Source organism: Artemia franciscana, chromosome 15 (genome assembly GCF_032884065.1).
Source record: "Artemia franciscana chromosome 15, ASM3288406v1, whole genome shotgun sequence".
Lineage (NCBI taxonomy): Eukaryota > Metazoa > Arthropoda > Branchiopoda > Anostraca > Artemiidae > Artemia > Artemia franciscana.
This window is the reverse complement of record NC_088877.1, coordinates 29123430-29267608: the sequence shown is the minus strand read 5'-3', so window position 1 is coordinate 29267608 and position 144179 is coordinate 29123430. Positions and strand designations below refer to the sequence as shown.

Sequence of the window (144179 nt, the reverse complement as noted above, 5' to 3'; positions counted from 1 at the left end):
GTTAGTTTAATGAATCCATGCCAAGGTTATTTATGTAAGAGTTGTTTTGGTTTTTTGTCTTGAATTTTTTTATTTTTATTTTACACGTCTTGGATCAATGTGATCAGATCTGTCTCTGAAGTTTGTGTCTTCTTTGGGGTTGCCTCGGTCGATTTTAGGCTTCAGGAATTCAGTCTTCGGGTCTTGTATGACAGGAAAGTCTGTAGCTCTTTTTCCTCTGGGCTGAACAAACATATTATGACTCCTATCAGATCAAAAGAAAAGTTTCAGGCGAAAGACATAACTTTTTCGAGTTTTTCTGTGCAAAGGAGTCCTCGTGTCCTCTTGAACCAGGGACATCGTAGGATAGGAGTTTGAAAATTTCTAGATAGAAATAGTTGGCCTTTTGATTGGCAATTTAGATAAGGATAGACTTGTCATCTATGCTAACTTCTAGCCTTTTGAAATTAGGGAAATGAGTAGGGATAGTAGCTTAATAACATCTTCCGAGGGTATGTTTATTCCCTGGATTCATATCTAAGAGTTTCGTTCGCCTACTTCAGCTACTTTCAAAGATTGAAAGAGGATTTTTCACTTAGGACTTTGTTGGCTTTTTTCCGATGAACCGATATTACGGGGGCAAAAACATTCTGGCCCTCTCATTCCTAGCCCGAACATATAATTTGAAGCACCTTTGACCTCTCCTTCTAAAATATTGCCTAAAAGTTTCAATTCGGTCCCTGAGACGACCCTGACATATTGCGGATACCCTATTTTGAAAACCTTGGAACACATGTGTCTTCTGATTTACTTTATTATTTCACTCTGACTGGATTCTAAGGCCCATAGAGGCTTATAGAGCAAAGCTTTCAGGTGGTTGAAAACGAATATTTTCTCCCACTCTTTCCCCCTAAACATAAAATTTTGAAGCCCTCTTATCGCCGCCCTCCCAACAACTGAGTTTAAACTCGGTCAGTCAAGCCATTAGCATGATATTGAAGATGTGCCATTTTGATGATCTATGGATATAGTATCTTTTCAACCCCCTCTACCCTCTCTCGAAATACAGAATTCAAAGTTTATTTGGCCCTTTCAATATCTCCTTCAATTTTCAACTTGAACCGCCAAGATACTTTCGGCTTCTCTCCATTCAAAGTGCTCAAGGATTAAAAAAAAACAGCAAAAAAACCATTTGTCTAAATAGTGCCGCAATAGATGTAGCGACGGGGAAAATCAATCTGACCACCTCTCAGCTACAGAAACTGGGCACTTAGTGTTTTTTCGTGGCTAATAGTAAGGGAAAGGTAAAGAATACGGCATTAGACTTTACAGTCCCTACCGGCGGTGCTGATCTCCGTTTCTTGGTCATTTAGCCAGGAAGTGCAATGGGGGGCTGGGTGTCAGCCATCCTGTGCTTTCGCACACCCTTCCTATTTACCTTCCCCAGATTTCTCCAGGTACCCATTTAGAGCTGGGTCGACACTGGCTGAGCTTACAGAGTCACGCCAGTGACCCCCGTCCCAAACTAAATAATTGGGTACACTAGCAGTCGAACCCTCGCACTCTAAGACAAAGGATCGCGAATCCAGCGCATCAACCCACTCGGCCAGGACGACCCACTCGGCCAGGACGTGGTTAATAGCAGTTTGGAAGAATGAGAAGATAAGTCTTAGACCCAAGATTAGAACACTAGAAGTCAAAGTAATAACAATGGCCAAGTATACCTCTGAAGAGTGTGTGCTTCGAAAGTTTGAGTTATATATGCTAGGTGTTTTACAGAAAATTGTCTAAGGATATTGTTGTGCTCTTTTAAATGACAGTACATTTGAATATGCGAGAATGGGACTCAGTCCTACTTTCAATAGAACTAGTGAAAGAAAGCTTAAGAAGGCTAGGTTGAAGATTTGCCAACTAAGAACGACATGATACAAAAATGTATCAGTTCAGTTGGGCTATGTAAAGGGCATGACGTCCACCGGGGATGGGGCAAAGTTCTTCTAATTGCAATTGAAATGTGAGTTTATGGTTGTTTACTTGGTTGGTCTCGTTTCCCCAAACATACGACCGATTTTCGACGTAACACCTTAATTAGAACAGATAAAAGCTTTCGTGCTTTTAGAATTTGTCCAAATCTAGGAGAAGGAGAGGAGGAATAAGGAGGAGGAAAATACAATCCGTTCAAAATGTAAAAATTCAACGAAGAATCAATTTGCAAGTCAGTAGCCCAAAAAAGGATCATATTCCTTGTAAAAGTGCTTCTTCATCTCTAGACCTTGCTAATTGTGTAATATTTCTTTATGCCAATGCTTTCTTCATTTTATGCTCCCAACTTATTTTCGAAGAAAAGTCCAATTTTGAGGGAGGAAGGGAGGAGGTTTTATTATCCCCCTAAACATGTATATTGTGTAAAAATTATGAAAATATAGGAAATCCCTTAAAATCAAGAAATATTTTAGGGGACAGTGCACTGGCCCATAGGCCAGTTTCTCTATCGTCCGTGTCTCTTCGAAATGTTAAGGTATTACGAGATACCCAACAATTCAATATAATTTCTTAATAAATTTTCTATTTTTGCATTTGTTTTTTGAGATCCGTGCTCGCTTCCCTCTTTTCAGGTAATTCAGGTAGCCAATAAACAAATTCTGTACAAGCCTGGTGAGGAGAAGGTAAGAATTGAGCCCAAACGGCTAACAACCAACGAAGACAAAGTAAGTTTAGAAAAAAGTATTTTATTAACACTTTACAGCCTTATAAACTACACAATTTTAACTTTATGATTTTTATTTCATTTGTTTAGATTTTAGAAAAGTTTGCTTTAAACATTCTTTAGTTTTATCCATTGATAAAAGCAATGCTTTTGGGAAATAACAATATTAGGAGATTATGATGTGATTATGATTGTTAGGAGATTGTGATTATGATAGTCATAATCACAACACTGAAAATATAACCATGGACAGGGATCACGGGTGCAGCCTTGATTTTCCCTGTTTGAGCCCGAAGCTAATTTTACTGTGGTCAGTTCAATTTTATTTCAAAAGAACCTTTTTCATTCTGGCCTATTTTTCTGCTTTAAGGATTGCATTTCCCCTGCACCCAGCTCGAGCCCGTATCTACGAGGAATATCGGGTTTTAAGCCCCATTCTACCTGAAATGTTCTCCCGACTCGCAAAAGCGTAACAAAAATATGATGTGTTTCTTAAGTTTTTATTGCCCCCTCCCCAAATAGAAATTATGAATGTGCCCTTGTCCTACCTGCTCCCATATTAAGAAGAGAGAGAAAGAGAGAGAGAGAGAGAGAGAGAGAGAGAGAGAGAGAAAGAAAGAGAGAAAAGAGGAGTTTAAGGACTGCATTTCCCATGCCCTTAGATCAAGGCCGTATCTAGGAGGAATATCGCGTTTTACCCCCTCCCCCCTACCTGAAATTTTTTTACGACTCGTAAAAATGTAAAAAAATGTGATGTGTTTTTAAGTTTTTTATTGTCCCCTCCCCTCAAATAAAAATCCTGGATGTCCTATCGTCCCATATTAAGAAAAGAGCCGATAAGTCAGTGAGGCTTAAATTCAAAATGACAAAAATGTTCCAAAAACAAGACAATTAAATGAAAAATATATGAAGCTAAAGAAAAAAATGTTCAAAATTTGGAATTTTCAATAGATAGCCTGAACCAAAGGCCCCACTGCGCGTGGGCTTGACATTCTTTTTTGAAAATTGGATTGACAATTTATTGAACAATGAATTAGATTCGTAAACTTTTGCAATTTCACCCATTTTTTTTATTTTTTTTTTTTAGTTTGTCATTTGCATACTGCAGCTGTAAGTTTTGTAATCTCAGAAATGTCTTTGAAAGTTGGAAACAGGTTCCTGTTGTCCACCGGTTAGTAGTTTCAAAACAGGTTAATTGTAAAATTTAAAAACCGATTTATATTCGAACGTCTAATAAAGGAAGAATCCGAGGCTTTTAGCACGTGTTAAGACAAATGATAAGTCAGCATAGACCGGCCAAAACTCAAGGGATTTACATGAGATCGCAGATTTAGGCGACCTCGTATCATTTTTCTGCCGCTAATGATTGTAAGACGCCGAAACAGTTAAGCGACTTATTAAAGTCGACATCTGTCATGGCGAGTTGGGTGCTTTCAGTAGCCACTAGGGACTCATAAAAATCACTGACCTCGTTTAGCCGATCCGCGGTAGGTTAAAGCCTATCTTAGGTCTATGATTTCCTCTCTTTTTATCATGCTTAGATTGTACCACTGAGATACCATAGCCGCATAATGGCACCGACTTTATGGTACCTTCAAAAGAAGCCGTTATGTAGCGTAAATATTTGCAGTTTTTTAGGGCATATAGTGCAATGATATTTTTATTATTTTTCCAGGAAACAAGAAAAAATTATACAGATTAAGCTGGAAAACAAATTCAGTAAAAGGACAGTCCAAACGAGGCTGACATGTTAACTATAAAATTCATGAAAATAAAACTGTGGATGTTATAAAAGGGCTACATTCAAACAGTTCTTTTATTGAACTAATATTTATTGAACTTTGGATAGAAAGGCAGTGTTGAATAGTAATCCCAACTAATTTTCTTCGGCAGTAATCTTGAATTAACAAGGTTTACCATGTTCGCCAGTTCTTTTCTTTTGTTAATAAACTGATTACCACGGCGAATCCAAGTTCCATTAGATATGGTGAAGAAAACGCAACTATAAAGTTTTGAATTATAGACGATATTACAGGACCCACTGTAGGGATCTCTAGAGGTGGATATTGAGTTAATGTTGGGAGGAGGGGCACACACGAAACTTCAGCTCCCGATTCGTATTGTTGGCCCCTCCATTCCTTTAATTAGCGTAACTTTTTGTACTTCCGTATTATCCAGAACACACTCAAGACGTGACGTTAGGTTAATCGTAATGAAATATACCGCAATTTGATGAAAATATAATATTTCAGTAACAAAATTATGCAAACTATAACAAGAATTATGGAAAGCAGGCCGCACAGAACCCATTATATTAAATACCTAACCGTATACCAACTCTATTTATTATATTGAAATATACCTACAACGTAGCTTTTCCCTTGAGTATAAGCTACATTTTCAAAATATCATCAAAGCGTTTTAATCTGAATGAAAATCATTCAAGTGCTCACAATGAAAGTATGTGTTAATATTTTTTTCTGCTCCTGATAAACTTGAGAACTGGCTGAATTCTCCGTGTCCATTTTTTTTTTTTTTTTTTTTGTCCAGGAAGTTTTTGGTTTTTACCAAATTCATTATCAAATAGTCACCATGAAGCTGAAGATCGATTTCATTAAATTTTTGACAACAAGTTACGTCAAACAAGTTTTGAAACAAGGTAAGAGATGTCATTTTTAGATTGAAATGATTTGAATCAGTGGCTCCAATTCATACAGAGGTAGGAGAAGGATAGCATATATTTTTAAAGTCTAGGGGTGGCAGTTTTCCTGTTCTTCGATTTTATTTTTCTTCGATGAAAATAACCAAATATGCATTTTTCAAAATTTTGGTGCACTTTATTATTACTCAAGAAGTACTCTTGATAATACCAGATGCTGCCTTGATGCCTTGGGGGGCTGTCAAGTCTAGTGATCTGTCCTTGATTTGGCCCTGCCAAAATCCTAAATCTCAGGATCATCATCACTGTCATTACCTCGCCCCCATAAATTGTAAATTAGAATGTGAAGCCTTGTGTTTGTTTATTGCTCACATATATGTATATTTACTCTCTTTAAACGAGCAATTGCGTATGTATATGTTTATTTATAATTTTTTTCTTAAAACGGCTCAATATTTCTTTTTTAATTTACACCTAGCCAGCCACGGTTACACCTATAGTCATCATCATCCCCTTGATTCCTACGGCATCCACTTTGAGAATCACTGTATCAGAGGTTTCGTTCATGTCCTCTGTGGACTACGGGCCTTCTTTAAGTAATTTCGTTAATTATATTTGATTAAAGGTCTTTTCGTGAGTTGGACCCCTCCGGTAATATGATACTGACTGCATCATTACATGCAAAAGCATGTTGTTTTTGAAACTTGGAATATTTGCATTTTCTAAAGAGAACTTCAGCTAAAAGTTTGGATGAGCAAAAATGGGAGGCCTTTCTTATCGTTAAAGAAAAAAAATACCCAGTAAACTTTTAATGGGGCAATAGTTTAAAAACCAGTTACAATTTTCACCAAAAAGGGGAACCATATCGGGTATTTACCCCCCCCCCCCCTCTCTTCTTGAGGTTTGGAAAAAGGTGATTACTGTGCGTTTACAATGAGGAGCCTTAATTGACTGAGAACAATGAACACACAGAGACGGGCCTAAGCATTCGCAATGCTTGTAGCTTTCATATACTTGGGGGAAAAAATCGTCTTTTTTCTATTCTACTAATCCTCTCCTCCAAATTTTCAATTTGAGTTCTCAGACTACTTACGAGTGTGCTCAATTTTTGCAAACTTTGGACTAAACTCGGGCGTGACTGAATCATAAACCTGGCTGACTATCACTTCAGTAGCCTCTTTCAGTGACCTTGGGTCATTGAACTTTTCAGTCACTTTCTTTGTAATATTTTCCAGCAGATCACTTCTTGTCTTCTCCAGCTGGGCTTCAGTTGCAACTGCTTTGTCATAAATTTGGGCGATACTTGAAGAAACTGAGTTAGACCCTAATTTATCATTTGCTTTCAGGGCTAAAGAAGTCTTAGAAAGAGTTTCATAAATTTCAGGGGTATTATGAAGTTCCACAATTGCTTTTTTGACAGCATGCGGGGATGAATCTTTCGTTTTAGGTTGTATTCTTGAAGATTCGCATCTATTTACCTAAATTCATCGTGACTACCGTAACAAAAGACCAGATAAGTAGGCTTTCCGTGCGAATCCTTTCCTATTTGCATAATTTTCACGGGCCATAGGGAGTAGTTCTTGAATTTAGCTAGCGCAACATCAAACTGCTTGAAACGCTGCATCTCATTTTTAGAAGTCGATAAACAGAGCAAAATGACTTACCTTTAAGTGAGAGCCGAGCCTCCCTAATGCATCCAAGTGTATTCCAATCCAACCTGTGTAAAGTCGGCCTAAAAGACTTTCCTGCGTATCACTGAGCAGTGCACTTTCCCAAAGAGGGCCTACAGTTTGCCAATTCAACAATAAATAATCCTCCAAAAATTACAGTCCCAATTTGCAAAACTTATTTCAGTAATTGCAAGTTACTTCGTAACACCACATTTAAGTCAAAGCAGTAGCTAGCTCAGATCATGAACAATGTAAAAAGATAATCCAGTTAGTTTATATGTTGTAACCTTGAAAACTAGTTCAGTACTAGTTCAGTATTCCAATTTTTAATAAATACAGTTAGTTCAATGAATGAACCTTTTTAGCTTGTAAAATATTAGCTTTTATCACAGAGTCTTGGCTGAACTTTTCTTTAAGAAGTAATGATACCAAGGCTATTCAAAAGAAAAGTGGATTTTTAGCCGAGAGCTTTTATTGTAAGTGTTTTATTGTTTATTATTTTATTTGCTGAAGACGGCGCTCAGAATTAGGGCCGAAATATTCAAATAGGTTTTGTTGGTTCACTGTCTTGGGAAAGAAGTCCTCATTATTCTCTCTTCTGTGGTTGTAACATAAAGAAATATGCTAAGAAAACAATTCTTAATCAATAATAGGCAGAATAATTATAGTTAACACATTTTCAAGGGGAAAACCTTTATCTCCACCCCTTTCCTTGTTTTTCCAGTTTTTCTAATAAATTCATGAATTTCTTAGATCCTATATGTTTATAGAGTATACAACGCCACCCCCGTAATGTGCAAATATACACCCAGAATTGCATTCTGAATCTCAATATAACATTTGTTTGCGTCACAAATGAACTTTACCCCCATATTATCCATATGGTGGATACCCGGGGAGCGGTAGTAAATCCCATATTATATAGCTTGTTTTAAGTTGTAATGCTGCTTCTTAATTTTGTTTGAAAAATGATATTTAAAATTTAATTTTACTATTTGTCCTTATAAATTATCTTTTTTCTATCTAACCATGATAAGAGCTTCCGTTTTAGACACTCCTGTTTATTTGCTAAAGCATAAAGTTTAGTAAGTCTTATAAATTAAGAACTGAAAAGTATGCCCGAAGAAGGTGATTCCTTTAGGTTTGCCTGAAATGCCAAATTTTTTTTTTTTCAATTTGTTATGCATAAATTTTCTTAGGGGCTTTTTTGCTGGTGTTTGTACTTTATTTGAAAATTCGAAAAAGTATCGTTTACAATGTTTACTGTTTACAATGTAATTATTTACAGTGTAGTTTGAAATTTGAAAAATTATCTTGAAAAAAAAAACAACAAAGTTCCTCCTAAATTTCACGAAATACATATCCCACCGGCTACATTTTTGCTAATTCGCATTAATAAGGATTCATTTGAAAAATGTTGCTTTTGTAACCAAAAAATCTAAATGGCAAAAAATGAGTATCTTGCCATCACAAATTCTTATGATTGTTTTCGGCTTACTTCATACTAACCCCAAAAATGTGATCTCAATAAATTTTCAAGATTCTGAGGTTTCAAGTTTTATTCAAATTCAACTCGTAATTTCCTATATTTCTTATATACTTCCTTTTTTGTGCTTGATACACTTGGCTAAAGTTTCAAGTACCAGTTGGCTACGTATATTGAACTCTGAAATGCTTTCAGTAAAGCGCTACGTGATCTGAAAGACAAAGTCATACTATTCCTTAAGAAGAAACATTTAAGCTACATTTTGCCATTTAGCATAATTTTGTATGTTCCTTCGAATGGTCTTCATGGGGACCCTTTGTTGCTTAACAACAAAAATTCAGTTTTATCCTAATCAACACGTTAGCACTTTTCCTGAGAGTGACTTTTAACAAAATTAGATTAAAAAAAAAAAAGTTTTTTTTAGCGGAAAGTAAGGAGCGACGTTTAAACTTAACACTTATTAAAACTTAAAACCTATTAAAAATTAAACAGAAATCACTTCGTATATGAAAGGGGCTGCTTCCTCATCAACACCCCGCTCTTCACGCTAAAGTTTGACTCTTTCTCTTAACTCTACTTTTTAAAACAGTAAAAAACTTTAAAGTAAAGAGCGGGGCGTTGATGAGGAAGCAGCCTCATCTTATTTATTACCATCATCTCATTAGGGTTCAATAGAAGGTACTGTTAACGTATATAAGCTAAACAAGCAAGTTAGAAGAAGGTTTTTATCCCCTTCCCCTAGAAATCTAAGGACTTGTATTGTTTTCACTGGTGACTCCGTAATTTTTCCTTTAATTTGCGCCCTTTTTGCATTTTTTCAACCTTTGAAATTATTTCTTTTCCAAAAAGTTCATGTATATGGGCCTGTAGCTCTAAAAAGGGGGACATTCAGGTCTGACCCTCTTTTTGAAATAATCAGATCTTGAAATTACTCGTGGAATTTTTTATTTGTAATTCCGTACGATTTGTCTTGTTCTATGCTTTGGATTTCCCGCTTCACCATCACTAAAATGATTTCCTGTGTATATGCGCGCACAAAAGGTATTTTATATGAAGACCGGCAAAAAGGCCCTTCTAAGAAACTGATGGCCTGTAAAGACAGTTTTAGAGATCTCTCGTCCTTTCTTTTACTTCTACGAAAAGTTTAGACTTTTTCATATAGGGTTACTACTATAAGGCAAGTACTAACGGAAGGCTGGGGATGTCTTCAGACCTTTCAGCCTTAAAAGCTAACATGATTTCGTTTCTAATTTCGTTTCCAAAAAACGTGATTTTATTTCCAGCTCTTTTTAGGGGGGGGGGGGATATTGGAAAGTTCTATATAGTCATTGTACAATAATGTCACATTTTTTTACAGAGCTCTGCAATTAATGTAAGTTGGCAAGGGAGGGCTCATACCAATTATAACTGGGTTGCACAAGAGTAATGAAGAGCGTTTTCAGTTTTTCAAAACGCCTGATTGTTATGACAAACACCCACCAAGCCATTACAATATAATGACTTATCTACATCTATATATTACACCCCTTTATATATTACCCTCACATCATTATGCCAACCCTCAACCCTCATCAACAGCACGGTTTACAAGTCAACACAAACATTTGCTGGATATGGTTTGGCGACAAATGCTCGAATTTTGAGTTTTCAGTCGAAATAAATTAATAAACTAGATGACTGTTTATTGCGGGGATCTTTCAAGATAATCATATTTGATCGCCTCTCGAGTCATAAAAATGGCCATATGCCTTCTTGCCTTTGATATTTTGAAAACTTTGGGTGTAGACTTTATCCTTTTATTGGTACTTACCGATCAAGGTTGCCATGAAATTGGATAGTGATGAATATTAATATTCATTTTGTATCCAAAACGGACTTATGGGCATGGTGGCTGCTTAATCTTGGGCCCTATTAGCATAAGGGCTCATGCTAATGTATTTACGGGGCTGTAAATTAGCAAAAAAGGACAGGCTAGAACCCAAACTGATATGAACTCACAAGCAATCACTATGTAATATTTTGGACGGACATCTTGGCTTGGACTCACATCAATTTTAAACAGGACCAAATCAATGTGGCCAGGGTCGTATCCAGGATTTTTTTTGGGGGGGGGAGGTGGAGGATACAAAAACTTAAAAAAAAACGAATCAAAACTTTGTTTATATTTATCTTTTATTATGTTTTTATAGTCACAAAAGTAATTCGGGGGGGGGGGTCAACCCCCTACCCCCCCAGCCCTGGACACGGTCTTGAATGTGGCTAAGTTGCAAGGAGTGGGCTCTAAGATCCTCCTAAATTTCACGATTTTTCTTTTTTTTCATATCATCCATTAGTTTTTGTTTAATTTACTTACTTTTTTGCTGTTTTGACTGCATCAATTTTCTTAATCTTTGACTTCGACTTTATTTAGCTTAATAAACAAAATATAAACCATTGCAAATACTCACTACGCCAAGGAAACAAATTTTGCTTGCCCGTAGTGATTACCGAAGTAAACATTCATCATTCATGGAATAATCCAAAATTAATAAATTGATGTAACAAAAAAAAACAATCACCTTCTTTCAAACACCCCTAGGGCAACGACCACCATCAAAATACAACTTCAGCCACCGCCACCCGGCTTGAGTTTTGATATTTCAAAACCCCTTCATGTCTTTATTCTTTTGTTTTTCATACTTTCCCTTTAGCTGCTCAATTTTATATCTGAAGGGAATTTTCCAGGGGATTAATTGTCTGCAGAGGGGATTTCTGGGAGGAATCGTCAGTGCGGAAATTTTCCCAGGGGAATTTCTCCACAGGGGAACTATCTTGGAAAAATCAGCCTAGAATCACCAAAAAGCAGGCACTGGCCCTGTGATTTGGAAAAGGGTCCATAATTTGGGAGGAAAGAATAAGGAAAACATAAAAAACAGGCGAAGTATATCGAACGTCTAAAACGAACTCTGGAAAAACTGCTATAATTTTGATATTTTTTTGGGGGGGGGGGGTCTGACCTTACAGTTCTTGTTCCCACTCTTTGTACTTACAAACCTTATATGTACTCACTATAAAAAAGAACAAGAAAAAATGTAACAAATCTAGAACTGATCTCTCTGTTGGCTTTTGCCTAAGACTGCGGAATATTTAGTACATTCCAAGGTCCTGGGTGTAGAAATTAAGAAAAAAGGGCACGTTTCCCTCAAATTTTGGCAGCAGAAATAAGATAGGAAATGCTTTCATTCAATATTTTAATAAGGGTTGATGTTTTAGTGACAACACGCATTCAGTACACCGAGGGGAAATATGTCCAGTCAGACTTAAGGCCTACCGTCTCAGTGTAGCAGCCTCGTTTTTTGTAGAGATAAGTAAATTCAGTTTATAATCAGGGGAGTAAGCTTTATTCAGGTACATCTCCCTCCGTAGTCATATCCTGTCTTTTAATTCCTATACTGTTCCTATAATTTACCTTTTGTTTAAACTTTGAGCCCCCCTCCCACCAACATATCATCAACGTCCTCGAAAGAAATTCTTACCTATACACCAAGCTATTTTTTTAATCCCACCTCCTCTCCCCCCCAGTGGTACTCAAGTCCAGGGGAGTAGCACCAGCATTTTTAATGCGGGGGGAAGAAGGGTCCATATCTGAATAGTCAATAGATATGGGCTATATAATAGTTTTTTCCCATTTCTTGGACGGGGAAACTTCCCCCCCCCCCACAAAATGACGCTCCTGCTCAAATCTATTTGAATCTGAAATGCGACACATACGTACTTTTCAAGAATCCAGAAGTAAATATTATATTAATTGTATTGTTCGTATTACTAATTAATGCAGTTTCCTTTCTATTTCTTAATATGGGCAGTTAGTAGACTGAGGGAAAATGTGTTCAATCAGACTCCAGATCTCTTCCCAATATAGCAACCTTTTTTTTCCAAGGATAAATAAATACAGGTTATAAACACATGAGTCAGCATTATTTGGGCCTATCCTCTTCCGTAGTCATGACCTGTCTTTTGTTTCTTATGCAGTTCGTATAATTTTCCTGTTATTCCTGTAAAAACACCCAGCAACTGAAACGTCGATTCGACGCCCTATGCGCCAGCAATGGCTCTGGAGGATCTTTATCCTTTTTATTTTTTTATCCGCACTTTTAACTACATCCCCCAATCAACACGTCATCAACATCCCCGGAGTAACATTTTTGCCTGTATACCTGTTTTTTAATCCCATCTCCTATAGTACTAAAATCTAGTGTTCAATAATGTCCGTCCAAATTTTTAGCATTGCTCAATAGAACTGAATACTAGATCTATGTTGTATGGGCAACGTGAAGTGCTGCGGCAACGTTTCTTCGGCTTCGCCGAGCAAAGTGTTGCTTGTTTTGTTTCTTCGTTTTGATTAAGCGCTGATGTTGTTAATCTGTAAGGATCTCAAAATAAACAAGCCCCCTACGTATCTTACCACTGGAACCAGATTGATCTTACCATTAAATACACCGGAAACAAATAATAGGTACACCAACTAGCAATAGTTGCGGGCCCCTCATTGCCGGAGATGATTATGAGCTAACAGCCGCCTGTTGCCTAAAATTCCCCTATATGTCTCACAACTGGTATCGGCATATTTTTGATTTCAGTGTGTACCTTACTACTGAAGTTGTCAATCCCTTTAAACTTTCAAACTGGTACATCTCATGAAAAAATTTTTCTACCAAAAAATCATCAAGCTCATCAAGAGCTATCAACTGCCGTTGAAAAAAAAAATCTATTTGTCTTAGTTGAAAAGTTTACTTTTTTGCCGTAGGCCAAGTTTCTAACGTTATCACTTAGAAAGGAGCAAAGGATGAACTCTAATTTTCTTAGCAATGAGAGAACCTTTAAAGTTTAAGAGGCACATCTGATACCATTTCTCTACTGCAATCCCAAGTGCAAAAAACCGAATGATAAACTCAGCTGAAATCACGAACAGAAGTGAGTAGAAACAGTAGATGGCAGCACTTTCGGACCCGTGGAATAATGCCAATTTTTTGTTTCTGTAAATTGTTTTATTTATCATTCAAAGAAGATATATTGGCTGTGGGGCCAGGTAACCGCCGCATATATTTAACACTTATAGACTTTAGTCCATCTTCAATTTGAAAGTGGTGCCTGCCTGCTTGCCTGCTAGAACGGATCTTTCCACTCGAAAGCAGAAACATGGTTTGATGAAACGAAAGCTTGACTGTATAACTTCAGTTAAATCTCTCTGACATAGGCGATGAAACTCCAATTCACTTCACACACTATGGGCTCGAGGACAAGCAAAACCCATCCTTTTTGGCCCCAGGCAAGAGTTCTACGAAGCCTTCCAAAATGTAAAGTCATACTCATCAATCTGGCCTAAGGTCCACACTTTCCTTAAAAAACGCAGAGGTTAGACCCTTACCACTTTCTAGGAATAGGCTGAAATCGAGGTGCTAGGAACAAAAAAAAAAAAAAAAAAAAAAAAACACGACAAAAGCAAAGTGATGCTCTCGCAACACAACTAGGGGTTCCTAGCTTGTTTTTCTAAGTAGGCTATTATTTTGTATATTTTTTGTTATTACATTGCTTTTTCTAAACCATACCCAGGCCTAGGCAAGATATAATGTGGCACACCTACCCCTTAAACCCCTCTCCTATTGCTTTTAAGACACATAAATCAATATTCGTAAATTAATTAGTACCGCCCTACTTTTTCATTTTTTCTGCTTAAGAATCAGAATCTTAAATTGCGGTTTAAATTTTGGACACAATTTGAATATATTTCAAAAATTTGCGATGAATAATGCTGTTGTTCAACAAGTCCTTGTTGATTTTTATACTGCAGAATTTGGGTTGAACGAAGAGGGGTATTATTTTTTCACATGGATGAATATTCTGTGTAACTTTTGATCTTCGACGTGGCTGAAAAAGAAATTTCCTATTGGGGTTAGGATATTGGGGTTTTCCACTGTGCCGGAATATACTATTTTACGCTACATAGAAAAATTAATTTTAATTGATTCCTACTCCCCTTCCCTAACCTCTTTGTATATTTATCTGAAGGGTAATGGGAGTTTAGACCTTTAGGCAATCAAAAGCGTTCTTTTAGGCATATGCCCTACCCTCGGCCACACAATGACACAGGTCCACCCTCTTCATGATAGCTGGTGCACAATTACACATCACCAAGCGTAATTTCATACAAAAACAGAGTTAATAGCTCATATGGCACTTGTGACGAGGCAAGAAGAGCTAAGAGCCAAGAGCTCATATGCTTTGAGCTCTAACAAAATTCTAAGAATCAATAGATTGATTTAAAAGGAAAAATCAGAGGCTTAATGCCGGTCGGGATTTAAAATATAAGCTCTGAGTCACGATGTCCCTATAAATATCAAAATTCATAAAGATCCGATCACCCACTCGTAAGTTATAAATACCTAATTTTTTCTAATTTTTCCTCTTCCTTTAGCCCCCCAGATGGTCGAATCTGGAAAAACGACTTATCAAGTCAATTTGTGCAGCTCCCTGACATGCCTACTAATTTTCATCGTCCTAGCACGTCCAGAAGCACCAAACTCGCCAAATCACTGAGCCCCTCGCCCCAACTCCCCCAAAGAGAGCGAATCCAATACGGTAACATCAATTACGTATCAAGGACATTTGCTTATTCTATCCACCAAGCTTTATCCCGATTCCTCCACTCCAAGTGTTTTTCCAAGATTTCCCCCTCCAACTCCCCCCAATGTCAAAAGATCTGGTCGGGATTTGAAATAAGAGCTCTGAGACATGAATTCATTCTAAATATCAAATTTCATTAAGATCCGATCACCTATTCGTAAGATGAAAATACCCAATTTTAACGTTTTCCAGGAATTTCAGTTTCCCCCTCCAAATCCCCCAATGTCATAGGATCTGGTCGGAATTTAAAACTAGAGCTTTAAAGCACAAGAACCTTCTAAATATCAAATTTCATTAAGATCTGGTCACCCTTTCGTAAGTTACAAATACTTCAATTTTCAAAATTACCCCCCCCCCCCCATCCCCACCAAAGAGGGCAGATCCGTTCCAGTTATGTCAGTCACGTATCTTAGACAGGTTTTTATTCTTCCCATCCAGTTTCATCCTGATCTCTCCGCTTTAAGTATTTTCTAAGATTTCCGGTCCCCCCAACCGCCCCCCCCCCAAAAAAAAGACGCTGGATCCGGTTGAGATTTAAAATATGAGATCTGAGTTACGAGGTCCTTCTAAATATGAAGTTTCATGAAGATCCGACGACTCCTTCGTAAGTTAGAAATACGTCATTTTTTCTAATTTTTCAGAATTAACCCCCCCCCCCCAATAGAGCGGATCCGCTCCAATTATGCAAATGACGTATCTAAGACTTCTGCTTATTTTTCCCACCAGGTTTCATCCCGATCCCTCCAATCTAAGCGTTTTCTAAGATTTTAGGTTTCCCCCTCCCAACTCCCCCCATTGTCACCAGACCCGGTCGTGATTTAAAATAAGAGCTCTGAGACACGATATCCTTCTAAATATCAAATTTCATTGAGATTCGATCACCCGTTCGTAAGTTAAAAATACCTCATTTTTTCTAAATTTTCAGAATGAAGCCCCCCCCCCTAACTACCCCAAAGAGAGCGGATTCATTCTGGTTATGTCAATCATGTATATAGGACTTGTATTTATTTTTCCCACCAAGTTTTATCCCGATCCCTCCGCTCTAAGTGTATCTCCACTCCAAGATTTTAGGTTTCCCCCTCCCACCCCCCCTCCAACGTCACCAGATCCGGTCGGGATTTAAAGTAACAGCTCTGAGACACGATATTTTTCAAGAATCAAATTTCATTGTGATCTGATCATCCGTTCGTAAGTTAAAAATACTTCAATTTTTCTATTTTTTCCGAATTAACGGACCCCCCACTCCCTCCCCTCCCCAGATGGTCAAATCGAGAAAACGACTATTTCTAATTTAATCTGGTCCGGTCCCTGATATGCCTGCCAAATTTCATCGTCCTAGCTCACCTGGAACTGCCTAAAGTAGCAAAACTGGGACCGACAGACCGACAGAATTTGCGATTGCTATATGTCACTTGGTTAATACCAAGAACCATAAACAGTGGATCAACTTAGTTAAATCTAGTACTACCACCATGCAGTAGTACTTCCTCTCCACCTGGGAAGCATAGAATATAGTTCTTGATACTTTTCAATCGATTAGTTTCTCAAAATTTTAAATTAATTGCAAATTGTTCCTCTTTGGGGCATAGCTGTAGTTTGGCGTCATAAAATGGTAGAAAACAATACTTTCCCATGGTACAATCTTTATTGTCACTTAAAAAGGAACATTATATTTACGTTCAAATGAGCTTTCTCAGAATTTTCTAGGATCTTCGGTTTGGTATGATCACCACGGGAAAAATAACAAAAACAAATAAACATGTATCCACGACATTTCATCTATAAAAAAAAAAATGAAAAGATAATGACACATTTTGTAGATTGAAATTTGAAACCTCTACAGTAGGTTCCTCTAATATGATGGATCTATTAAAGCGATTTTCACTAAGATCAGTTGCTTTTTTGAAGGGTTCTATCTGCAAAAATGTCCTATCTGCAAAGCTCCTATCTGCAAAAATGTGGAATTTTGAATTTTTTGCCAGAATCACGGATGCGTGTTTATATTTTTTTATTTTTTTTTCCCTGGGGTTGATTGTACTGATCCAGTGGTCCTAGAATTTCGTGAAAGGGCTCATCCGAATGGAAATTAAAAGTTTTCGGTGTGGTTCTGATAGTACAGCGTTCGACTTCGAATTAGAGTGTCTTGCGTTTGATTCCTGCTAGGGTGTTTTTTCAATCTTGGTTTTCTCCCTTCTATACGACCATTTTTAGATAATTTCACTGTTTTTGTAATTGTGATGCACTCATTTTTTAAACATGTCCCAGGAAGGTATTTGGTCAAGTATTTTGATTCAGAAGGGAATAGAGGTCATCCAGCTCATGGTATACAACGACATTCTGAGTAGATCACAAAATCCATACCCAAACGAGTGGTTTGATTTTGTCATAATCCTGCGGGGTGGGGGGGGGGTCAAAGTTGGAGCCAATTTTCCCAAATCTAGTGAGAATGACAGAGAAAATTGAGAATCTAGCTGTATAATAATAAAAAATGTAAAGATGTAAAAGAAAACTAACCTGTTTCAGTGGATGCTTGAATTATGCAGGCTTATAGTTTTGACAACATTTTTGGAGAAAGTAAATTTCAGCTGGGGGGGGGGAACTTGGGTCTGGAGGAAAACTGAGGTTTGGGATGGGAATTTTCTCCCTCTGTCCCACACAAATATAAATGTTCATAGCAGTGTTGTTTCTAAATTAAATTTTAATCAAAATGTGACCGGAATATCTAACAATTCTTGCGAAGTTTGTCACTGTCTGTTGAAAGGACTTAACACTGTTTGAACTTTTATTTGTCGTTAAAACTTATAACAAAAAAGTTTATCCTAGGCTGCTAGCCCCCAAAATCCTTTGAATTAATTACAAAATGTAGTTTTTCTGAGGGAAGTCAATAGCGAAGTTGAAACTTAAAACAAACAAAATTATTATTTCACAGCATGGTTGCCAACTTGCACACTTTTCGTGTGAAGTTCATTCTTTTTTTTTCATTGCACTTTTTCACTCCATGCACCGGATTTCCTCTCTTTTTGCAATTTATTTGCTTTTTGCACTCTTTTATGAAATGATGATAGAAAAAGTATTAAGCGAAATAAAAAATTCAAATTAAATTATTAAAGTGCAAAATACAGAACAGCAGCTAGCCATTATGATCTCTGTTATCTCTACCTGGGCCGTCCCCCAGGCGTCTTTCTGGTATTTAATAAAAAAAGGGAAGTTTTTTTTAACTGAAAGTAAGGAGTGACATTAAAAATTAAAACGAACACAAATTATTCCGTATATGAAAGGGACTTAAATGTTTGATCTTTCAACTACATTGAGCAAAATGACTAGTTCAAAATTTTGATCAGATAAATTTGGGGAAAAAGGGGCGTGGAGAGGGGTGAGCTGCTCATCTATGTTTTTGGTCAATTAAAAAGGACACTAGAACTTTTAATTTCCGTTCATATACACCTTCTCCCGATCTTCTAGGACCGTTATTGTGATCCAATCATCCTTGGAGAAAAATTAATACAGAAGCATCCATGATCTGTCTTCTGGCAAAAATAGCAAAATTCCACATTTTTGTATATAGGAGCTTGAAAACTTTACAGTAGGGTTTTCCGTTACGCCGAATCTGATGATGTGATGTTCATGGATTTTACTTGAATTTAGGGATGTTTTCCCTATTTCAAGAACCAGGCGAATCTTCTAAGACTCTTAACTTGTGATGTGTAACAATAAGTTCGATAAATTTTATATATTTTGAATCAGCATCATAAGCTGGTTCCCTTGATGCATCTATTAATATTAAAATTTTGTTTTTTTAGAGTTTCTGTTACTATTGAGCCGAGTCACTCCTTACTTACACTTCGTTACCACAAACTATTTGATTTCCCCCTGACAATACCCATAACATCTCCAAGCATAAAATTATGTTGGCAAAGAGAAAGCAGGACATAAGACGAATTTCGTAAAGGAATTCTAGTAAATTCTCTCAGTGTAGAGTATCATGTAACGACTATTCAAACAAGACTTACTACGCACAGCGCAACGCTTATTGATAATGTATTCGTCACTGGGGAAAGAATACGAACAACACATGCGGATATTATACTATCCCCTGTATCGGATCACCTCCCAATATTAGCGTGTTTGAAAGTGACTACTAGACAGAGATTTAAAGGTCAGCAAATGAGCTTTAGAGATTTGAAAGCAAATAATTTGAAAAAGTTTGCTGAAGAAATGAAAGTAATATCATGGGAAACTATACTTGAGGAAAAAGACCCATCTAAAGCTTTCGAAAAGTTTTACGTCACTTTAAACCAAATTTATGACAGGACATGCCCTGTGAAAACTGTCAAACTGAAAAACAATTCTATTAGGAAACCATTGGTTGATGAGGAACTTTTATATATGATACAGCATAGAAATTATCTGTTTAAGCATTATTCAAGTCAGCCAAATGATGATAATCGTGCTCAGTTCATAGAATATAGAAATAAAACAAACTCTCTAAGGAGGCGAAAAATGAAAAATTATTATACAGCTTATTTTGAAGAAAATAAAAATGATCCGAAGAAGACTTGGAAAGCTATAAATGAAGTCATAAAAGGAACGAAGAAAAAACAAATTATAGCTATTCAAGCGAATGATAGGATTGCTGATAACCCAGTTGAAGTAGCTGAACTCTTCGCACACCATTTTTCGAATATCGGAAAAATGATCCAAAGCAAAATTCCTAGCGACCAACCATCGACATTGGAGTTTGAAGACAACCGAGGTGATGGGCACAAAATGAATATTGAACCGTGTGAGCCCGTTGAGAAGGACGGGTTATTAGACGTAAATTAAGGGGACAGAAGACATGGGACTTTACCATATTTTGTTCATTTTCGCTAGTATTGTTTTCTAGAAATTCCCGGTCTGCGGCATTCTGTGGTGTTCTCGTAGCATCCTCTGGCACCTAATATCATTCCTAAAGCATTTTCAGGCATTTTCTTGATATAAATGATATTTGAACTCCTTTGGCTTGTGTTTTTGCAAGCCATCTCCTCGCGATAGATCATGGAAAATCCCAGCCTGTGGCACTGTTTGGCTGGCTCGTTGTACCATGTGGCAAACATTATCATTCCTAAAGCATTTTCAGACATTTCTTGATAAAAAATAATGTTCTAACTCCACTAAATAGCAACGAAGACCACAATGCCTTCTATATCAAATAAACACAACTTAGGAACAATAGGAAAACGCCGTCAAGACTGCCTTGGAAAGAATTCCCTATTATTCCTAAATTATGTTTGTTTAATTCCATTGATTGTTTTTTTCGAATTGATTTGTGTTTTTGTAATTCAATCCCTTCATGATGATCCATGGCAATTCCTGTTCTTTGGCACTTGCTGACTAACCCATGGCACCCTGTGGCACAGATAATGATTTCTAAGGCATTTTCTTGATATAAATGATGTTTTAAATCTATTGGTTTGTGTTCTCGCAAGCCACCTCCTCGGAATACACCAAGACATTTCTTGTCATGGGGCACTGTGTGACCAGCGCATGGCCCCTTGTGGCATACATTATCATTCCTAAGGCATTTTAAGACATTTCTAGATAAAAATGATATTTTAATTCCATTGGTTTGTGTTTTAGAAACAATACCTTAGGAATGATAATGTGGGCCACAGGTCAGTCAGAGAGTGCCACAGGACAGGAATTTCCAAGGGCCATCACGAAGGGACTGGTAACCGAAAAAACAAAACAAAAAACAATTCGGAAACAAAAACTAAAATTAAGGAGCGATATCTAAAAGGTAAGGAGGGGACTGCCCTGTTTTTAGAAGATAATTTCTGTATGTTTTAGAAGGTTTTAATTTTATAGGGAGAAATATATAAAACCACCGGTTGAAGGGAATAAGGAGAAGGTTTATTCGAGAAAATGTTTTAAATTATTTTCTCTTTATAACAATAAAGGGGAATTTTTTACAAAATCACTGGAAATAAGGAGATGGCTCAAATTCCATGAACTTTTTACAATAAGGAAATATCAAATTAAAGAGGAAAAGAAATTGAATTGGATCAAATGTTTTGCTAAGAGCAAGGAGCGATTTTGAAACTGTAGAGCCATATCTGAAATGCAAGGAGTGGGCTCTATATTTAGTAGGTAATTTCTGTATCTTCAAGAAGGTTATAATTTTATAGTGGAAAATACATAAAACCACTGATTGAAGAAAATAAGGAAAAAGCTTATTCAATAAATGTTTTAAGTTCTATGCCCTTTTTAACAAATAGGAAACATGAAATTAAAGACGAATTCATTTCAAATTAGGTCAATTTACATGACTATGATGTAACACCCACGTTTGTGTCAAATTTAAAACAATAATCTCCACTTAACAAATATTCAGTAATCGATTTCTCCCTTCCATGGGAATATTTTCCCGGGAATAAGAAACACGCGATCCATAGCTTACGGAAAAAGGCAATACGGGTAAATTAAGATTAAGGTCAAGAAGCCTATTACATGGAATCTATTTCCAAGAACGTAGTAATAACAATGGCTTATCAGTAATAAGAACTAAGATAACTAAGGCGTCATTCGGTTGCAAAATCTCTGGTCTTACGCTTGATTCCTATACCGGACAAAAATCTTTGATGACGGATTATAAATGTTCCTTGAATCAAAGCACGTCTTGTGCAAGCAGCTTGGGAAATGCCAAGATGAAACATCTCGAGGACAAAATACCTTGAAGAAAAATCTTGAAAAATGTCTTGAAGAAAAAACTCGACGAAAAATACATCTCCTAAGATGTTACGTAACGCTCACGTGTGTGAATTGCATCTGAGGGTTTTTCAACTTGATTAGCGATCCGTAAGCTGTTCTATCGCAACAAGTCACGCGAAATTACGTCACCCTCAATGAATTTGCATAGGTAATTCTATTATGTAACAATCAGGCGTACACAATCAATAATACCGTCTGGTTGCTAGGGCCCCATAGGAAGTGATTGCTAGGGTCCAGTGTCTTGAAGAAGCCCATGAGGGGAAAATACTTTTAAGAAAAATCTGAAGAAAAACCACCCCCTAAAGTATAATATAACATCCAGGTGTACATAATAAATAATACCGGCGTCTTGAAGAAACTCTGCCAAATATTTACTAGCTTAAAAAAATGCCATTAGCGGGATTCGAAGGGATAGGGCCCTCTGAGAAGTAGATACCCTTCCACTAATAGATTGTCCTTTTCGATCAGCCGTCTAGAACTAAAAGGCTTGCAGCTTGTCTTCGGTTGATTTGGGAGGGTGTCATAAATAAAGGTTTAAAGTAAATGGGAACTTCCTAGGAGGGCGTAAAGAGGGAGGCTTTGAATTGATTGGGACGGAGGAGGAGCGTTCGTAGCTGTGTGGCCTCAGGGGGCCTGGTGTTGCGGTGATTTGTTAGTAGTAGTAATAACTCTGTTTATTCTCATTTATTTCCGTTAATGCCATTGTTTTTCGCAATGCATTGTTTTTCAATACATTGTTTTTCGTAACGCTTACCCTTGCAAGCTTGTCTTTTGGTTTTTGCTGATTAATTTTTTTATGTTAATATAAAATCGCAGAGTATGTTACTGCTTTTACTATTACCGCTGCCACTGCATGTTTACATAATAGGCCCATTGTTTGCTATCGTAATGCATCTCCTCTCCCCTCCCCCTCTAATGAGGGTGAACCTCGTCAAAATAAATACCTACATACATGACTAAAATGATTCATATCTTTTTTGTATATTGAGAACTTTGGATGTGAATTTACATTTTTTTTTAAACTTTTTATTGTATATAACTTGCATAACCGTAGCACGCCAAAGCAACACTAATCCATTCTATTGCACATTTTTGTCATTATCACCAATTATCACCCTATACTCTGAATTCTCTAATTTCTTTATACCACCATAAAAAATGCAAGTAAGGTAGTACAGGCATTTTTATTGATGATAATGATGGTAACATTCAACCGAGAGGTGATTAGCAGCGGCTATGTGAAAAATAGAAAAGTTGAGACCACACACTTTGGTCATTACTGCTAAAGCCATTCAGAAGAAGCTATGTAATTATTAATCTGGAGCTGTCCAGGGGAAATTTTGGTCAAACAGTAGGGGGACATTTTTAACACCCAGGTCATTTTTCAAACACGTTTCTAAAAATTAACGTTTCTAAAAAAAAAATATTACGCACCGCAAACATTTTTTTTTTTAGTAAACTTTCTTTTGCAAACAGTTTATTTTTTGTAACGCACCGTAAACATTATTTAGTATTATTATGTTTGATTTGTAAAAGTGGCTTTGTGGAATATACCACTTATACTAGCAAAATGACTATATTGTAGCATAGTTGATATATTTCTTGTGACTTTTTTAAGACATTAACATATTTTTAATAATAGTTTTACAGAATTCAAAAATTTTGTGATCTAGTAGTTGATCAGCTGATATTGAAAATTTGTATTATTTATAAAATAGTTTATAGTAAATTCACCCGTTTTACTTTAAATTTGTTTTAAATTTAAGAAATAGTTAATTTGAATTGAATCTACCAATTTTGTTGAATTTACACAGCTGTTTGTTGTAAGTTACCACTTTTATCAAACCTTACTTTATCTTTTTTGCCAAGAATACCAAGTGAAAAATTAGAGTATCAGAGGCATAGCTAGAGTTATCAGCACCCAGGGACAGTATCGTATTTACCCTTCCCCGTCCATCACTACCGCACTATAAGTAAGATCATAGTATAGATGAAGAACAAATGAAAACCCCATTTAGGCACCCACTCAGTGATCCCCCCCCTTACCCCATTAGCTACACCACTGGAAAGCATCTGCTCACTAGTTACATCTGCAGAGGTACATTTACTTCTTTGAAAGTATAGGATAGCTTCCATGGAAGTACTGGGTGGAAGTATATGGAAATAAAGGATAACTAAGATAAATTTGTTCATGCGAGGGAAAATAATTCAGTTAAGCAGACACATAACCCTTAGAGATCTACCCAGTTTACATCCTTTATCAACCATAGCTGCGCAAAGCTCTATAGGGCCACGCTTCACACTTGCGTATGATTTTGAAAGTGTAAAATACTTTGGAGTTGGGCGCAGCGAGCATTTTTCAAAAAAAATCTGGTTGAATAGGTCTAAGATAGACCTTCAAGTTTCAATTTTCATAAGGGTGAAGAAAAAGGCCAAAAATACAAGCAGAAAATACTGTGTTCTACAGTTCCAAGAAGTTTACTTTCTTGCTTAAAGGATTAGCTTTTTAAAAGAAAAATGAGAAAATTAACAGAGAAGGCACCCTTATGTTTTTTTCTTTTGTACTAGTTCCAATGGATAAAACATATTTAGGCACTCGGTGAAAAAAGACGTAGGACCTTTTAATGCAGTATGTTTACTAACGAGTTGGTATTTAGGAACGGAGGATATACTTAATTATATTCAAATATGCAGTTGTCCCAATCAATTTACGAAAATCAGGAATTCAATGGTCAAGTTTTCAATTATTTGCTTTAGTTTCTTAGGAAATTCATTGAGAGAATTATCTTTGGTATTCTAAAAACTTGACACAATAAAGGAAATTGGATGGTTGATTTCGTTTGTGATAGGCTCAGTCAGAGTATGTGTTTGAAGGCAGTGTATTTGCGCAGGTGAACGCGGAGAAAGGAGTGAGGCATTCCCTTTCAAGGGACAGTAAGGATTTTCACCCCGCACCAGACCCATGGATTTTTAGGTTCCACCATATTGCCTGTATTTTCTTGTGTTGCCACTATGATCTGCCTTTCATTTTCTCTTTGCCTTTCTCTCTAATGTACATTTCCCTAGCGTAGTGATTTTTATTTGTATTAGTTTTCATTTTGTTTATTATGTTAAATATAGTCAAAGTCAAAAGCTGGTAGACTGAAATTCTAATAAAAATCTGTGTACATCTAACATGAAGTCATTGAGTATTTTTTTACTCAATAACGAAGAAAATAAAATTAAAGCTGCAAACAAAGTCAGATGTTAACACAAAGTTCTAAAATCCTACTAAAATTTAATTGTGAGACATAGGCAATTTCGAAAGATTCAAAACTCCCTTGATTTTAGCTAATAGATAGGTGTTTCTGCAAAAGAAATAAAATAAATAGAAACTAGTATCGAAGACATGGTAACAGAGAATACAAAAAACGTCTTAAGCTAAATTTGAATTTAAGCTAAATTTTGTCAATAAATGCTTCTAACCAGAGATAGTATTTTTATGAAACAGAGACCTTGACTTGGGGATATTTAGCTCTCTAAGAACTAGTTATAAAATATGTCAATTATAGGATTATAGGTGTGAACGATTGCAAGAATTTTGTCAGTTTTTCCGCTTGAGAGTTAAATGTTGGATTTTTAAATTTCGTTCACAATTTAGGTCAAATTTAAGTCAAATTTGGATAGTATTTTTGTGAATACCTTTTTTGATAATACTGTTAAAATTGAATAACAAGCTCAATTTGAACAAACAAATCTAATAAAACACTAATTGACATCACAGAAAGCGGGTTTTACACAACCCAGAAAATCTTGAAGCGAAGCTTCTTTCCATAAGCCTAAAAACCAAAGTACAATAATGCCATAAAGCTTTAATTTTCTTCTGCTACCAAAATAAATGCAGATAATTGATTAATTATTAATAATATTAATATTAAATAAATTATTAATATTAATAATATTAAAATAATTAATTCCAACACTAATTGACATCATAGAAAGCGGGTTTTACACAACCCAGAAAATCTTGAAGCGAAGCATCTTTCCCATAAGCTTAAAAACCAAAGTACAATAATGCCATAAAGCTTTAATTTCCTTCTGCTACCAAAATAAATGCAAGCTTGTATTTCTCAAAATCTGTCTGTTAGGTTGTTCAGCAAAACCGCAGCCCTGCAATTCAGTCATAGCGACCCCTTGGGAACATCACCGAATATCCTGAGATAAAGCAATAACGGCAAAATAAATGGAAATGATATAAACTTTGGCTACTTACTTTAAAACGCCGTGTTTTATTGATTTTTATTGCACGAATTGCTAAAATAGGGTCTGTGCTCGATTGGTTTATTATCATCATCAAATGAATAGGATTTTTCTTCAGGTTTTTTCTTATTCGTGTAGTTTAAAGATGGAGGCCATGTTTGATCCATTTTTTAGTTTTACCATCTTTAAATTAGGTTACTGAGAACTTGCAGACAGCAAGGAAGAGGGAAGGGCTGAAATTTACACTTCCTCCCCTTAGAAGACTGAACGCGAACATAAAGGTCAAAGTTTATAATACAAACTAAGGTTTACATTTTTCTGATAAATAGATTTTTGGGAGCCGACGTTTGCCTCCTCCCCTGAGGAAAATCCCCCCAGAAAATTTACCTGGTGGAAAATATCCCCTCGGACAAATTTCTCGAGGAAAATTCCTACCCGCAGAAAACAATCCCCGTAAATCCGCCCATCCAGAATTTACACAGAGAAATCCTGGAAAATTTACCCCACAGAAAATACCCCACGGAAAAATTGTTCGAGGAAAATTCCTACCCGCAGAAAACTACCCCCGAAAAATCCTCTCCACCCAAAAAAATATCCAAGAGGAAGATCCCCCCGCGGAAAATTCTCACCCCCCCCGAAAAATTCCCCACTGTTGAAATTTCCCTACATGGAAATTCCCCAAATATAATAAATTGAATTGATATTATGTAAATAAGTAAATATGTCTACATTATACATAGGATTGCCTCTGACTTAAACATCGAATCAGCATCCTCCGAAACTTCTACGATCCTGAGACGGAGGTGGGGTGAGAAATGGGTCTCCTACAAAGAACCAATCACTTTTGACGCTTAAAAAGGGCACTAGATCTTTTAATTTGCAATTGAATGAGCTCCCTCCAAAGTTTATACGACCACCCCTTCCATATACAGTGCCGTGGAAAAAAAATAAATAAATAAGTAAATATTAATACATTGAACCATTACGGCTCTTTACTATAGACAATGGCTATAGGATTCCCTTTGACAGGAGAGCAGAAATTTCAATTTCCCTTCTAATAAACATCCAGAATTATCCTGTGGGATAAGGGTGGAATCACCCAGAGGGAATTTTCCACGAGGAATATTTTCCATGGAAGGGATTTTCCACGGGAAGGAGGATTTGAATATACTTTGGCTGAATTGCCTCTTGAGCAAGTGCCACTTCGGATCCGCAATTTTGTCTTTTTCTGCCTTAACTTAAAACAATGAAAAAGGATAATTTTTTTATAGACTCTTTTTACCTAAATATTTAGGATGCTTTTTTCCATCTGTGAAAACGAATAACGTCATAAAATAATCATCAGCAATAAAGGAATTGACGCGGAATTTTCAACTAGTTAGTGCTTAGAAAATCAATATGTAGATTCAATTTTGTAACAAATTACGTTCGACAAGAGAATCAACATTAGTTTTTAGAAGTCGATTTTAGTAAACTATTTCTAAGGTGTAATCAAATCTATGTCATATATTCATCAAAAAAAGACTATGAAAAAATAAAGAATCTTGATCATATTCGCATATCTTCACTTGAGCGCATATAATCAGGATCAGCAATTTGTATTTTCTGTCGCTTTTTTCAAATGTTTGTTTGATTAAGTTATTTGACATTGAATTTAAACTACATAAATATACTTGAGTAATACTTCTCCTCAACTGGCTTTCACCTATCTGAAAAGATTTAGGACACTATTACGCCCATCAAAGAGTGGGTGGTTATGCTCAACATATATCACTTTACCCCCTGTAGATATCCAATGGTGTAGATAGTAATTTAATGTCCTTCTGCCCCCCACAATTTACTCCGGAAACTAACCAATCATTTAGATTTTATGACTCCAGCACAAGTCTTAGGAGGCAGCTGTAAGTCCCCCACTTCGCTATGTACTACTGTGATGGTAGCTGAACGCCCCCTACAAAGAATGTGTATCCTTCAATTATTTAAGTTGTAATAGTATAAGGAAATAAAGGATTCCAAAGACCCCACGTGCTAAGGGGTTTGACCAATTGGTATTCACGCTGTTGAATCTTTTGCTTCCATTCACAGGGTAGTTATTGCTTGCAATTTATAGAGATACCCAAATGTCAATACTTTAAACAATGGATAGTTATTTATGTATCTTTTAAAATAGGAATTCAACTGCTACGGTTATTCACGCTGAAAGTGATAGTTTGACATGTAGAAGGGCTCGATCAAATCCATCGACTAAGAAAAAACGACAATCAATGAATATTTCAATCCAGGCGCGTAAGCAGGGGAGGCCTTTGCGTGTACAAGTAACATGCCTGCATGTACAAGCCTCTTCCAGTCCTTAGCTGCGAGGCGAAGGGCTCATTTGACATGCAGAAGAGGTAAACTAATTAAACTGCTAAAAAAATTGCAATCGAGGTGCATTGAATCCATAGTTATTTGGAGGATTAAATTTTTTTAAAGGCTATTTAAAAAATTGTTATTATAAAAGTTTCACACTGCACCACCCAGACATAGGTTTACCACCATCCCCCCCCCTCAGACCCGGTTTACCCCCCAAGCTGAAATTTAGCTTCTTAAAAATCTTGTAAAAACTAAGGTAAGTCTGCATAATTCAAGCATCCACAGAAACGGACCAGTTTTCTTTAGAAGCCTATATTCTTACCTATATGGTCCTACAAGGCTCTTTTTTATGTTTTTCTGTTATTTATACTTGATTTGGGAAAATTGACTCTAATTTTACCCCCCTCCCTCCAGGATTTTGACGTAATTACGACACTGGTCAGTACCTAATATTTTTTTGGAGGGGGGGGGGTAAGCTAGCATTTTCAGCAGAGTCAAGGTTGATAAAAATACAACAAAAAGGAGAATTAGCAGAGAATTTTAGAAGCTACAGCAAAAATCGTAACAATCTTGAACCTCTTGGAATACACTGGCCTGGCTCTTCAGGATATAGAACTTATACTAAACACGAATCCAGGTAATATCTTACAGCATGAAATTCAAACCAAGTACACATTGTTTATCCTATTTCGTGCGTATTATTTGAGTTATACCTCACCCATTTGATACCAATTTATAAGCATGAGTCTAATCAATTCCCTCATCCCCTTGTCCAACGCGTGTTAGGTTAGTCTAGCTCGTTAATATAAAGAATAAAAAAAAGATTTTTTTTGGGGGGGGTAAGCTAGCATTTTCAGCAGAGTCAAGGTTGATAAAAATACAACAAAAAGGAGAATTAGCAGAGAATTTTAGAAGCTACAGCAAAAATCGTAACAATCTTGAACCTCTTGGAATACACTGGCCTGGCTCTTCAGGATATAGAACTTATACTAAACACGAATCCAGGTAATATCTTATAGCATGAAATTCAAACCAAGTACACATTGTTTATCCTATTTCGTGCGTATTATTTGAGTTATACCTCACCCATTTGATACCAATTTATAAGCATGAGTCTAATCAATTCCCTCATCCCCTTGTCCAACGCGTGTTAGGTTAGTCTAGCTCGTTAATATAAAGAATAAAAAATAGATAAAAACATGTTTGGTAAGCAATTAAGTCTCTTATCGTCTTCCTAAACTTAGCAACTGAATGCATTTGTGTGTTAAGTTTTAAATGTAGTTTTTCAACGAAAATTAAAGAGCGAATGCAAAACTTAAGGCGAGCGTCAATCAGCTGGTAAAAGATGTTTCAAACTTAAACAAATGGAAATTGCTAAGAAAGAAGAAATTTCGCTAAAAACAGACATTAGCAAAAATAAATAGTACACGACTGCGCCGCTTAAACACTCCCAATGGATAGTGTAATTTGCACTTTACTGAAAATAAAAGAAGTATCTTAATTTGAAATAAACAATTAATTTTTCTATAGATTTGCAAGGAATGAATTGTAAGAAAGAAAATAGCAACAAAAATAGCGGCTTAAAAAATTTATTATCACAAAAGCTGCTAAATCCTTGAATAACTTCTTGAAACGGCTGCCTCAGTACTATTTCTGGTAGCTTCTGTTCGTTTTAAGTTTGACTTTATAGTTCATTGTGTCAAGCAGTTCACGCTGATGAATAGTCATTACAGTTATATTGACAAATACATAAACATATACATATACACGAGATATACATTATATGCCAATAAAAATGCAAACTCTAAAAAAAACGCATATTTACTAACAATTTCTACGTCAAAAGAATCTGCGCTATAGCAGTTCTTAATATTCAAAATTCGTCAAGTTTAAAGTTACATATCAAATATTCTTATCATAAGAACAGCTGTGTGGTTTTAGAAAACGCATCTAAAAAGAGAACTATTATTGGTGAAAATTAAATCAGCCTATCAGTCCAGCGTATTTAGACACTATTAACAAAAATACAAAATTTCACTTTTTCCTGGGGATTGTCGTAGATGTGTATGTGTGTTATTTTCTCCAGGGGTAAGATAAAGTATGGAAAAGGATAATGGGAATAGTATCTCCAAAGTTCAAGGGTTTGTTTTAGTATAAAGAGACAGCACCGCAAAGGAGTGCCAATCTCTGCCGCGAAGTGACAATTTTGGCTGAATAAGGCCAAAATGCTATCCTGAAGCATCTGGATCGTATCCCTCCAAGATAGTGGGTATGCTAAATGGGGTTGTTATATTTTTTTATTAATCATCTTTTGAATAGCAAATAAAAAATCCATTAGCTTCATTTGGTTACATGTATAATGGGGCTCAGTCTAATACGGTAGTTCTGTGTCTAGCGCGATCCCTAAGAGATCAACTTATTTTGTATTTATATCAAGGAATCTTTTTGACAAGACCTTTCTGTAGAGGGTCTGACCAACCTTCCGACCCCTTTACGTTTCACGTATTTCAAAGATGGCACCGGAGTTACATTTGTTGAAGCCATATAGCACTTTACCTGGTACAGTATTATAGCTTTGCATGACTTGTAGAGTAAGAAAATAGATGTCAATTGCGCCTTACTACCCATCCAAGACCACCCAGTTGAATGCTAGTGCTGAGGGGGGGGGGGGTTGAAAACAAGGAAGGTTCGATAATTTGCAATTTTCTGTAAGACATTGAACTTTATTTCGTTATATTCAACGAATGTTTATATGAAACGGATAATCAAAAAATATCTTGTCGATGGAGCCCTTAATCAACGCTTTAGACCGTCCAGTAGGCCGCTAGCGCAGGCGAAAAAGAAACGGTGTCATAAATCATATTTTTGTTCCGCAAGTCTTTTTGCTTCAGGAGCTCTATGAATGGGTTAATGAAAGTGGGCTACTTGAAATACTTAATATTCATAGAATATATACTTAATATGCTTAGAATAATTAACATTGTTTAAAAATTAGCTTTAAAGCCTCCCAGTCGCAGAGTCATGCTGTTTCGCAGTGTTGTATTTGTTCCTAAATCTAAATGGAAACCGTTCAAAATGAGCGATTTCTATTTGACGTTTATCGTTTAATATTATACGTTTATATGACTCTGCAGCAATTAAGGGATTGGTCAGTGCATACTTTTATTGGGGAAGATGGGTGCCTAAAACTTCAAAAATGTTCGACTTCTCTGAGGCACTCCTTTAGATACAGTCATCTTCTACACAAATCTGACTTAGAAGCAGCAAACACTTCCTAATCTCTAGAACCCTTAGTCAAAGCCAAAAGTGACAATTAGCTCCAGGTTGTATAATGTAAGAGTCCCTATCCTATAAAAACAGACTAAAAATCATACCCCCAAATAAAAAGTCGCAAGGGACAGTCTCTTCAGGTCTAATTTGATTTTTTCTATATTTTTCAGATGTTTCGCCAAGTTTTTATTGGAGGTCGGAAGTTTCAGAGATTTGACCTTTTTGGTTTTGTTTCCAACAACAGGTTTTGTGAGAACAGACAAGTTGCGGTTCTACAGGGGTTAACGTTGACAGCTTATGTCCAATTATGGCGTTACGGCTAAATTCGGTAGCTCTATTTGAAAAGTAACTTTCACACACTTTGTATGACTGGTTTGCCTTTTTTTAAGAAACCCTAATTTAGGCCCTAATTCTAATCTTGCCATGACTACTAGATCTAAGCTTTATATTTGTAACTATATAAAGTGACGTCAAAACGTAAAATAAATTAATAATGCCCTTTCGAGATATTGTTAGTCCTCTGAAAAGGTCAAATGTTACTTGCACTTTAATTGAAAATGACACATTTTCGATATTTTTGTTGAAGACAGGGAAGCGATTAAGTCTTTTTTGAAAATTGACAGAACACTTGCTATTAATAATTGTGCATTTGCTGCATTGCGGGTAGCTCTCAATAAATCACAGGTGACACTTGAACACAACGGGTGGTTGGTAAAGGGGGCAACATTCTCCCTCTTATTCAGGGTGGTTTTTACAAATTTTTAGCTTATAAAAATAATTTTTGTTTTCCCCTTCGAATGCTAAATTGTCATTTTTGCTTTCCTGGTCACATTATATAATCGTAACAGGCTAGTCTTCTACCTAATGTTTTAAAGCTTGAACTGCTATTCGATATACTACATAGAACTAGACATAAAGGTATCTTCCACCTTCAGGCACATACTTATGGACAACATGGAACAAACTTACCCAAGCAGACATTATAAGAGCAACCTTAGTGTATAAGAGCAACCTTAGGTGCGAAGTATCACCAGAAGAAATTCTCCATGGGGAAACAGTCTGCAGGAGAAACTTCAAAATGGGGGGGGGGGATTTTAAGGAAATATTTTCTTCAATAAGGATTTCGGATGCCCTTAAAAAGAATAAGAAATTAAATAAAAACAAGTCTTTTTTCAAATGAAAGTATGCTAAGAAGTATTTTTCAGGTGGAATCGAAAGCAGAAAAGTTTCGGGGGTGAATTTGTAGCGAGGATGGAATTGTCCGTCGGTAGTTTCCGGCGAAGAATTTTACGTTGGAGGAACTTTCTATGAAGGAAAATTTCGTGGGGAGGATTTTCCATGGAGGGGGGTGGATTTCTTGGGATCATTTGAAAAAAGATAGTAAATTAAATAGAAAAAAAGTTTTTTCTGCTGAAAGTAAGGAGCAACATTAAAACTTAAAACGAGCAGAAATTATTCTGTATGTGAGGTGAGATACCCCCTTCTGAATACCCTATTCTCTACGCTAAATTTTGACTTTTTTTCTCAATTCTATAAGAACGATTTCTGAAACGTAAGGGCCAATTAGAATCAGAATGTTTTTTTTTGCAAGGTTTTCAAAAATTTAGCGGGAAGAGAGGGAAATTAGTCGCCCCCTAATATCTGGAACTCTTCCTGTTCGTTATAAGTTTTAATGTTTCTCCTTACTTTCAGTAGATTTTTTTTCATTTAATCTTTTAAACGTACTGCGCCCTTACTAAACATCTTGGATTTTCCTTTTCCAAGAACATCTGTATAGGTCACTGTTATCATCATGAAAACTTTTATGTCTGCTGCTTCTTGAAAAGCCTTAGGCTCAACCTGATTCACAACCCAGCCAAGTTTTACTTCTTTAACTGTTAAATCTCTTTCATTTGGAAAATTTGTTCTAAAATCATTTTGGTCTCAATTTGAATTTGTCTACAAACAGATTTAGTAATCTGACATTGACAACAAAGTTCTTCTGCAGGAAAGCACAGTCAGCAATCGCAGCAGATTGTTTAGGTCATGTATTAGATCTCCTATCCTTGTCTCAACAGGGACAGGGGAATACGCCACCCTAATTGACTAACTGTTACAATTTTACGCCCTTCGGTCAAATCCATCAAAGTGATGATACAACGTAAATTTGATTGTTATCGAGTCATGTTATGATCCTGAAGGTTGAAATTACTGTTCAATTTTCGAGGGGGAATCTCCCCAGCTATGAATACGAAATCAGTTATATTTCAAATGCTCGTCTCTTTATAATTGGATTTGAATTGTTTAATAAATGTATTAGGCCGATGATTTAATATTGCAGAGCTTATGATATATTCGAAATTCAATAATCAATTAGAAAATCTAATTTTTAGGGTGTTAATGTTTGCATAAGTACATCTAGTAAATAGGAACAGGCGTCCCATGTTAAGCCACGTTTAAGAAACGCAAGTTCGGGGTGTGTGTATATACAAACATAAAAAAGAGAATCGGTACCAGACTCTATGGTTTAAACCAACGGTGCTGATATCTGTTCATGGCGCTTCATCCAGTAAGCGCAGTGAGGGGCTGGGGGCCAGATATTCTGTGCTTTAACAAAACAAAATATCGCCAAGAAGAGAAAACGACAACAATAACAACCAGTGAAAAAAGCCAGGGAGTATTAGCCTCGTTTTCTCTTCTTCTCGATTTTTGTTTTGCCATGATTAGCCTGTGTAGTCTCAGAAATTATTTATCATGTGCTTTCGCACACCATTCCTGTTTACCTTATCAAGATTTCTCCTGGTAGCCATTTAAAGCTGCAAAAATCAAATCTACTCACATGCTCTATTTAAGTATAAAATTTGATCAGGAATGGAGATACCAGCAATCAGTAATTTGTGTAAAAAATATCACTTGATTTTTCAAAAAGGAGGTGATCAGACTTCCTGATGTAGTGATTGGATCTTAAAAGCCATACTACTGATTTAACCATTTCGGAGGAGCCACGGCCTATCTAAACGTTTTACATTTTACTTGTGGTGGGATGAATCTTAGTTTTTTCTTTCTTTTTTTCTTCTATGATGTTTCATTTCAAACTGGTTGTTATGGGATATCGGAACAAACTCATTCGATTGGAATTTTGACCTTGATCCTTTTTGAGTACTTTGAGTCCATTTTTAGTATTTAGATAAAAAAAAGTTTCAACTGAAATTAAGGAGCGAAATTAGAGCTTAAAGTGAAGAGAAGTTATTCAGTATCTGAGGGGGGCTGCCTTTTCTTGACCTTAGATCTCTACGCTAAAAAATCCCCAAACTCTTTAAAACACTTCTCTTTAAAAGTTATTTAACACTTTTTTTAAACCCATTTGCATTCAACGGCCCTTAAGTTAGGGCAGTTTTTCTTTAAAGAATTGTGACAAAACTTCAAACTTTAACATAAAGAGCAAGGGGAGAAGAACAGACAGTACCCCTCAGAAACAGAATAGTTACCATTCGTTCAAGTTCTACTGTTGCTTCTAACTTACATTTGAAAAAAAAATGTAAATAAGTTTTCCTTATTTTATTTCTGACCATTTCACGAATCATCCCGGGAAACCCCTTCCTCTCCTCGTGTAAGATTTTCCGCGTAAAATCCATCCCCGAAAAATTCCGTATATTTCTCAATAGTAAAACTTGTATGTAAACGATAGTCAAACTGCATCTTCCCACTTTCTCTATGTAAAACCTCCCCTGAAAAATTCCCTCGGAACTTTTCCCCAGGGGAAATTCTCTCTACCAAAAACCCATTCCTCAGAAAATTCCCCCGTAGAATTTTCGCATATTTTCCAATAATAAATTCCACCTGCAATTAGTGGCAAAATTAAATAACTTGCACCCAATTTCCCAGGGGCCTTGGGGGTTAAGTCTTTCCCAAAGACATAGTTGTTAAACCTTTCAACTATGTTGAACCTAATTGCTTCTCAAAATTTTGATCCAATATCATTAGGGGAAAAGTGGTGTGGGAGGGGGTTAGTAGTCCTCTAATTCTTCGGCCACTTAAAATGGGCACTAGAACTTTAATCATACTTTCAAAGGAGCCCACTTTCAATGGGTTTCAATATGATCACCCCTGGAAAAAAACATATAACCATGCATCCGTGATCTTTCTTCTGGCAAAAAAAAAAAACACAAATTCCATATTTTTGTATATTTGAGCTTGAAACCTCTATAATTGGGTTATCTGATATACTGAATCTGATGGTGTGGTATCCATCAAGGCTGCTTGACTTTTTTAGGATATTTCTTTCCTATGTCGAAAATCAGGCGAACTTTCTAAGAAAACAGAGCGGGACTCACCTTTTGTGAATGATCTTGACATACATTTACATAAACAAGGAAACAATCAAAACAAATTCTTTTAATAAAAATGGTAGGTTAAGATACGTGTGTATTCAAGGACGTCTACAGGATGGGGTCAGGGTAGCCACAACCCTATAGAAGGCCAAACATTTCAAAGATTTTCGATTCAATAAAAAGAATCCCCACGTCGAAAAAATATTATTACAAAACGATTTCACAGAACTACTGCTGGTTGACTATTTTGACAGAATATTCAAATTTTTGTCCGAAGTTCAAATTACGATCCTACTTTAACTCCTTAGTGCAAAACTGAAAAAAAAACTTCGTAAACATTACTTTACTAATACTACGACAAATTCAGTTGAAAGACGAACAGAAACTAATTAAAAAGTACTTTTCCATAGAAGAATATTTTAAAAGAAAAAAGTACCAGTCACAAAAGTAGGAACTAGATGAATCCTAATTGAATAGAAATTGAAATGAGTAATCCAGTCAAACCTAAAACGGGCATAAATTGTGGGAAGTAAAAGCACAACTATGATCTCCTAAACCTTCCAAAGGCCAGAACGTAAGGTGTTGAACACTGGTAGAAGTTAAACAGGGTGTTAGTGCAGTAAATGTTAGCTATGCCTTTAAAACGAGGCATGGAAAAAAGGAATTATCTCCTTGCCCACACACAGTTTGGAAAACTCCAGAGAAATCTGATAAATTTAAGCCTAAGAACACATTTTGTATATGTGAAAGGTTTTTTTATGATATTTGCTTTTTGTATTTTTACCAAATTTTTTTTAACAAAACCTTATGCCGTCTTATCGGACCAGTGTATTTCATCGTCACAGGAATTTTTAAATGAAGTTAAACAAAAATATGGTACCTGCACACGCGCATACTTGTACTTTCATGTCTTTTTTGGGCAGCCACTTGTATTGTGTTACGTGTTATATCATTCTGTAATGAAACGAATTGAATGAGCGAAAAAAAACAACAACAAAAAAACCCCACTGAAATCGCTGAGAAATACGAGAAAGCAAGCGGGAATCATGAACATAACTCCTCCGAATTCACAAGAATTAGTTGGTGATTAAAAAGTATCTTACGGAGAGAAGGCCTCAATAATCTTAAGTTTTGGATTATAACATAATACTATTTTATTTAGAGCATTACAAGACGTTACAACGACATGTATTTAGTTTTTTAATTCGCATGTACCAAGAAAGCCACTGGGCCCAGACTTTCCAAAAAATATGAAAGTTTGTTTGGTAGTTACTTATGATTTTACACTCATTTTTTTTTCCATTTTACACGAGCATACCCCCCCCCCCTTACAAGGAAAAAAAATAGTTGTATGTACCATTAGAACTTCCCTTGCTTTGGTAGTGTCTCTCATAATTTATTCAATCGAGAATAAATCTTTCATATAAACTAAATACTACAATCATATAAATATATATATATATATATATATATATATATATATATATATATATATATATATATATATATATATTAAAACATAAGGATGTTTTGTTGAATTTTAATTCAAATTTAATTGGATTAATAATTCAAAATGATTTTATAGAGATTAAAAAAGAATTCGTATATTTAGGGGCTAATTTTTTTTTTTTTTTTTTTTTTGGAATTGTAAGTATGCACAAGAGGTTAAGCATAGAGTACAAAAGGGAAATATGAATATGAATTAATTTTAAAAAGTGAGGATGGAAAGATTAGGGATTTAGCAATGCATTTATGCAATTTTATTATAATTTTTTTTTCTTATTTTAGGACTAAACTCCTCCCGGTTATGCATTACGGGTGCGAGCTGTGGTGTTTTAGGGAAACTGAGGAGTAGGAGAGAAGGCAAAGGAATTATTTTAAGAGAGTGTTTCGGGCCCATAAATCAACTCACAGTGTGTACTGGAGAGGGATTTGGGACTAAAAAATCTTAAAAAGTAAAAATAAGCTTATGAAAGAAGTGTATTTTAGTTTGCTAGAGGATGAGATAGATTTAGGGTGGCCGAAGGAAATTAAGAAAATTTTAGAGGAAGTAGGATATTCATATATTTGTAATGAAGGTAAGGGATAGAATTCGGATACAGTGGTTGATAAGGTAAAAGAAAAGTTAGACGAGCAAAGAATGCGGTGTGGTAGGCTCGGAAGGAGGCCTCGGGATCTCTGAGTTTATATAGTACGGTGAAAGAAACGTGGGAGAAGAAGTTTATTTTAAGTTGAGGTTGAAAGGGGAAGAAATAAAATTTGTTTTGAATTTTAGGGGAGGATTGATTGATATTGGGGAAAGAGAGACAAAATTTAGGGGTAATAGTGTTAACCCAGTTCCTTGTCTGATGTATGGGGAAGATGAAGATGATATTTTACATTTTCGGGGAAATTGCAAGGAATTGGTGGATTTGAGAAATGTGTGTTTTTCGTTAGTGTTGACAGATAGAAGGTGTGCGGAAGGGATTGTAGGATCACAATTTTCAACGACATTAAGGTATCTGGATAAGTATGTTGATAAAGGGCTGATACATTATAAAAGATTTTGTCTCTTTATAATTAATTTCGGGAAGATTCATATATAAGAACGTTTTTCTTTTTAATTTATTTGTGTTTTTGTTGTTCTTTTTATGTTTATGTTTTGTTTTTCTCCTATGGCATTACGGCTTTTTTGGAAATACATAAATAAATACATACCCATTCCACCCCCCTTTGAATATCCTTGATTAGTTTACCTTTTATTTTCTCTTTTTTGATTTTCTTAGAATTCTTTATTTGTAAGCTTTGGAGGAGAAATACTCCTTCCCCTTTTTCCTGACTGCATCCACGATATTGAATTCATTCATAAAAGTAGATTATGATTCAGCAATTGCATGCATAAAAATTGTGTTTCGCTGACACAACTCACTTTTATTCTCTTGTTGTTGTCTAATTGGTCTTGAAAAAACCAGCCCTGTCAACTGAGTTATAAACTAACTTGAAGTGTGGGAAAAGGGGCTACTGAATTTGGCGTAACGGTATTATGGGCATTAAAAGTCACTAAGTGTACCCTAAGAACAACCGCAATTGGACATCCTAACAAAAGCTTCTTTCGAAAAATGAAGCTAATTTCCAGAAGCCGCCACTCTAATAAAATAATTGCAAAATCGTGAAAATGGAAATCTTGCTATGAATACTTGACTGGAACAAATTGAGACTTAGTAACTTTTAAAGGCTGTCATTAAATGCTTAAAAAATTAGCTTTGAAAAAAATACATTTGTACAGTCGAAATAAAGTGGCTGTATGGTTTGTCAATGTATCATTCGAATACAAATTCAAACTGTTGCAGAGCGAGGATCAATTTTCAGAGAGAGGGTTCCTGTCTTAGCCTGCAATTTCATTTCTCTGCTATTTCACAAAACGATATATGAGTATTTACTGAAAAACGGATAATTCGGTTTAAGAGTTTACCATTGCCCCTCCGAAATGTTATCTCATTCTCCAAATTTGTCACTGTGCTCCTCGGTCGTTCAAAATCAAAACACATTCTCTGAATACTGAGTCTCCAGTTATATTTCCATCTATGTTTATTTGAAATCGCAAAAACCCTGTAGATATCTCCTTTACTTTTTAACCCTGTTCGAAACACAATATTTACTTTTTATATGTTATCTCGCAATGTTTAACGCCAATTTTCCAAAACTGGTCGATTTCTAAATAACATATAGTGGTTTTGAGTGGTCGTCCGGTGTGTGATTAAATTAAAAAAAAAAACAATGAAAAAACAAATTTGGTCAGTTGAAAGTAAGAAGCACCATAAAAACTTGAAACGAAGTGAAAACATTCCTTGGTCCTTGAAACATTCTCAAGGGTTGAAAACAACCCTTGGTCTTTACGCTGAAGTCTTAGCGTTTCTTAAGGAAGTACATCTCATTCAAATTCAATGGCTTTTGTGTTTCAGCAGTCTTTCTTAAAGAATTAAATAAAAATAGAAGTTTTTTCTACTGAAAGTTAAGAGCGAGATTAAAATTTAAAACGAACAGAAATTAATCCGTATATGAAAGGGACTTTCCCCTCCAATTTTTTTTTATTATTTTAAAAAATAGAGCTGTGAGAAAGAGTCAAACTTTAGCTTAAAAAACAGGGTGTTGAGGAGGGGACAGTCCCTTTAATATACAGAATAATTTCTGTTCGTTTTAAGTCTTAATGTCGCTCCTACTTTCGGTAGAAAAAACTTGTTTTTTTATTCAATTTCTGATCGTTTTTTAAATAATACCATGAAATCCGACCCCACCTCTACCGAGAAGCCCCCTCACCACGGAAATATCCCATGAAAACAATCCCGGTGAAAAATTACCCCGGACAATTACTCTTAACCTCTCCATGCATAAAATTGAGACGGGAAAGAGAAAGCAAGACATATAAAAATAATGTTGTATAAGAATTTTGGCAAATTCCTGCAGTTTATAATTTCCCCTGACAAGTTCACTCCGTGGAAACTTCCCTCTCCATGAAAAATTCCCCCATGGAAAAGCCCTCAGCAAAAAAACTTGTCCCTCTCACCCGAAAATGTATGCATGCATCCCAATAATAAATACTATTCGTAGACAAGGGGCACATTTTATAACTTGAAGATCTTTCCCATGGGGCTGTGGGGGGGAGGTCATGTTATACCCAAAGGCATAGTTATTGAGCCTTTCAAATCTGATGAACAAAATGGCTTTCTCAAAATTTTGATCGCACAGTTTTGGGAAAAGTGGCGGGGGAGGTGGCTTAGTTGACATCCAATTTTTTTGGTCACTTAAGAAGGGCACTAGAACCTTTAACTTTCGCTCAAATGAGCCCTATTCTGATATTCTAGGACCACAGGATTGATACGATCATCCCTGGGTAAAAACAAACAAAATAAAACAAACAAATAAACACACATCCATGATGTTTCTTCAGGCAAAAAAATACGAAATTCCACATTTTTGCGGATAGGAGCTTGAAACCTCTACAATAGGGTTCTCTGATACTCTGAATCTGATGGTGTGTGATTTTCATAAAGATCACTTGACTTTTAGGGTGTTTTTCACCCTTTTTTGGAAAATCGGGAAAATTTTCTCAGGCTCGTAATGGGTAAGACTAAACTTAATTAAATTTACATATTTTATATCAGCATAAAAAGTCAATTCTTTTGATATATTTATTGGTATCAAAGTCCTTTTTCTTAAACCGTTTTTAGAGTTTCGGTTGCTATTGAGCCAGGTCGCTCCTTACTTACAGTTTGTTACCTCGAACTGTTTAAACTGCAATTTTTTCAGATTTGTATTTTGGTTGTTGTTACGTATATGAGGGAGTTGCCATCTCCTCAGTACCTCGCACTTTACGCTAAAATGTTTGTGATTTTATAAAAAAGCTTATTATTCTAATTAAACGGTCTTGGTGTATCAGGAGTCATCCTTAAATAATTGGAACAAAAAGTCAAACATTAGCATAAAGACTGAGGTATTGAGAAGGGGGCAACCCCCTTATATATATATATATAATAATTTCTACTCGTTTCAAGTTTTAATGCTGCTCCTCAATTCCAATTATTTTTTTTTACTTTAATTTCTGAGTGATTTTGAAATCATGCTAAAAAAAATCCCCTTCCCTCTCCCTTGTCGTATAAATTTTCCCTGGAATATTTCCCCTAAAAACTTTCCTTCTCGTGGAAATTCCCCCCGTAGAAATCCCCCAGCAAAAAATTTCTCCCAACGAAAAAAAGCTTAAGTATATTTCCCAATAACAAATAGCCTACTATATGTGAACAATGGGCAAACAGTGCAACTTACAGCCCTTTCCCCCCAGGAACAAAGGAGTGGGTGAGGGTATTGTTAATGAACCTTTCACCTATGAAAATTGTATTTGCATTGATTCTTAGTGTGAAATAGTCTCTTCCTTATGTGTATCTTCTTAAGGCCACGAAGATACTTTATTTAAAGTTTTACAATCAAATGAACCCCAATCGGAAACAAATCCAGTTGTATTGATTCTTGACGTCCCATTTTTATTTTAAACAAGAAATTGGAGCTCTTTTCATTATATGACTTCAAAATATGTTTATTTAAACAAACAATAATTTAAAGTAAAATATTACTCAATAAGACTTATAATTAAACGGTCAATGAATATTCGTCTATATTCAAGGCTGTAACCTGATGGGGGTCAAGGTGGCTTCTGCACCGCATTGAAGAAGGCCCAAAGTTATGCAGATTTCCACTCCATTTGTTTGAATAATATTCACCCTTCCAAATATCCATCTTAAGTTCTATAGTAAAAACATCATTAAAATTTGTTGCAAAACTTAGTCCAAAATGTAAACAGCAAGCAAAAGTCTTAAGTATTCAGCAGTCAAGCAAAAAAGCTTTACAAATATTACTTTTATTATCTAATTAGAAAGGCAACATAAATTAAAAATGAATAGAAATAAATTTAAAAAACTTTTTTCGAAAAAAAGAAATCTTTAACACAAAATTAAACCTAAACCCAAGACAAGCAGAAATCAAATCAAATAATAATTCAATCTTAAAAGAACAGAAATCAGTTTCAACGAATAAATGAGACCTATAACGCAACAAAATTTACTTTGGTAATCAAATCAAACTTAGAATGGACACAAATTATTACAACTAGCAGCAGGGTTAACTCCCCACAAGCCTTCGAAAGGTCAGAGCGTCATTTGCGATTTACTGAAATGCAAATATATGTTATATATTTTCTCCTTCATAACGTTAATAAATCCAGAATATCTGAGATTCTGAGGAACCAACATTATTGTGTATTAAACAGTCAGTCCACTTTCATTAGTCCTTTTTAGTTACTTTGAATATTATGGTGATCATCTTCCTTTTTTTGTTGAAATAATGGCAAAAAACACATTGCTCGAGGCGAAAATTGTTTTCAGTAAAGTACAAATGACGCTCTGTCCTATATAAGTCACCCATCCTTGACGTTTATTCTGAAAACATTCCTAACGCTGATTCTAAGACTGAAGGGGAGCTAGCGGGTAAAACGCAACCTTCTTCACGTTTGCATGAACGACCTCTACGGACTTTAGCAATCAAATTCACTTTTTACACTCCTTGCCATAGAATAACCTACTGAACCCCCTTCCTTCCCCGTAAAAGCTGGTGTAAAAGTATACAAAACATTACATAAATCAATGAATTCTCTAATGTACCTACTCATTCAAACGTAAGTTATTAAAAAAAAGTTTTGTTATTACCATTCATTTTATATTGACATAATTATGTGTCTAGAGACTGAATCTTTCAATATCCTGTATATATGTCCTTCGAAACTGAAAGTGTTCATCCAAAGGATGCGGGTACTTTCAAACAGAGAAAGAGTTAGCTTTTTTTCAAGGAGGGCAAACGCAGACTTTGCCACCCCCTGCTGCACCGTCAATAATGTAAATGTTACAATTTTTGCCTAAGAATATTACAATTTAAAATAAAGCTTGTTTACCCCCCCCCCTCCCGGGGACGCCGTTTGGGTTGCCTTTTCCCTAGACCTGACCCTGGATTCAAATTGAGTAGCTATCCCAAAACTTTGATGGGTAGTAATTTTGTCCTCTTAGGTGCAACATTTGTTTTTTGTGGGACCAAATGACTGAAACCAGCACTTTGTAGTCACTAGAACTTACAGTTTCTGTTCCAATGAGACTTTTCTAAATATTTTTCAACACTGTTGGCTCGACTGTCCTCCCCCTTTAAGTTCTAAATATTCTTGAATCTGTGGGCGCTTCTTATTCAAGTTGTATTTTTTTATTATTATTTTTAACCCTTCTCGTTTTTTTTTTATTTGTCGCCCTCCCTTATGAAACAACTCTTGGGTTAGTACCTGATAATGAATAATTTCATAGTCATACTTTTGTGAATATTCTTTTTGCAACTAGTGCATGAAATTCAATAATAACTATTTCAGTTGCTATGACAACCATAAAATCAACCATTCCCATGGACAAAAATATACAACCCCTAGTTTTAGTCTTTTAGCTAACTTACACTTTTTCAACAATATTTTTTTAAAGTAAATTTGGCAATGGTAATTTACTCATAATCATCTCTTCCAATTCTGAGATTCGTGATGTGATAAAACATCCTCGGGAATAAAGAATCCTTTTTTTTCTTGGTTGTCCTGTAACTATACGGAACTTTCAAAACATTTCAGTAAATGACTTAACAGTTATAGTGCCACTCCGATATACAAGTCTAATGGACAAATCCAGGGGCCATGCAAACACGCAGATGTATGGTTTGGCTTTTAGGCTTGAACCCCACCTCACCTGAACTAGACAAATAAATAAAAAAAAACACTTAGGGTCTTTTAATGTCTAAAGGTATCTAGAAGGTCAATGTACTGAACCATCCCCCTCCCCATATGTTTATCTTCTACTTTTCCTAATGAAAATACCAAAAAGGGTATTTTCAGTGAAAATACAAGAAAAAAAGCGTTCTTTAAAGTCTAGTTCTTTAATTCGCAGAGACATTACATACTTCTAAACCAAGAAAAGGAGAAATACTTTAATTCATAACTGTTTAAAAATACGATGATGGTCACAACGAACAAAAAGGTTTTAATAACAAATTTACTACAGCATTACACCCAAAATTTCCTATTTATGAGATTTTCGGAGTCGCCTCCAATTTAACTGTATTCCTCTTTAGACATGGCCAGTGGTGAATCCACAGAATAAGAGGAGGGGGCTGGGAATAGGATCGTATCCAACATTTTGTTTGGGAGGTGGAAGGGGGCTACAAAAATAAACTTGGAAAAACGGAAGAATTTGCGTGCATTTCACTACCTGTATTTATTACTACCCACCCTGGCTACGACCCTGGCTGGGATGCAATTAAACTGGAGGCGATCTCTTCTGTCCAAATGAATAGAAAATTTCGAGAATTTAATAATGTAAGAATTTTGTAATTATATATTTTAATAATTTTGTAATTATTTATTACAGTAATTTTGTAATTATTTATTAGTTCAGAGTAGGACTTAAACTACACTGCTGCCAAAAAATGTTATATCGCATGGGTTTTACCTCATACTTAACTTAATTTTTTCTGTGTAGCATAATTTCTAATTATCTCAAGGTCCATAAGCATTCTGATTCTTTCAATCATTTATTAGGTCTAGGCTAGAATTAGATCCTTTGCAAATTTTGACTTACTAAATCAGTCGATTCGATAAGTTGACACCCATACCAAGAAATAATAGCTTTTAAGACTTCAATGAATATTCATCACACGCCGACTTCTTTCAACTTTTCTACTACCGCAGTAGGCGGGGAAGAGCAAATGCTCCGCAACTTGTGGCCAATCAGCTGAAAGGAAGAAGTAGCCCTTCGGGGCGTATATTAACGACTGCTATTTTGTGATTATTGTCATTGATTCTTGGTTTTTAAGAGAGAAAAGTTAAAAAAGTATCATGTCTTGTGTGCAAGAAACCCCAGTTGATTTTTCTAATAAGGACATAAAAGCCATTCCAATAGAAAAGATAGGTAAGGAAACTATGGCTATTGTAGATTAAGCTAGGATAATTTATTATGCATAAGAATGACGGTTGTTTTGTGGCTCGATCGGGCACATTGGCTCTGCAAGGGGGGTAACAACCTTTTTTATATTCTGAATCGAACACTATAATAAGAAAATCTGGCGCAAGATTTCTCTTCTGAACGAGCTGCAATAGCAACAAAAATATCATTTGATTCCCCGAATTTTCTGGGCCCAATTTGCACCATAAGATTATTTCTAAGGTTGAAATTACCTTGCTCAAAACTTCCATTAATACGGTAGCAAACAACCACTAGATACTATTAGATTTGCACTTTTCAAATGTTCAAAAATAAATAATTTGCCTAGGCCTATGTGACTTAATATAGTATAGAAGCCTATTTTACCGTAAGCCGAGAGTGGACAGCTGAAATTAGTTCTCATTCTGTTGAAAGTTGGCCAGACACGGCAATTGGAGGGGGAATTGCTACCACTGGAGTTTTGAAGCCCCCTCCTTCTAGATTTTGAAAAACCCATCTCTTGGTCCTATTTACGCTGAAAAATGCCTTTGTATTACTTGTCTTGGTATTTCATTTGAAAAAAAAGATTTTGAAAGATTTGAAGATTTTCAAAAGATCATTTGAAAAAAAGCAACGAAATTGCCCCCTAACCGGATTTGAACCCCCCACCCCTCCTACATTTCCTTGAATTGACTCCTGTGGAATAGGCTATAAAAATAAATTTGTTTTACTCTTAATTTGAGCTGCAAAGGGTTTAAGCTGAGACTAACTTGAAACTGAACAAAATATAGGCCTAGGCCTGCTGATTTCTTCAGCTGTTAGGAAAAGCTTACTTTTTAGCAAAGTCTTTTTTTGTATTTCATTTCGCAACCATACTTAGAAATAGGCTTTGATGCTGTTTAAGTTTTTAGTTGTCTAAATGAGGACATGAAAAAACGACTCCTCCACAATTTCTTTGGCGCTCTCTCCCCACCAAGAAAAATTGAAAAGCTTTGCTTGTAAATACACGTATTTGTTATTATATGCCCTATAGCCCGTAAATGATATGCTCTGAAACCAGGGTTGTAATTTGCTATAGGTTCGGGGCCAACTGCTCCCTCCAATCCCAAGTTTTCCCCCACTCCGCCCCCTTCAGCTGAAGACATCTTGTCTAAAATTGAGGATGGATGCCCCAGCTACTTAGGATATGTGTTAATTTATTTTGATGAGCGACATTTCAGTGAGCATACATTCGAGAAAGTGCAATAAATAGGGATTTCATATGAAAATCTAAGAGATCGTAGGAAGAAGCGTTTAACAGTCGATTTGGGAAAAGGCAAGGTCTAAACTCACTCCCTTTGACCTGTACCAATATCGAAATATGTAGGCTATTCATGTTTTACTCGGTTGTAGCAAATCGTATTAATGCTCTAATTTGGAATAGGAGAGCCAGGGATCGTAGCAATTATGGACGACAGGCTTGCTAATTGTCCTTGTAACAAAAAACCCGCAACTGATACGTCGATTCGACGCCTATGCGCCAGCAATGGCATTGGAGGATTTTTATTCTTTTCTTACTTTGTTTTTTTTTAGATGGAATGTTACCACCTGGTCACCTAAACGGAGTTCCTCGCTCACGCTACCAAGAAAATGATGCTGCAAGACGTAGTCGGACAGCATTCAGCAAGTCTCAAGTTGAAAAACTGGAAAAGGAATATGCACAGGACCCATACATTTCAAGGACACGTAGACTTGAGCTTTCAAGTGAAATCGGAATACCTGAGTCCACTATTAAGGTGATTTTTTTAAATCTCATTTTACAGAAAAAATACTGCACCAAATATATTAAATATTTTAATTTGTATTAATGCAAATTTTGTATTAATTTTTTATTTTAATTTGTCCGTATGTTTTTACTTCTACAGATTTTTTCGTGGATCTACGGAATTTGATGACTGTCTACGGACAAAAAAAGAAGCTACAGAATCTGCGGAATACCTAGGGAAAACCGAAATCCTATTAAAAATGCTATATTCACTCTTTTCTTATAATATTTCCTCAAATCATAAGAGAATTCTGCTACAAATTTTAATTTTCGGTTCGACGTCAACGGGTATTCATACCCAAATTTTTATTAAGTCTGATCTGCTACTTTTTATGTCTTTGGCATAAGACATTGTTAATTTTCATTATAGGTGTTTGGACGAAATCCTTACAAAACAGAAAAGTTTGGAGAACCTTACTAGCCAGCAAATAAAAGAAATAAGTTTCAAATCTCGAGAAAATTCTCATCTTTTAACTGTTAACCAGGGGTGGATCTAGAGCAAAATGTTGGGGGAGGCCCAATTTGAGAAGGGTGCTAATGATGAAAATCTTGGGGGGCTCAATGCGACAAAAGTGCCAGTAATTGACAAATTTCTACTAAAAAAGGAACAAAAGAAGGAATGAGGGTTCCAGAAAAATCTTGGGGGTCCCACCGGCCCTCCTGCAGTGAACGATTATGACAGAAAAAGTTGCGGGTTTTTGCGGTCATTTAGGTCTTTTTTTCTTGTTTTCATTTACATTTGTTTTTCTTCGGTTGAAGACTAGAACGTCATCTATAAATTTCTCGTCTTGATGTTTTTTCTTATCTGTATAAAATATGTGTTGTTAGCATGCTGTAACTTACTTTGTATCTTTGTATAGATATATAGCATTAAAGGTGACATAATTATAAGAGTTCCTCTTTCTTTTTTATTTTTGTTTCTGAGCTTCAACTTTCTAACGTCAAGAAAAATAATCAATAATAACTAACAATTTTGTTCTTATGAAATGATCCATGGTTAATACAATCAGACACTTAAACGTAGTTTTTTTTTCTATTGGGAAGGAAGGGGGAGCTGCTCAGGAACTACGCAAAAAATCAAATTATATTGAAATATAAGAAATTATAATAAATATCGGAAAAATATCAATATTTTGATGGAGATATAAGCCCAAAGCCCATCTTGTCTATATGTCTGAGCACTACAGAGTATGATTAATTCAGCCCATGCCTTGCATCGTTGTGTTTTGGCAATGAATGTTATTTCTAAATGTATCTTCTTTTACAGATTTGGTTCCAAAATCGTCGAATGAAACAAAAACGCATTCAAATGCCTATATCTGTTGCTGATGCCAATTTTGCTGCTTATCTGGCCATACAGACCGTTCGCCAAAGAGAAATGCAACTAGCGATGCAGCAATCATATTTTCACGCATTGGCACCATATCCATATGCAGTTGCAACCTATCAGCCGTATGTCCATGTTGAACCTGAACCATTTATGCCTCATTACATACCTCACTTCCAGGCTGCCCCTTCTTCAATTGGTTCGTTATCTCCACTTTCATCGTTATCTTCAACGACGTGTTGTGAAAGGACACCATCACCTAGGAGTGAACCATCAAGTCCTAAATGTGAATCGAAGTTATTTAGGCCTTTTTAAAAAACAGTCTTGACTGAGTGTCCCCTTCCATGAAAGACAATGTTTGTGCAGTCATGAGTTACAATCCTTCTACTGCTATGCATGTGTTCATCATAAGAGTCATCATCACGCACTCTGTTGCAATAATTTCAACCTATTTGAAGAAAAGATGCAATATAAATTGGAGAACAACTACACTAACCACGTTTCTTTTTTCTTTTATTTTTACAGAAAGCAATTCAAAAGATTTACTTTAAGAAATTTAATAGTCCTGTCATGTACTTTTTTCTGAGCCCTGATGTATTTTCTCTAAATTAATGCATCTAATTTGTAACTTTTAAATTTTCTTTTAAACATAGGTTTATACAACAATAGAATAAAAACTAATATTTTCTTAAAGTCAGAGGTCATCAACAATTTTTCGTTCGAACAGACGCGTTATATGGCTGGTCCTCAGGGAGTTATTTTTATTCTTCCTGTTCTTCCTACCTTTTAATTGTTCTAGGCTTGCCATAGTTCAGTCCTGTTGTAATTCTTAAGTGCGTTGTATATTTTTTTTATTGTGTTTTGGTGACTGTGTACCAGCAAAGCGAATCCTTTCCAGCTCCTCACATTCAGAGGTCTTTGATCCTACTTAGACCATTTCATACCTCTGATTTCTGATATAAGTGGGCACATAAGCATGTGCTCTAAGTATTCTTAAAGGTATTCCGAAGTATTTCAACCACCATGAACAGTCTGGTGGGCCTCATTCCTCCCTTCTATTGTCATATTGTGTCTTATGATTTGCCCTTAAGCTACTTTAAAGCGAGATATTTCTCGTAATGTGATAAATAGACAGTGATAATTGTAGATTTTTGTGCTTCTATATTTAATGGAGACATATTTTTATAAAGTGATAATTATGTGAAATAAATGTTTGCTACTTTAAATACGACGTTTTCCAGGTTTTGCTTTAGTTGCAAGGAGTAAACGAATTAAAGAATACAAGATTGCACTTTGGTGTTTCTACTTTTGAATATTGTAAATCCCAACTCAAACTGCATTAATTAGCAAAATGTCATAGTATGTAGTAACGATGACAGAAAAACACCAGAGATTGGATGAAAACCTGTATCTATTTTTAACTCTATACATTAAGACTATCAACAGATTACACTAACCTAGTTATTACCGCATTAGGTATAGTTACATTAACTCTTATTTTCTACACACCAATTTGTATACCTAAAAATAACAGAATATTGTGTTTATGTACTCAGTTAAACGTCTGTGTTTCCAAAAGGCTATGTGGCCTATATATTCATTACTGGTAACATATTTTATATTAGAGTGATTTGGTAATAAAGGAAGAAAGACAACTCCAACGATTTTATTTTCAATTAATACAATGCCATCTATTCAAACAGTGAGAAAGTTTTTGTTTCCTCTATTAATACCGCGCGAAACTTATTTTTTGTAGTGAGGAAGCCTTGATTTCAAAGTAGGGTATTCACGACATGATGTAACAATGAATGCTAATCTATATGGGAAAAAATTTACAGCTAAGCAAAACATAAAGCTCCCAGCATTCAGTTCTGTTGAGCAATGCCGAAGCGTTGGGAGGATATTTTTTAACAATATCGATAGTTTTGAACTTGGTTATCAAACGCCAAATTGCTTAATGCCATTAGACTCAGTATTTATTAAAAGTAAGCCGTTATCAAAGTAGTTTGTTCAAAATAAAACATTAAAACTAAGATAATGAAAATCAAATTAAAAAATTTAATTCAATATTTGTGATTTAATTTTGAATAGCAAAAAAACATTTTTGACACCTTTATACTTCATAACTGTAAAAAATTTAATCTTTATCGAAGTGACAACTAGATAAACACAATCACTCCTGGAAAAAAGGATAATAAAACACAAAAAAACGTATCCGTTCAGGGGGAAAATACAGAAATTCCCGCCATTCCGTTCGGGGGAAACATTTCTGATTATAATGGCTTCATATATCAGCTCATGGGTACCCTTGCAATGCAGGCAAAAGTTGACGGCATATTTTTACCGAAATTGCCCCTTATTAAGTTGTTTTCCTTGAGTTTTCTATAATTATACGAACTCTCTTGTGTACTAATAAATGCACTTATTAGTAATAAACAAATACATATTTAGGATCAAAAGAAAAAGCTAATTATTCGTTTGAGTCTTATCAATTGTTAGGCTCTTATACTTTTGTTATTGACAAGGACCGTTATTTACTTACCATTCCATTACTATGAAGAATTTGACTTTTTTTTTACTCCACCCACATCATATAGAAATAATTTTTTGTGAAAAACTACAAAGGGGTCACTCAGTCACAAATTAGAAATTATATTTTCCTTATTAAGGGTCAAAATCTATTGGCAGGCAGCCAACAATGAGGCAACACACATTTTTTCCATGGGTTTTCCCTATTCTGCTCTCTTTCCTTTGATTTCTTTGTAATTACTGTACAATGCCAAATTGTACAATGCTAAAAAGTTAAATTTGCTTGGCCAGCCAGATCATAAGCTTAATTTTGCTTTACTAAATACGTATATAAATGCCGAAAAAAAAATAGTTTCATTTTATGAAGAAACGCACGAAAATTATGTTTACTATCGTCGGATGAGTCACAAACCAGAGTAGCATATTTGACCACAAATGCACAATACTTGCTCATAACTAGCTCACTATGGAACTAAGATATAATATTACAATGCCAGATAAATTTGCTTAATGTTTCCAGAAACGTTACTAATAGCCTATTTGTGCATGCCTTAATTCAGCATTGAGTAGGCCACAAGTGTTTTGGATTTGTTTCAGTGCAGAGGCTCCTCTGTTTGTTGAGTGATTTTACTGGATCTTAAGTAGCGTACAATTTTGTGGCAAGATGCCTTCACATCATAGAGATAGAAAATATAGGAGGGACCAAAGTGAAGTCAGTTGTTGTCTAAAGTATCTGATCTTCAGCTTCAATGTTATTTTTTGGGTATGTTCAATTTTTCTTTTAGTCCAGACTAGGGCTAGTCAAGCTGGTAAAGGTGTGTTGTAAAGAAAAGTTTAGGGTAGCCTACTACTTTGGCATTTTTATTTTTTTTTGTCAAAATCTCAATATGTATTTACCTGTGAAGTAGCAAGGGCATAATTTGTTATATGGCAGAGGGGCAAGTTCCTTCCCAGACCTCAGTTTGCCTCTCTCCCCAGATCCCAGTTTATCCCCCCAGCTGAAATTTAGTTTCTTCAAAAAATTTGTCAAAACTAAGGTTAGCCTACATAATTCAAGCATCAGCAGAAATGGGTTAGTTTTCTTTAGTATATCTTTACCTTTTTTGTTACTATATGGCTTATTTTTCAGTTTTCACTGTCATTTTCACTTGATTTGAGAAAACTGGCTCCAACTTTAACCCTCCAAAGGGATTTTGACAAAAATTACATCCTGTCAAGTAGGCCTAGATAAATTTCTTAAGATTTACAAATCAAATAGGGTTAACATAGTAACTTGACAATACCTTTCTAGAGTGGGTTCTTGGCCCTGGATTCATTACTGAAAGTTTATTTTCCTAACCTAACCCCTTTCCTTGGCTTAGACCTTGGTTCCTCTTGTACAATTGGTGTCACATAAGGTGTTGACAAAGCCTCTCTACTTGTCCCAGAGCAATGCTGCCACAGTGACATCTTCCCATTTAGGTACTAACAAAGGGCAAAATTCTAGTTAATTGACTTCTTGCTATCTTGGAAAGGGTTTAGGTTAGGAAAATGAAACTTTCAGGAATGGGTCTACAGGCTAAAATATGCCCCAAGAAGGTGTTCTAAAGTACCCACCTCCACTCCTTCTTCCTCTAGAGGGCCCTGAAATTTGCCTACATGCCAGGTCTATACCTATTGAAGTTTTGACAAAACAACATTTTACCTTAATTTTCAGTTACTAGTTGCTTTTTCTTTGCCTTTAGTTCTGAAAAATGCAATTCCTGTTATTTGAGTAGAATTTTGAGCCATATCAATGTTTTTTTTCAAAATTTAGGAAATGTATTTGCATATCATTAAAACCATATAAAATGGAATTGAGCAAAGTTATGAAGCTGAAAACAGTTTTGTTGTACTTCAATTAAGCAGAAGATCTATTTTGCAAGGTTTCACTTTTATAACACACATATTTTTAAAGGTCATCATAGGTCAGGGCCCTCTAGAGGGAGAAGGAGTAGAGGTAGTTGCTTCAAAATACCTTCTTGGGACATACTTTAGTCTGTAGATTCATCCCAGAAAGTTCCATTTTCCTAACCTAAACCCTTTCTGAAATAGCAAGAAGTTAATTAACTAGAATTTTACCCTAACAAAGTCTCAGCCATCCTCAGATCTCAGTCCAAAGTTCTTTGCAAAATGTTGTATAGACAACCTGTCTTCTTCTGTTGCCTGGTCTCCAGTTTTAGGATGTCCAAGGAAGGCAGCCTTCTTTCATATAGAGTACATTTCCTATATAGTTCCCCCTTTTCTTCCTTAGAATAGCAGTAATGAGAGACTGACCAGTTCTATTATGAATTTCAGAGTTACTAACTCTGTTGCCAGCTTACATTTAAAATTCTCCTTAAGCACATATTTTTGAATTCAGGAATTCTCTTTTCAAACTGTTGATTCATTTTCCAGTAGGCCCTACTCACTAGCATAGAGTGTATAGAGAGCACATTGTTATTGAAGAGACATAACTTCAGTCATAAAGAATATTTGCTGCCCCTCCAAATGGACTTTAGTCTATTAAAGGCTCTGGTTGATGGAAAAATTTTGCATTTAATCTTGGCCATTATTTTGTCATCACAACTGATCCAGCTATCCAGGTATTTGAAATCCTTCACCTGCTCTAGATTTATATTCTTTTGATGCCAAACATGTGGTGAGCTTGTGATGGGGCATGCTTTTTGATTTGTCAATGTTAATGGTTAGCCCAACTCTTCTGAATTTTCTATAATGACATCAATTAACTGCTATAACCTCTGTTTAGAATCTTCTAGCAAGACTATGTCATCTATGAAATCCAAATTAGATAGTTTCTTACTGCTTACTTTTACACCATATCCAGAGTTTTGTCCTAAGTTGTAGTCCATTATAATTACAAAAAGAAATGGGGAAAGTACACATCCTGAGAAACACAAGACATGATCTTGAAAAATCTGGCTGTGCCATTCTTAGTCTTGATGTGGCTCTCAGTCTCTTCATTGAGGGAGATAATCATGCTCACTAATTTTTCTTATGCCCCATAATACTTGAGAACTCTCCAAACATTCTTGGTCAACCAAGTCAAATGCCTTTTCAAAGTCAATAATTTGTAGATATAGCTTGGTGTTCTACTCTTTTGCTGATCCAGTGCCTCTTGAATCTGGTGCAATGTAACAGAAGCCAATAGTTTGCATGGTACCATCAGAAGGTTGATACCTCCAATCATCTTGCAACACTGTCTCTCCCTTTGAAAATTTTCACCAATATCCCCTTGGTCCATTCACAAGGAATCTTCCCTATATTCTGTATATTGGTGAAAAGGGCAATTCATTTCTGCTGATATTCCATCTTTGCCAGGAGATCATCTGTTTTTTAGCTTTTTTTGCTACCTATATGACCTTGGCAAAACTTGGCAGGCCTGTACTGATGTCAAGCTATGACTATTGATGTGATGCCTTTCCACAATAGCAAAAAGTAATTTGTCTAGAATTTTACTGCCTTGACCTGTGAATGCTACTCTACATAAGTGATTTTGGTAAAAGTCTAAAATAGCAACTCTTCAGAAGAAGGAAACATGCTAGAACAAAAAGACATTTTTAAATATGCCTATTTTTGTTTTCTTTTTTTTTGTATTTTTGACAATTCATCCTGGTGAATTTTTTTTCAGTTTTTAGCATAATTTAGTTAGGATAAGAGTGAATACATCCCTTAATGCCTTTTTTTATGCTTTTTCATAGTTCATGAGTCATTTCTAAGGGAAATTCAATTTTGATCCCCTAATGTGACTAAAAGGTAAAATGCTCCATAGTAACCAAAAGCTTAAAGACATGATTCTAAAACTTAGAATCTTAGAACCTTATTTTAATCTTAGAAACTAGAATCTAAAACTTAGATTTATTGAATAAAAGTCTTCAATAAGTCTGATTCAAACTGATTAAGGAAGGTTTTTTCTGTTCATAAATTTTCATTGGAATACTATAGAGAGGGGTAATTAGGTTGCAAAAGTTTAGAGAATCACAGTCACTTGAACTATTTACAAGGGGACAAGGAGGTACTGTTATTAGGAGGACACTGGAGCAGTTGGGCAATTGCTCTACCAGGCACATTAGCCCTAAAAAATGGAGTGTATTTCTTTTTACAGCTTGTTGTTTGATATAGGGTCAGTCAAACAGGCATCATACCCAAAACCAACTATAAACATCTCCTCTGAAAGACATATACCAAATCCTTCTCTGTCTTCTTTAGCACCCATATTTTAGAACCATGCTTGACCACTGTCATCACTGTAGCTTCAAATATTCTAGTCTTGGTTTGCAGAGCTGTCTTCCCATTCTACCAATTCTACCATTCTTCCCATTCTACCAATCTTTTTTCAACTATAAAGAACGTACCTTGAGACTTCACTTTTTACATTTTTGCTGCATTCACCATCCTTACTAATAATACTTCTCTGATAAGTGAAACTATCCATTTGGTTATTCTTCTCATTACCCAACATCACTTCTTGACTCTCATTTATTCCTAGTATAAGTGACTTATTCTTCTTGACATTAGTTTGAACCCTCAAAAACATCCATAAATTCACTCATCTTGCTGATATTATCATCTAGAACACTTGAACCTTCTTCTTAGTATAAGTTTCATTATTTTGACCTATATTGGGCCAGCATAATCTGCATACCCAGTCTTTATCAAACTTGCACATATCCACTACCCCAACAATACAATCAGATTTGTTCTAAATATAACAATTGAAGAAATATGGAAACTGATCCCAGAAGAGCTGAAAGATTGGAGGTCCTTGAATTATTTAATAAAAGAGTAAACAATAATTTTTTTAGAATTATTGAAGAATTTATGAATTAAGGTGTAATAACTAAATAGTTTGAGATTAATTCAAATATAATAGAAATATATTAAAAATAAAAAAAAATATGAAATCTGGAATTAGATTGAATTTGTTTATATTTACTTATTATTATTATTATTATTATTTTTATAGGGCTATTTCCCCGAGGACTAGGTGCAAGAAGGTATTTTTTTTTTTTTTTTTTTTTTTTTTTTTTTTTTTTTTTTTTTTTTTATGAGGGGCAGGGTTTTATCTGAGGTTACAAGCAGTGACCATGCTTTGTATTATGTTTAAAATGTAAATATTGTGATTCTTGGTATTCAGGAATGGACCAAGTATTTTGATTATATGATATTTATATTTTTATCTGTTAATAAATCCGTTGAACTTAAAATGAAGATACAAAAAAAAGGATTTCAAAATTATAAACAGGGGGTGCAATTTTCACTTTCTTCATTTTTTAAATAAAAATACAAAAGAAACCTTTTTTTTTCAAAATCTAGGGGGCGGGACAATCGCTCCTTACCTCTCAAAATGTCTGCCTCTTGCTGGGGGGGGGTAAGATGGGTTGCAATTGTCATGGCAGTAACCATTATATTTGTGGAGAGTAGTGATTCAAATCAAATGATACTGCTCTTCTAATATTATAGTTTTTTCTTCAGAAGAAGGATGAGAATGATACTCCAGCCTTATTAAGAGGAGAGATATGGAAATCCAACTGCAAGTACTATTTTTGTAAAGAACATTGAATGGCATATGTCTTTTATTCCTAAAGGATTTTTATCGTTTACTAGCCCTAGAATATATAAAAAAGTCTTTGGATTTTGTTTTCTCAAACTGAGTTTATTTGATATTATGGACCCACCGGTGGTGTCGTTTTTGAGGGGGGGGGGCAGTCGCCCTCCTCCAATAGTTTGGAGAAAAGATTATTATATAGCCCATGGCCCTTGACTCTCTGGATGGAGACCCCCTCCCCCAATAAAAATGCTGACGCTACGCCCCTGGGACCCACTGCTGATGAGAAACAAGGATAAAAGACGATGTCAAACCCACAGAATTAGCAAACTTTTGTATGGTATCACATTGAATTCACATTGAATTGAATGGTATCACAGAATTAGGCTCACAGTGATACCTGCCCTATTAAGTCTAAGTACTACCCAGTCCAATGGGCTGGGGCGCAATTTTGACAGCAGAAATTATTATATTTGGAAAGAGTACTGAATGAAGAATTCAATGGTATATATGTTTTTCCCAATTTGATTTTTGGTTATTTAATTCTTTATTTATCTGATGAATTTGCTAGCTAAAAGATGAACATACCACTTGATGTGTCTTTTTCTTAGTTGTTTTCACCCACAACCAACAGAATTCCCATTTTTGTACATCAAGACCAGGGAAGAGTTGCTTTTTGTATTGTTTTACCATAAGAAGGGCTTACACAAATAATTAGTCACATAGCAAGGGTGCTTTGAACAGAGTTCGATAGTTTTGAAGATTGAATACAATTGGATAGTGAAGCCTTGGTTTTTTGCCAAAAACCAGCTGAGCTTAGCTAATTGTGCCTTTTGTTAAAAGAAAAGTGCGATCATAAGAATCCAACAGTTTTCCATCGTTAATTTGACCAAATCCACCCAAGGAGCCTCTTGCCCTAATAAACATAGCAATCAATGAGGAGAAGTGCAAGAATTTAATTTATGTACAAGCATAAGCAGCACTTTTTTTTCAGCACTTTGTGATAGAGATTAAATAAATAAAAACAAGTTTTTTCAATTGAAAGTAAGGAACGACATTAAAACTTAAAACGAACAGAGATTACTCTGTATATGAAAGGGGCTGTTCCCTCCTAAACACCCCGCTCTTTACGCTAAAGTTTTACCCTTTCTCACAACTCTACTTTTTAAAACAATAAAAAAAAATTATTGTAAAGAGTGGGGCATATAGGAGGGAACAGCCCCTTTCATATACGGTGCAATTTCTGTTCGTTTTAAGTTTTAATGTTGCTCCTTACTTTCACTTGGAAAAACTTGTTTCTTTTAATTTAATTTCTGAACGTTTTTGAATTAATACATGTTTTAATTTTGGCTCTCCGTACATGAATAATTAAAACGAAATTTACATATTGTTTTTTTTTGTGGCTTAATGGCTTTCTCATAGTTTTAATTGGACGATTTTGAGAAAAAAGGGGTGGAATAGGAGGCCTGTTTGCCCTCCAATTTTTCGGTTACTTGAAAAGGCAACTAGAACTTTAGGCAACTAGGCAACTAGCTTTTAGGAAACTAGAATATAGTAATAAATATATGTAACTCACGAATTAACTTACATAACGAGCTTCTATATTCGTATATTTTATTACGTATATGAGAGGGTTCGTCCCCTCGGCAATACCTCGCTCTTTACACTAAAGCTTAAATTTTATCCCAATTCTTTACGAATGATCCCTGAATCACAAAGGTCATAGAATAAATAGTTGAAACTACAAAAAATGCTTTAACGTAAAAAGCGGGGTATTTAGGAGGAGATGAACCTCCTCATATGCGTAATAATTTCTGTTCGTTTTAAGTTTTAATGCTGCTCCTTACATCCAGTTGAAAAACTTTTTCATATTAGTTTTTTCGTTGTTTTTTTTTTAAAGAATGCTAGAGAATCCTGCGCCCCTTCATGGAATTTTTATTCCCCCATAATAAATTCTCCATGGAAAGATCATCCCACGTAGCCGTCTCCCCCAACAAGAAAAAATCCCCCTGAAAACGTCTATACACTTCCCAATAACCATTTCTATATATAAACATTGGTCAAAGTTTGTGACTTGCAGTCCTTCCCCCGGGAACTGTTGGGGAGTTAGTCATCACCAAAGACATTGTTATTGCTGAACAATATGGCTATCTCAAAATTTTGATCCGGTGACTCTTGAGAAACAATGAGCGTGGGGGGGCCTAGATGCCCTCCAATTTTTTTGGTCACTTAAAAAGGGCACTAAAACTTTTCCGTTAGAATGAGCCTTTCAGCGACATTCTAGGACCACTGGGTCAATATGATCACCCATGGGAAAAAAACAACAACAAATAAACACGCACCCGTGATCAGTCTTATGGCAAAAAATACAAAAATCCACATTTTTATAGATAGGCGCTTGAGACTTCTATAGTAGGTTTCTCTGGATACGCTGAATATGATGGTGTGATTTTTGTTAAGATACTATGACGTTTAAAGGGTTCCCCCTATTTTTCAAAATACGGCAAATTTTTTCAGGCTCATAACTTATGATGGGTAAGACTAAATTTGATGAAACTAATATATTTAAAATCAGAATAAAAATCTGATTGTTTTGATGTATCTATTAGTATCAAAACCCCGTTCAAGAGTAGTGATTCAATCAAATGATACTGCTCTTCTAATATTATAGTTTTTTTTTCTTCAGAAGAAGGATGAGAATGATACTCCAGCCTTATTAAGAGGAGAGATATGGAAATCCAACTGCAAGTACTATTTTTGTAAAGAACATTGAATGGCACATGTCTTTTATTCCTAAAGGATTTTTATCGTTTACCAGCCCTAGAATATATAAAAAAGTCTTTGGATTTTGTTTTCTCAAACTGAGTTTATTTGATGTTATGGACCCACCAGTGGTGTCGTTTTTGAGGGGGGGGGGGCAGTCGCCCTCCTCCAATAGTTTGGAGAAAAGATTATTATATAGCCCATGGCCCTTGACTCTCTGGATGGAGACCCCCTCCCCCAATAAAAATGCTGACGCTACGCCCCTGGGACCCACTGCTGATGAGAAACAAGGATAAAAGACGATGTCAAACCCACAGAATTAGCAAACTTTTGTATGGTATCACATTGAATTCACATTGAATTGAATGGTATCACAGAATTAGGCTCACAGTGATACCTGCCCTATTAAGTCTAAGTACTACCCAGTCCAATGGGCTGGGGCGCAATTTTGACAGCAGAAATTATTATATTTTGAAAGAGTATTGAATGAAGAATTCAACGGTATATATGTTTTTCCCAATTTGATTTTTGGTTATTTAATTCTTTATTTATCTGATGAATTTGCTAGCTAAAAGATGAACATACCACTTGATGTGTCTTTTTCTTAGTTGTTTTCACCCACAACCAACAGAATTCCCATTTTTGTACATCAAGACCAGGGAAGAGTTGCTTTTTGTATTGTTTTACCATAAGAAGGGCTTACACAAATAATTAGTCACATAGCAAGGGTGCTTTGAACAGAGTTCGATAGTTTTGAAGATTGAATACAATTGGATAGTGAAGCCTTGGTTTTTTGCCAAAAACCAGCTGAGCTTAGCTAATTGTGCCTTTTGTTAAAAGAAAAGTGCGATCATAAGAATCCAACAGTTTTCCTTCGTTAATTTGACCAAATCCACCCAAGGAGCCTCTTGCCCTAATAAACATAGCAATCAATGAGGAGAAGTGCAAGAATTTAATTTATGTACAAGCATAAGCAGCACTTTTTTTTCAGCACTTTGTGATAGAGATTAAATAAATAAAAACAAGTTTTTTCAATTGAAAGTAAGGAACGACATTAAAACTTAAAACGAACAGAGATTACTCTGTATATGAAAGGGGCCGTTCCCTCCTAAACGCCCCGCTCTTTACGCTAAAGTTTGACCCTTTCTCACAACTCTACTTTTTAAAACAATAAAAAAAACTTTAGTGTAAAGAATGGGGCATATAGGAGGGAACAGCCCCTTTCATATACAGTGCAATTTCTGTTCGTTTTAAGTTTTAATGTTGCTCCTTACTTTCAGTTGGAAAAACTTGTTTCTTTTAATTTAATTTCTGAACGTTTTTGAATTAATACGTGTTTTAATTTTGGCTCTCCGCACATGAATAATTAAAACGAAATTTATATATTATTTTTTTTTGTGGCTTAATGGCTTTCTCATAGTTTTAATTGGACGATTTTGAGAAAAAAGGGGTGGAATAGGAGGCCTGTTTGCCCTCCAATTTTTCGGTTACTTGAAAAGGCAACTAGAACTTTAGGCAACTAGGCAACTAGCTTTTAGGAAACTAGAATATAGTAATAAATATATGTAACTCACGAATTAACTTACATAACGAGCTTCTATATTCGTATATTTTATTACGTATATGAGAGGGTTCGTCCCCTCGGCAATACCTCGCTCTTTACACTAAAGCTTAAATTTTATCCCAATTCTTTACGAATGATCCCTGAATCACAAAGGTCATAGAATAAATAGTTGAAACTACAAAAAATGCTTTAACGTAAAAAGCGGGGTATTTAGGAGGAGATGAACCTCCTCATATGCGTAATAATTTCTGTTCGTTTTAAGTTTTAATGCTGCTCCTTACATCCAGTTGAAAAACTTTTTCATATTAGTTTTTTCGTTGTTTTTTTTTTAAAGAATGCTAGAGAATCCTGCGCCCCTTCATGGAATTTTTATTCCCCCATAATAAATTCTCCATGGAAAGATCATCCCACGTAGCCGTCTCCCCCAACAAGAAAAAATCCCCCTGAAAACGTCTATACACTTCCCAATAACCATTTCTATATATAAACATTGGTCAAAGTTTGTGACTTGCAGTCCTTCCCCCGGGAACTGTTGGGGAGTTAGTCATCACCAAAGACATTGTTATTGCTGAACAATATGGCTATCTCAAAATTTTGATCCGGTGACTCTTGAGAAACAATGAGCATGGGGGGCCCTAGATGCCCTCCAATTTTTTTGGTCACTTAAAAAGGGCACTAAAACTTTTCCGTTAGAATGAGCCTTTCAGCGACATTCTAGGACCACTGGGTCAATATGATCACCCATGGGAAAAAAACAACAACAAATAAACACGCACCCGTGATCAGTCTTATGGCAAAAAATACAAAAATCTACATTTTTATAGATAGGCGCTTGAGACTTCTATAGTAGGTTTCTCTGGATACGCTGAATGTGATGGTGTGATTTTTGTTAAGATACTATGACGTTTAAAGGGTTTCCCCCTATTTTTCAAAATACGGCAAATTTTTTCAGGCTCATAACTTATGATGGGTAAGACTAAATTTGATGAAACTAATATATTTAAAATCAGAATAAAAATCTGATTGTTTTGATGTATCTATTAGTATCAAAACCCCGTTTTTTAGAATTTTGGTTACTATTGAGCTGTGTCACTCCTTATTACAGTTTGTTACCACGAACTGTTGGATGATCTTAACGGTGATCATCAACTTAGCACCATGTATTTCTTTAAATAGAAAGTACAGGCACACAATACATATTGACTATAGTGCTTAAACCCTCAGTCTGGATCAGAGACCATTCGTAGATCTTTTTATATAGCATGATTTGTGCAGGATCTAAGCCTCTTCACAGAAACACCCTTGTTGCTTTGGGAAGGTTTTTACGTCCATTTTTCTTAATATATTTTAGTGTGCTGGCTCCAGAAAAGAGGGATTTTTTCTGTATTACATCATGCAGGCCAATCACAGCTTTAATTCTGAGGACAGTACAGAGTCGGTGGACACCAAGCAATTTTCATTCATCCAATGAGTTCGTTTTAAAATTATAAATCATCTTTGAAAATGTTTGCTCGATTTATCATTGCTCTCATCCATTCAGCTTGTTATTTTATATAGTGACATGTCTGCTTTTACCTATGTATTATCTATCTTTTTGGTCCTGAAGAAAGAACCTAATTACAAAGCAGTAGAGCTAATTTTTGCTCTTAGAGGAAAGTTCTAGTCTCAAGAAGCTCTAGTCCATTACTAGACCCATGCCCAATCTATACCCAAATTATATTTTTATGAATTACAAATTAATGCACTATTTCATATTTGATAATTTTGTTTTTGAATGGTATCTTCTTAGTGCTGAAAAGAGCCATAGATTGCATGATTAGGAATCCAGTCTCTGAGGAGTCTTCATGCTGCATAAGCATGGGAAGGTATCATTTTTGATGGAGGTAATTTTTTTGGGAGGGCTCACCTCCACCTCCCTCCATACATAAGACTTATGCTTCCAATCTATCATAATTCAAGAAGTATATAGTAATATTCAGTTGTAACACAAATCAAATTGCAGAAAAAGAAGTAACAGTTTGTTGCATTCCCACTCCTTAACTAAAAATTATAATAACACAGTTCTTGTTCTGTTAGATTCAAGAAATTTGGATCAGTTTAATTTTCAAAGCTGCTTCCAGTTTTACTGTGTCCATGCCCCTCCTGCTGATGCATGGATAGCCCTTGACTATATAGAGAAAATCAATTATGTTGATGATATATTTTGTTTTTTACTTAACTTCTTATGAAGAGTTGATTCATAAAGCTAATTTTTAAAAAAAGACCATTTTTTATTACAAAAGCTATTGTTTAAAAAATATTGCAGACAATTGCTGCTTTTCTGCTGTCCTAACAAGGAGTCTTAACTAGCAGTTGGGTTTCCATGAGCTAACAACAATTGTTGGCTAACATTTTTAGAGAATGTCTCTAATAATTTAATAGTTATTAGAGAATTTGAACCACACCATTCAAAAACGGTTAATAATGTAATTGTTCATTAAAAATCCTTGACTGCAATGTTTTTTACAGTTAGCAAATTCTGTTGCTTGTTTCTTACAAGCAGATAAAGTGACAGGCTAGCTAAGTATGCTAAGGGTAAGTACTACCAGGCTTCTGTTGATCGATATTTGTCCAAAATTAACAATTCATCCCTCTCTTCCATTTTAAACATAATCAGTTTCAAGCTGTCTTTTTCGGTTTCAGTAGTCAACAAAACATTTTGATTTAACAATTAGGTGGTAGATAGAAGATAACCCAATGTTGGATAGATAATGGAAAGAGGAGAATTAAAATAATTTAAGCAAAAACCAATGAAACTTGGATGAAATTAAAGGCCCTTACAAAAGAGCATTGAAAGACATTATTTAATAAAAAATGGTTAAATGGTTGGCTATCTTATTAGTTATTTTTGAATTATATTGAATTTTAGAATTGCCTTCTGCGATTTTGTCAAAATTTGATGCTTAAATTATAGAGGGGTTTCATTTTTCAAAATGTGGGAGGTGAAGATTTGACCACCTTAGTCGGTTTGAGGGGCTGTAGCACTGAGGAGTATGTGAATCTTTTTGCCCATTTCTTTGATTTGACATGCTACATGAGTTTAAGTAAATGGTAAAGAAACTACTCTCTGAAAATTAGCAGTTTTTCCCTAGGCTACAGTTACAATGGCGTTTTGGAAAAGAAAACGGTGAACAGTTCTTCTAAGCTTAAAACCGGCTGTTCTATGTGCAAGAAACCTTCAGAAATCAATGTGAGCCAAATTTAAAGTGCAGGAAGATGTCTTCATTTCCTAAATTCACTCATTTGTTAACTTATAAGTTAGAGATGAGTGTAGGCCTATGTACTTTCAAATTTTTAGTTGATAAAGTTTAGCCCTCAAAGCTGTCGCTCAGAGAGTGTAATCCAGTCTCAGTCTAACTCGTAAGTTACTATTACTATCCAGCTTCTTGCAGATATTCATGACTAGTGGAAAGCTGTCGTATTTGCAAGAAGACAGGAAAGTAAAGTTATTAAATTCATATCTCTAAAATAACCTACCAGTGTTACCAAACATTTTATTTATTTTGCTAATTTACAACTTGGTGAAATGAATTTTGTTTTTGAAAACCTTGCGGAATCATAACTGAGACCCAAATAGTAAGGCCATTTAACTGAGATAGCCTGAGTGTATTAGGACAATCGAAGTTTGATTGATTTTCAAATATATTGACTTTTCAGTCAGTATTTGCAACGATTTTCCTAAGTCAGTCTTATAAGTCAGCTTCATTTTCAATTATATATTCAGAGCATGCATTTTTCTTCCCATTAAGACACGGGTTGTCAGGAATAACACCCTTTAGTGAGCAACAAGTTTTCTTGATTCTCTAATCTGTCAAACAAAGATAGAAATATACCATTAAAAGATGAATCATTACCAATAGCATCATTTTTGTTAATCATGTTCACGTGACGAAGTTCATATCAAATAAGGCTGTGATATAAACCCGTTGTTTATTTTTTCAGCTTACTGGCCTTAGCATAATGGCCATCGGAATCTGGGCATGGACCGAAAAGGACACGTTCAATAATCTCAGCAAACTTACTAATATTGCACTCGACCCAGCATTTGTTTTAATAGTTACTGGTAAGGACTTTTGTTTATATGTCATAAATTCTGTATATTTTAAATTAAGACAACGCTGGACATAAGATATTAAAGAAAAGTAAAGAGTGATATTAAAACTTATAAGGAACTGAAATAATGTCATATAATAAGTCAAACTTAAAAAGAACAAAATTAGACTACAGCTGCAGAGCAAGATAAATGACATTATCACATAAGCTGGATTCAAATCCTCTAAGAGTTTGACAAAGGTCATAGCTGCTAATCCCCGACAAACTTAAATGAGCGTGCCCTTCTTATGGATGTCTTTGACATGATGTAGGTCATACCTTGCAGAGGTCTGATCAAACATTCAAGACAAACCCTGCATTCAATATAGCTTTTTGGAATCAATTGGAAGTGATCTTCGTCATTGACAGCCCAATGACAAAATCGACTACGATAAACTATATTGAACACAGGGCAGAACTGTTGCTGTTGACCAGCCATGTTTACAGCTCAAAATGATAAAAATTAACGCTTTGCTGTAGTTGAATCTGTTACTAAAAAGGGCACATATGAGCTTTGATTTAATATTCGACAACCACTGGTTTGATATGGCTGTCTATAAAAAAAACAAGCAAAGAATAAACAAATAAGCATGCATCAATGACCAAACCATTTTGGAAAAACGTGAAATCTCATATTTTTGAAGATATGGTTTTGAAACCTCCACTCTAGGGTTCTCAGACATGTAAAGTTTATTGATGTAATTTTATCAGGATTGCACACTTTATGGGAAGTGTTTTCCATCTTTTTCTAAATAATGTAACTTCTCTTTTGGTAATAACTGGTGATACATGACGTTAAACTTGATGAATGTAACGCGTGAGGAATCCTATAAAAAGTACATTCTGTTGATATGCTGTATATATTGTTATTAAACATACATGGTTTTTTGTTTGAGCATCATTGAAAGGTCGCTCTTTGTTGTTCATTAGCAGGAACGGTTTGAAACAAATTCAATTTGCTTCAAACTGGATAGCTCATAACAATACCAAAAACCACAGTTTTAATCTAGTAGATTCATTTGTTGGATGTTGTTGAAGACAGTTGGCTTTCTATTTTGTATATGTTTAAATTTTAATTGATTTTATTATTAGAAATCAGATCAACTTTTTATTACACCTTTAGGTCTTCAAATATAATTTAAACCTCATTTATTATGTGATTTTTCCAACGAAAAACATTCAAATCTCAGAAACTTAACGTTTCTGCTTAGTTTAATGTCTGGTAACCTTAGTTTATAGCTGAAATTTAAACCCTATCGAACAATAGTTCTTGTTTGTATTGAAAAATTGAAGGTATTACTAGTAAAATGTTAAAAGAAATTTCAATCACTTATTGAAAATTCAACAGGAACATTGAGCAATTTAATTTCAAAAACATTTTTTATACGTCATCCAATTTATTTCATATTTCTGTCAAAATTTTATAAAAGTATAGAGGCAGAGTATTTACATGAACCCTGCAATAAATAAACCATGTAACTTCGAGGTTGACCGCAGAAGGACTAGACCCAGAGGACCAGTGCCAGACCTAATTTGACCAGTGACTGGATTTAAATAAATTCCCAGTGTCATAGCAGCAAAGCAAGTTATGCTCAACTCTGAAAGTTTCAAACAGTTCGTGGTAACGAACTGTAGTAAGGAGCGACCCGGCTCAATAGTAACCAAAACTCTAAAAAAAATGGAATTTTGGTACCAATAGCTACATCAAAAGAATCGCATTTTAATGCTGATTTTAAATATATAAGTTTCATCAAGTTTAGTCTTACCCATCAGAAGTTACGAGCCTGAGAAAATTTGCGTTATTTTAGAAAATAGGGGGAAACACCCCCTAAAAGTCGTAGAATCTTAACGAAAATCACACCATCAGATTCAGCGTATCAGAGAACCCTACTGTAGAAGTTTCAAGCTCCTATCTACAAAAATGTGGAATTTTGTATTTTTTGCCAGAAGGCAGATCACGGATGCGTGTTTATTTGTTTGTTTTTTTTTTTCCAGGGGTTATCGTATCGACCCAGTTGTCCTAGAATGTTGCGAGAGGGCTCATTCTAACGGAAATGAAAAGTTCTAGTGCCCTTTTTAAGTGACCAAAAAATTGGAGGGCACCTAGGCCCCCTCCCACGCTAATTATTTTCCCAAAGTCAACAGATCAAAATTCTGAGATAGCCATTTTATTCAGCATAGTCGAAAAACCTTAAAACTATGTCTTTGGGGACGACTTACTCCCCCACAGTCCCCGTGGGAGGGGTTACAAGTTCAAAACTTTGACCAGTGCTTACATATAGTAATGGTTATTGGGAAGTGTATAGGCGTTTTCAGGAGGATTTTTTGGTTGGAGGCAGGGGTTGAGAAGAGGGGGATATGCTGGGGGAACTTCCATCGAGGAATTTGTCATGGGGGAAGAAAATTTCCATGAAGGGAGCGCAGGATTTGCTAGCATTACATAAAAAAAACAATGAAAAAATAAATATGAAAAAGGTTTTTTTAAAGCTGGAAGTAAGCAGCAGCATTAAAACTTAAAACGAACTGAAATTATTACCCATATGAGGGGCTCACCTCTTCCTAATACCTCGCTCTTTACGCTAAAGTATTTTTAGTAATTTCAACTATTTATTCTGCGGCTTTTGTGATTCAGGGGTCATTCTTAATGAATTGGGACAAAATTTAAGCTTTAGTGTAAAGAGCGAGGTACTGACGAGGGGGTGACCCCCTCATATATGTAATAAAAACATGAGAATACAAAAGTTCTTTACGTAAGCTAATTTTTAAATTACATATATCTTTTACTTATAAAAAGATTCGTAAAAAATTAAAAGTTCTAGTTGCCTTTTTAATTAACCGAAAATTGGAGGGCAACTAGGCTTCCTCCCCCGCTCTTCTTTTCTCAAAATCATTCGATCAAAATTGTGAGAAAGTAATTTAGCAGAAAAAAAAAATATACAAAGTTCGTTGTAATTATTCTTCTGCGGAGAGCCAAAATCAAAACATGCATTGATTCAAAAACGTTCAGAAATTAAATAAAAAAAACAAGTTTTTTTTAATGAAAGTAAGGAGCGACATTAAAACTTAAAACGAACAGAAATTACTCCGTATATTAAAGGGGCTTTTCCTTCTCAACCCCCCGCTCTTTACACTAAAGTTTTTTACTGTTTTAAAATGTAGAGTTAAGAGAAAGAGTCAAACTTTAGCGTAAAGAGCGGGTGGTGAGAAGGAAAAGCCCCTTTCATATATGTAATTTCTGTCCGTTTTAAGTTTTAATGTCGCTCCTTAGTTTCATTTAAAAAAACTTGTTTTTTTTTCAATTTAATCTTTAGATAAAATGATACAATGTACAAAATGTACTACCAAACTTTCTACAGTGTGATGTAAATTACTATTTTCGTTGGAAGTGTCTAGATCGTTCTGCCAAGTATTGGAGTTCTTTGGTCTTTTGTGTCCCTAAAGGTTTTCTCCCTGAGTCAAGCAAAAAAAAAGTTGATTCTTTTATTGTGAAATATTTAAAAAAATATTATTCTTACCTTTTTTTTTAATGTAGCACCCATATTTTATTCTAAGAAACGATTGATATTATGTATACCAGATCAACCTAACATGGTTCAAAGATAAACCCGGCCGTCCCCTGTAAAAACCTAGGATCCGCATTTTTTAATTTTGGAAAAAAGTCACAAAAAATAGTTTTTTTAGTGGAAGAAATAGATGAAGATACAGCATTTCGTCAATATGTTTTCTGAACTCTGTTTTCTTCCCTTCCTCGCCAATCCGTTTTCTGTTGGGTGCAAATACAAGGTTTGTAATTATAAACAGTAACGTCACAATAAGAGAATTTGGGCAGGGGTGGGGGCAAAAGTTATTCTTTGAAAATCTAGCGGGAATTGAATTAACTGATCGCGAATTTTTTTTTCGATTTTTTCAATGAAAATGCCAGAAATCCACAAAAGGTGTTTTCCAAACCCAGGGGAGAAGACAAATGCCTCCATCTCCCCACCCCAATTAAAACCATTGATTTATAGTAAAGATTTTATGATTATATAGTTTTTGCCCGTGGTAAACCGGTGAAATATGTTTGTAATTCCATAGATACTAGGCTGTATCTCCACTATAACAGAAAGGGCAATTTTCACTGTACCATTGGATTCGCCATGTCAAGATGAGATGAGGTCTTTCGGGGAAACCACCCGATCAAATATAAACTCAATTTCATAATTTCTTGATTTTTAAAACGAGGCAATAAGTAATTACCCTCTCAGGAATACGCGTAGGTTCTAAGTTAGTTTTCAGGTGACACGATACCTTAAAATCATTTTGCGAGCCACAGCGTCAGCAAGTTGTCTCAAAGATTTAAGACTAATTCGCAAATTCTCCCAGGGGACTAGCCATCATTGAAAGCTGTCGAGAATTTGTGTTTTGACTAAAAACAATTAAATTTAACTTCTCTTTTGTCAGCTAGTTCGTCAATAAAAGCTGGTGTCACTGCAGCACAGGGAACTCCCAAAGCAGCCAAATAACTCAAATGATAATCATTTCAAGGCCGTATCCAGGGGAGGGGGTAGGGGTCCCTCAAAATGTTTGCCTGACTCGTAAAGACGTAACAAAAATGAATATAAATAAATTCTTGAGGCGTTTCAAAAGTTTATTTTTGTACCCCCCCCCCCTAAGAGAAAATACGTTCTTGAGGGACTTCGATCTTATTTCTGAATTATCCGAGCAGGTGTGCTGTAACATCTTAAGGGATTTCTCTTTCGTGAATTTTAAAAAGAAAGCTGCTCCATTTAATTGAAAAAAAAAAATCAGACTTTCCGAGACATCTCTATCTCTGGTACAAAACGGCGGAAGTTGCATAGTTTGATGTCCAGGAAAGTAGTTGTTGGATTTTGGTTTCCTGTCGTTTTTTTTCGTATCTCTAATCCAAGCTCTACACGTTATGGTAAGACTGCGGAATCTGTTGTAAATAGTCCGGCACCACAAATTAAAAAACTTTTTCTTGACAAGAGAGGCTGATCCTTCGTGGCATCGTATGTTCTTAAGTTAAGTGTAAACACTAAGATTGTTTTGACAGAGTAAGATATAATCTTCTCTCAGTGCGTGAAATTACCATGATTTTTGGCAGTTCGGAACTCTCATCTCAAAGTAAATTAGTAAGTCTAGAAGAAAACTGGGTTATCTTCAATCAGTCTCGCTAAAATTGCAATTAAGGCTAATCATCGTTATTATTGTCCAATGTTATTCTTCTTGGCCATGAAATTGCAAATAACAGTTGTGATTTAAGTGATTTGACTTCCATTTCTTTTCATTGTTTTGATAATTTCTTAATGAAAAAGGAAAAAAGTTATTTGAATTTGTTAAACAAAAAACGTAATAGGTTATATGGGAGTTTTTTTTTTGGTTGCGGAATTTCTATACTTTTGCTTTTAAGGAGTAAAGAATTATCTTTAATTTTCAAAATTTTTACGTATAAGTCGTAAAGATTCATGCAGGGAGTTGAGTGTCGGACAAACTGCAGGAGCCTCATTACTCCAACACGAACCAGCTGAAAGTAAAAGATAGTAAAAGAAAGTAAAATAAGTAAAAGAAATTGGTTTATATGCATTTCTGATACTTCTTATGAGTCCAGCAACAATATTGGAGGGGATTACCCACCCGCCCCTTGGATAAGGCCTTGCATGTGACCACTTTTAGAGCATTTTACTTATCAAAAGATTACTCTTGATAAGTGACATTAATTGTATATATTATGAGGCAGCATAACAAGCCCATCCTCTTTTCAACTAAAATTTTACGAAAAAGTACACTTGACTGATCAACAGTTTTGAATTTGGTCTTAAAATGTCACTGCAATGAGGTCTGTGAACTAGTTCTAATGGTGGTAATTGAGGGTCCTTCTAAAAAATGAATCAGAGATTTGCTTGGTTGGTTGCATAATTTTGTTAGCCAATGAGGAGGAGGTAGTCACTACAAATTCTCACTTATGAACCAGATTTTTTTTCTTTTTTTTTTAAGAGGCAAGATTGTTGGTGTCCATCAATCGGAGTCAGTTTTAATTAAGTTGTTAGTAAAGCAATTAAATGCTGTTTTTAGAATTCATTAAATTTTGAAAATAAAAAGTATTGTAATAAATAGAAAAATCGTAAGACTTTTGTAATTTGAGCCACATGCTTCTATATTTTCTAAATATTCTACTCCTCTTTTTAAATTTTTAATCCCTTCCCCTCCCTGCAAAATGAATGCCTGTGTACTTGCAAGAATCATGTAGATCGAATGAATGCATGATCGAACGTCCTGAAAGGGATGTGGGGGTGCCCCATCTAGTTTTCATCTAGTGAAAAATCTTTTATTTTACTTTCTCTTTTTTAGGAGCAGTCACGTTTATTATCGGTTTCACAGGCTGCGTCGGAGCACTAAGGGAAAACACATGCCTGCTAGCCTCAGTAAGTTTTGATAATGTATGCACTATTTACAACCTGGCGCTTGCTATGAATAGTTTCTAGGATATACAGAATATTGAGGTGTTTTTAACTACAGTGTATTTTGATTGAATGTCGGATTGTAAAACAGACTAACGGGTTCTGAAATTTAGATTTTCGCTGACAGTTTGATTTTGGGAATTAGGGTAGCATTAATATTCATATTACCAGATTTTAGTATGGATTTTAAAATTGACAGTTTTTCTGTGTAGCAAGATTATCGAATTGTCTTGTCAAAATTTGCATAAAACCTAAAATAGTACCAGAATAAGGTCGTTAGCATGTGTTTATGATTCTGTAGCTTTGATCCAAATTCTTTAATGTTCACCATGGTTACTGCATTTTATACATTTTTATCGTTCAGATATTAGGACAGCTTTTATTAATTTTGAGAAATTGTATGTTGATTTTCAAAATATTATTGTGCCTCGAGTTGTTTAAAGAATTGTCGCTACCTTTATTTTTCCCATCTAACAATGCACGTAAATTTACGTAGATGGTGCTCTTATAGGATGTCCTTCTATTATACAACCATATTTGGTAACAACAACGGATATTTTTCCCGCTGCAATCCCGCTCTCCGGTATAAGTTAGAAATTGTGGAAAACAATCGAATTACAGTGGAAATATTGGATGTTGCGGTACAAATTTATAAGGATCTTTATAAAAAAAATTTTGGGGGGGAGGGAGGAGGACCCAAGTCTGCAAACTCGCATGCTGATGACCTATCTTTAGGGAAGGTCTTTGGTTTCGTTTTCATAGCTAGACAGATCCAGCGTTTTCTTCGCTTCCTCCGTTTGCAATCCACGCACATGCGAAAGATAAGCTGTTATTTTTATGTATTTTTTTTTACTTTTTTTACATTGAAGAATTGACGTTTCTCTGGAATTTATCTTAAATTTGTGAAGCACGCGACGTATATTTCTGAAAGAATCTTGGGAACATGAAATGAAATTTGATGTGCTTATAATCCGCAGTAAGCATTTTATTTAATCATGATTATTGTAGAACAGAGAGCAGAAGGGAAATTAAAAATGACCATCGACCTGGACACGATTTCCAAGTAAAAAGTTTGTGGGTAATAAACCGTTTTAGCTCAGAATATAGCATTTGTTCCGCGCTTTAAATTGCTAAAATTTGGGTAAATATTTCTTTAAATATATTTCGCCTACATTCTATTTAGCCGTACATACATATTCGTATATTGTGTTATAAAAACTGACTGTATTATTGTTTTAGTACGCTATTTTCCTGGCAATTCTGCTGCTTCTAGAAATGACTGCTGGAATTCTTGGTTTCATTTTTAAAGACTGGGTAAGTACTTCTGAGAATGAACTTAGTGCATAAAGGAAATTATTCTCTCTCTCTCTGTATCTATCTCTCTCTCTGTTTATCTTTCTTTCTTTCTGTCTTGTATTTTGCTGCTATGATTTAAAATGGGTTACGGGAAAAAATGGTTGTCGGTGCAACATTTTGTTTGTGTGGGTATTTCTAACTACAACATAGAGTCGTTGTTTATTTAAATTCTTTACAGTCTTTTACGAATCGAAGTAACGTCTATTAAAATAAACGAATAACGTTAACGTTACGTAAGAAGTATAAACCCAAAATAAACTTGTTTCTCTATTTTATGACAGAGGCTTACCATCCTTTCTTGGTGATTTCTTGATATGTTAACAGTTATTTTGTGATATTTTTTTCTTTTGTTTTGTGTTTAGTTGCAGCGCTTTTTTTTTCTTTTTGACATGATTATATTCTTTTTTTATGGCTCTTGGTATCTACCAAGTGACATACAGCGGTCGCAAATTCTGTCGGTCGGTCTGTTGGTCTGCCTGTCCTGTTTTTGCTAGTTTAGGCACTTCCAGGTAATCTAGGACGATGAAATTTGACAGGAGTATCAGAAACCAGACCAGATTAAACTAGAAATTCTTGTTTCCCCGACTCGTCCATCTGGGGGTGGGGGGGGGGGACGGTTAAATCGGAAAAATCAGAAAAAATGAGGTATTTTTAACTTACGAAAGAGTGATCGGATCTTAATGAAATTTGATATTTAGAAGGATATCATGTCTCTGAGCTCTTATTTTAAATCCTGACTGGATCCAATGGCATTGGGGGAGTAGGGGAGGGGCTAAAATCTTGAAAAACGCTTAGAGTGGAGGGACCGGGACGAAACTTGATGGGAAAAATAAGCAGAAGTCCTAGATACGTGATTGATATAACCGGAATGGATCCGCTCTATTTGGGGGAGTAGGGGGGGGGGGTTAATTGTGAAAAATTAGAAAAAAATTGGTATTTTTAACTTAAGAAGGAGTGATCAGATCTTAATGAAATTTTATATTTAGAAGAACCTAGTAACTTAGATCTCTTATTTTAAATCCCAACCGGATCCAGCGTCATTGGGGGGGGGGCGGAAATCTTGGAAAACGCTTAAAGCGGAGAGATCAGGATTAAACTTTGTGGGAAGAATAAGCACAAGTCCAAGATATGTGACTGACATAACGAGACCGGATCCGCTCTCCTTGGTGGAGTTGAGGGGGGGGGGAGTAATTTGGAAAAATTCGAAAAAATGAGGTATTTTTAACTTACGAACGGGTGATCAGATCTTATTGAAATTTGATATTTAGAGAGATCTTGTGTTTTAGAGCTCTCATTTTAAATCTCGACGAGATCCGGTGACATTGGGTGGAGTTAGAGGGGGAAACCGGAATTCTTGGAAAATGTGAAAATTGAGGTATCTTTATCTTACGAATGGGTGATCGGATCTTACAGGATCTTATGTCTCAGATGCTCCATTTTCAGTTCGAATCGGATTTGGGGACATAGGGGGGTGGAGGGATAAACAGAAATCTTGGAAACCGGAAATCTTGGAAAACTCTTAGAGTGGAGAGATCGGGATGAAACTTGATGGGAAGAATAAGCACAAGTTTTGATACGGGATTGACATAATTGGAATGGATCCGTTCTCTTTGGGGGAGCTGGGGGGGGGGGGGTGTTAATTGGAAAAATTAGAAAAATTGGGGCATTTTTAACTTAAGAACGGGTGATCGGATCTTAATGAAATTTGATATTTGGAAGGAACTCGTGTCTCAGAGCTCTTATCTCAAATCCCGACCAGATCTTTTAACATTGGGGGGGGGGGGGGGTTGGAGGGGGAAACCGGAAATCTTGGAAAACGCTTAGAGTGGAGAAATCGGGACGAAACTTGGTGGGTAGAATAAGCAAATGTCGTATATACGTGATTGACTTAACTGTACTGGATCCGCTCTCTGTGTGGGAGTTAGGGGGTGAGGTTCAGTGCTTTGGCGAGTTTGGTGCTTCTGGACGTGCAAGGACGATGAAAATTGGTTGGCGTGTCAGGGAGCTGCACAAATTGACTTGATGAAGTTGTTTTCCCCGATTCGACCATCTGGGGGGCTGAAGGAGAGGAAAAATTAGAAAAAATGAGGTATTTGTAACTTACGAGTGGGTGATGTTATCTTAATGAATTTTGATATTTAGAAGGATCTTGTGACTCAGAGCTCTTTTTTTAAATCCCGACCGGCATTAAGCCTCTGATTGTCATTTTAAATCAATCTATTGATTCTCAGAATTTTGCTAGAGCTCATACCATATGAGCTCTTGGCTCTTCCGGCCTCGTCACAAGTGCCATATGAGCTCTTAGCTCTTGTTTATATTTAAGAATCTTGTAATAATTAGACCTCTAACACCTATATGCAATAATATGAGAAAGATGGGCGCTAAAAAAAAGAGGAAGACACACTGTACATTTCCAGAAAAGATACATTTTCCAGTAATTTCAGGAATAAAGCGGCGTGGCACCAAACGCCACCCTTTCTGAGCAGAGTGCAGTACGCAAATGTAGTTTGATCCCAATTTGGGATCAAGTTACGAGTATTGCTCGTGATGTTTAGGGCATATTTGACGGGTGAAGGATGACAGATTTCCAAGATTTTGGTCATCCACCCTGGCCCAAAAGAAATCCCCCCGAACGGAGCGGGAAGTGGCTATAAAGAAACATTTAAAGGAAATCGGAAAACTGTGGCAGGGGATTAAAGGAGAATCTTTGGATGGGTTGGGTTGAAGAAGAGCTGTGTGCTGATACGTTGGTCTCAGACGCGTTGATGATGCAGTTAGTTGTTAGCAATAGTAGTTGTGATAATTTGCTTCAATGTTTGTGCTTGTTTTTTTGATGGATTAGTATGCTTAGCCTCACTTTTCATTGTCTCATAATTTTAGTTTTTTTAAAACTAAATTATAAAGTAATGTTACCGTTCTTTATTCTTGTTGAAGGTCTTTTTCGATTAAGGTGTTAGTCTGAAATTGCGGAAAGGTCTTTTTGAAAAAACAAAAACAAAACAAAGAACACAGACAAGTTTTTGGAATTATAAAACATATTTGTATTTCATAGTTATATTAGTTTTGTATTTTTCATTTGCCTTTTAAATAATCAAAGAACATGTTATAAATTGTATTATTAGAACATTTTTCGAGTGTAAGTTTGATGCGAAAAAAAGAGAATGGTTAGTTGGTTTTGTACTAGCCGATTCCCTCCTAATGCAAATACAGGCAGAAACATATTTGAAAAATGAGTTTGAGGCTGTTGAGCACAGTTAGCATATTCTATCTTTTTGTTATGGTACTCATTTAAATGAATATCTACTAAACTGTATGCAACAATATCTATTCATTAACAGTGATTATAATAATATTACCTTTTTTAGATAAAAAGCCAAGCAACTAATGGTTTCCAGGCTTTCATTGTACACTACCGTGACGATCCAGATCAGCAAAACTTAATTGACTGGATTCAAGATTCATGGGTGAGTTAATATTGAACAATTGAATTATAATTTGAAAGCTAAATTATATTAATAATAATTCTGTTAATTATGTTGTGCTAGAACGGAAGAATTACATGTATTGAAGCCAAGTAAGGAACAAAGATGACAGTTACAAATATTTTTTTTTGGATAATTTATCGACACTAGAACTTTCCACAATATTTGGGGCACTAGCTAGGTGCGTAAGCCACTTGTTTGTGATAAAAGTGTCTAAAATTACAAGTTGATGGTCAAGATCTAACAAAAAAAATGATCTAGAAAACAAAATAATAACATTCAAAGATCAGGCTAGAACGCGAGCCCGAAAAAAAATAACAACTTCCTTGATTGAAACTACAACAAACGTACATTCTAATTTGATCGTAAATTCGTATGATTGTCTGATAGAAAGGAAAAATAGCCAAAAATCTACACAATAGCAATAGAAGAGGTGAGTGAAGGCTAATTTGCGATATATCAAGTCCAAATATTAAATAGAATAATGTAACAGCCCATACGAGAGAAAAAAGGGTAAATTTATACTAATTCTCCAGAAATATTGATAACGTATTGTGCATTAATAGTTGCCGGCTTTTCAATTGTCAGGTTTTCTTCGAAAGGATAGGTAGCGAGCTTGTCGCCCAACCTGCAGCCGAGGTTGAACCCCGGGCTGCATATTACCAAGCAGAAATCAATTCCCTGCGCTAGCGTGAAAATTTTGCATTCAAAATAAATAAAATAAGTATATTAAAATAACAACTTATTAATTTTTATTGGATTTCCAGAGACAATAGGCGATCTCTCTTGTCAAATAAGATTTGCTCGCCTTGCTGTATTATTCTGAGAAATTAAATTTGTTTTATCCTTTTCCTTCAAAGACTTTGCAAGTTCGTCCGTCTTGGCATTTCTCGCGAATTTTAAAAGATGAAAATGTCTCTCAGTAGGCCTCATTTCCCGTTTGATGTCTGAAAAATTTTGAAGTTTTGGGACAGAGAAAACAAAACCAAAAAGAAATGCTAAAAGGGTGCAAAAGAGAAAAGCAGTTTGAAAATAACGTGGGAGGGGGGAAATAAAATATCGCAACATCTGCCTTCAAATTTTCCAGTTTTCATTTAATATTAGGTCGTTTAGTTTCAGTTACTTATTAAAGAAAAAGAAGCTAAACGAGAATAAATTCTGAAGAATCGATCTAGAACTTCCACTCATTATTCTAGCCCACTCAACCTGGAGTCACACATTGTCTGCCATGACTTAATCCTTTTGAGTGTACTAAAGGGCAATTAAGTTAATGGAATGGGGCTTGGAAAATGGCGCTGCTGGTGAAATTAAACGTGAAAGCTGACTAGCTGATTACTTTCACTATGTGAGCCATGCCATCAATCTTTTGTGCTCGAAGATGGTTTCTGTCCCAATTCTACAGAATACGCAAGATGTCATACGAGAAATAATCTCTGATTTCAGTTCGAGTGCCTAACGAACATGACCTCTGAAGAAACATCTAATGTGAGACAATGCTATAGCTGAGACCCTCATTGGTCTTTATATCTCAAGATTTGTAAAGAGGCATGAGCCATTTAGTTGGTTTTTGGACTCCTCATTGATTATTTCTGCTCTGCAGGAGACGGAAGGCTGGCAGGATCGGGAGATCAGCAGTAAAGCATGTGTACTGCGTTCCTGCATTGAGAAATCAGATACGTTGATAGGATTGATCTGCTTGATTTCGTTTTGGTCTATTGTGAAACAATAAGCGGAGTCATTTCAACAAAAGGACGGTGATTTTGTGAGAGCTTTAGGACTCGTAAGCAGTTTAAAAGCAACATTAGAGGAAATGCGAACCCGTGCAGAAACCAAATCTCTCTATACGGAAGTCGATAATATGGGAGAAAAAATTGATGTTGCCATGAAAGTTGTCTAACCACTCATAGTCTTTCGATCTGTCTACCGAGCAGGAGTACCGTATATGGTTTAGAAAGTCAGTACAGGATGGCGGCATTCATCCCATCCCTTGATATCATGCTACTCGATTTCACAGAAAGATTTGGCTCCCATTTTATCAATGCCGCAAAACTGTCAACATAATCCCAGCTGTTGGTCATAGCAAGATTTGGGTCCATCTTAAGGCAGGTGACGATAAGTACAAGGACCTTCTCAGTCGTACAGAGACAGACTTCAAAATGGAACTTTAGGTCTGGAAAATCTACTGGTCAAATGTTGCAACGGAGACGCCGAATACGGCTATTTTGGCTCTCAACAGATGTCAGGAGTAGATTTTCCCAAGCATCCTTGTTTTTGCTCACAATCCTTGTGGTGCTTCCAATATCAACATGCGAGGCAGAAAAAATGCTCCAATTTCGACAAGACGTGTTCTGCAATGAGAAGCACAATATCGGGGGAGAGGTTGGATGCGCTGTTGTTTGTGCAGATATACAGAAAGGAACTGCCAAAAACAGAAGATGTCATTGCTTTGCTTGCCTTCAGAAAAGCTCGGAGACTGAATCTGGTACTGTAGTGTTGTCTTTTCTTTCATTTTGTTGAATTTTCATTTTACTTTGATTGTGATTTTTTTTGTAATGAATAACGAACGACATTTAAAGTGTGATCTAGGTTGTTGTTACAGGCATGACTCAAATAGATCTTAACAAACATGTTCCCGTTTGACCAGGTGGAAGTGTCATGATCACCCCCTGAAACATTCTGTCTGACTACTTTCTAGGTTGTTTTACATCAGCACCACCCAGATTCACAATAATGAAATGGTCCGATGAAAGCGGTATCGATACCCCCACCTAGCATTGCGCTCGAGTCACATTGACGCCCTTGGCCCAGTACCCCCTCCCCTTAAGATTTTGCTCTATATCCGCAGGTGGATCCAAAGGTCGTTAATATTTATTTGTTAATTATCTTGTAATTTTTTTTTTAGAATTCGAATACCAAAAAGTGAAGCAAAAAAATTGAAATTTCATTGAACAAAACATGATTACTGAAAAGGACTCTGATAACGTAGGCTCTCTTGATTTTTAAACTTTTAAACCTTGGATGAGGACTATATATTTCGAACTGTGATATCTAATTTGGTTGAATAAAGTCTTGTGTATCATAGGAAAAAGCCTGAGATAACAGCTATAGTAAGTAAAGTGAGATGAGGGACAGTGTGAAAAATCCCAAGAAGTGGCATTGTAACTAAACGAAGAGCAAGGCTCCTGGCTAATCTTTCTTGCGTATAATAATAATTTATTTCTTACCCTCTAATGTTGCGATAAAGTGGAGTAACAAAAACGAAATAAAAAAGAACACGTACAAAAAAAAAAAAAAATTTCCTATGACAGCATATGTATTGAATCGGATCTATGTGTGTGTATCTATATGTTTTTCTGTTTCTTTATGCACAATAAAACAGTTAATCTAGCTAAGCTATAGGTATCATATTCTCCCCAAGATCGTTAATTTTCGGAGACCAATTTTGGAACCACAAGTGTTGGTGTAAACTATACGAATCACCTAAAGAAAACCAAGGGTAAAAAAAAATCAAGAAAGCTCAGATTTGAATTACGTCATGGTTTTCTTGATAATCTCAGAACCATAAGATTGACTAAACTGTAAAAATAAAAGAAACGTATTTACAATTTCAGAGCGTCTTAGAAGCAAATTTTGTCTATTAATCTAAGCTAATTCACTATCTTGAAGATTTTTGTGTATGCTAGGCTGTGACGTACATAAAGCACTTGGGGGGATATCCAGGGAAGGTTGGATTAGCTAACGAAGCTAGGCAAACAGTCGTTGCTCGGTTGTTGGCTTGCATGTATACATATGTGTATGAAATCAAAAGTCTAGAATATGCCAGTATTTATATATACTTATGCATATGTGTATCTAGGGATGTATCCCATGGCTGGTCTGAGGGCTAAGTCCCAAAGCACTGCCCGAGAAAAGGATAAAGAAGGGGGTGGGCAGTTGAAGTCATAACAGTTTTTCATATAATTCTTTTAAAATCGTACACGCACAATCTTTCTACATTTCTTTTACGCACAAATATAATTGACGGAACTATCAAAATCTCAAGTTTTTCTATAGTATTTATGAAACGCTTTTGCAGAACGTAAGCGCTCTGAGGAGGATGTTTCAGCCCTTCCTACTCCTCGATACGCTCCTGTATGTATATACCACTCCGGGGGAGAAAAAAGTCAAATCCCACAAAATCGAGTGAAGGTCATATTTTACCCAACATTTAGTATTTCATATCTCTTTTATAGCTTCAGTGTTGCGGTATTGAAGGACCTAAAGATTGGGACAGAAATATATATTTCAACTGCAGCTCAGTGGAGGTTGGTAGCCGGGAGGCCTGTGGAGTGCCCTTCTCTTGTTGTAAACCTCAGCCAGGTGTAAGTAAACTTATTCATATTTTTCTTAGTTTCGTCTTGTTTATTATGCCCTTATTGAACTTCTATAAGTTTTTGTGCTTATTGACCTAAGTTGGGCTCATAAATTTACTTCACAGTTTCATTTACTATAAAATCAGAAATAAGATATGCGCTATAGAAGAAATTGCTTTTACTGATGGCAAGGAATTCGCAGGCTTGGCTCCTGCTAGTAGTTTTTGCTCACTTGGGGTGTGCTCCAGATCTAAATTTTTAGGAATTATAATTAGTTATTTTTTTGTTATTTTCGTTCCGAGATAGCGGGTAGTACAAAATTATAAGTAATTTAAGTGTACTACGATGGTAACTCTTTTATGTGTTGCATTTTTTTGGGGGACTACAATTAGGCCTATCGTCAGCTGTCATTTTACGATGAAAGTAATGTAAATAATTAGCAGTCATTATTGATAGTTTAGGCCTGGAGTAAATCCTTGCTAACATTTAAAAAAGGAAGAAAAAATGTAAGGATAAGAAAAGCAATTTAAAAAAATTGAAACTAACTTTCGAATTCGTTTAAGGTTATCGAAAAAGTTAAAACGATGGAAAAGAAAAAACTTTTGTGTAGCATTAATTTACCGAATACTACTATTACTAACAACTCACCGCAGCAGAAAGGCACCTTGGGCCAACACAGCTACACACGCTCCTCCTCCATCCCAATTAATTCGTCGAATAGATTGGGAATTTATCGAACAAATTGAGCAAATAGCAAGTGAGTTTAAAAGTGTAGCGGCGTAATATGACTTATCCAAATCTTATCGAAAAAGTGTAATTTAATTGGATCGATTTATTTAATTTGTCTCTGGATCAAGAACACAAATATTATTCTTCAACAAAAAATTTTTGGTGATTGTTTGAGTTGGTTAAAGGTATATTGAAACTGTTATCGAAAAACTGTAACCCTTTTTGTTTAACTCAAAAGACTTGCTAGTGACTATTCAAAGCTGATTTATTTTTATGGGAAAACTTTGATTTTCGTGATTTTTTTTTGGGGGGGGGGAAGAGGGTATCTATATCCCTTGAATTATTTTGCATCAACTCTAAGTCTAAATTATTTTCATTAATTTTTGTATTGAATAATAAGTTTATAAAAAAACTTGAACTTAATTTTTCTCGGCACTTTAAAAGAAAATTAAGGTTAGCAAAGTGGTTTAGTATATTCAAGCAAAATAAAGAAATACTGTCTCAAAACTGTCTCGAACACATTGATTAAAAAATAAAGTAGGTGCACTTATAAATATAGAGAGGTCCAAGTCTCAGGTGCGGGCATCCTACAACCTTCCTGGGGTAGAAGGGAGAGGGGTTGAGCTAATCAAACAAAAAGTACTTTTCATGTATTTTCTTTTGCAACTTCCAAAGATTGGGGTTTTTTAAAATATTTTATGAATTATTAATTCCCCTATATCATCCGTGTGTGTAGGTAGAATTTATAGGATGACTAGATAAGTCTGCAAATCTTGCAATTTTTGTCAACCTCATCTATTTTCAGGAGATTATCAAGAACAAGCAGTGTGGCTACGATGTTAGAAAACAAGACTATGTAAGTTATATTCTTTTTCTCTCTGTGCTTTTATATTGATTTTTCGAAAAAAATCTTTTTGTGATTTCCTTATCCTTTGCTGCATATCTTTCTATTTCGTTTTTCTCCTTTTTCTTTCATTCTTCTATTGTCATTTTTATGCTCTTTCTTCCCCGTTTTTCCTTTGTTCTTTCCTTTTCATTTTGCTGTTACTTCCCTTTTTCCTTATATATGACTAGAGATAGCATTCAAAATCGTATAATTTTCAAACCTGGGTCAATGTTACAAGACTATCATCTTCATCGGAGATTAAATGTTATAAACAGTAAAGCGGGACAGAAATTCTAAAAAACCATCAGCCATCTAACTTTTCTCTTAATACGTAATTAGGATAAATTACGTATAATGTCAAATTAATAATTAATTAGATATAATAGCAAATTAGGTTAAACAATCGCTTTCCAGATCCTCTGATGTTTTAAAGAGAGTTGTTGGACTTGGTGGATGAAACTTCTTGATATTTTCAGGAATTGATACACGAGCTCAGTCCTAAATGTTTTGATCAGCAGGCTCTACTACTAACTTTGAAGTATCAAAGAGAATTTGTACGGAAAGCCATTTTCGGAAAATAATTAGCTAAATAGATTTTTGGTAATAAAATACTAAAACACCTAGGTGTGTTAAGAGAGAAAATGGCAAAACGAAATGAAAATCCCTGGTAAATAAAGCCGTTTTGCTTACATTTGAATACTATTTAGTTTTTGGTAGAAAAACTTGTACTTAGATTTTGTAACTCTAATATTTCTAATGTTGCTGTTGCCAGATACCAGGCAACAGAAATGTGTTTCTACATTTCGCATAGTAAAGTAGTCGAATTAATGAATGTTGCCAAATTTTTCTTTGGCAACAGTGGTAAAATGGTCCTGATAGTCGCCAATGTGTTGCTAGCGGGTTATTTTTGTATTGATTTTCTTATTCGACAGGCATTTTCACATCTTTTACATTTAGCTTCGGCATTCATTTTTATCAAGAATCTTTAGCATTTCTTCGCTATTGTCGAAAAAATTAAATTCAACATCATTGAAGTCAGTCGTCTCAAGGATTTTCCCTCCTAAAGTCTTTCACATTCATTCCTGAAATTTAGTATTTCTAAGACATCTTTTTGTAAATTTCATTGAGGATTTAGAATTTCTCAATAGCTTTTAAAACAAATGAATACAATGACAATAGCGAATGAAATGTCCTTGAAATCCCTAGTAATTGGACAATGAGAAATGCTTGATATTGAATGTCACTTCCATATATCAGATTAAAATTCTCTTTTTCACGGGGTAGGGGCCGAGTGGAGCCACTAATGCTGCGTAGCAAGATTTTGTTGATGACACTTATTTAGTACCATTGAAGCTCAATGCTCCTTGCTTGAGATTGGATGAATAACAATTACTTTTACTCCATCTCAGGTATCAAATAGCTGAGACTGAGGCATTTGTAATAAAAGTCTAAAATATCTAATATCACTCTGCTCCAAACCGTGAAAATTGACTGAATTTGTGCTATAAAAAAAAAAAAAAAAAAAAAAAAAAAAAAAAACTGTGTAAATTCTTAGGGATTATCTCTGGGAGTAGTCATTTTATGGTTCTGGGGCTAAAAAAATTGAAATAAATATAGTTTACTAGTCCCCACGAGTATTGTTTTGTTCGTCTAGTTAGAAGATACGGATTGGAAAAATTTCAAATCAATGATCAAGATCATTTGAATTGATTCCTTGAGCTTCGTCAGTTCAGGAACCATCTTTTTCGACATCACGTAGCCATCTTCCAAAAAATTTTGCGCTTTTTTCAGCTGTATGCTCTAAAGTTGATGATTTCTGTTTTCAATTATGCAATCCCTCTCAAATTCCAAAGTGCCTGATTTAAATAGCTAGTGACCATAGTTCGTTTTGGAAAACCTTCAGCCGAAAGCCGTCGAGGGCCTTTCGACCCATCAGCAATACTTGTGCTAAACTTAAACCTTAGATGGTATTGCGCCCCAGAGGCGCTTAGGACATCCACTAAGAGTCGCAAGTCATCTCTCATCACTACAGCCGCCAAAGCGTACTTCCATATGGGATGGAACAAGGTATTGAGACTTGAGAGGTCTGCTGCGTCGGAGAGTGTTTTGGGGGCGTCCTCTTCTTCTGTTACCCCATAGCTGTCACTAGAGGACAACCTTTGGTAGTCGGGTTTCGGCATGCAAATTACATTCACGAGAATGTAATTTAGGAACATTTCTAAATTAGAATGTAATTGTAATTTTGTAACTTTAAGAATTTGGTCAATTCGATTATCAGCGGTCGAGATGTTTTCTGTCGTACAATAGTATTCATCACTTTTTGGGTCTACTGGATATTTAGAATGTATCTTGAACACATATTTTTGAACGCGAAGAGTTTCTTTTTAAGTTGTTGGTGTAAAATCCAGGTTTTGGAACCTTAGAAAATCTCCAGAGAACGTTCCTGTTACGTGAAGAATGCATTTGCCTGGCCGACTCTGTGTTTGATTTCTCGCTGGCACGAGCCTGTATGGTGTATTGTACTTTCTAAATATTTGAAATCCACGACCTGCTCTATCGTCTAGTTTTCGCATCGAGCAGAGATCCAGTTTTGTTATTCTTTTTTGCCAGATTTTGTTGGCGTTGTTCTTTAGGCCAAAAAGTTTGGCAGCGTCTCTGACGTGGTTTTTGAGATTTTGCTTGCAGGACTCTTATCTATTATTATCTAGTGGATTTTATGCCAGTCGCATTTCTGGAGAATATAGTCAATGATGAGGATAAGTAAAGGCGGTTATAACACACACCTTGCTTCACCCCTGTCATGATGCGGAAGTATAGGGTGCTTCCATCATTTGCCTTCCTGCAGTATTCTGAAACTATTCAGACTTCTGAAATTCTAGGTTAAGTTTATCAGGAATGCCATAGTATCGGAACACCATCCATACCGATTGGTGATCTACAGAAACGAAGTCTTTGCTAGAAGTCTGTGAAGATCAATTTTGGCATTCATTTGCTTCTTCTAAGAGCATACCGAGAGTAAATATAAGATCAGCGCATGATCGGTTTGTGTTTTTTTAAATGACCAAACCCCACTTAACACATCTCTCTAACAAAGAAGGGATATGATTACTTATGTTTGATACATTTGTAAAGTTAATAGAACATTTTCATAATTGGATAGCTGAAAAAGGATGTTCATATTGGATCTCTTTTTAGAAATTTTAGTCGAAATTGGGTTTAACTACCTTGCAATCTAAAAGTTTTTTTTTTTTACTGTTCAAAAGTGTTAGTTGGCCCAAGACCAGATCAGTATCACTAGCCAATAAGCTTAGATTAGTTAATTGTTTGTCAACATCATCAGCAATTGGGAAACATCTAGAATGAAATTTCACAATTTGTGTCATGCCCCTTCCAGTTTGTAGTTCCTCGTAGATCAAGTTGGAAACTTTTCGTGCTTATAGTACTGATTTGAGCTTTTAACATTGTTTCATAGTATCCTACTTGATCTCCTAGGTTTGATTGCAATACCTTCTTCTTGATCTAATCGCTAGTTTCAGGCTTTGCTGTATCAGTACAAAATTTTATGTTTCTTCAGAGGAAGGTCATATGAATTGTCTGTCAAAGTTCAGTAACCTATGATGCTTAGGAAAAGGAGGCTGAATTGTCAATAACAAAGTTTCTCTGTGTGGCTTAAAATGGGTCTCTAAAAGTAATTTAGTAGATGTCATTAGTTGCAGCTATTTGTACTTTTTTCATAAGCCCCTCTACAAAGTGTTTATAACTTAAATACTCTTGCTAATTGAAAACGGCAATTATAAATGCCTTATGGTGGTAAGCTAAGGTCTAGTTAATGGCACTATGTCTTTTCTATCGTTGCTTTTGCACTAAGGGTTCAGAAATAGTTGGTGCCCTGGTATCGGCTGTCAATGTGCTATGCCTTTCCCATTGAGATTAGAAGCCTTTGAAAATGCAAACTGTATTCCTTATTATTGATGCCAGATTGGCCCTATTTTTATAATTTCGCAGGTTTTTGATTTTAACCTGTTTTTTTTCCTTTGCCGTTGTTTTTGGTTTACTGTGAGGAATCTGATGGTACACCATCTGCGGTTTGTTTAGAAAATATGGACCTCGGGCTGGATTGATGAATATGAAATTACATTTTGGAAAGTTTTGCACAATTCTTGCCCAAACGGTGTGTGAGCTGAATTGGAATTATGTAGTTGACATTGAAGAGGAGAATCTGAAACAGTTCCACTAAGGTTTCGTTTTTTCGAGCTATATTTTGGCTTTCGAATGGTTAGCTCCGTTCTAGTAAGCAAGCAGACAGGCCCTAACTTCAGCTTAAGGCTGGACTAATCTAAAAGTGCTGAAGGAGTGTGACTCCTCCGTGGCTCTGCTGGTGTGCTGCCATCTATTTTTACTAGCCATTTTTACTTTGTTATTATTATTATTTAAGAATTAACGACGCTTCTTGACTACTATGGTCCCTGCATCGGCCCTGCAGTACATTGCTGCAGCGTGATTCGATCTCTGGGTCCCATATTACTAAGCTAAGGTTAAATCCACTGCGCCACCACAGGACATTTTTACTTTGTAATTTTGGTTGAGTTTGTCTTTGAATTTTCTCTGCGTTTGGGCCCGAGGCAGAGGAATGTAATCACAATTGCCTCATAAACGTTAGTATTCTAAGGTTGCTAAAGAATTTAGAGCTTACTCTTTGCTCTTTTGTTGATAATTGTATTAGAATTAGTCCCATGGCGGGATATCAACTTTTGAACCAAAACAGACAGATTCTTTCTTATGCTCGTCAATCATTAGTCATAGTACTGTAGCGGTATAGTAGTTTTTCTCTCAGCTTGGTAATGAGGTGCACAGAGTTTGAAACCATCTGTAGCAACATACTGCAGTGCTTGGAATTCGTTTCTGGTAATGAGATTATGCGAAAGTGTTTCCATATCAATCCAAACAAGAAGAAAAAGAAAAATCATCAGTCTTTCCTGTTATCAAATTTCAGTGATGAAGTCATGCCAAAGCGTCTGCATAAAATTCCAAACAAGAAGAAGAGGATCATCAGTCTTTTGTATAAATTGTCCTTCACGAGAATCACTATTTTGGTGACTGCGAGTGATTAGCTACTTAATAATTGAGGTAAACATCGGTAATGACACAAGTTATGCCTAGTAACCCTCTCCCACAAACGTTTGGTAGAAATTTAGGAAGTTAGCACCTGGTTTAAATCAGGAGTATAGCATGATTTGAAGTAGGTTCACGGAAGGATTTTGAATCAATGGATGCTGAAGATGGACCCATGGTACTTTCATCATTTGATCCCTCCTACATCAAATTAAAAACTTTCCATAATCAGAGCATCACGCCAAGATTTTAACGTTATTTCAGAGTACTATACATGGTCTGTGACGATGGGAATTTTCGTATTGCAATCTTTTATGTTGTATGTTCCTGGGAACAATCAGCTAAGTGTTATCCGGGTCATTTCTGGCGATGGTGGGATTCTAATTTCTGGTAGGGGGTAAGGCCGTATCCAAGGTGGTTACGGGGTTTGAACTCCCATCCTGGAAATATTTGTCCGACTTGTAAAAACGTAACAAAAATACATATAAACATATTTTTTGACGTGTTTTTTAAAGGTTTTTTGTAACCCCCCATCCTGAAAAATACCCCACCCCCTCCAAATAGCAATTCCAGATACACCCTTGCTAGTTTGTGTGCCTGTTATTGGTACCTGTTGTGCATTTTAAGGTAAGAAGTAATTATTTTTGTCTTTAGCATGGAGTGTGGTTTAAAAATTGAGCTTTTTAAACAATTGATTGGGTGTCGGGAAAAAGAGAATGTAATCAATTCAAAGATCGACGGATTAACAAGCATAACAACTGCAGCGGTATCGGGGAAAAAAATTGTTGCTCCCGCAATACTTTGGTTGACGAAGCGAACAAAACTTTTTTCAGCCATTTAAAAATTATTCAAGGTGTCTGCATGACATCACTCTTTTAATAGAGCTTTGCCAACCAAAGTTTGTATGCATTTTGAGAGAGTTTGAGAGAGAGAGAGAGAGAGAGAGAGAGAGAGAGAGAGAGAGAGAGAGAGAGAGAGAGAGAGAGAGAGAGAGAGAGAGAGAGAGAGAGAGAGAGAGAGAGAGAGAGAGAGAGACAGAGACAGAGACAGAGACAGAGACAGAGACAGAGACAGAGACAGAGACAGAGACAGAGACAGAGACAGAGACAGAGACAGTGACAGTGACAGTGACAGTGACAGTGACAGAGAGAGAGACAGAGAGAGAGACAGAGATAGAGATAGAGATAGAGATAGAGACAGAGAAAGAGACTAAATCTGATGGATTGCTCTTCGAAACCGTGATTAATATCCAACTTGTCCAACGCTTCCATAACCTTATAAAAGTTCTATTGAGTGTGTGTTTATGCATTTTTCCGTATTGTTTAGAATGTCTTGATTGATTTTTAGTAATACTTTTAGAGATAATTAGGGGAGGGTAAAAAGGTTCCAAAAAGATATTTGAAGTTTTGTTACCAAGAATTGTTTAAAAGTTTTGGAATCGGAAATTTTATTTTCAAACACTTAAAGGTGATACCTTCCTTTTATGCTTCATTTTTTCTTTCTAATTAAATTTACTGGCATTTATTCCTTCTTAAATTGATAATTTACTGCCTTCTAATTTACTTGGTCGAGACATTCATGCAAACGAAAGCAGTACCATATATTGGTAGTGGGCCCAAACGTCTGCTTGTAAGTTCAAATGGGTTTTAGTGATTTGGTAGAAAAGATATAGGGTAAATTGAAGTGACTTCAAATAGCTACCCTGTTTAAGTTGTCCTCAGCATAGGATCTGTTCAGGAGCGAATTTGAATAATTCCATGAAACAAAGAGGTGAGAGAAACGAAACTGATTTCCATGAGACAAACAACTGGCAAAAATTGAAAATTAAATACGTTTTTCAATTAGACCAAGTTCAGACACACTGGCAAGCGGTCTTTCGGCCTGGAAAAATGGTTATGTGTTTCTACTAAAATGATGAATGCTTGAAACTAGAATGACGCATGGCATTGCATGTTATGGTAAATAGAAGTAATGATGAACAATAGAAGTCTGTTTCACGTGACTGTAGAAAGGAATGGAAAAATGATTAATAAGACTCCTTATCTACTGAGAACAACAAAAGGTCAATAACAATATTTTTACTGGTGAAGCAACTGTTCTTACTCGCTAAGTGTCTGTTTTCCTGTGTTTTTAAATTACCGTTAATTATGATAGCTACTGGGGAACGAAAATAACTTTTTGTTGTTGTTTTGGGAGCTAAAATTATGTTAAACTGTTTGCAATAAATTCGGAAAGACAATCTGATTCCTTCTACCAATCGCAATTTTTTCATTTTTTATTTTGGGGATTTTATTTATTTTAATATTTTTTTTTCCTTCTTTGTTTCAAAATATATTTTATTTTTTTAAAAATTATCGTATCTTAGTTTTATATGCTGAATCCAAAAATGTAATTATGATTTGGCTAACATATACGGTTTTGCTTAAGGATTTTTTAAATCTTTTTTTATAGCCAAAAATCAACCAAAACCTTCAAAAACTCGGGGTGCTAGCCATAAGCTGATTACATCTTAGAATTAAGTAAATGAAGCTAAACTAAGTAGCATTCCTTCACAATTGTAAAAATAAAGTAGTTATATCCAAAACACTTGAATTTTAGCAAATCATTTTTTCGCATCGTTACACAAAACCGTGGGTGATGAAAAATTCTTGTTGAATTCTGAATGCATATCTTGATTTACTTTTTTTAGTTTTCAACTGCAAAAATGTTTAGTTACTTTTTGCTACTAATTCTCACTTGCAGGATTATTTTTATGGGTATGTCAAAATGAGAGCCAATCAAGGGTATCGAACATCAAGATATAAAAAAAAGAACAATGTACTTATTCAATTTGGCTTTCGAAGCATTTCTATATTCGGTATATTAGATATTTCTCATTCATTGGGTGGGTGTTTCCTGTCTTGAATAAGTAACCTTGCGTAGGAACCTTTGGTTTCAAAGGGGTTGTTTTGGAGTCAAAAACTTTTTTTTCTTTTACTTTGTTGAATGGCCTGTGCTCTAAAGTTCTTGTTGCTTATCACATTTTTCTTCTAGACTGGTGATAAATCGTTGATTGTTTATGAGAGGGGTTGCTTAAGAGCTGGCGAAGAATGGGTGGAATCGAACCTTATACCAGTTGCATGTGTTACTGTTTCTATAGCTATATTACAGGTATATTTTTTTCTGTTCATATCCCGAACAATTCTAGTAGGCGTGTAAGTACAGAGCCAAGGGTTTTCTTTGATGCTCAGACAAAGATCAAACTATCGTGGCTTAATAAGTTCAGCTTAATAAATAAGTCATTTCATAATGAAACATTACCTTAAGTTATTTTTAAAATTATTTAAAGATTGGAATCCTGCTGTTGCTTGGCGCAAATGAGAAAGAGAACTTTTTAGCTGTCACTCACTAGATAAACGTAACTACTTTGATCAGTTAATTTTGATTCTATGTCTGCCTGCAATTTAACCACGTTCGGTACAAGTACAAAATTCTACAGGAATAAACTGGTAAATTTAGATCCAGTCCCTAAAGGGAGGAGTATCGAAACAGGGAGAAAGTTCTAGTAGGGAGTGGAGGGAGACATCTGTCACACTAAAGTCATGGCGAATGACATTTAATATGACTAATTGAGATACAGGAGATTCAAATCAATTCATATTTATTTTTCTTTTAAGCCAAATCATCGTCAGTTTGAAGTGTCTGAGAAAATCAAAGATAATCTTTTGTTCCATCTTTATTTTTTGATAAATAATTTGGTATAGATTTAATTTTTGTGTATTTAATGAGTGTATAATTTCAACAGAACTTGGACGTAGGAAAAATTATCAACGAGAAGGGTTGCCTCCAAGCTGGCCAAGATTGGCTGGAAAGGAATATGTTTATTGTTGCGGGAATGGCCGCCATTGCTGGAATAATCCAGGTAACGTGATCTTAGTAACCGAGCATGCATATATGATATTGGCGGTGTTGGCCTATACCACTTTTGGCACTCGTTTTAATTCAGTGACGTAGCCAGAACGGAAGAGTCCAAAGGTTTTGATCCCCTCCCCCTAATAATTCTTGGCTAATCTTCGCCAAACTGTTTCAAGAGGGGTTTATAAAGGAAGACTAGAGTATACACTTTTTACCTTCTAAAAGGAAGAAAAAATTCCCTGAGTCGAGCCCTGCCCTTCTAATAAAAAAAAAGAAAAGAAAAACGAAAATTGTCTCTGGACCACAACTCTGGCCACACTTCTGTTTTCAGTATTTTATTACTAATAGCATGTTTTGTGCCAACTCATCATTCCAAAGTTGGAATGATAATGACGTCAGAGGATTTCATAAAACGATCCTGGTAAGTTGTTGAAAGACTGTAGACGAAAAACTAGGACGAGCCAAGATAAATAGTATCATAATTTAAACAAAATTAATCCTGGCCGAATGGTGAGAAAGGTCGCTGGTTTGATTCTTGGTTTTGGCTAATATTTGGTTTGGGGTGAAGGATAGTGGCGTTATCGTGCAAGGCAAGCCAAATGTCAACTGGGCTTCAACTGGGCATCTAGGATTATCTTGGAAAAAAACTTGGAAAGGGTCTGGTGACTTTCCCCTAACCATCCCACCTGAGGGCAGTGAATGAGGAGATCAGCACTGTCGCTAAGCAGATCTCATTGGTCAGTATGCAAAACTTTTTTTTGTTATTAATTGAAACAGTTCAATGGAAAGAAAACACAACGAAATATAAAGTAACTTCAGTAACCCACAGTGCAGAAGCATTGGGGGGTGGTGACCATACCAAGTTAAATATTAGACTTGGGGATATAGTACGAGTCTATAAAAGCAACATATGTAACAGAGTAAGACAGGATACATTACTGGACGATTAGCAAACATTTTGCTGTTGGTTAGCTACTCTTCGACCCATGTGTTATTTGTGTACTTGTCCAATGGATCAAAAGATGCTGTAAAGATTTTAATAATAAAAAACCAGTCCTAGAGAAGGGAAATTAATTTATGAAAAGACATACTACTACTACCACCAACTCACTGCAGCACTGGTTGCCTGACGCCAACACGGCTATGCACGCTCCTCCTCCACACCAATTTATTTAAAGCCTCTCTCTTTACACCATCCCAAGAAGTTCCAATTTTCCTCACATCCTTCTTTGCGAACTCCTCACACTCCATTCACGTCCACGTTTCAGAACCGTACTTGACCACTGTCATCTCTCTGCCTTCAGGAATTATGAACGTCAAGGACTATGATTTTTCCTGGAGCGCCAGCCTTTCTTGGCTTTGATATTTCTTGACGATACGGCATAATCGACTTTTGTTGAGGTAACATTTGTCTGCTAATTGCTTCACAAGATAGCCCACATCCCGCACAAATGGTATTTCCTTTACGGGAATCTTCAATTAAAAATGCTTGGTGGCTATCTCGGTATGTAACGCTAAAAGTTAGAATATGCATGTTTATTTAAAAGGTGAACTGCTTGTAATGATCAAAGAAATGTTTTTGAAACAGCTCACTTAGTAAAAACGTTTTTACCGGATTTAACTCTTTATATATTTTAATTTCTACCCGAATGTTTTCTTACTAAATGTTGTAGCATTTTTTTTTTTTTGCTAAATAACTCTCTATGCACTTTAATCACAATTAAATGAAGCTTATACTTTGGTTCAAAGTAAATGACATCACAAGTTCCTACAGTACAAATCACTCATTACATAGTTAAAAGATTGATACATATTTATTTAGAAAGAAGCCTCTTCTGTCAAACACTTATTTCAATAACAGCTTAGTCATAGATTTACATACAATACTAGCTGTTGGGGTGGCGCTTCGCGCCACCCTAACACCTAGTTGGTGGAGGCGCTTCGCGCCCCCCAAGCTCCCCCCCCGCGCGCGTAAGTCGTTACGCGCCATATTAGTTACGCGCCATTGTAGTCGTGTCCCTGTGTCCCACCTGTGATATATATATATATATATATATATATATATATATATATATATATATATATATATATATATATATATATATATATATATATATATATATTTAACTACGTAAAACTTGCGAATATACAACATTCTTCGCTGTCCTATTGTCTGTGCACATAAATAGATTGTCAGGTTTCCCGACTCTTGAACATGAAACGTATAATTGTCCATGGGAAAAACAATCCGTATTCAGATCTATACCTCATGATTCTAACGATTGCCCTTGAGCTTTGTTGATGAGAATGCTAATCGAACATTCCATGTGTCGCCGTCGTCATTTATATATCCCCCTGTGCCCCCCGGCGTCCCCGTTGTAGTTGTGTCCCTGTGTCCCGGTCGTCATTTATATTCCCTGTGTCCCGGTGTCCCAGTCTGTATTTTCTCTTTGGGTGTCCCGGTCGTCATTTATATTCCCTGTGTCCCGGTCGTCATTTGTGTCCCGGTGTCCCGGTCTGTATATACATTCGTTTTTGAATTGGTCTTTTTTTAGTTTTATGTTTTTTACCTTTTTTTTAGTTTTTTTAAGTTTTTTTAGTTATACCTCATGATTCTAATGATTGCCCTTGAGCTTTGTTGATGGTGATTGCTAATCGAACATTCCCTGTGTCCCCGTCGTCATTTATATATCCCCCTGTGCCCCCGGCGTCCCTGTTGTAGTTGTTTCCCTTTGTCCCGGTCGTCATTTGTTTCCCAGTGTCCCAGTCTGTAATTTCTCTTTGAGTGTCGAGGTCGTCATTTTTATTCCCTGTGTCCCGGTGTCCAAGTCGTCATTTTTGTTCCGGTCGTCATTTTTGTTCCGATGTCTCGGTCTGTAATTTCTCTTTGAGTGTCCTGGTCGTCATTTATATTCCCTGTGTCCCGGTCGTCATTTGTGTCCCGGTGCTTTGTTGATGGTGATTGCTAATCGAACATTCCTTGTGTCCCGGTCGTCATTTATATTCCCTATGTCCCGGTGTCCCGGTCGTCATTTGTGTCCCGATGTCCCGGTCTGTAATTTCGTCAGTCGACAAACATGACGTCAGTCGACACACAAACATGACGTCACTCGACACACAGACCCACAGACAAACTCTTGAACATGCAACATAATAATTGTCCATGGGAAAACAATCCGTATTCAGATCTATACCGCATTTTTCTGACGATTGCCCTTGAGCTTTGTTGATGGTGATTGCTAATCGAACATTGCCTGTGTCCCTGTCGTCATTAATATATCCCCCTGTGCCCCCGGCGTCCCCGTTGTAGTTGTGTCCCTGTGTCCTGGTCGTCATTTGTGTCCCGGTATCCCAGTCTGTAATCTCTCTTTGAGTTTCCCGGTCGTCATTTATATTCCCTCTGTCCCGGTGTCCCGGTCGTCATTTGTGTCCCGGTGTCCCGGTCTGTAATTTCTCTTTGAGTGTCCCGGTCGTCATTTATATTCCCTGTGTCCCGGTCTTCATTTGTGTCCCAGTGTCCCGGTCTGTAATTTCATCAGTTGACAAACATGACGTCAGTCGACAAACAACTTCATGACGACATTCAGCTCAATCCTTATAATGACGTCAGTCGACAAACATGACGTCAGTCGACACACACACAGACAACTTATTTTTATATATATAGATGTCCCGGTCGTCATTTGTGTCCCGATGTCCCGGTCTGTAATTTCGTCAGTCGACAAACATGACGTCAGTCGACACACAAACATGACGTCACTCGACACACAGACAACTTATTTATATATATATATATAGATTTCAGATACTAACGGAAAAACACAGTGACGCTGATATAGTAAAGAGTGATGTATTCCCAATATTATCTTCCCCACTGTTTCATTGAACATAAAATATGGAATCATAAACTTTTATTTCGAGTTCCATTTTTAAAGTTCTTCTGTCAATCAGAGAGTACAAACTGCTCTTTTCGCCAGAGACCACAAAAAGGTATTGGGCCAAGATCTTAAAATGTAACGATTAAATTTTTTGTGGGGGGAGAGATTTTCTAATATGATGAGTAGCCTTTTGAACTCTGATAGGCAAAAGAACACTTTTATAAAAGCATTTAAAAAATTATCCAGCAGAAATCAGATTAAAACAGAGAGTTGGTCTAGAGATTGCCTAGAGTTGACCTGAAAACTCCGAAAATTCCTTACACATTTACTTATTAAATAGCAAATATTTTTCAACTTCTTCGCATTCTTTTTTGTCACTGGGGTGCACATAGACAAGATGAACAGTACCTTCTGAATTCTTTTTTTTCAGGCTTGTAATCATCCGTATTTTGGTTAACGCCAGATTAATCCCCAGCTCACAGTCGGCTAAATAAACTGATTCTCTGAGTCATTGTTGAAACTCTTCAACGCTTGTCAAGGTCTAACGATTTGAGATGTTCAAATTGTTCGCTGTTATGTCATGAATATTCGGAAGACTAGTTGATAACTTGGCTGTATCAGTAGCTGAAATCTTTTTCCAGATAGCGGGCTAAAATTTACTGTCTATGGTTTTAGACCATGAACAGTCGATTTACACTGTTAGAATTTGTATTTTTTGGTAATTTGACCCTCTGGGGGCAAAAGTTGAGAATATGTGACATACAGTGATAGGATAGTGTACTATGTAGTGATATGTCAAGATGGTGGGGGAGTGCGCTCAAAACATTCTGTATACGGCTTTACGTCCTGAACAATTTGTTAGCTATCCGTAAACTTCCATTCTCTTACCCTTTGGCCCCCTTTGGGTAATTGTTAATTTTTTGTGGCAGAAAATGGCAGAAAGCGCCACTCTGCTGTCGTTTGTCATGACGAGACTTCAAAACCTTTCGTTTGGATTCTTAGACCATAGAAAATTGAGTGACTGTCATGAAATTTAAATTCCCTTGGAATTGACGTTTGGTGACACAAAATGGCAGAAAATGCCACCTTACTATGTTACGATCTCTTGTTGCATAAAAAGGGAACTAGATTTGGGAATATCCTCTCAAATGCTCCTAGTCTCGACAAAGATTTTTTTGTTCTTCAAGGCGGGGGGGCTGTAATTCTCCTTAATAGGGTCTTTGACCATGGAGATTCCAATGGTGCACGTGCCTCAGCGCCATTTTCTAGGGTTTTCAGGCTAATTTTGGAAATTCCTATAAATTTGTTTTCGCAATTAACTTTTACTATTATAATTAATCGAAATGTTAGTTATGTCTCCGGAATGAGCAGCAAATGGAGATTTTCTCTCACAAGAAAGATTTTTAATGCTTTTTCAGCATTTGGTCACTATGGGCCGTGGTTCGCTCTTTACTAGGTTACAGGTAAGGGCGTATCCAAGATTTTTATTCAGAGGTGGGGCCAAAAAAATAGAAAATTTGTTTCTGCGCATTTTTTTCTTACTTTTTTACGAGTCAGACAAAAATTAAGAAGGGGCGTCAGACCTGGAACCCTCCCCCCCCCCCGAATATGGCCATGCCTCGACTATAAAGGTTAACGTTCTAACTGATTCCTTGGCGAAAGTCTTCCTTGTTTTAGGTCAAACAAACTCAGCACTTTCAAATTTTGGGTCACTTCCTTGGCAATATATCACAGAAGTTGCCAATCAGGCGATTACTCCTAGGCTAATCCATCAGAAAATTTTCAAGGCCCAACTTTTATCGACTATGATGTAGTTTACCGCCCTAAGCCTCGGCTTTATCACAGTCTCGCACTTAGGACTGAAGCTTCCCTTGGTAGTCTGTGTGCATCCTAGCAATGGGCTCTCCTTGAGATTTTCTTTTTGTGATAAAAGCTGGTCTTGATTTCTTCCAAACCCCTTTTCCCAACGCTAATAGAGCCGTGTTTCATTGATATATCTGCAATAATTGCATTTTTTTTCTCAAAATATTTGGAATTTTTTAACATTTTATGCGTTAAAATTTGCGTAGCAAGGTGGTTAGGGGAGGAGGGGGACTTTAATGTCTGAAATCGGGGGTTGTTAAGTAAATCTGAATTGTTTAGACACTCAGCTCTTAAACGTTTTGTTGTTACAAGGGAACCTATTTTGTAAGATCGTTTCTGGTAAACAGTATTTTCGTAAAGTCATCTAATTAACTTCTTTTTTTCAAATTAAAATTTTTCTGGGTGTTGTAACGCATTTATTTTAACTGAACTGGACCTTGCCAAATCGAAACACCTGAAAAAGGTTGTTTTTAATAAACAGATTTCAAAATGTTTTTTGATTAAAGTTTTGGTTGTATCTTTTCATGAATGAAATTTAAACCAAAGATACTAATCAAAAGTATGGATTGTGATATGATTGTTTCTCGTTGAATTTCCTATCTTCCAAAATTTGAGAAGAAAATCATTGTCGATAATGTGGTTTTGAACTTCCAGAAACAGTTGTTCCTGAAGCATTAGCTGCAATGTAGTTATGAGCGAACCACGGCCCATAGTTTCATTAAATAAAAAACGAAGTTTTAGAGAAACTTCCTAGCGGGAAATTTTTCTCATGTAACAGTATTTTAAAAATATCCGTTTTCAAATTCCGAACGTGTAAAAATAGTCATGGCGAGATTGATATTCACTTTCCCTTGTCCAAAAGTCAACTTTCATTTTGACAGTTTTTGGTTGTTGGGGCTCCAATTTCAGTTAGCAGACAATTTAATAAAAATATTTAAGGGCGCTGGGAGGGGGCAAGGAACTTTCTCTTATCCATGACCTATGTAAAATCGTTTCTCACACCTGAAAATTGCCAGAAACCCAATTTCAGAAAAGCATTAGTGCCGTTTTCGAGAAAAGAATGAAAGAAAACGGTTTCGTTTAAGAGATTTATTTATATATAGTAATATCTGTTCGTTTTAGGTTTTATTTATTATAACAGTTTTTCTGCTCGTTTTAGGTTTTCATATTGCTCTTCACTTTTCGGTGGATTTTTTAAAATAATTTTTATACATTGCTGGTGAAAGTCCTCTTCCTTATTACCTTTTAAGATTACAGATGAATTTTGCATAATATACTATTCATAATTTTAAATAAGTGCCAAGTGAAAGATTAATTTGAATAAAAAAGCATCCATCAATCAATTAACGAACTTCCTCACTTTTTTCCCGTCTTTTCACCAGAAACACATCAATGCTTTCTCTAAGGAATGCTCAACTGGCTATTTGTCCTTGGTACGAACTGCCCTTCAGCCACTTCCTGGCCGAAGGGCCAAGAAACGGAGATCAGCACCGCGAGTACGGACTGTAAAGTCTAATGCCGTATCCTTTACCTTTACCCTTTTTACCTTGGTACGAACAGAGATGAGTTATGTCCTGTAATAAAGGTGGCCAAAAGCAATGTATTGACACAGTAAGCTAAAAGATCGATTGTTTCATTCTTTCTAATTATTTTATTTCTAATTATATATAGACCTAGTTATGGAACAATCCCTGTTTTATCTCTATTGTTTCCCCATCTAGTCCTTCTCCCATTTTTATCAGGCCCCCCTTTCCTTATCTTGGAAACCTGAAAACCACCTTTCTGTTGTTGTCATATTGGGAGATTCACATTGTCATATCTTTTATCAGCCAAATCTAGCATTGGCCATGGGTTCCGTGAACGTAGGTTGAAAAACTGTGCCATCTGCGGAATTTGAAGCATTTAAATTTTCTTAAAGATTTGTAAGCTATACAGTATTGGTGGAGTTTGTTTCATAAATTGAGTGGATTGGAGCTCTCGGGTTAAGAAGAGAAAAATGGATCTATATGAATCTGCAGAAGCCAGTTTGATCAAGTCTTTCTGATCCAATTTTATTACTGCTTTGGATTTTAGTGCAATAATAATATTGAAGAAGAAATTTCAAAATTGTGTGGGCGTTTGCTTTTGTGTTTATATATGAAAATACATTTTTGCGCATTTTAGTATCGACTTTCCAGTCCACTCCTAAAAAAGGTATACACTTTCTATCATTTTTGTTTTGCTGCTTAGTTTTAGGAAATACCCAGTTGAGTCCACAAAGTGAAAATTTAAGTCAATTATTTGGTCGTAAATCTTTTTAACAATTTTTTAAGTGAACTTGGTGGGATTGGTTACGGAAAGATTAATTTATTTCCCAAAATCAAACCAAAAGAAAACACCATCGATTTTTTATATGTAACTATTTAATTTATAGAAAATACAATTTTATACATAGTTGACTTTTTTCCATACTTAGCCACAAAGGTAAGAGCTTTGTTACTGATAAATGACTTAATATTAAAGCTGGGACTTACAGTCGGTGAAGTACTCATCCTAGGGTATGAGAAAGGAGTTGTAGATGGGTGAAGAAAAAAAAAATAATTGTATAAAATCAAGTAAAATGGTGTACATAAGGAAGGCAGGGTTATGGGCCCAGCGCGCTTCCGCTGCGCCAAGCTGCTCTCAAAATGGTGTACATACGAAGTAAAGTGTCACAAAATTTTATAATGTATTCCAATAGGGATGCAGAATTTTATTACAGGATTCAAAATGTCTCTACCTAGAAAAATAGCTGCCACTCCTGCTTTAAAGGATTTTCAAAGTAAAAAAATCTACAGTTGAGAACAACAATTATTTAGTGTGTTGGCGCGGTTTCGTATTACTTATTTGCAGTATTGTATTTTTTTTTACTTTCAATATCCACGTTTTCTATTATCAATTTGAGCTTTTCTAGTGATTCTTACATCTACCTTTGTTTGCAGATTCTTGGAATATGTTTTGCCCAAAACCTGAGAGCTGACGTATTCGCACAGAAATCAAGATGGGGGTCATGAAGGAGCGCTGCGCCTGTTTCCCTCTAAAGTTTAGAGGGTATGGAGACAGCTGAGCGCCTGCGCATGTAAAAGAAAATGTCTCCAGTCTTTCCATTTATGTTAAACTTCTTTAGTTCCTTTATGCAAGGTTGTCAGCCAAAACTCAAATCATACTTTTGACATTGTATATTTAGGCACATTTAAATAATAGTTCATACGTAGCTACCTCTTGAATCTGAATCTCGTCTGGAATCTAATCTGTTCTGATGGTTAGCATGAATCAAGCATTCTCAATATTATAACCTTTTCTGTCTCGCCATACGATATTAAGCATGTTGGGATAATTTATGCTCTCTTCTAGGATGATACTACTATCCGGGCCATAAACAATTCATTCGCATTCTATCTATTTTCTTTTAAGTAGTATATGATAAAATGTAACTTTTACCTTCCGATTTTATTGCCCTCTTTTTTTCTCAATTATCTGTTATATAGATGGCATATTACATATCATCAGAGAGGAATATGGTCTTTTTATTGAGAAGAGTCTGGCTGTTTGAAGGAAAGAATACATTTTCTTCTTTTAAATGTCTCTATTTTGTGAATTTACAAATTGCTTAATTGCACCCCAATAAATATATTCAGTGCGCTAGCATCCGTTAGCTTAATAATAATTTTCAAAAATTTAATGCAATGAATTCTGAGTTAAATGGAATTTACTGTAGGCTCAAAAACTTTCGAAATGTACGAACGCAAGTGGAAGGGGTTGAGGGCATGCCCCACAAGAGGCAGTTTTTTAGGGGATCAGTAGAGGAGGGACTTGTCCCGGACACAGAAATTTTAGGGGCGCAAAATTTGAAATAAATAATCTAACGATCATTTTATATTTTTTTTTATTTTATTTTTATCAAAATGAAGTACAGGATTCATTTGGCAGTAAATATCAGTGAATTAACTCCCAAATTTTCATTTTTCCCATGTCTTCATCACCATTCCTAATGAGATAATAAATAATTTTGTAGAGGCTAAAGTCAGAAAAGCCAGATTTAATAAATGGAAAATGTTGGTAAATGAAAATGTTTCTAATAAATTAAAATTTTGTTAAAATTTGTGTGAAAATTTCGGGAGACAATAGGAGGGGGTACTAATCAAGATTTTCTCCTGGGCGCAAGAGAGGCTAAAACCGGCACTATGCCTCTCTGAAACATTGATAATTTCACTGTAGTATCTCATATTTTCTGTCTAGTTGCCTATTTTCTTGCATTATTCGAGGCTGAGTCACTTGAAGTTCGTACCTGTCTGAACGCATGTATCAAAATATCGTAAAAGATTGGCGTATTTTTGCAGTTTAGTCAACTACAATTTTATGAGCGAGTTCTGGACTTCGATGAACTGTAAAAATTAAGTTCTAGACCGTGCTTCGAATCCTACTATACATTCTTCAGTCTAGGTCTTTGATGGTTTTATTAGTGTTTGAAAACATTAATAGTAATTATCCTTTAGACGTTTATAATGTTACTTTCAATTATATATATATATATTTTATAACTTGCTACTTGTGTTATTGCTATACGGATGGATTTTTTTGCCGCGAAATGTACTGAAATTTTCATGATTCTGCCCGAGCTGACAACCCTGTTGAGTGTATCGATGAAGGAGTCATTTCTAGTGTTTTGGTGATGGGAGTTTATGAGATTTGTCATTTCTTTATATTTTGTATGACATTCCTTTTCTGGGATTTCAACGAGCTATTTGTACAGCTACATTTTTACTTGTTTAATTTCTGTCGAATTCTTTTAATTTTTTTCTTGTTCTTATTCCTGCTTTATTAGGTATTCTTCTAAGTCTAGATATAAAATAGTGTTAAGCATAAAGTTGTTTTGTCCTAAATTGCCATGAATAATTAAAAAAGAAAACAAAAAGGGGTAAAAAACCAAGGCCCTAGGACAACAAGGTTCCTGGATCTTCTCTTCAATAGGCGTTTACTTTTTTTTTTTTAGCTCTGAGCCAAATAATACCTCTGCTCGTGAAGATACTCCAGATAATTACTTTCTACTGCAGCTCATCACTCATTCTCCGAGAACAGTATCTTTCTTTATATCCCGAACAACCCTGGTTAATACATCAAACATTGCCATGTTCTACGAAAAACCCAAATACTCTTAGGCTCCTGTAAGCTATTACATATCATCTTTGGATTTGAAATTACAACTCTTTTCTTTTTGCTTTGAAGATTCTAAAGTATTTATATGAAGAGAATCGTGAAATACGTGTTCATTAGAACCTTCAGTTCACACTGAGTAAAACTGAAAGTGAAAACAAGAAGATTATTTTCGAAATCGTTTTTGTTGGTCTTCCACCAATACTAATGACTAACGGGCCTGAATAGAATTAGATTTTACTGAATGATTCTTTGCTTTTTATCTTCTTGGTTTTTCTCATTTGTTTCTTGTAATCTCGTTCGTTTTGTTCTTATCAAATTTTGATTTGTATTTCAAATACTCTTTTTTAATAAGTAACTCTCTTGAAACAATTGATAATATGTTCTAGTTTTTTAATTTGGCATTAAAACTTATAAAAGATTGTTTTTTTTTCAAACAGTAAAAAAGAGTGAACCACACGGGTATTGGAGAGTAAGCTTCGTCTTTTTAAATTTGAAGGGGTTATGTTACCATCATTGCTTTATCGTAACTACCAATTGTTTGTACAAAGATACGATGTTAAAAACAATTTTCATGTAGAGAGGTCAAATAGCAGTGAAATTTCACAAAATAGCTTGTTGAATTACTGTTATCGATCTGTTTTTCTTCGTCTGTGTTTTAAAAGACAAATCTGCTTTCCACTGGTTTTGCACTCAGAATTTTCCTATACATGACTTGAACATTTTGAAATCGCTTTCAAGATTCTGATTGGAGATACACGTTCGTTGAGAGACTTAAGAATCATATACATGAGGTTTTATTTTTCTTTTGGGAACCCCTAAGACTTTCAGGCAACCGCTATGGAATGTATCTGTTTCCGCGAATGTCCCAAAATTAGGGAATATCGACATTCACCGGTGAATGTAAGAAATACCTTCTTTTTTTTTATTTAGTCAGTGTTACCAGTCAACTTTTTCAATATAATGCAAGGTTTAATGATGACAGGTTATGTTAGGTTTGGTTAGCTTAGGTTTTTAACCCATTTCTAATATTTATAACCAAATTTAACCCTACTTTAACTTTCATTATCATAGCTTGCATAAGACTGAAAAAGCTGAAGCACAAAGCTAATTGAATATAAGCAGAGACAAATTAATGTTCTACGAAAACCCAAATACTCTTAGGTTCCTGTAAGCTATTACATATCATCTTTGGATTTGAAATTACAACTCTTTTCTTTTTGCTTTGAGGATTCTAAAGTATTTATATAAAAAAATCGTGAAATATATGTTCATTAGAACCTTCAGTTCATACTGAGTAAAACTGAAAGTAAAAACAAGAAGATTATTTTCGAAATCGTTTTTGTTGGTCTTCCACCAATACTAATGACTAACGGGCCTGAATAGAATAGCTTGCATAAGACTGAAAAAGCTGAAGCACAAAGCTAATTGAATATAAGCAAAGACAAATTAAGACATTCACAGGTGAATGTCAACATTAACCAGATTTCGGGCATTCACGGTAACATATCTTAATTATAAATGCATTCCATCTAATATTTTGCCCAAAGCAAAGCCAAATATAGAACAGTGTTTGATAGCATTCAAAAGGCCTAAAAGTTTGGAATGTTTACAATTATGATAGAATGTTGAATTCCATGAAGGGGAAAATTTTAGATTTTTTATTAATAGTTACCTGCTGTAATTGATAGTTTTCCAAAGTATGTAAAACGGTTACTTCAATATTTTAAGGTGGAAGTGTCATAGTTTACGATTTTCAATGGAGGGATTATAATCGGATTTATTTTACATTCAAAAATATGCATTAATGTTAATAGTTCATTTTATTTCTAAATTTCTGTAAAATCCTGTCGGCTGTTCTTAGCCACAACCCTGTCCCTGCACTTTTCAAGCTTTCGAAGAAAAATCTCAAAGTATTCCCCGGAACTTTATTTTTTACAGAGCTTTATGGTTGGGTTTTTTCAGAGCCGGTTTGCTTTGGCTATATAAAGCTGGTGAATTCACTTTTTACACCGTGTAGGTGCTAGTCGTATCTCAAAAGTATAGCAGATAGAAATAATGGGACTGGGACAATAAGTTTGCCTTTTCGAGATCAGGGCTTTAACTCAAAATCGAATTTCTGCGTTATTAGTAGGTTTTGGCAGAGAACAACCGATATATCGCCATGCCCAAAACAAAAAGTTACATCATAGGAAGTGAGGAAGACCAGGTATGGTTGAGACTAGGGAATGTTCAGAACTTCCAGCTTTAAATTTAACCAAAACATTTGTGCATATTGAGTAGTGAAATGAAGTCGTAATATTCAACCCCATATTATAATTTTCCAAATCTTATTCATTTCTTCAAAGAAGTTTTTGTGAAAGGAAACCCTAATCCCTTATTCTTACTCTCTTGTGAACTTATTTAGAATGTAAGGTAACCGTTTTGTTTCAGGTCCGACGATAACTCGGTAGGGGGCCTCGCAACATCGAACGCATGTACCCCAAATATAACAAAAACAATTAAACCCAGTTTTCTGTTAACTTCTTTATGCCTACCGTTACTGAATCTAAATTGGTAATGCTCAAATGATTTTAGAACTTGTTAGGTTTTTATCTCATATTTTTATCTTATGCACTCTTTTACAAGGTTGGTGATTTACAGTTTTAAGTGATAAATTTCCTATATGTTGTATATTTGCTATAGATTGTGTGTGAATAAAGCTATGACGATCCTTGTTGTATACTTTCAAAAAAGCATGGTTGGTGAGTTTGCATCTTCGCAATTAATCATTGAAAAGGTGACTGGAAAAGTAATAATTTCTTATTTCGACGCAACATTGCAAAAAAAGTTGGATGTAAATACCATCCGAAGCAAGCAGATCGAGTGAAAAATATTGGAAAGTGTGGTAGAGATCGTAAAAACCTAGGCAATCCGGGAAGAGGGACTGAGCCAGAAGGGCCTCTTGTCTCTTTGTAGGTTATGGGTCCTCCAAACCATCAAGGATTGAACCAATCGATCCAGCGCATTAGATTTAAGGAAATGGGTCATAAATAAATTTGACGAAAAGTGACGCAATACTTATTAATTACTACAGGGTTTTGAAGCTCTAAGTTTAATATCTATTCTACGTAGTGGCTTGAACATTCCATAAAAACAGCCTGAACATTACGTAAAAATAGCCTTGACTTCTCAAAACAAAACAAAAATATGCTTAGAGAGAGATTCACTTAAATTGTAGTACTTGGAGAAGCGGTTCATAGGATTTTAATGGATTCCAATTGTATTTTTTCTTTTATGCACTAATAATAAACAAGATGTATTTTTACATAATTATTTGGTAACATTGACAAATGATGGCATAAGGAGATAAAGCTCCTCATAAAAAGGTGACCAAATGGCGCTCATAGGAGATAGTATGATGATGCCAGAACGTCCCTTTAGTTTGAGGATAGGGACACCATGGGCGATGTTCTGTCTTTTAGGATGAAAATTAAAGTTAAAAGTAATGTTGATGTAAGCATGATAAACATGTTTAGCTGGATCAGCTGCTGCATAGGACAATATTTGATATGCTAGGATTTTGTCACATCTATGTAGATGTAGATCAAGCGTCAAGTCTATGTAGAAAGCGATAATATTGCGCTTTCTATGTAGAAAAGCGAAAGCAATATCATGTGATATTGGGGTTGCTCTTAGCGCATTTTTTACTAATAGTCTTTTTCACACTTGGCGTTTTTTCGGGCATTTTCATGCAAAAATATTCATTTACACTAGAATCGGTCATTTATACTTAATGAAAAAAATACCCATTAGCTTTTCTTCTGATGAGTCCCAGCAATTTAGGCCGCTATGGCAATATTTGTCTGGCCCGTAAAACTCAGAAAAAGCGATTCAAAGTAAATAAAATTGAAAAAATAAAACATGAAGAAAGCTACTTACTAATTTTATTGCCCGTTGACAAGCGCACTTTTGAATAATATTTTCTCTTCAAATTTCGCATAATCTCGTTAGAGTTAAATTCTAGCCACATTAAGACATTTTTGACGGATTTTAATGAAAATACCTCGTTTCTTTGACTGAGCTTCAGATTTCACCCCCCCCCCCTTAGTAGAAAAAATTCTTTTAACACCTACCAGCTTAACTTTAAGCTCTAGAAAATGTTAGTTCAAACGATTCACGCCATCATGGCAATACGTGGCTGGCCTGTAAAACACAAAAAAGCAATGATTCAAATAAAATGGAAAAAACAAAACACTAACAAAGCTTATTAAGGATAAAACACAAGCAGAAAAAAACATGAATTAAAGAAAGATAGGGATGCTACAAACCAATTCCAGAAGGACTGTTATTAGAGGTAAGCTTAAACTACATTAAGACATTTTTGAGGACTTTTCATGAAAATTACTCGTTTCTTTGAGTCGAGATAATACATTCCCGATTGACAAGCGCACATCTCAATAGTATTTTCTCATAAAATTCACATAATCTAGTTAGAGATAAATTTAAGCCATGCTTAAGTTATTTTTGAGGGCTTTTAATGAAAATACCTTGTTTCTTTGAGCGTTAGATTTCACCCTCCCTCAGTCAAATTTTTTTTTAACACCTCCCAGCTTAACTTTAAGCTCTAGAAAGCATTAGTCCAAGCAGTTCACGCTGCTGTAACACACTATTACTGATACTTGGACACCCTCCCTGTCATCATTCCTTAGACATTTACCAGATATTTTCTTGTTAAAAATTTTGCAGTAAACCCAATGGTTCATGTTTTCGCAAGCCAACCCTCCGCGATACACTATCTCAATTCTTGCTAACAAAAATAAATTCATATTTCCCTCATGGCGTTCAAAAGCTAGTATCTAAAGTTTTTTGAAGTCCAAAAACATGAATATGTATGTCTATTGCCTGTATATTTGACACGAAAAGCCCCACAGGGCCATGGCCACAAAAAAAAGTGTACAAAAAATTTAAAAGAATCAATTGAACATTTAAGCAAAACAATTAAAAAGCAGAAAAAACCGACGAAAGAACTAGCTAATGTATGTATGTATTTATAACCCATCACACAAAATAAATAAGTGATGGAGTACATTGAAAAAAAAGGAAAAAAAAAGAAGAAAGAAACTACATATCGTAATTACATTCTAAAATACACACAAAAATAATTCCACGTCAAAAAACAACATTTTGCCATTCATGGCCGGTTTGCTTATTGCACATGTGTACATTGTAAACACAACCTTCATCGAACAGAATATTGGTGCTCTAGAACTTCACTTTTGAAATCTCTCTCAACCCTTGGAAGTTCCACAGAAAATACAACAATTTTTCCTTCCAATATTCGAATATCAAGGAATTCTAAGGACCACTCTACTTACTTACTTTCTAATTTTGTATAGTTTACTTACCTTATATATTTTCCAATACGATTTATTCGAACACATTGAGCATGAAAAACTATAAAAATCACGCTAATTACACAGTTATCCTGTTAAAATGACGATTTTGTAATTTTTTATGCTTTATTTTGTCAAGTATATATGCATATATTATACACTTTGCATTAAGGGATGGGGATGACTTTGTCACTGCCATTAGTGTGAATTTGGCATCCTAATCCTACCTCTGTGATTTATCTGGCTTTCTTTTATACTTTTTTTTTTCTACTGCGAGGAATCATTCTCTACAGCCAATTGGCTGTTAAATACATTTTATTTACTTAATGTCATCTAAAACATTTGGAGTGATTATTTACTAGGTAAAGCAAATATAACTAAATAAGTACACACATTCTTAAAGTTTGGTTTAAAAAATAAAACTGATATGCTGTGACAGTCACCCTCCCCCCGATTTCTGAGATATTATTTTTGCTTTTAATGTTGTTGTTTGCTTTTATGTGAAAAACGGCTCATATTTACTAAAAAAAAAGTATAACTTTGATCCATGCAACTGTATTTAACGCGAAAAACGCACTGACTTGACTTGTTTTGTTGGATTTGGAAGAGATGACTGCCCTCTTTGGAATTCGTACTTAGGCCCTGCTCTTCTATTTATCTTCAAACTTCTTCATAGTCTCTGACATTGTTAGCTTCGGATTCAAGGGCGCCAGTGTATTTTTCAAAGAGAGGAGGGTGCTTAGGCTTACACTATAATCGATTAATATAGACCTTAGTAACTAATTATTTTCCACAAAAGTTTTGAGGATTCTGTTTTATATATGTGTGAAAAATGCATCTTTTCACAATTATGTCTTTGCTAATTGTTTTAAATGAATTAGAATAACCTATCAATCGCCAAATTCAAATTAAATTTTACGTACAACGAGAAGTTGTATATTGATAGTTAACTATTTTCTAACCCGTTACGTTAAAGTCTTTCAGTGCTTTAAAAAAGCTTTTCATTTCAATCCAACAGCCCTTGAATTTCAGCAGTTGTTCTTAAAAAATTTGGACAAAGCGTCGAACTTTACCATAGAGAGCAAGGGGCTGAGAAGGCGCAGCCCTCCTCGCAAACGGAATAATTTCTGTTCGTTTTAAGTTCTACTATTGTTTCTTGCTTTCAGTTTAAAAAACCTGTTTTTTTTTTATTTAATTCTGATTGTTTTCCAAATCATCCCCAGGCCTAACCAAGATATGATGTGACCTACCTGTCCCATAAACATTCGATTTATTACTATTAAATTGTATATATTGATAATTGTAAATTGATTGGTAGCCTCTCGCTTTTTCCGGTTTTCTAATTGTGAATTATAATGTTGGATTGTAGTTAAAATATTGCACAAAAATAGAATATTAGAGTATTTCTGAATATTTAGAATATTTAACAAAATTAGAATATTTTTATATTTCTATTACAGAATTTTGAGAGGGCAGAGCGGAATATTATTGCTTATTTTGATACAAATTATGTGCGACTTCTGAAATTCTATGCGGCTGGAGCTATCGTGACCTCTACACTAAGATTATCGTATGTTTAAATAGATGCATTTATATGTTCTAATATATTGAAATTTCAAACTCTGTATATAAACAGGAAAAGAGAAATTCTCTCATTTAAAGCTCTTGGTAGCATTTTCCAACCCCCAGCCCCCCAAGAAATTTCCTGGCGAGGCTCAAGATGCCCTGCCTCGTCTTTTTTTATCTCCGTGCCGCTAGGCATGTGAATTTAATCTTTTGTGCTGCAAAAAAATTGTCACGATGGAAGGGGCATTATTAGACCCCCCCCCCTTCTGAAAACCAATAATAAAGGCACAGGACAAAAATATTCCCTATAATCAAGAGGGGTTGGAATCGACTGCTGCCCCCTCCCCTCCCAAAAACCCATTCTGTATTTATCAGAGGGCCCAATGAGAGTAAGTGTATTTGGGCATTAAAATACACCCTTTGAGGTTTTTAACTCTACCCTCCCACCTACACAATAGCCTACCACCCCTACTTCGTAATAGCTGATTTTTCTCCAGTAAGAAGGGAGGCATCACAACACTGTAGGCCTATCCTTGTTCAGACATAGTCTAAATAAAAGGAAACTAGAGTTTTATTCCTACCCTACCCCTTTCTATATTTATATGAATAATCATGAAGAGCTAGACAATTTGAACATTGAAATTTGCTCTTTCAGGTGTCCCCCACCTCTTGCGCAATGACCAATCACCCCAGCTTCATAATAGCTGCTGTACAATTATTCATCACAAAAAATAATTTCATTTAAAAATCCGAGTGAATCAATGTATTTAAATCAAGAATAAAGTTAACTCTCCATATTAACCATTTATCTTGCACGGACTACGTGACTTTACAGAAACGAATGTGCTACCGCGCGGCAATACTTCCTCTGCAAATGGGAAGCTCATTATATTGTTTTTGGTACTTTTAGATTGATTGGCTATCTCGGAGTTTATAATCGATTGCAACTTGGTCCTCCATGGGGCAAAATCGTAGTTTGATGCAACAAAACTGCAGATAACGCCACTTTCCTGTGGCATTTTGGTCAGTGAAATAGGGCATTAGAAATTTTGATTTCCGTTCGAATGAGTCCTCCTAATCTTCCTAATTCTTCGACCCGATCACCCCAGAGGAAGAAAAAGAGCAAATTAATACAGATGCGTCATCTTTCTTCGGGGAAAAGAAAAATGCAAAAAATCCACACTGTTTCGGATAGGAGCTAGAAAGTTCCACAGTAGGGCTCTCTAATATGCTGAATTTAATGGTGTGATTTTCAATAAGATTACTTGATTTTTGGGGGTATTTTCTTCACTTTCGAAAATCATGCTTTGATTTATAACATTAACTTAATGAATTTTATGTATTTGGAAACAGCATAAACATCCAACTTTTTTATGTATTAGTTGTTACCAAAGCTCTTTTTTAGAGTTTCGGTTACTACTGGATCAAATCGCTCATTACTTATAGTTCGTCACCCTGAACTGTTTAATTTTTACTGACTTCACATTGGCGAAGTGAGTAGACAATTAAAGTGGTTTACATAAAGCCAGTAGATCTATAGACTTTTCTAATCAGCATATCATAGACCATTTAACACAGGCTACTTAAAGTAAGGGGTTATTAAATCCACTTTAAAGCTAAATCTATTCAGGAACTGATCTATGCCACTGATTTTTTTTTTTCCAAAAATTAATTTCTTGTGAAAATTTTCGCTTTACTTCTGCCGCATGCAGCCTAAGTGACTAAGAAAGTGAAATAGACCTTTACTTTAAAAGTTAATTTTTCTGTTCCATCATAAGTAAAATTCGAAATTAAATTACGTAGCACTCAGGGCAAACATACTTCAAGTAAATATTAGCACTTTTATATAATAAATAAAAAAAAAACTAGTTTTTTTAACTGAAAGTAAGGAGCGACATTAAAACTTAAAACGAACAGAAATTACTTCGTATATAAAAGGGACTGCTCCCTCATCAACGCCCCGCTCTTTCCGCTGAAGTTTGACTCTTTCCCTCAACTCTACTTTTTAAAAGAGTAAAAAAAAATGTAGCGTAAAGAGCGGGGCGTTGATGAGGGAGCAGCCCCTTTCATATACGAAGTAATTTCTGTTCGTTTTAAGTTTTAATATCGCTCCTTACTTTCAGTTAAAAAAACTTCAGTTTTTTTTATTTAATTTCTGAACGTTTTTGAATTAATGCAAGTTTGATTTTGGCTCTCCGCACATAAATTATTAAAATGAAATTTGTATATTAATTCTTTTTTTGGCTTAATTTTTAACGAACGTTTTTATTAGTAAAAAATATACGTATCTTAACAATTAACTTACGTAACAAACTTTTGTATTCTTATATTTTTATTATGTATACGAGGGGGTTTTTACCCTCGTTAATACGTCGCTCTTTACACTATATCGTAAGTTTTGTCCTAATTCTTTAAGAATGACCCCTGAATCAGAAAGGACGTAGAATAAATAGTTGAAATTACTAAAAATACGTTAGCATAAAGAGCGAGGTATTTATCTCCTCCTAAATACCTCGCTCTTTATGCTAAAGTATTTTTAGAACTCCTAATATGCGTAATAATCTCTGTTCGTTTTAAGCTTCAATGCTACTCCTTACCTTCAACTGAAAAAAACGTTTTCATGTTTATTTTTTCAATGTTATTTTATAGTAATGCTAGAAAATCCTGCACCCTTTTCATTGAATTTTTCTTCCCCCATGGCATATTCCTTCAAGGAAAGATCCTCCCACATAGCCCCGTCCCCTCAGCCCCACCCCCGAACCAAAAAATCCCCCTGAAAACGTCTGTACACTGTCCAATAACCATTAGTATATGTAAACACTGGTCAAAGATTGTAACTTGCAGCCCATCCCCCAGGGATTGTGGGGGAGTAAGTCATTCCCAAAGACACAGTTATTATGGCTTTCGACTATGCGGAACAAAATGGCTACCTCAAAATTTTGATCCGTTGACTTTGGGAAAAAATGAGCCTGGGAGGGGGCCTAGGTGCCCTCCAATTTTTTCGGTCACTTTAAAAGGGCACTAGAACTTTTCATTTCCGTTAGAATGAGCCCTCTTTCGACATTCTAGGACTGCTTGGTCGATACGATGACCCCTGGAAAAAAAACAAAAAACAAACAAATAAACACGCACACGTGATTTGTCTTCTGGCAAAAAATACGAAATTCCACATTTTTGTAGATAGGAGCTTTTAATTTTTGCTACAGGGTTCTCTGATACGCTGAATGCAATGGTGTGATTTTCGTTAAGATTTTATGACTTTTAGGGGGTGTTTCCCCCTATTTTCCAAAATAAGGCAAATTTTCTCAGGCTCGTAACTTTTGATGACAAAGACTAAATTTGATGAAACTTATATATTTAGAATCAGCATGAAAATTCGATTCTTTTGATGTAACTTTTAGCATCAAAATTCCGTTTTTTAGAGTTTCGTTTACTATTGAGCCGGGTCGCTCCTTACTACAGTTCGTTACCACGAATTGTTTGAAATTCATGTGCCAAGTTTCAATTCACACACTGTCAGATATATTTCATCAGTTGATCGAGTGCTCTTAAAATGTCTGATTTTGTAACATATAGTATAAAGTTTCCAGAAGTGTGGCACGCATTCTCCCTTGGGGTAAGAGAAAACATTGGTGGGGTTTGCGCTTCGTACCAGATTTTGGTGAGGATATGCACTGCACAGTGCTTAGGTTCCATTTGTAAGCATTAAAAAAAGGCTATTGGATGTGGAACCACTTCTTGAATGAAAATTAACAACTAGAGAACGAAATTGTGATAATCTGTCATCTGAGCGCAAGCAATTTCATCCCTCTCGTTGATCAAAAGAAACTCTATTCATAACATAACTTTAACTTATACCTAGGATATTTTCATTTATCTTATAATTTTGTGCATGCGCCAAAAAAGGAAAAAAAACGTTTTGATTGTTATTAAAATACATTTTTTCACGAGGGTACTTAGCTTTACGAAAATTATAAAATTGGTGACCATATGTCGAAAGTTTTGGGAACTATACATGTCAACAGTTATATAAATTGGTATTTGGAGCCAAATATCCATTTTTTAAAGGGACTTTTCCACCCTTTTTTTAGGGGGCAGTTATCACACCTGTTGTAGCAGAATGGTAGTAGCCTACTCATGCTTACTGGTCTTGTACAATCATTAATTCAAAAAAAAGTTTTTCTTATGGAAGCGAAGTTGAGACTTAAAATGGACAAAAATTGTTATTTCGCTGATAATATATCTACAGTTAGAGTGCATCTACAAAGCTCAAATACTAGTGACATTTTCGAATATTTGTAGAATTCTAAGTACTAGTGCTTTGCTAAAAACACAAAGCCGACGCAAAAAACCGGATAATGTCTCATAAGACATAACACCAGGTTTTTGGGCTTCGGCTTTGTGTTTTTAGTAAAGCACTAGCTTTTGAAATTCTATAAATGTTTGAAAATATCATTAGTCAGACCATCTGAGGTATTTTTCTCGATATGGTCGACGATCTGCGAAGCATTATTTTGATTTGCTTTAAGTTTTCAACTCTGCTCTTTACTTCCGTAAGAAAAACTTTAATTTTTAGTTTAACTGATTTTTATTGCTTTTAAATTTACATAATAACCTTTACCAAACGGTCTTTTTCTAACTTAAGCGATGAAATTAAAGATGTCAACATGAGTTTTTGTCAAATTACGGCAATAAATATAGTTTTTACGTTTTACCCCTTTAAATTTTATTCAAAGCCTTTGTCATATGGGTAAAGAGTCTGAGGGGTGTGAAATGAAAATGAACAAATGACAGCTTTTTTCGTTAGGTAGCTTATTTCAAAAAGCTGGGCGGGGGAGTATACAAAAAGAGAGATTTTGAACCTCCAATTTAAAGGTTTTGCCCATGGAGATTATAATGGTCTACCCTTGTTATGCTTTTCAGTCTTTCCCCTTCATAAATGACATACAAGTGTGCCATTTCTAATGCCATATGGGGCTTTAAAAAGTAATCAATAAGACTAATTTATGAGAGGGTGGCTTGCGTTTACCAAACATCCCCCCAGAAAATTAACCTCCACCGGAAAATACCCCCACGGAAAATACCCCTCTGTACAATAACTGCCGCAGAAAATAACCCCCCAACCAAAAATACCCCTGCCCCTCTGCGGAAAACACCCCCCCAGAGAAAACACCCCCAGGAAATACCCCTCCCCCTTGTGGAAAATACCCTACATGGAAAACCCTTCACTGGGAAATAGCCCCCTCCCCCGCCTCAGCTGGTTGGTCGCCAATAACTTTCGACTTATAAAAAAAAACGGCTTGAACTCTCAATGTCTGATCTAATGAGTGCCCTCTAAAGTTTCTGCAACCATGAGGTGGAGGTTTGGATGGTGAAGGGGCAGTCCCCCCTATACAAAATAAATTCTGCTCATTTTGGGGTTTAATGTTACTTTTTAATTTCATAATAACAGCATAGACCAGAAGTATTCCCAGAAATTATAAGGGAGTAGAAATCAATTTCACATTTTTGATACGTTTTTGAAGTGCTTTTGTATCCCCCCCATATTTTGGCATCAAAATGCACCCTTTTTTTGTACAATATACTTTACATTCTTTGACAAAGGGTGTACATTTTTGCATTTAGTAACCCGGTCTCTAGATCCGTCACTCAGTTTATTGACCGAATTATTTTATACCTAAGTCTCATTCGATTCATGGCAAACGGAAACGGGTTATTATGAAGGTCTGTGGAAACCTTGACCCAATCCTACAAGCGCAATTGTTTTGATTTTATAGCGGTATTCTGAAACAACTGTTGGGTTTGCCTCCCGTTTTACAAGAATCAGGATCTGTTAATACTACATTCTTACGTTAATTCTTTCGTACAATGAACTTGACCCCGCTTTTTTTTAGAGAGGATATTACTTTTAAAGGTATTGAGGCCTTCCAAATCAAAACACACTATATACACAAAATATTATATGTGCAGGAGCGTATTTTCCTATGGGGCAGGGGGAGGTGGACAACTGCCCCTCCAGACCCCAGTTTGCCCACTTAGCTGAAAAATACCATCTTCGAAGATCTTGTCAAAACTAAGTGTAAAATTCTAGTTAATTGACTTCTTGCTATCTTTGAAAGGGTTTAGGTTAGAAAAGTGAAACTTTCAGGAATGGGTCTACAGGCTAAAGTATGTCCTGGGAAGGTATTTTGAAGCAACTACCTCCACTCTTCTCCGTCTAGAGGGCCTTGAAATTTGCCTACATGACAGGTTGAAATTGAAATTTCAAAAAATTGAAAACCTATTGAAATTTTGACAAAACGAAATTTTACCTTAATTTTCAGTTACTAGTTGATTTTTCTCTGCCTTTAGTTCTGAAAAATGCAATTCCTGTTATTTGAGTAGAATTCTGAGCCATATCAATGTTTTTTTTTTCTTCAAAATTTAGGGAAACATTTGCGTATCTTTAAAACCTTATAAATTGGGATTGAGCAAAGTTAAGAAGCTGAAAACAACTTTGTTGTACTTCAATTAAGCTGAAGATCTATTTTGCAAGGTTTCATTTTTATAACACATATATTTCCAAAGGTCATCAAAGGTCAGGGCCATCTAGAGGGAGAAGGAGTGGAGGTACTTGCTTCGAAATACCTTCCCGGGACATACTTTAGTCTGTAGATTCATCCCTGAAAGTTTCATTTTCCTAACCTAAACCCTTTCTGAGATAGCAAGAAGTCAATTAACTAGAATTTTACCAAACTAAGAAAGTCCTACATAATTCAAGCATCCAAAGAAACAAATAAGCTTTCTTTAGTATACTTTTGCTTTTATGGTACTATATGGCTTATTTTAAGTTTCCAGTTGGTCCTTTTCATATAATTTGGAAAAATTGGCTCTAAATTTCTCCCCCCCCCCCGGCATTTTAACGATTAGGCCCCTGATATGCAAGGAACTTAAAAAAGTTTGCTTTTCAATCAAACAGTTCGTGGTAAAAAACTGTAAGTAATGAGCGGCTCGGCTCAATAGTAACCGAAACTCTAAAAAATGGAGTTTTAATATCAATAATCAAGATACATCAAATGAATCAGATTATTTTGTTGATTCCAAATATATAAGATTCATCAAGTTTAGTGTTACCATAAAAAGTTACGAACCTGAAAGAATTTGCCTGATTTTTAAAATAAGAGGAAACTCCTAGTATCCAAGGAATCCCAATGAAAATCACGCCATCATATTCAACGTGCCAGAGAACTCGGATGCGTGTTTATTTGTTTTTTTCCCAGGGATGATCGTATGGAAATAGTGGTCCAAGAAGATCGGGAGAGGTTGCATTCAAACGGAAATTACAAACTCTAGCGCCCTTTTTAAGTGACCAAAAAGATTGGAGGGCAACTGGTCCCCCTCCCACGCCCATTTCTTTCCCAAAGTTATCTGATCAAAATTTTGAGATAGCCATTTTGTTCAGTATAGTAGAAAAATAAAATAACTTACTACCCACAGTCCATGGGAAGAGGCCTGTAAGTTAGGAAATTCGCCCATTGTCTACGTATCGTATTGTTATTAGGAAGTATACAGCCATTTTTTGAGGGGGTGGCGGCGGATTGTTCTTGAGGTCGATTTATATTGGTAGGATCATCATTAGAGAGGCAAATTTTCCAAGGGAAATGTTACACTGGGAAAATTTGACAGAATTTCTATACGAAATTGTTTTAATTGTCCTACATTCTTTTTCCCAAATTTTTCATGTGGATATGTTCCCATGAAATTATCTGGGGCTATTTTCCATGTGTTTTGATTTCCGCGAAAGTTTCCACGGAAGAGGGCATTTCTGGAGTGATCGAGAAACCGATTAGAGATTAAAGTCTTGTTCAGATGGAAGAATTTTTCAGGCTGAATCGTTCGCAAGCAATTTTACAGGGGGGTTGATTCTAAGTAAGCATAAAATTGTCTGGAGGGAACTTGACCGGGGAGGAGGTGCATTTTACGTTGGATGAAATTTCCACAGGGAGTTTTTCCTGAGGGAGAGGGGTATATTTCATAGAGGGTGAGTCAGATTTACCGGCATTATTTGAGAAACGTACATAAATTATTCTATATATGAAGGGTTGCCTCCTCCTCCGCAATACCTTACTCTTTACGCTAAAGTGTGACTGTTTGTCCCAATTGTTTTTACAGTGGCCACTGAAATACGAGGGCCATTTAATTAGATAGGAAACTTTTTTAAAATTGCTAACAGCTTTAGTGTTAAGAGCAAGGTATTGAGGAAGGGGGAACCCTCCATATACGGAATAAACATACCGAAATTAATATAAAAAGTTTGTTTTAGTTTTTCATATACGTTGAGCTAAATTCGAACCTGCATTAGTTGAAATATGTTCAGAGATTAAATAAAAAACAAGTTTTTTTTAATGAAGGTAATGAGCGATATCTAAAGCTTAAAACTGACAGATATTATTCCGTATAATGAAAGGGGCTGTCACCTCCTCAACGCATCGCTCTTTACGCTAAAGTTTAACTCTTTGTCACGACTCTACTTTTTAAAACAATAAATAATTTAGCGTAAAGATTAAGGCGTCGAGGTGGGTTTTACAAGATGACGTATCTGCAATTTGCCGAGAACAGATGAGGGTAAAAACCTGAGGGCATGAAGTTTAAACTTTCAGGGCATGTTGAAGAAACATTGAAAAAAGGCTGGAGTTCCGTATCCTTCTGAAAAAAGAGAAACACGGCAGCTTTAATGGTTTGTGACATCAGATTGTGTTTCACCCAATAATATTCCCCTATATTTTTAGAATACTGAAAAACTTGAGTTCAGTGGTTCAGTTGCACGATGGTTCAATTGTACGTTGGCTCAGTTTCACGATGGTTCAGTTACACGGCTGTTTAGTTGCACGGGAGTTCATTTAAATGGGGTTCAGTCGCCAGGTGGTTTAGTTACAAGAGGTTTCAGTGGCAAAAGAGTTCAGTTATACAAGGGTTGAGTTGCACGGTGGTTCAGTTACTCGGTGGTTCAGTTGCTTGTGGTTAAGTTAAACGGTGGTTCAATTACACGCAGACACCCTCGTATTATTGCGTTTTGTGGTAACGGGAAGGTAAACTCAGATCCAAGATCCAGAATTGAACGATCTGGACGATAAATGTGCATAGCTGTATTGTTAGGCCATTAAAAATAAATAATAGAAATTCTCAGTTTCGAAGTCAGCTTATGCAGTATAATTTCACGAACATTTATGATAGATAAGGAAATTATGCTTCGGTTTTGAAAACCTTGAAAATCTTCTATGGAAAAAATAGTTAATTCTAGAATACCAAGAAATTGAAGCAAAGGTTGAGAAATAGTGCCTGAAAAGGGCATAGGAGAAAGAATTACAGAAAAAATTATAGAGAATAACTTGGTCTTAGGGGAAGGGGTTGATTTTATAGACAGATTTGAAATAGATTTCGATAGATTGACTATTCCAAGGTTTTTATCACTGACATATTGTCCCTATTTGGCGCTTCGTTGCGGCGCGATATCTTCCTTGACTGAGATTAGGGCACTAGAACTTTAAATTTCGTGACATGAGCCCGTCAAAATTACCTATGACACCTCGTTTGGTGCGGTTACCCATGAGAAAGAGCTTGTAATTCAGCAAGCCAATCGTAAAAAAAAGCACATAAGTGTTAACTGCTAACGTATATATTTAGATATAATTTCAAGTAATGCCCATCTGAAAAAAAAAATACAGGTAAGCTTTGGTTTATAGGTTTGGTTCTCAAACATTGTAAAAAAATTATTGATATAAGTTTGAAAACAATAAACCTAACTTGGATACATTTTTGAACACAATTTTAAAGTAAGAGAACATTTGCCTTGTTATTTTTTAAACAATTTAGCACGAACATTTACGAATAGAAAACTTGATACTTCTCAATGAGATTCTTCAGCTTTAATATTCAAGATGAGCTTTTTAAAATCTGGACCAAATGATAACAGGTAGAGCCTTAAATGTGGAGTTGTATTAAGTTTATTTCTATGCTTGTTCTCGATGAATGCATAGGATGAAAATGCCATGTCTACAGTAGTAGTGGGGTTTCAGTTACTACGAGGCCCATAGCCACTACTTTTTTCTTCTTTGGTAGTTTTTACGTCAGAGTCATTTCTGAAAGACGTTTCACTACCCGCTCAAGGTTTCCCAATATTGCAAGTGGCCAGATAGGGGGTGCACCCGAATTAGTACTACTAGCCCCTTAAAGTTTCTAACAGGTGGTATTATACAGTAGATTGGGTTTTCTAAGGAAATTTAAAGTCCCTTTATTGTGTCTCCATGGATAAAAGTTCCTAATGCAATACTAGCAATCAATATAATGATTATCATTGCACAATCTGAGGTGAGTAAGGTGGAATTTTAGTTGTATTTTTAAAGCAATAGAAAAGAAAAGTTCAGAGCGATAATACTGTAAATATTGTTTTTCACCAAGTTCTATTAGAGAAACATATTTTACTATTGAAAATGAAGGGTTTTACACAATTGAATGTTGATAGTGTGGGTGGCAATTATACGAAGAGAAGAGTCCCCAACGTTGCATTAGAAATTGTAAGAGGCTGTCGGCTAGCCCTAGAGTGGAATGAGATGATTGCAAGATATGCGACATCATTTAGCATATTCAAGTTTGAGGAACAGTTATGTTTTGCTACAAAAGTTAATATAATGCACATATATAGACTACAAGTGACAACTGCACTATTGCAGGTGAATATGACAAAAAGTATAGATTATGCAATCCATGTAAACTAAACAGAGGATATGTAGTTCAAATTAAGGATTTTAATTCCTGTATTGAAGAAGTTAGCGACTCTTGCACTAGTGGGCAACTGTCAATGTCATAAATATGATCAGCAGGAAAGGACCTATCCTGGTATGATTGAAAAAACCTAGAAAGGTATCGTCATAGTTTTAAATTGTTTTGGGAGGAAAATACTGTTCTACATTTCAATTGTTGTAATAACAAGAGAATGCGGTTTCTACTTCATCTTTGTGAAGATAATGAGTATTATGATTATAAGCCTGCTGGCTTTTTATTTGGGCTTTATGGAGAGCAATTTTTCATTTGAGAATTTTGTATGTCATATTACTTTGAACAAGCAAATGGAAACTTGTGAATTTTACAATATGAATGGTAAAAGTATTATTGGCTTCAGAAAGCGACACAATAACAGTAAAGCTACATTTTTAATTTTTATTTTCACTATTTAATTTTTTAAAGTAAAGTTACATTTTATATTTTCAGTTAAATTAAATTTAAAAGAAACTTAAAATTTATTGTAGGAAATGTGATCCTGACTTTTCACCAGAAGGTCAATACAACGTAAGCCAAAATGATCTACTACCAGTAGTTGTTGACGATGATGATGAACATCTATGTATAGAAAAAGAAATCGAAAGAATAATCTTTTCAAAAAAACGAAAAACGACTCTTTAGAACATTAATTTTATTAATATACAAATTTACAAATATTAGTAGAAAACCTAATTTAGGGCCCTAGAATCAGTAATTTGCCGATAGGAAAATGTGTCTACCACTATGAACTCACTCAGATAAAGGCTGTCCTCATAAATACTGAAAAATTCATTGTAAGCACAGTCTTGACATCGGATTACAAATAGAATAGTGCATGAAAGCAACAGCTTTTGGTCGACAAATCTTACTCTTTCTTCTGGTACTGAATAATAGATTTTTGCTTTGCTTTCAACAAAAGTCTTGATATGGGGGTGTAGTATACATACTGTAGGCCAAGAGGATCAAAAACACTACACATTTCGTTGTTTGAAAGATACAAATCCGTTGACCCGTGTTAATGTTTGGTGAACTACTCTTAACAATGATAGTGGTATTGCTAACACTTTGAATTTTTCGAGGAAATCTGAGGGTTCAAAGTAGGAATTGTATTTGGACAAGTGTGGATGTAAGTTAAATTCAGGGATTATTTGATTTGTATCCATGGTGCCAAGTTTAGTAGAGCACTGGTGTTAGAGGGGGGATTTCCCAGTATGTTTCATACTGGTTTAGTGAGATTAGTGTAATGCTTTCCGTTAATGGTTCAGAAAAGGCTTATCCTAAACGTACAGCGCCCGTTCGGACAATAATCATATTTTGAATGACAGGCAAATCCTTTACAATAATACCATGAGTTTTTGACAATACTGAATTGGTTATTCCATTTTCCAAGAGCTGTTAATCTCGATCTAAGGATTGCGTTGTCAACTCGTGCGGAGTTCTATAGGATTTACGAAAGGATAGATTGTAGAATGGGACTTTATTAACTTTGCACAAAGGAGAGGAAAATCCAAATGATTCAAATTTGTGTACAGAGCTTGTCCATGATCCTGTGGCACCGGCACTTTTCACAAATGCCACAACAAGTCTTGGAAGAATTTCGCCATAGATAAATGAAGAGACGGTGTAGGTGCATGAACCTGTGTTAATGTATGAGGAACGAGCAGTTTGATATTATTACCATTGGCTATCAATTTTTCAACTATCAAAGCAACAGAACCCATAACCTATTTTCTTCGTGCATGAAGCTTTGCCAAGGTTAGAGAGATTGTTGGATAGGGTACCTAAGCAAATACCCTTCGCAAATGAAATTGAACGGTGCAAGTGTTAATTTTATGTCCACCTCAAAATTTGGTGGTAACCACTGAGATATGTTAAATATTTCATGATCTATTTTCCCAACTAAATGCAATTCGTTAGTTTTCGCCTCTTTATGCACTCGTAATCTCCGCGTCATTGTATATCCATATCCATTGGCTGAGCCTCTAAATTTTTTATGTGATTTTGGAGTCATTAACAGGAACTGTATGTACCTCTTACGGTTTGATAGATTATACCTAGTTTTTCCCAATGTTCCATTTATGTAGACACTGATTTGCCTAAGCAAATTGTGCAACGGACAATTTTCATAGGATAAATCGTTCGGCAAGAGTTGAAATTGCATTGGTAGATTCCATGACTGCCACACGCACGCAAATTTACGAAACAGTCTTCATCGGAAAAAAATTGAAATAAAGGTTTTCAGTAAGCGGTTGTTCCAGGTAGAATTGTTAACAGTAACCAAGTTTTACGCTCACATGGACATTTTCAGCATTAAAAAGATTTAAATACAAAAATATATAAAGATCGATTGGCTGGATAACGGGTAGACAGGCAGGTATATTGCAAGCTTTGTATGTAGGACTTATCGACAGTAGTTTAAGCTAGGAAAATGTCTGTAAAGACCAAATGATAAAAGATTTTAAAGCTACATTTGACAAACAGAAAGAAAAACTTTCAGTCAATGGAAACAGAACACGCAAGGCTTGGATGCAGTACCTCCATAAGGTTGGCATGCTTCAGTGGTCCCTAGGGGTAGAGAGACTTGGTCTGTGGGAGGAAAGTCTGCACATAGTAAAAAGCTTGCATTCCTATCTCACAACAGCATGTCATAGCCAGTACGTAAAGACTCTGAGAACCAACCATCAAAAATGGACAAGCTATCCTTTTGTCACCCGGAAATTTACAGGTCTTTTTGTGACGATGCCCTTCATACGATAAAGTACACTTAAAGGCAGTGGGCTGGATTGTCAGCTGATCTGGTTACACAAATAACCTTCATGAAAGCCAAGAGAGCTGGCTGCTCTTATTCACCTATCTTCTTCATGGTAATGTCCCCACCAAGCGATTCCCCGAAATAATTTTCGATCTGCTAAGTTCAGAGTGCTCCGACATGAAACTGACTATTAACCCTGCTAAGTCAAAAATACTTAAACTGAGCCCGCTAAAAGGAGACTTTGCTCCCCCCTATAGTTTCTTTCCCTGTTGTGCATGAGGTGCAAATTCTTGGTGTTATTTTCTCCCATGATTGCACCTTTACTATCCATATTGATAGTGTGACACGTAAAGCTAACGTATCTCTACAAACCCTTTCAAAAACGCATCAATTTGGGTGAATAACCCACAGTCTTATTCGGGTATACTTGTTCCACGTACGCCCCTTATTTGAATACGCTTGTCTTGTCTGAGGCCAATCAGTATTAATACTATCTCTCTAATGCAGGAACTAGAGTCAGTCCAAAAACGGGCAACCAGGGTCAAGCCTTGGATTTTTTCTTTTTTATATATAATTCAGTTTAATCTAATAGCGTTTTACATTTACATAATTTCCAGATAGATTTCGCTCTTATAATATTCTTGAAATATTTTTCCCTGTTAATCTAGAATTAAACTTGCCTATTGAAGGTAATTTGGTATCATTTATTTATTCATAACTATCAATATATTCATAGGGATAAATACCTTTGTTTATTATTTCTTTGCATTATTCAGTGTTTTGAAATACATCACAGGTATACTTAAAATTAATTCTTAATAATTGCAATTTACTTTATATTCACGTTTTGCTAAATTTTCAGAACGCTGATGTAACGATGAAGCCATAATACGGGGTGAATCTATGAAAAAACGCATTTAGAATTGGGTTTCATTAACAGTTATTGTTTTATAAAACGATATAAAACTCTCCGCTGAATCAAAAATACCGTTATCAGGTACTAATTCTCTAAGAAATAAATGAGAGTCATATTTTGAGAGATTATGCATTACAATAGGGATATGTTTAGGAATTGTAAGGTTTTCACTACATTCTAAAGGAGTAAATCCGTGTATATTACCAGTCATATGATCGTAATTTAAATAACAATTATTATCTACTATTTCGTTTTCACAAATATGACAGCTTTTAATAGTTGTATTATTCCGTTTTTCTTTTACTTGTTCTTGTGTATAACCATGATCTCTCTGTTTATTTTCATATCCATTGGCTATTTCTGTACAAACTTCTATTATGGCAGTTACAAAATTTCCACTAGCATCTTCACCAAAGTATTCGTAATATTTATTTTGTGATGAATCAAAAGAACAACATACTTGGAATCCATAAGGAAATGGCTTTTGCTCTGCTACTTTAACTGTCCTTTTACATTTCTTTTGAGTAAATTATTCATTAAATGATTATAAATCAGCTATTATGCAACAGAGTACTTTCATTTGTTTAGCTGTACTTTTAAAGTCAATTTTAGATCCTGGCTTTGGCATAATGATGTCGGGAGCTTCATAATTTTCTTTTAATTAAGTTTTTCATGTTTTTCTTGTTCCTTTAGGCATCTCCCACAAAATGTTAATAGACGAATTTTATACCCATATTTAGTTATTTGAGATGCAAGTAATCTGCTTAAATTTTAAATTAAACAAAATGATTCTCAAAATTGAGTAAATTAATAATATGTGTGATTGTTTTTCCATTGATGTTGGTTTTAGAAATATGAACTCCAACCTCTTTATTTTCACTTATTTTAAATAAGCAAATTTGTTATGTTATATTTCTTTTCAAATTTGTAAATATCTTGAATATCCCTAGGAAAATTTAGTAATGCCTTTAAAGCTGAGTTCGTTTTCGTAGGGTTTGTATTTTGATAGTTTTCAACATATATATTATTCGCTGGTTGAAGATAAGCGAGTATTGATCACAGAAAACATTTACTATCATTACTTTTTATATTAATGCACGCTTTTTTTTACAAATTCATGTAGTTTTATATAAATACCTCCCACATAATTTGGTAATATTGTCATTCTATAATCTATTTCCCCGACTCTTTCAAATTGCAAGCCTGATCTTGGTTTATCCTCTATGACTAGCGTATGTTCATTCCTCCGATTACTATTTAGTTGACTTTGTTCGATGGCACTATCCTTAATAAAAATTCAGCAATATCCATGATAATGAAAAGGTTTAAACTTTCCATTATCTTTCTGAGAATAAAATATTACAGGTGTTGTAAATTGAACGTTGTAACTATCTCTATCATTCATTACATTTTTAAAATAACTAACAACATAGTCAAAAAGTGGTGCAAAATCAGCTCCATTTGCATTCATTGAAATATTAACTGTTAGACAATTTTCTGTAATCCATTGAGTATTCGGATTATTATTGTATTCTCCTTCTTTAAACATATACTCTGAGATATCTGAAGTTTCTTTTGTTGTTTTTCATCTATAAATAAATTAAATGACAATATTCTGATCTTTTTTAACACTCTCTTTACCAGTTAACCTCGAGCAAATATCAATTTCTATCAACATCTTATATATTGATTTTATTTGTTTTTTAAAATAACTTTTTGCTTTATACTTTATTTCATTATAATTTCCAGTACTTTAAATCTGTTTTGATTTTAAGTTTTTTTTATGTTCAGTAATATCTTTATTTTGTACACTATTAAATTGAAGTTTTAAATCTGAAATAGTTTTATTCTTTTCATTTTTCATTTTCTAATTTTACTTTTTGTCTTTTTGATACTGCTTTTTGTCTTTTTCTTTTTACATTTCGTAACCACTGAATATTGTGATCACAAATTGACACTTTTTCATTAGGATAATCATTGATCGTAATAAATATTTTAAGTTTTTTCCAGTAGTCTTTAAATTATGTCTTTGGAAAATGAGCGCAATATATTTATTGTATAATGCAGCAGTTGATTTTTTATCTTGACTAATTTGGATTTTTGTTATAAACAACTTTTGATCACTTCTGCTATGTCATTCATTTATTAGAAACTAGTTTTACTAAAATAAATTCCAAATATAAAAAAGTAGGCGAGCCTGAGGAATTTTATTACTTGCTATTTACTATTCCTGAGACTTTTTTGAAAACGTAGAAATCTGTTAGTGTTTATTGATATGTTTAATAATTTAAAATTGTTTAACAATTTAAACCTGTAATGAATGGAGGTTTAATGTATTCGATGTAAAAAGGTTACTGCAACCAATTCTTTAACTCGAACAGTTTAAAAAGAAATAAAGCGGTGATGATTGAATGCATTTGTATATTTTGTGGTTGCAAAAACAAATTACTTCCAGAAAAGGAAGTAATGAGCAAAACCCTGCACAAAAATAAGTGGTATTTTTACTGGCAAAAATAATACAAAATTTTACAACTCTATTATTCAAACTTTTCAGGGATAGGTGATTTACATAGAAGATTGAAAAAACATGGTTTTACTGTGTTAAAAACTAAAATAAAAAAGGATTGGAAAATCAATATAGTTATTCTTTACACTATACAGCTCATGATACATTCGAAAGAAGACACGTTTACATTCATGATGCTGATGACCAATGGCAAGCAGATTTGGTTGATATGCAGCAGTACAAATGTGAAACTAATAATTTTAATTATATTCTTACAGTGATCGATTGTTTTAGTAAATATGCTTGGTATTTTACTTTAAATTATAAAAAGAGTATGGAAATTATTAGTGCTTGTACGAATTTATTTAAAAATAGAAACCTTAGAAAATTCCAAACAGATAAAGGTAAAGAACTTGCTATGAAAGAAGTTCAAATGTCTTTTAAGAGTCATGAAATTCATTGGTTCTCATTTGAAAGTGAATTGAAAGCTCGAATAGTTGAAGGGCTTACTAGAACTATCAAGGAGGATTTATAGAAATATTTGACTCATAACCACAAAAAACGTTGGATAGATGCATTACCCTCTTTTCTTGACAATTATAACAATTCTTATCATTGATCCATCAAAATGAAACCAGGAGTAGTGAGTAAAAAAAAGAAAATGAAAACATGGTGTACACTAATTTATTTCTTGATGTTGAAGTTAAAAACCATCAATAAACTATTTCAATGTTGGTGATTTGGTTAGAATTAATAAAAGTATGGGTGCTTTTGATAAAGGTTACCTACCAAATTACACAACCGAAGTGTTTCAAATAGCTGCAGTGAAACATACAACCCCTAACACGTATGTACTGTCGAATAAAACTGGTGAAATCATTATTGGTGGTTCTTAAAAAAAAAAACTCTCGAAGCTATTCAACAAAAACTTTCTTTGTATAAATGGATCCTATAAAGTTGAATAGACTATTAGCGAGTATAGTGAAAAGTAGATAAATGCAAAGAAATATTTCAATAACGTTCCTTAGAGCAAGCTGGATTTCGTGATCATGCTGAAAAGTCGAGCGTTAGAATCGTCGAAGAAGAAGATAAAACACGAATATGATTAATGATAAATTACTTGAAAATGACACTAATTTAAGAAGACGATTACAACGACTGAATTAATCTTTAAGCAACACATTAAGTTTACAAGCAAGTGATCAAGCTCAATCAAGACAAGCTATTCTACCCCTGAATAAGCCAAATTTCATGGCTAATGTCGATTTTGGGATAGATACATAATTTTGAAAGAAATCAATAAGGATTATGATCCTAATGGATCCTTTTTTGAAATACCTAGTTTTTATTTAGACAATTTTCAATATTTAAAAGAGAATAGATGAATCAGGAACACTTTATCAAAGATATGGTGGGAGAATGAAAGGGGAGAGATCTAGTGAATTAAAAAAATCTCAGTTCGTATAAATCTACAGAAGAATTTTAAAAGATATTAAAAATAACTTTGATGTTATACAATCTCAGCAAAGAACTGGGATTTACATGTATCGAAATTATATAATTGAAAAATTATAGAGTTTGTTAGGTAGCAGTGCTGCTAAAATACATCTGATGAAGTAAGAAATGAGCATATTGATTTGATCGTTTCATTATTCAAAAAAAAATTGTTAAGAAAAATGACTATAATACTATTTATAACAACTATCTCAGAATTTGAGTTTTATGAAGAAAAATACTTTTCCAATAAGTGGTTATGATTATCATTAGTGGTAGTAAAAGTCAAATCACATAGTCTCATACAAGTAATCCTATGACCTTAGATCGAAACAATGATGATGCAATAGCTTTAACTCAATGCACGCCATGATAATCATGGTATAATATTAGTGATCAATTTAAAAACAATGTGTTTGAATAAAGGAAAAAAATATAAGGAAGAACGGATTAACGTTGTTATACCCAATGGGTTGTCCCTAGATAGATGCCTAAACTTATTTCAAATATAAACTTATTTTCAAATATAAGAGGAAGAAAAATAGAAAAGAGATTATTTGTTTATCGTAGAAGTTTTGAATATTACGGAAGTGTTAGTAGTGGTTCATTAATATCCAAGTTTATATTTAGTGCTTCAGTTTTTCTTGCTGTCGCTATGTTATCCCTTGCTTTTTTAAGTCTTGGGAGATTTCTGATTCAAATACTTGAAAAATATCTAAGAATAACAGAAAGAAAGCCTGAACAGAAAAATGCTTATTCATTATATTCAGAATTGCTTGCTATGTGCAAATCAGATGGATTGACTAATGAATAAATAATTAAACAAGAAAATTAATTACGCAAAATATTGCAGTTTTTTACTCGTGAAGAATATAGTTCAAAACATAAATAAACCCTTCCTTGATCTGGGGCCTGATCGTATTTACATCAACTGCTACATGTTTTAACAGTGAGAGTACTGATCATATCGTATTTACATCATCAACTTCTACACAAGGTAACTGTGAGAGTATTGGTCAGATCGTACATGCATAATCAACCGCTACTCGTTTTAACAGTGAGAGCATTGAGCAGATCGATTTTACGCCATCAACTGCTACACGACGTGAAAGTGAGAGGATTGAGCAGATCATATTTACGTCATCAACTGCTACACGAGGTAACAGTGAGATTATTCATGAGATCGTATTTACATCATGAACTGCTACACATTTTACCTGTGAGGGTATTGAACAGTTTGTACTTACATCATCAACCACTACACGTTTTAACATTGAGAATGTTGACTAGATCGTGTGTACAACATCAAGTGCTACACGAGGTAACAGTAAAAATATTGACCAGATCGTATTTACATCAGCAATTGCTACACGAGGTAACAGTGAGAGTATTGGTCAGATCGTATTTGTATCATCAGCTGCTACAGTTTTAACAGTGAGGGCATTGACAAGAACGTATCACATCATCAACTGCTATGTGAGGTAACAGTGAGAGTCGAAGTGTTGGATCACAAACGAAGATCAGTCAACTCCTTTACTAACTCGACCATACTGGCCTGTAAGGAGAGTTTTTGCAATCTTTTTGCATTTCATTTGACATGAAGAATCACTAAAAATTTGCCGGCTACTGCGCTCGAACCCGTAACTAAAATATTTAGACAGATAGACAGATACATGTTTATGTACACCAAGAATTAAACCATATAAACAAACAGAGCAAATGCCTAATAGCATACTTAAGCGCGTAGTATATCACAAAAAAAGAAAAAAGAAGGAAGACCGTCATCACTTCAGCTCAAACTAATGTGTACTTCTTATGGAAATCAAACTTCAACACTCACAACGGAAAGTCAAAATTAAAATTTTGAATTAAAATCAAGTAGTTGTGCGTATGCATCAAGTCCGTTGATTTTTAATTAAAATCAAGTAGTTTCGGGCATGCATCAAGCCATGGCTAATTGTAGAAAAAGCCTAGACAGACAGTCCGAGTTAGTGAGAGTAAAATTAGGATAAGCCCTGTTGGTCCGAGGTCAAGGGCCGAAGGCCTTGACCGAGTCCGTTGATTTTGAATTAAAATCAAGTAATTGCGGACATACATCAAGCCTCGGCTAATTGCAGAAAAAGCCAAGAAAGGAAGTCCAGGTGAGTGAGAGGCAAATCGAGGTTAAGCCTTTTTTAGGATTGTATAAAAATGATATCATTTTATTTGTTTATAGATAATTCTATCTAACCTCTATCAATAACTCATTCCTAGGGTAAAACTAAGGTATATAGTCATAGAATTAAGATGTAAAAGATTGGATTGATTTTGTGTGGAAGCGTGACGAACAACGTCTACTGGACCTGTATGCAAAGTATGGGACTGAATTTGCTTGGACTCAGTAGCGGCAAAAATGTAAAACCGAAGCCTAATAAAGCTTGGCCGCTTGTAGTCTAATAGTGGAATACCATGTCATAGGATTGAACATGACCAATAAGTCCCGTGGACTCACAGGTGAAGGGTGAAACGCAACTACCTGGAACCTGAAGGTTCCGGCTCAAGCTGTTTAACCAGTTGCACCAACGGACACTTGTTTAGAGATGAATACTAATGGAAAATTAATATATAAATTGTTTTCGACTTAGAAATTTGCTTAATAATATTATTTTCCAATAAACGGAGGTTTTAAGCAAAATAAAAATCGAAAATAAATATAATCGAACAATTACGAAACAAGATTTAGACAATGGAATGGAATACACAATCAAAGCAACGAAATGCGTTACAACTAAATATGGAAAGAAAACCTTTATCACTATTGATTTCAAAGGTGAAATGGTTGATTTATTTGCACCTAAGCGTTTGATTCTAAAGCAGCTGATCTTGACAAGAAATTTTAAAAATTAGATAAAGGTATGATTTTAAAGGTTATAGAATGAGAAGGGAAATACAATAGCGATTATTTAGATATTGATATTGAACTATCCACTAAATATTAAATTGTATTAAACAATTATATTTTATCAGTAGTATAAGAAGATGGAATATAATTAAACTCTTATTTCGCAAATTCATCGAATTCTTATTCCACAAGACTTGTTTTGATCTTAAGACTCAGGAAGTTGTAAAAATGTTGCAAAGTTTCATTTAAAATGGTGTAAGTTTAATTAAAAATGGTGTGAATTGATGGGGTTATTTGGGTGGAGCATAGAACCCGTATTCACATTGTGAAAAAGTGTAAAGTGAAAACAAATTTGATTTTTGAGGACCTGTTTTCATTTTGAATATAGGGAAGAAAATGTTCAAAATGTGCAATATTTGATTTTAAAGTGCTGTATAATGGACTGAAAATGTAAGTTGATGGGGTGATCTAGGTGAGGCAGAATCGGCAATTACTATACTGTTATTATTACGTATATTAGGAGGTTGCTCTTCCTCAGCACCTCGTTTGTCATGCTGTTTAAATTTTGTTCAAATTCTTTAAAGGACCAAACACACCAAAAACTAAAACTAATTCTTTAAATTGGTCTAGTGGAAACAAACAGAACTATATAAGTTTTAAAAAATTATGAAAAACCAGGAAATAGTTCAAGGATAACGAGCTTCAACTTACAACTCTCCCTGTGTTCTTTTACTTGTCCAACGGGATTTCTACTTATCGGGGTTTAACCCCTAAAAGATAACAACGAAAAGATAACTACGAGAATAACAACATTTTTCACATGTAAAATAGCCTATATTATCGCTTTAATGCTATTTGAAGTTCTGACAAGGAAGAAGCTGGGGGTTCGGGCCTGTTTCTAATTTTACAGGCAAATGCATCTTCAGCAATTATTCCAGAGCTGGGTAGCCTAATACAATTCAATAATAATAATTTATTTGTGACCCACTTGAAACAGCATAGTATAAAAACAAACACACAGAAAAAAAATTTCTGATAACACATTAAATTACTGTAGAAAATATTTTAGAAGATCATGAAAAGGGTTAATAGTAAAATGTATCGAGTCGGATAGTTTCTGGTGTAGCACTTTAAGTTTATTTAATAAATCTGGAGCCTGGAAATTTGTTACCATATCACTGTTCTTATACCAGGGAGGAAGATACAACAAAAAAACGGAGGAAACGAAAATAAGATGACTTGAGAGCCTTTAAATCTTTTCTTTTAAAACAGGATACAATCCAGAAAGATATAAAACCGAGTGATCACAAAAGCAAGAATAAATTTGTGAAAGGGCTTTGGGGTTGTATTTCCCCCTGTGCGCAACAATTTTAGAATAACCCACTTGAAGTTTAACCTTAGCATCAGAAACAATTTTATTACGAAGAGACTAAATTATTAGTAAGGGTAATGCCCAACCACCTTAAAGAAGTCACGCACGGAACGCTATATTCAGAACAATTAAGTCTAGAAGATTGGTTAGGAGAAGGACCAAAATGAAGGAATTCACATTTATCAGGGTTAAGGGTTAGACCTACATTCGAAAAAGCAGTAGAGATAGAACGAACAGAAGCCGAAAGCCCAGATTTAGTTCTACTGATGAGAAGAATATCGTCTGCATAAGCAAAATATGAGACATTTGAACTACCTAAAAGTTAAGTTGTGGAATACTATTTAAAATATCAGCAATACAAATTTTGAAAATTGATGGAGATAAAACTCCACCTTGTCTTACGGAGATCTTTAACATAGAAGGATCAGAAGGAGAAGATTTAACATGAAGGAAAGAATAACCATACCAAAATTTTAATAAAGAAACATTAGAAACATTCACTCCACATTTAGGCAAACAAAAAAGGGCTTGGGAGTGAACTACATAATCAAAAGCTTTAGATAGATCTAAAGAACAAAAATGAAGATCATAGCCCTTTCCGGAAGCATCAGAAAGCAGAGTAGAAAGAACTTTATGGGCATGCTGACATATCCGACCACGCTGAAAACCAAACTGGTTAACTCCAAAATTTATATTGTCTGTTATAGAAGGGAGAAGTAAATACTCAAGGACTTTGCTTAAGGTACAAGAAACAGTGATAGGACGATAAGATGAACATGAAAATGGATCTTTCCCCCTTTTTAAAACAGAAGTAACTGTGCTACACAAGAAACTGTCCGGCACGACAGAACAACACAAACACATTTGAAAAAATAGTTGCAAATGCGATATTAAAGGGGGGCAATCAGGTTTTAAATGATTCACTGATATTCCATCGGTGTCAACTGACTTAGACTTAAGCCTTTTAATAGCCAGGCAAATTGAAACAGCGGATATCGGTAATATATCCTGCTGAGATAGAGCAGACGGTAGCATACGTTTCAAAACAGCCGAAAAACGTGAATGAACTACATAATTAACCCGGGGAAAAATAGCAGTATAATGAGATTCCCAAGCTGACTTAGAAATATAATTGCCAGGACCATCACTAATAATTTTACAAGAATTTAAAACATTCTTCCAATCACTTGGATTTGATGGAAAATCAAGACCCCAAAATCGGACTGCACGAAGGTATTTTGTTATAAGCAGATTTAGTGCGATTTTTAATACTGAAAATAATACCAGAAGCAGGCCTTCCGCATTCTGACCATATACGCAACCATAACTTTGCACGGTTCTTAATCGACTTCAACTCTGAATCATTATTCCACACAGGTTGACGAGTCCCTAACCTAACTCGCTCACAAGGGACAGCACAAGACTCAGCGTTTTTCAAACACGAAAGAATAGTACAGGTTTATATCGGCAACCAAATTTTTCACAGGTACCTGCGTCTGGAGCAAATGAAACGGAACACGAATAGAACTAAGTAGTGTAGCAAGCGTCACACTGCAAAGGGCAATATTTGCACGATTCCAATTATACTTGTCAAAACACCGTTATGGTTTAGGAATAGAGGAATATACAGGAACATTACATAGGGAAAACATAAATGACATTGGCATATGATCAATGTCTTGTTCATCCGTAAGGACATGCACTTCAGAAATACTGAGACTTGGCGAACAGATTACATGGTCAATATTTGATACACTTCCTGAATGATGAATGTAAGTATAGGACTGATCCTTTGGCACAATTTTATAATCAGGAACTAAATCTAACAAGCAGTCAGTTCTGGCCGAGTTATCTAAAATATTGCAGTTCAAGTCACCAACAATCAGATATCACAGCTGAGCATAACGAGGAGCAAGCTTTAGCGAACCGTGTCATAGAATCAATTCCACGTGCATTATGTGGCAAATAAGTGTTAATTATAACAGTATTGCCTAACTGGATGGCAAGAAAATGATCATTCGAGCATAAGCAAGTGGGATTTAGACTACTTAAACTCCGCCTCACAAAACATGCAAGCCCTCCAGAGGGCCTGCCAAAAGTTGTGCGGGCATTTATAAGAAATAACTGATGTGATGTACTTTGTTTTAGGAAACTGGAACTGGTGGAAGAGAGCAGGTATTCTTGTAAGCAGACTATATCGTAATCATTTATGAACTCGTAGATCACAGAGGCTTTATCCTTAGTGCCATTAATATTAAAAGAGAGTAGGGATATCAAGCGAGCCATCACTTGGCAGCAGAAATCACTTTTTTAAGGACTTGACATTTTAGGCTAAACGACACATGCGGACCACCACAATTCGCACATTTCGCAGGGAGTTTACAGGGAGACTCTCTCGCACAGACATGAGGCCCTGAGCAGATTGCACACTTTGGATTTGAACTGGAACAGGCGGACTGGATATGGCTGGGGGATCTACACTTGTGACAGCATCTAGGTGGGGTCAGAAACTTAGAGACTCGAATAAGACCATAGCCGATTTTTAGTCCTGTTTTTAGCAGCCGAGCCTTTGACAATAGATCTGTGAACTCAATCTTAACAACTGTAGAGGCACCATGACAACTAGCCGATGCTATGCCTGGCTCACTGCAGAATTGGTCAACATCAAAGTCAAGAAGAATGCCTTCAGCAATTCCAAGTATTTTTTGTGTGACAATCTTAGTCGCACAAGATGTCACCGTATTTTTAATCGAAGAGCAAAAGTCATTCACTGTAGATTCGTCTATATGAACAATCAGTTGCTCTTTTTTTGCTTTTATACTAATAACACATTCATGACCAGTAACTTTATCCAACATTTCTTTTCTTTTGAGTGGATTGTCAAGTGAAGCAAGGATCTTGAAAACCACAATAGTCGCCAGGACATTTGGTTCAATAAGTTGAGGAAGGGGCGGAAAATGGTTATCATAAACTTCCGCACGAGACGCAACAGCATTAAGGACTTTTTCCATTCGCGTGAGCTTCGAGGATAGATGTGAAAACATCAGGTCAGGAACCAAAGGAACTTCATTAGCTGACAAGATAACATACGTAGGTACGGTTAAATCTTCAGAATCACATTTCGCCAGCAGCTCAAGAATATCACGTAAATAACTCTGTGTAGCCTTATTTCCTGCATGTCTTGGGCAAATTTCTCCAGGCAAAACTTTGTTCAAAAACAGACTGCCGCAACAGCAGCTGCGTCAAAGAATTCCAAGGCATGCCGAATAATAAGATCATCACCAACACCATTATTTCAGCTAAACTGCAAAAAGTTCAGAACTGGCAAATAAACCAGTTCTCCACTCGCCATTATTCCAGAGCGATTATCACCCATTTTACGAGAAAAGTAAGGGAAGTGTTGAGGGTTGGCTACCATGTCCCCGCAATTTAAGGGGCGCGCCCGGCAGTGTGGCCAGAAGTTTAATTGTAAGAATGCAAACTGTGGTTGTCATTTGCCTTTTTTAGTCATTCCATTCAAGATGCTTTTGATATTTTTTATTGTGATAAATTGTCTTAATGCTCTGAAAAGGGAAAAATATTTCAATTGCATAGGATAGGAAAATGTCAGTAGGCTAATCAATTGAAAGTCCTAAATTAGCCAGGGAAATGTTTTTTCACTAAAAAATCACCACCTTCTTTCAACTCCAATTATATAGTCCTGTTTTTGGCCCACTTGAGCCTATATCCAGTTCCTGATTGCCATTTAGACTAAATTTCACTTTTTCTGTTACTTGTTTCTTGTCAATATTACTAAGGGGTCATAGTTAAGCACTAGAGAGGTCATTGTTAAATAACATGTGCTTATGTATATATAGCTTTTTGCTACTTATTCTTCTCTGGGTATATAATGCTTGATGTTTTATAAGCCAAGAGAAGGACCTGTAGACCTATAAAAAAAACATGTTAAAAAAAGGTGATACTTTGTAATTTACATAACAATTATAGCTAACACATTATACATGCAGCCCTGCTCTACTTTAGCCCCAACCCTCCTAATATGGAAATCTATAGCTGAAATTACATATATTCTATTGATTCTCCCAATCTATCCCTCAACCCTAGTACCTGTTAATTGAAACAACTGTGACAAAACAAGAACTGGAAAAACAAGTAAAAGGTGGCAGAAAACATTGGAAATATATAATTTGGGCTATATATTTGCAAATTAGGCATGTTAGGGGTAAATTTTTTGTTGTTCATATTTTGACTTACAAATAAAATGAATATACCAGTTGATACTTTTTTGTATGTTCTTTACAAATATAATAATTGTTCATATTGCTAGTTCAAATTTAAGCACTTTTTGACCTTACTTAACCTAACAAATTTTGGCAGTGAAAAACATACATTATTTTGTCAAAAATGACCAAAATCAAATCCTTTAATTGAAAATTTGGCATCAAAGAAGAAGAAAAACAGCATAATATTGTAACATGTATTAACCCAACTTAATTGTGGAAAATCAGTGCTCATAGATTATACAACATTTAAAAAATGGATTAATAATGAAACAGTAAGTTTGAGACCAATGTTTTAAGCTTGTTTATACCCAAAAACTATTTGGGAATATTTTGGTCATTTTCAAGAGCTCAAAAAAGGGCTTAAATTTGAACTTGCAACTGAAGCACTTATTATGTTTGTAAAGAACATAAAAAAGGCATCAAGGGGCATGTTCACTTTATTTGTAAATCAAAAATATGAACAACAAAAAATTTACCAATTATTAGTATAGCTGCATGATTTTCCCCTGGGTATGTAGGCTAAGTGGAAGATCACTTATACTTGATCCTTTCCCTACTGTTTTTACTTGGTTGAAAAAAATCCAAAGAAAGTTCACATTGAAAAGGAAAGAGACCAAAAGTGATATTGAATTTGTCATAGCTTGGAGGTTTGCCCCTTCAGTCTGTTTAAAGAAAACAGATTCATAATTGAAGCTTTGTTCATTTCAATCTTAGGGATGATCTACATTTGTGACACTTCATTAAATGGTTGTAAAGGCATACTTTTATTTATTTGTCACATTTGTGACACTTCATTAAATGGTTGTAAAGGGATACTTTTATTTATTTGTCTTGTTTTCTACATGATTTTTTAATCTTTAAATTGATATACATTTCTTACAAATTGATTAGTCATACCACCATTCCACTTGCAAGTTTTGAACTACTTTGTAACCCAGGTCTCAAAATTCCATATAAATTTATTGAAGCTAGGAAACATAGAACTCCTCTCTGTTTAAAAAAAATCGATGGACGTAAGTAGGTTTTAATACAGTAAAGTCCTAGGGCCATGTCAATTAAAGCAAAACAATGAAGATTAACTTTAAAATGCTTCACATTACATAAATATAACATTCACAAAGAAAAACCATTCACATAATTTTACTTTTGTGCTCAGTTGCCAAACTGAGCAATTGCCCTAAATTTTTAAACCTTGCAAAACATTCACCAGCCACCTCTTATGACCTACACTCTTGTCTGTACATCAACAATTCATTTAAAAGGAAGGGCCAACTTACTGGCATTTCTTCCTTTGTACTTATATTTAATGGGTTTGAAAGAAAGCTTCTATGGCTAAGTCAGAAGCCCAGTAAAGGATCAGGTGGTCCTTTAGCCAGGAAGTGCAATAGGAAGCTAGGGGCCAGTCATCCTATGCTTTTGCATGTCCTTCCTGCTTACTGACCCCAGATTTCTCTAGGTAACCTGTTAAGTTCAGGCCAATTCTGGCTGAACTTACAGAGTCACATCACTGACCTTTGTCCCAAACCAAATAAACTGATAATGCTAGGAATTAAACCTGTGCCCTTTGGATAAAGGATTCTCAACCTAGAGTGCCAGCCACTTAGGAAGGAACACAAATGTGACCAGAGAACAAAATTTATTTGGAAAAAGAAAATATTAAAAAAAACTCAAGTCATAGTTGCTCCCATTTTTCACTGCTGTCCCACAAACAATATGTATTTTATTTAGACAAATAAATTTTAAGACAGGTATCAACAAAAATCCATCAGGGATTGTATTTACTTAAGATACAATCAACAATATAAATGATTAGTTTTGTGATATTCTTGTCTTGAAATAATAAAAAAAGAAGAAATTATATGTTGTATTTGTTTTCCACCAGCCCATTTGAGAAAAATCATTTCTGACAACAATATATCCATGGTTGGCTCAGAATCTCTCTAAAATGCTTTAAACAGAAGGAATTTTAAAAACAATTATACTGATCAGCAAGAAAAATATTAACATAACTCTCTAAACTTGGCACTTTTTAAGACAATTTTTAGCAAAGCAAATGCAAAACTTTAATGGTGTCCTATGTCAGCTAAAAAAAAAACATTAAAATGTGTCAGAAGTATTTTGATATAAGATGCCTCAAAGACTTTTAGTTGAATCTATGAAATGAAGGGCCAGGTATTCCTTTACAATTTATACAGCATGTAAAAAGAAAAACAATTCAAATTTTTTCATAACAGAAGAAGCTTGACGAAAAAATAAATGTATTTTTAACAGAAAGCAATTGACATCAATGAAATCAAATAAAACGAAAATTCATGGAGAATAAATAATGTCAGCCATATATTTAACCTATGAGGTGGCATAAAAAATTATTTCTAAAATTAGAAAAAAACCAGTGTTATGGCTTAAAGTTCTGCCCAATCAACAGGAATTGTCTTTTCAGAACTAAGGCATGAGAAAAAGAAACTGATAACCAAAAAATAAGGCACCCAAAAATTTCAGGACCCTCTAGAGGGAAAATAAGTAGAGGTAGGTAGGCTACTTCAAAATACCTTCCTGGGACATACTTTAGCCTGTAGACACATCGTTGAAAGTTTCATTAACCTAGCCTAGCCTCTTTCAAAGATAGCCAAAAGTAGCTAAAGTAAAATTTTACCCCTACTTTACCTTAAAAATCCAGTTTAAATAGCAATCTCAACAAATATAGACTATATAAAAGGCTATAGGTATTGGCCTAATCATTCTAAATTTTTTTCAACTAAAAATTATAGGATGGTTTAGAAACTAGGTATGTTTTATATAGTAATATTTGACTAACTCACAAATGTGATAGCTGCCTTCCTAAGAACCAACCATTTTAATAACCAAAAAACTTTTCTTCTGACTCCTTATGAAGCTTAGCCTATGCAAGACAGCCTAGAACACCAAAAACCCTCCAAAAAAACTTACAGGTCACTGAAAAGCTAAGATTATTTCCACTATTTACAGTTTCCTTGTCGTTTTTCTAGACTTAACGATTTCACATGTTAATACATTTAAAAAAAATGTAACATTCACTTATCCTCAATAATCTTTTTTTTCGGGGTTGGAAAGTACAAGCCCACGGATAAGTAATCCTGAGCGTTCGAGAGGTAATCCGAGTAATGTAACGTCATTTGCGTCTCATAAAACGCTGGGATTAGCCCGGCCAAGTAAACGAACACGGGGTCTATCCTGGAAGCAAGTTTGTAGTAAAATTTAAAAATAAAAAACATGTGTTACTACAATGAGCCTAAAAAAAGGAATAATCATATATCCTTAGAAGGTGTTACTTTCTTGATTGTTCTGATAACAGAGATGTTGGGATCTAGTTCAGCAAAGCTGTTTCCAAAATCAAATTTAAGCCATGCTTTTTGAAAAGAGCTTGGCTAGGCTAGGCCTATTGATACTGCTAGAAGTTTTGGCACTCAAGGATCTTTTAACGATGAAGCAATTTACAGGTAAACATTGTTGGTTTTAAAGGAAAGTATCAAATTGTAGCCTTTTACTAGTTTTGCAGAATCAATGACTTCCACTGATACTTCATGTAGACTATGGTAAGATAGCCTAGGCTACCCAGTAGACTGTGTGATTTGCTTGACTATTTTAATATATATTTACCTCATATTTATTATATAATAGTAGTATATACTTTTTATGCTGTTTTGTTGTATTTCAATTAAGGCCTACAAAATACTTCAAAAAATAGCATCATTTGTTTTTCATAGTTTTCATCTCCCATGAAAATTATGAGAAATTTAAACAAACCCCGAATAAAGTTAGGTATCTCACGAGAAATCTTAGGACAGAATATGAAGAGGGATTGGCATTGGATTCAAAATCTAATCCTAAAAGATTTTGGAAGTAGGGTATGCTTTGGCTCAGAACTGGGGAGACACTCAGTTACAGAACTACTTGTGAATGGCAATATAGTTAGTACCCCAAATAATATAGCAGCTGAATTGAGTAGACAATTTAAGTCAGTGTTCACATCTCCTGATGATGCCCCCTTGAATATTCTATTGGGGAACCTATGCAAAAGATAACTGTGGGTGCCTCTGATGTGGAGAGGTGGCTGAAGCTGCTTAATCCTAACAAATTAATTGGCCCTGATGAAGTTCACCCAAGAGTATTGAATGAAGCTCATGCGGAAATAGACCTTCCCCTTACAAGCATGCTTCAGAAGTCTCTTGATACTAAGCAGATTCCTCAAGACTGGCAGGATGCAAACATTACACCTGTACACAAAGGAGGTAGCCACAACAACATTTCCAATTATCAACCCATTAGTCTTATATCTGTAGCTGGTAAAATCTTAGAAGGAATCATGATTACTCACATTGTCAAACACCTGACCACCAATGAGCTGCTCAATGATAGTCAGCATGGCTTTAGACATGGATGCTTGGTTGAAACTAATTTGATTGATGTGTATGATTATGTTACTGAGCATCTAGATCAAGCAATCCCTGTTGACTTAGTTCTATTGGATTTTGTGAAAGCCTTTGATAAAGTATGTCATGTTGACTAAGGATCAAGTTATTTGCAATTGGAATACATAATGAAATTGTAGAGTGGGTGCTCCAGTTTCTCTCCAGGAGAAAGCAAAGGGTGAAAATATTTGGAAAAAATGGACAGGTATTCTTTTCAGAAGAGGTGAAAGTATTAAGTGGAGTGCCCCAGGGAACCATCTTGGGACCAACTTTATTCAACATTTATATTAATGATGCACCAACCACAGTCAAAAATAAAATAAGTCTTTATGCTGATGACTCCAAACTCATTGGAACTGTCAATACACCCAATAAGAGAGCCTCTATGCAGAATTACCTGTGTGCACTTTCCCATTGGGCAACTTTGTGGAGGCTTGAATTCAATGTAAACAAATGTCAAACAATCCACTTTGGAAAGAAAAATGAGACATGCCCTTATCATATGTTAGGGATGGATGGATCAAGACAGACTATTATGTCATCTGAAGTGGAGAGAGACTTGGATGCCATAGTTGATAAAGAATTAAAATTCACTATACACACACAGACAGCTGTAGCCAAAGCACTCCAAACCCTGGGCATTATAAAAAGAACAATCACTAGCAGGTCACCTATGGTGATGACTAAATTATATAAGGCATTGGTCAGGCCTAATTTGGAGTTTGGCATGTGTTTTGCTAGCCCCCTCAACAAAGGTGACCAGCAGAAGTCAGAAACAGTTCAGAGACGGACTAAAAAAGCAATTGAGGGATGCAAATACTTAAATTACTCATTCCGTCTGAAGAGGCTGAAACTCCCCACTCTTGTCTACAGACGTAAAAGGGGTGATATTATCATGATGCATAAGCTCCTGAATAACAACTCTCCATTAAATAAGCTATTTCAACTTGACCAGTCTGCCAGAACTAGGGGGCATAGTCAGAAACTGTATCAGAAGAGAGCTGCCACTAGACTACGCAATAACTTCTTCACTTATACAATAGTGAGTTTTTGGAATTCTCTCACCGAAAAAGTGGTCACTACCCCCAGCACTGCTGCCTTTAAAAGAGCCGTTGATGGAGAATGGTCACCAAAGCCATGGCAAACTGAGTGGGATGCCATTGAGACGTCCAACCATCGTCATCACTAACCAGCGACTCTACAGGATTTAATCCTTATTTTGCTGGACAATGTGATTTAAGGTAATAAGTCTACTATCTTGCCATAACGTAAAAAAATAGATTCAGGGTTGTTCATGGGTTACAAGGCAACCAGGAATGCTGCCCAGGTGGCAAGGCAATGGGGTTGCCTGTTTTGGTCAAATTTGTGTAATTTTTTTCTAGTTCATATAGGCCTAATTGACTTCCCAATAAAGTGAACATATCACTTGATACCTTTTTTTTGGTTCTTTACAAATATAATAATTGCTTCTACCACAAATTACTATTTAAGCACTTTTTGACACAAACTAACCTAAACTAACCTTATTATAAATAATTTTGGTACTGAGAAAATGTAGTATTATTTTTTCGAAAATGACCAAGAAAATGGTACTAATAAAACATAGCATTATTTTGTCAAAAACAACTGATAACTCATACTTTAATTGAAAATTTGTCATTTTTAAAAGCTCAAAAATTTGAAGTAGAAGCAATTATAATATTCATATAAAAACATAAAAAAGGCATCAAGTGGTGTTTTCACTTTATTAGTAAGTCAATTATATGAATGGCAAAAAATTTACCAATTTTTCACATTGACTTAGCTCTTTGCTTATATTTGAGTCAGGAGGGGTGAATTATAATTGTATTTCCCCATGCACTATCAACCCTAGGAACAGCTGTGATAACATTTGAACTGTAGATGGTATGTCATTCTATGCCATTTCAGAAGAGATTTCTTCTTGTTTAAATAATAAACAAGTTTTACTTGCAATAAAGCATGATGGCAGAAATTTTATTTCAAACAATTCTTGACAGGAAATATGTCAAAAGTATGGTAGTTCAGCATCCAACTTATTCTTGTACTTGAGAGTACTTCAAACTAGCATAAGAATTCTAGGCTGGTGCTCTGTAAATATTATTTTACATCAAGCAGTTCTTACTAGAAAACCATAAGGAGTCAGAAACTTTTACAAACAATAAGAAAATATTTTTAATAGAAATTAATACATCAGGAGAATTGCCTTTTGAAAATGTTTAGTTGGTCCACAAAGAAAAGAGACAAATATTAAATAATATTTCTTTTTTATATTTCATGGACATTAAAGAAATTAAAGAAACTTATCAAAGGTTTAAAAATTTTAAAGTTTTTTCATTGACTTTTCTCTCTTTGTTCTTTGTCATGGCTGACCAGTTCAGTTTAACATGTTTTATTTATGAAAGGATACATTTTTATTTGGCTTACAAATTCTGCAAATAAGTTGTGTTCTGTTTCAATTCCCAATCCAGTCTCCAGCATTTGTTTAGTTCCTATGTGAACTATAAGGTCTTGGTTTTCTAGATTGTTTTTTTTTCCAGATTCAAATAATGTAGCCAAAAGACTCATAAAGAATAAGAAAAGGCAAGTGAATATCTTGCAATTCATTTTGAAAAAATTAAAAATAAGTCAAGTAAACTTACCAGAGAATCCACAGTCCTTGTTAGGCTGCATTAGAAAAAAAAATTCAAATAGGAGGCAAAAAGAAAAAAATACAAAATATCAAGAAAATGTGATTCAGACTGTCTGCAATTCAGATTTATTTAAAAACCTTACAGTGAGCTGAATCTAAAGCCTATTTATGTTATTTGTCATGAAAGTCTATTTAACAATGCCATGAAACTGTCAAAACTGAAAATTCACTAGCAATTAAAACACCCAGATTTAATTTACAACTAACTTAAATTTTTTCAAAGAATGCATGAAGGTGTGAAAAAGCAAATAGAGACTTCAAAAATATAGCTGCTGAAGCTAAATCCAGATTAATGGCTAGATAGAATCTCTGGGTGACTAACATTTTTACTCTTGCAACAAAAATTAATATCACTCCAAATAACACAGAATAAAATGCAATATACAATAGGAGAAGACTTAATTGAACCTTGCATGTTACAAGCTGGTGAAGCTGTTTGGGGAGTATATCCGGAAGTATATCCTATTAACAATATTAAAACTTTTCTGATATCATGTATGGATGTATTTACAGCACCTGTTTTTTCAAAATCCATTTTAGTGGTCCACCAAATAAAAAATGATATTTTTAGTGGTCCATGCACTTCTAAAGGTTTATGACTGCT

General features: G+C 35.2%; 3 protein-coding genes and 1 long non-coding RNA gene across 6 annotated transcripts in view; 3 read left to right on the top strand and 1 right to left on the bottom strand.

Annotated features, from left to right (window-relative positions):
- Positions 1–42125: 42125 nt before the first annotated feature.
- On the bottom strand, positions 42126–52692 carry LOC136036298 (uncharacterized). Its single transcript, XR_010619686.1, has 3 exons — positions 52553–52692; positions 45997–46144; positions 42126–42360 (listed from the first exon to the last, which is right to left on the bottom strand). It is a non-coding gene; the product is annotated as an uncharacterized LOC136036298 (long non-coding RNA).
- Positions 45480–49960, top strand: LOC136036297 (segmentation protein even-skipped-like). Its single transcript, XM_065718447.1, has 3 exons — positions 45480–45597; positions 47182–47384; positions 48681–49960. The coding sequence occupies exons 1-3, from the start codon at positions 45525–45527 to the stop codon at positions 49053–49055; spliced, it is 651 nt and encodes a 216-aa protein (XP_065574519.1). The 5' UTR covers positions 45480–45524; the 3' UTR covers positions 49056–49960.
- LOC136036296 (tetraspanin-5-like) lies at positions 51636–105188 on the top strand. Of its 3 annotated transcripts, XM_065718446.1 has the most exons (10): positions 51636–52032; positions 65144–65264; positions 71642–71715; positions 72991–73065; positions 76473–76571; positions 80822–80950; positions 82476–82526; positions 90702–90818; positions 91453–91569; positions 100264–105188. In XM_065718446.1, exons 1-10 carry the CDS (start codon positions 51934–51936, stop codon positions 100333–100335), a joined length of 954 nt encoding a protein of 317 aa, XP_065574518.1. In that variant the 5' UTR covers positions 51636–51933; the 3' UTR covers positions 100336–105188. The 3 variants fall into 3 exon arrangements, with proteins under 3 accessions (XP_065574518.1, XP_065574517.1, XP_065574516.1); XM_065718445.1 differs by lacking the exon at positions 90702–90818; XM_065718444.1 differs by lacking the exon at positions 91453–91569.
- Positions 105189–139643: 34455 nt separating this feature from the next.
- Positions 139644–144179, top strand: part of LOC136036295 (putative fatty acyl-CoA reductase CG5065) — a 74333-nt gene continuing 69797 nt past the window's right edge. The window contains exon 1 of the mRNA XM_065718443.1: positions 139644–139893. The gene's annotated coding sequence lies outside the window, so the exon portion shown is untranslated. The remainder of the gene's footprint in view (positions 139894–144179) is intronic.

Excerpts from the sequence above, each read along its gene's own strand:
- LOC136036297 (XM_065718447.1), top strand. The coding sequence starts at position 45,525 with ATGTCTTGTGTGCAAGAAACCCCAGTTGATTTTTCTAATAAGGACATA. Across the intron at positions 45,598-47,181 it reads CATTCCAATAGAAAAGATAG|ATGGAATGTTACCACCTGGT; the intron begins GTAAGGAAACTA and ends GTTTTTTTTTAG. Across the intron at positions 47,385-48,680 it reads TACCTGAGTCCACTATTAAG|ATTTGGTTCCAAAATCGTCG; the intron begins GTGATTTTTTTA and ends CTTCTTTTACAG.
- LOC136036296 (XM_065718446.1), top strand. The coding sequence starts at position 51,934 with ATGCCTTCACATCATAGAGATAGAAAATATAGGAGGGACCAAAGTGAA. Across the intron at positions 71,716-72,990 it reads ACACATGCCTGCTAGCCTCA|TACGCTATTTTCCTGGCAAT; the intron begins GTAAGTTTTGAT and ends TTATTGTTTTAG. Across the intron at positions 80,951-82,475 it reads GTTGTAAACCTCAGCCAGGT|GAGATTATCAAGAACAAGCA; the intron begins GTAAGTAAACTT and ends ATCTATTTTCAG.